This window comes from Mytilus californianus, unplaced genomic scaffold (genome assembly GCF_021869535.1).
Source record: "Mytilus californianus isolate M0D057914Y unplaced genomic scaffold, xbMytCali1.0.p SCAF_5, whole genome shotgun sequence".
NCBI lineage: Eukaryota > Metazoa > Mollusca > Bivalvia > Mytilida > Mytilidae > Mytilus > Mytilus californianus.
The window spans coordinates 47524959-47669137 of NW_026262701.1; the positions used below are offsets into that span (position 1 = coordinate 47524959).

General features: G+C 32.7%; 1 protein-coding gene and 7 long non-coding RNA genes across 11 annotated transcripts; 1 reads left to right on the plus strand and 7 right to left on the minus strand.

Annotated features, from left to right (window-relative positions):
* Positions 1 to 1303: 1303 nt before the first annotated feature.
* Positions 1304 to 9264, minus strand: LOC127702377 (uncharacterized). The gene is made up of 4 exons (XR_007982394.1): positions 9163 to 9264; positions 6330 to 6396; positions 4235 to 4426; positions 1304 to 2962 (listed from the first exon to the last, which is right to left on the minus strand). It is a non-coding gene; the product is annotated as an uncharacterized LOC127702377 (long non-coding RNA).
* Positions 9265 to 10531: 1267 nt separating this feature from the next.
* LOC127702369 (uncharacterized) lies at positions 10532 to 14333 on the plus strand. The gene is made up of 3 exons (XM_052206529.1): positions 10532 to 10778; positions 12598 to 12683; positions 13825 to 14333. Exons 1-3 carry the CDS (start codon positions 10638 to 10640, stop codon positions 14045 to 14047), a joined length of 450 nt encoding a protein of 149 aa, XP_052062489.1. The 5' UTR covers positions 10532 to 10637; the 3' UTR covers positions 14048 to 14333.
* Positions 14334 to 18373: 4040 nt separating this feature from the next.
* LOC127702376 (uncharacterized) lies at positions 18374 to 23392 on the minus strand. The gene is made up of 4 exons (XR_007982393.1): positions 23377 to 23392; positions 21036 to 21108; positions 19606 to 19746; positions 18374 to 18575 (listed from the first exon to the last, which is right to left on the minus strand). It is a non-coding gene; the product is annotated as an uncharacterized LOC127702376 (long non-coding RNA).
* Positions 23393 to 29759: 6367 nt separating this feature from the next.
* LOC127702380 (uncharacterized) lies at positions 29760 to 30826 on the minus strand. The gene is made up of 2 exons (XR_007982397.1): positions 30703 to 30826; positions 29760 to 29885 (listed from the first exon to the last, which is right to left on the minus strand). It is a non-coding gene; the product is annotated as an uncharacterized LOC127702380 (long non-coding RNA).
* Positions 30827 to 45274: 14448 nt separating this feature from the next.
* Positions 45275 to 96723, minus strand: LOC127702373 (uncharacterized). Of its 4 annotated transcripts, none has more exons than XR_007982389.1 (4): positions 96686 to 96723; positions 47315 to 47387; positions 46862 to 47002; positions 45275 to 45427 (listed from the first exon to the last, which is right to left on the minus strand). It is a non-coding gene; the product is annotated as an uncharacterized LOC127702373 (long non-coding RNA). The 4 variants fall into 4 exon arrangements; XR_007982390.1 differs by having other exon boundaries at positions 96692 to 96714; XR_007982387.1 differs by lacking the exon at positions 96686 to 96723 and adding an exon at positions 47838 to 47878.
* On the minus strand, positions 69951 to 71749 carry LOC127702379 (uncharacterized). Its single transcript, XR_007982396.1, has 3 exons — positions 71681 to 71749; positions 70612 to 70752; positions 69951 to 70065 (listed from the first exon to the last, which is right to left on the minus strand). It is a non-coding gene; the product is annotated as an uncharacterized LOC127702379 (long non-coding RNA).
* On the minus strand, positions 84833 to 86238 carry LOC127702381 (uncharacterized). The gene is made up of 2 exons (XR_007982398.1): positions 86072 to 86238; positions 84833 to 85317 (listed from the first exon to the last, which is right to left on the minus strand). It is a non-coding gene; the product is annotated as an uncharacterized LOC127702381 (long non-coding RNA).
* On the minus strand, positions 93942 to 96236 carry LOC127702374 (uncharacterized). The gene is made up of 3 exons (XR_007982391.1): positions 96149 to 96236; positions 95696 to 95836; positions 93942 to 94271 (listed from the first exon to the last, which is right to left on the minus strand). It is a non-coding gene; the product is annotated as an uncharacterized LOC127702374 (long non-coding RNA).
* Positions 96724 to 144179: the final 47456 nt, after the last annotated feature.

Below are 144179 nucleotides of genomic sequence, written 5' to 3' on the forward strand. Positions count from 1 at the left end.
CGTTCCGAATTCATTCCACATTTCTGAATTTATCCTCATTATGGAATCAAGAAGAAAGAATGTTCAAATGTTCAGGCAAAACAAATAATACATTTTTGAGCTATAAAGCCAAAACGATCCTTAGGGAATGATGCACACAAGACCTAACAGTACACCTTTTATTATGTTGAACCAATTCGACAAAGTCAAACGTAACGTACTATATTTGATGGATGAATGCTGTATTCTGTATTAATCCCCACAATGAAAGCTCTGATAAAAAAAATTGGAATGATTTAAAAACCAAAGTTATAAATGTACAGTTTTCCCCATGTCATTGGTGATTTAGATGCATAACATATAGTTTGACTATTATCGTTTTGAATTTGCAAATAATAAACTGCACTTTGCATTCAATCTTATTCATAGTATGACTTGCATTTTCAGGAAGAGAACATGTGTTGCGATACATATTGACAGTGTGCGTATTTCCTGGGACTATTATTTATTATAATAGTCCCAGGTATAGTCCCAGGTATTACTAGACCAAATTGCTGAACGGGATTTTTATCTTGATAGATTTGCAATCATGAACACGTTGAAAAGTGCAAATTAATCCTGCGACTTCTGTATTATGTCCGAAATTAATCTGAGAAAGCGTTAAATGTTTATTTTAAATGAAATAAAGAATTATCATAATAACCTAAATTTAACTATTTTATCAGAAAATAAATACCTGTATTTTAAACCCGTAAACACAATTTCAAGGGAAAAAAATAAGTTCCTATATTAAAATCATTCATAAGGAGTTCTTGATATATTTGCCTGATCTTATATTTGCAAAGTTCCTTCAAATACATCTGATGTTTATTTTTTCAATTTGTCACAAACGTATTTAGCTTAGTTTAAATGAAAATAAAGATCAGATAATAGAATTGTAGAAGAGAAAATACATACAGGTATCAGTGTTAAATTCGCCCAAGGATTTGTATAGTGAATGAAATCTCACTATACAAATCCTTGATTCGCCTCAGTCTGTTAATTAAAGTTTGACATCCAACTTCTTAATCCGCAATAACAACCTTGTATATTGTATATTCTTGATGGAATACCCTCATGTACATGTGCCCATCAGGAACTGAGACAAATGATACCGGTTATGGTATTTATCAAAACCTAAATTAATGAAAGTATTTAAGTTCCCTTTTAGTTATAGACTTAAGTAAAGTTTATAACACAAAATCGAGAACAGGAGATTTGATATTTGCTGTTTCAAATATAATGCAACTAAATAATATTAAAGTAAAGAAACAGAACACACATACTAGTTAACCTATTTTTATAACATCATAATATACATGTAGATGAGAAAATTAGTACTCTCAGAATATCTCGCAATTTAACAAAATGTTTTCTCATCAGTACGTAGTGGTTATGCAAGACTGTAAAGTAATTTTAAAAGTTACAAAATGAATTAAAAGCTGAACGATTATCAACCGATTTAGAATTAACACACGTTGAGTGCACATTACACGATTATGGATGAACACACAGACTAAGAAGGAATGAACGTTGAGCGCACTTTACACGATTAAGAATGAATGAATGTAGAGCGCACTTTACACGATTAAGAATGAAAGAACGTTGAGCGCACGTTGAAAGGAAAACACACGTAATGATGAATGATAAGCGCACGAACGATGAATGCACGATGAATGAACTGAACACGCACGCAGAATGGACGATGAATGATGAATGCACGGGAAAAAGGTCAGTTTGAATTTTAGAAGGTTGGAAAATGACGTGTACCCGTGGTTAAACACTCATACTTTTTAAAATAAATTAAAGCATCCCGGTAACTCAACGGAGTACAGTCTTAATGTTTTGAAATAACATAATTTCTATGTCTCGTAGACTTTTTTTGTCCTATAGAGATTAGGCCATGTATCCTTCTTTGTGGTACATCGCGAAATTTGGTTATGAATTAATGAAAAGCATAACAAGATGGTCTGGATAAGGGGTCTACATTTCTGTAGTTTGTAAATTTTTACGCAATTTGTCTCTATCTTTATTTATTTTGCCAATAATTCTGTATTTCTTTATATTCTAACACCCAATTATTCTCTATTCTTTAAAATTTTGGTAATTTTTTTCTCTATTCCTTATTTTTTAGGCCCATTATTGTGTATGTTTTGCCAATCACTCTCTTACCTCTTATAATGTGTCATCAAATAGTCAGTCATTGACTAGATGGGAAATTGAATTGCACGGTTTGAAGAAATAAAAAAAAAATATACATTGAAGTTGATTGAACGAATGTGTATGTTTGATAACCCTAATAGTAATTTCTTCTACTATAAGGGAAGACTACTTAGATTTTAAAATGTCTAGTCACCATTGGAAAATCACTAAATTGTCACATAGCCGTGATACGTATATAAATTAAAGTCATGTTGCTTGAAAATTTTCGACAATAAAGTATAATACATACAAGTACTTTTAGGAGGTTGACATAGGCTAAGGGGAATAACTCTTGCGAATCACTGGTACGTTGTTTTTATAGATAGCTTCAAAGTACAATGTCACCTTTTTTTATTCGGCATCACATAAACTGATACAGAGTTGTCTCTCTTGACTAACCTTAACCCGCTTAAAGAAACAACTGAATGCACACATTATACTGTAAAAGTGACATATAAATGATGATATAATCATTGTTTGTCTCCTTTGAGAAATGCTGTCTTAAATTTAGAATTGTATGATATATACATACTATTAAGACGAGATAACAAGAATTATCTATACAGAAAATTTGACTTAAACGTATTCTAAAAAAGTTCACATGAATGCAACAAGCTGTTCCAAGTTATTTATTTCCCAAAACATGTCCATCTGAAAGATGTTCCCATCACCTGACATGTGCATCGTCTACTGAGGTCGATTCCACCGTTATCCACACATCTGCCGTATGAATCTCTACACTCTATCAAGAAAACAATAATACAATTAGAAAAACATGAATGAATGTTTACCAAAACGTCAATTTGTGGATGGGGTACACTACCATGCAAACATGCATGTGCTTTGTATTTAAAACGCAAACATGCATGTGCTTTGTATTTAAAACGTTATTAGCAATACTGAACAAACAAATGGTAGACTTTATTAAAGAAAATCAATTAATTGAAAAATAAATGTCAGTGGATGTCTATTATTCAGCTGTTTATGGTGGGAAATATACAAGAAACAAAAGAAAAATTACCGTGATATAAAATCAGTTTAAGAAAAAAAGAGCATTTTATATTTTCTTCTTATAAGGTTAAAATGTACATGTATCCACTGAAAGTGAAAATATGAAAAGATGCAAAATGGGAAAGTATTTAATGACTGATTATTTTTTAATTCTCCGATGTATTCTTTGAAGTGATCCGTCGATCTGAATAATATAAGGCGGATTTGTAAAACATGCCAAATTGTTCAACCGCAACAAAAGTCTATGTGTTTATTATAATACATTTTATATGTTAATTCTAATTCTTATGCTCTAACCGCCTGATGTTTACTTGATAAGAGATTTGAACGACAACACATAAAGAAAGAAAAACACAAACAAAATAAAACAGATATATATATAACTGGCCAACACCATCTTATTTGAAAAACGACTCACAAACTGTGTTACATTAATTATAATTGAAAATTAGGAAAATTGCAGCAACTTAAAAAATGGTCACATGTCAGTACAAACAAATTTGAAAGAAATAATTTAAGCAATATCATGCAGATGCGATATTTTTTTCTTAACAACGTATAACCTTAGTAATTTTTACATATGACGAGAAAGCGATAGGTTCAATTTCCGCTGAATGTATTTCACGATATGCAAATGATATGGTCATTTTCGACAAAATTCGTAAAGTATGAAAGTTTCATGCACGTACTTTAAAGTTATTACAATATTCTGAAATATTTCTGAACAAATACTTTAGATTGCAATTTTTTGTTGATTTTGAAATTTAAAAAAAAATCCGTAATGATCGCAAACATGAATAAAAGGACATTCTTCAATATTTTTAAATAATTGTGAACTCTTTATTATTAATGTTTGACCTCTTTGATATTCAAATTCCAGCAAGTTTACAACTTTTGAATTTTGACCCTGCTAGTGAAACAAAAAATGAGGTGTTGCGGGAATAAGTCCGTCCTCTTGGAAGTTAATTTTATATAATGAAGGCTAAAAAAGTTGTTAACGTACGAGTTTTGACTGGGACTGATTGTCGTATTGATAGACGACCAAGAGTTTGAACATTGCATTGTAACGTCCAACACCCTTGTTTCCACTGTTGATTGGCTAAATAACACACTCCGTTTACCCTGCACCCAGAACAATTGTATCCTCCATGAGCGTTCACAACGGATGTTCTATAATAGCTCCATGAAGCTTTATCTGAAATATGTAATCATACAAGGCTCCGTTCTTTATTCAGTCTTACAATCACATATATACTATATAATATCATCACTTACATTATACATGTATCTATTTTTTTCGAAACTGATATCTTTATAAGAATTTTGTCTATAGACTACAGGAAGTTCGCAAAAAAAAATAAAGTACGTGAAATATCCGAAAACTTGTTGGGGAATATTTTTCCTGCAATACAACTGATGATACATATAAGAATTTATATGCATTTTCAATTTAATCGGATTGATACTAGTATGAAAGCTTATTCGGGTCATTTTATGCTCAAGAAAAAAAAATACAATTCGTGGTCACGAGTAATTTATGTCGTGGCCACGAGTTACTAAGTCGTGGCTTAGAGTTACAAAATCGTGGTCACAAGTTACTCATGTCGTCAGATTTGTTACTCGTTGACACGACTTTGTAACTCGTTGCCACGACATGAGAAACTCTTAGCCACGACATGAGTAACTCGGGGCCACGACTTTGTAACTCGTGGCCACTACTTTGCAACTCGTGCCCACGACTTAGTAACTCGTGCCCACGAAATAAGAAACTTGTATTGTTTTTCTTGAGCATAAAATGACCCAATTATGCTAATATTTTAGACATCATTGGAAAGATGTAAATATTATAGGAAACTCCATTTAGTATTGAGCTTTTTATTGGTAGATTAAATTGAGTTTCGTTTCTACATGGATATAGTTTTCTCTATTATAGTAAACGTGTTCCTCAACAGGCAATCTTGTATTACAAGACTGTAAAGCAAAGAGAATCCAATTACAAATGTATTTAGTTTTACATGTCCATTGTTAACCTGCTCATTAACCAGTATTATGTATGAAATGGTATAATCAAATGCATCGTTGTTTCATGTCTGCCATATTTGTTTTTCGTAAATTGTTTTGTAATAAAATTAGGCCGTTAGTTTTCTCAATTGAATTTCTTCATACTTTTCATGTCGGAGCCTTTTAAAACCGACTATACGGTGTGGGATTTTCTCATTGCTGATGGCCGTACGGTTGCCTATAATTGCTCACACCCACTTCATTTAAACTTTGGTGAATAGTCGTCTCATTGGAAATCATACCACATCTCCTTATTTTCATATTAGTAATATTTTCAAAAGTGTACACTCGTCGTGATTGGTTAAAAATGTCCCAAACAATGGAAATTCAACCAATGACGTAACGTTATTTTCATCTAGGTGTACGAACAATAAAATTACCTATAGTCTTTTAGATTCAGAAACGGCCTATTGAGGCAACTGAATCCTTGGGTAAAATACATGTTTAACCCGCTGCATTTGTTTGCACCTGTCCTAAGTCAGGAATCTGATGTTCAGTAGTTGTCGTTTGTTGATGTGGTTCATAAGTGTTTCTCGTTTCTCGTTTTTTATATAGATTAGACCGTTGGTTTTCCCGTTTGAATGGTTTTACACTAGTAATTTTTTGGGGCCCTTTATAGCTTACTGTTCGGTGTGAGCCAAGGCTCCGTGTTGAAGACCGTACTGTGACCTATAATGGTTTACTTTTATAAATTTTGACTTGGATGGAGAGTTGTCTCATTGGCACTCATACCACATCTTCTTATATCTAATTATCGTTGACGTTTATACACTATATAGAATTCGGCGCAGACCAGAAAATCATGTAAAAAGACATTCAAAACGTTATGTTGCCCCCCCCCCCCCCCCCCTCCCCTCCCCCCCCCCCCCCCCCAAAAAAAAAGGGATCAAGGACTTGCATTTCATAAAAATTAATGTTAAAATGAAGAGATATGGCATGATTGCCATTGAGACCAAAGGACGAGGGTGTAAAATTACTTTAACTAGGCTCTATCTCATTTACAAATTACAAAAAAAGAAAACAAAATAATTACTTACAGTGTCCGTCTGCATCGACAGAGACATTGACCAATGTCAGAAGAAAGAGGATAACAAACACGCTCATCTATAATATAACAAAGCGGTTGAAAAGATAGTGTATGTTCTAGAGAACTATTTGTCTAGACACACATATTCTTAAAACTGTAATGATGTTTACAGAAGGGTGAAACCTCCACACTTTTGTTTACATAGAATTATCTGATTAAAATACTAATCCTGTGTCCAAACTTTGCTTACGAGGATCTGAAAATGCTCCGTTCTACTTTCTGTTTTAAAGACCTTTCAGTATCCTCTGGGTTTGTCGGATTAATACACGCTTTCAAAAATTTCATTGGCTGATATAATAAGGGAGCAACCATTATACTTCAAGGGTGTGTGTGTGTGGGGGAGGGGGGAAGAGGGGGTATTTTTTTTTTGTCTGAATCAGAAATTTTGTTAATTAGTTTTTCGACGCTATTAATCAAATTATTCTTTTCAAAATTTAACACTATAAGGTATTGGGAAATCTGGATTCAGAATATTTTTTTTTGTCATCTACTTGACCACAATATTTTTCTCATCAAATTGGGGCTCAGAATATATTTTTTAGGAAAAAACCATAACCTCCCTCCCCCTTTGAAGTTAAATGGTCGTTCCCTATCTACCGCAGAACAGAAAGTAAAACAGAGTGTTGTCATGATCTGTATTTTAATCAGATTGTGCAAAATGCAAATGTGTCCTCTTTGCTTTTTAAATTGAAGACATCATCATAATAAAAAAAAACAATTATTTAAAACACCGCATATCATCGCATACCAGAAACGCAAACATTTGAAGGAATATCTAACATCTTCTAAATTAAGATAGAATAAAGAAGATAAAGCTATATCACAATATTTTCACTTTAATATAATAAAACAGAAAGACAATTCACCGGGTGTCGTGCCCCGGTTCGTTTTATTAGGTCTTTCCACTTTTCTGTGGGAAGACCTTTTGATTTTGTTCTGATTATAATTTATTATTATATTTTTTTTTTCCTCCGCCAAAGTTTGATCTTGCGTCAAATTTTTGTTTCGCAATATGTCGCTTAGATATTTTATATATATTATCGTAGTTTATGCGCTTTTAAATTTAACCCCTTTTAGCCGAACAATTTTCTGTGTAAGAGTTATCTCCTCATGCACTGTTTATCTTGTGTGTGCATCTCCTTCGTAAAATAAAAAAGATATCGACAAAATTCTTTTTCTAAATTGTTCGTTATATCCTCAGAAATTTTTGGCTGATTTGGATGGAAGCGACCCGTTGAAATCTTATAGGAGTTATCTACCTTTACCAAATAAATTTGTCGTTATGTTTTTGAAACTCATAAAACCATTAGCCGTATAAAAACAAAGGAGTCCGAACATTTGACATGGTTAAGGACTCGTTTCTTTAAACAATGTTATCTCAAGTTTGATAGTTGAAAGAGCATCCTGGTAAATTGATAATAAAGGATTACTGAAAGATTCATACCTCTATGTGACCCTCTTAGAAAAGTTGCACACATGATTTCCCCCGTGTCCCTCTTAATTCAAAGATACGGAAATAAGTATGTTTGTCAATGAGACATCTATCTATCAAAGTACAAATGAAGTGGATGTAAGCAATTGCAGGCAACCTTGCGGCCTTCAACAATGAGAAAAACCAATACCGTATAGTTGGCTATAAAAGCCTGCTAAGCTGTAAGACTCATGAGAAGCAAATGTTTATATCTAACTAACTGTAAAAAATGAAAACAACACGGTATAAACATGCGTCCTAAGCGCTTTTCTGGATCTATCCTCAGAAAGAACGCTCAAAGCCGAATATTTGAAATCCAGGGATGTATAAGGACCGAAAACGTTGAAGAATTTGTAACTTATACTAGTATCTAACATGCAAATATTAACATTAAATGTCAAGTATTCCGAAAACAATCGGGCAAAGGTTTCCCATATACACCTTTTATCTTTAAATTTGAATACATTTTGCTTTAAAAAAAAAGAAAAGAAATAGACAGAAGATACCAAAAGAATAATAAAAAATTATAAGTCGATAAGTCAAAGACAAACTAAAAAAACCATGTTAAAAGAACAAAAACAGAGAAAAGATAAACAACAGTCTACAAAACACTATGTAGAGCAAGGACTGACCAACATGAACCCCACAAAAACTGAGGGCGGGGTGGTCTCAGGTGAACCGGAATGGTAAACAGATACTGCTCTACATGTGGCGCCCTTCGTGTTGATCATGGTAAGTACAAATTCGGTGATATATCTCATTTCGTGATGTTACAATCTAGGAATAGCGGAACCCCCACTAGGAACCATTGGACATATTGTCCAGATGCAATTGCTGCTGGGATGTGCTGCATTGAAAAAGTAAGTTCACAGTAGGAGAGCTGATATCATCGCTGTTGCCGTAAGTTTAGTTCTCAACCACACTAAATCTGTAAACACTGTAGTAGTTGTTTTTTAGTCACTTTTACATGTATTTTTTTTACCAACACTGACAAGACTTAGTGAAAAAATTAAATATTTCCAACATTTTTACAAACATTACAAGAATTCAAATCTTATACAAATCTAACATCCTGATAAAGAATCTCTTGGTAGAAATATGCATTAAGTTAAGCGAAATTACAATATGAAAGAAAAAATATAAAACATTTGGGAAACGGCAATGCATGCATTGCTTTACAACACATTATATCGTACCACACGACAAGTGAAAAAAATAAATCACACGAACATTGAATATATGCTTACATACGGTAATATGGCGCACATATAATTTTCTCAACCAACATAATATATTCTAAAATAGTACATACCATCTTTCAGAAGTGTTTTCAAAAAGTTTAATGTTAATATAAATACAAAGCGAATCTTTTATGTTAAAGTTTTTTTTTCTTTCACAGAAGGCCATTTATGTCAAACACGAGTCCCCGGAGAATGCAACAGCTGATAAGCCCTATAATATTTATGTGGCACAAGATTAATGAAATTAGACATTAACAAAGGTCACTTTTCTTTAATACCTAATGGTGTTTGTATTCCAACAGAATGTATCATTTCTGAATTTTAAAGGTTTAATAGTTGGTCCTTTCTATATAAATCACGTGATTTCAACAAAATATGTTTATCCTCCAAGAACTTCTCGATATACATTAGGCACTACTATTGCCTTTAAACATAGTTATATTTTCGTGTTTTCTGCGAGCATTTACACGTCGATTAAATTAATAATCACACGATTTAAACAAACTATGTTTATCCTTCAAGAACTTTTCGATAAAAATTAGGCACTGCTGTTGCCTTGAACATGGTTACAGCTTTCGTGTTTTCTGCGAGCATTTGTACTTCGACTAAATCGATACTAACTTTTTATTGATGTCGGGTAATATATAGCCGTCACGCAAGACTATGTTAATTATTATATGACTAAAGGCAAATCAAAGATATAGTTTGATAAATATTCACTTTTTTATTTTCAAAAACATAACGAAACATTAGAAGTTATGATTCACTATATCTATTTGGAATGAGTGTCAGCGATATTTTTTTATGCAACGGTAAATAGTTTTCACTAACGGGTAATCAACAGTTTGTTTCAATATGTTGTTATTGTATATTTTATGTATTTAGTTTTTGGAAACAAACTAGCAAATTTGAGAGTTTTATTAATATTCCATATAAAATATCCATACATCCGGCCATCTCCTTGTGGGAAAGACATTTGTCCTTATTTTACTGATTTAAATAAATAACCATCGCAATGAGAAAAAGGGACTACAACAGTATGCTATAATAATGTATATACATCTTTATTAACGCAAGTAAATCGAACCGGTAAATTATCAATTTAAAGTGTACCCACCCTTCCTCCACACACTTCACTTAAATACACATTCTCGTCAACAGAGAAAGAAAGGTAATCGTTGTTTAGAATTAATTTGATATTCGAAAAAATACGGACATCGGTCAAGTTCGGTTTAAAATATACAGATTAACAATGCAAATAATTGGACAAGATTGTCCTCGGGAAGTAAGTTTATAATTAATTGATCAGGTATCTGTCCCTTTTCACTCCACTTTTCTCACACTATTAAAGGTAAATATTTTTATCATCTTGTAATAACACAAATATTATCCATGTAAGGGTGTAAACCATCAAGTATGACAATATAGTAGAACATTCCACAGATTTTTTATCCGTGACACTCGCCTACATATAAACATCTTTCTACCTGTAATTGTGTGAGAGGAAGTGATTGAGAAAACTTTTTCGGGAAATCGAAATTACAAAATGGCCGGATCAGTAACACCAAAACAAGCAGAAGCTTACTGGAAGAAATATAACAAAGATGGTAACGATGTTCTTACAATAGAGGAGGTGAAACAATGCCTCCAGGAAGTATACGAAACGGTCGATGATTTCGATATAAATGTAAGTATTTAACCAAAACAACATCAAACCGAGTTTTTCATGTTGTTAAAAAACGAATAGTAAACAAACTGCCTTTAAAGCCGAAAAGGAACAATTTAAAGTTACTGCATTGGTATTTCTTTAACATTCATCATCAAAATATAATAATTATTTCTCATTTTTAAAACCGTCATGGGATATCAAAATACAATGTATCGTGTCTAGTTAACCTGTTTACCACTAATTCGTAATATTATTATTTACTTGTATACAATCATGATATATTTTATTCATCAGGTAAGGAGTTTCAAAAGGATTTTATGTGTAGGATCTTATTATTATAAATGTTAGGAGATATGGGGTTGACATTTACTAGTATATATACAAATAATAGAATCGATTAACTTTTGTTGGCTTAACTTAGAATTCCATTTGTCAGTACTTTACAAGAACTTTAGCAATAAACCAATTGGTAAGGTTGATTCTGCAAATTGGATCGAACGTGATGGAGTACGGGAAATTTGAATTGCCACAGGAAAAAAGATAATTTGTAGGGTAGGGGCAGAAATTACACCTGTACCACACAATAAGTAAACCAGACATTGTCAAGTAAGAAAATTAATGTTCTTTACATTGCAGAGGGCACTCTTCCAACACGCTGCATACGATTTTACTCCCCATATCTGACCGAAAGTGTCTGTATTTTTATACGCCCGTTTACGGGACGTATTATGGTATTCCGTTGTCCGTCCGTCCGTCCGTCCGTCCGTCATCAACATGTCGGACAATAACTCAAAAACGCTTTAACCAATTTGCATGAAACTTAGGTGAATTGTTTATATCTATTGACGTGAGCTCGCTTTCGATTTTTATAAATTTTAGATTTTTACGTTTCCGAGTTATGGGGTTTTATTCATTAAAAAGGTGGGATTTCCAGTTTTCGGACAATAACTCAAAAGTGTTTTGAGCAGTTTTCGTGAAACTGTGGTGAATTGTTTTATATCAATTAGAATAACCTCCCTTTAGTTTTTTTTATAAATTTCTGATATGACATTGAGGAGTTATGAAACTTTATTCTTTGAAAAAGAGACGGGCGTATCATGCGCTCATGATGCAGCTCTTTATTTCTTTTCCTAGACCGTCGCTCTGCATGGGTCTTGCAGGAAATTATTTCATATACATACCTTAGTAAAACCTTGCGGTCTGATGAAAAAGAGGCGTGGGTGTACGAAAATGGGATACTGACTTTACAATGATACATGAAAGGTTATCCATAAGGCACCAAATAGTCTTGTACATTTAAAGACAAGTAAAAATAACCAGAGATGTTCGCTGTACGTCAATTAGACAGCAATCCAGCAAAATAAAAGCATCTTAAGGTACACCGGTTCTAGTTTATAGAATAGGAGTACTTGCACCATATTCCGAGCTCTAAATCGCCTTGACCTAAGAGAGGCTATAAAGAGGAGTACTTGCACCATTTTCCGAGCTTTAAATCACCTTGACCTAAAAGAGGCTATAAAGAAAATAAAAATAAATCCGAGACTACAATAAAACTGACATTAACAACAAATTTCACAATTTTGTATAAAAACAAGTAAAGCAATTTGCGAAGTTTCTGGTTTTAAACTGGTACATTGTAATGGGCTAAAAGTGAAACTAGGTTCTTTAGCACTCTTTATTTTGATAGTAAAAGTTAAATAGGGACAAAGAGGACCGTAGAATAAGAATCGGTACAGAAAAGACACTTTATAGATAACATTAGTAAAATGAAGAAAAAAAAATGAAAAAAACTTTATTGCTGATGATAATATTTTACACTGTAATTGTTGCATTTCAGGAAAAGTTTATATTCTTCGGACAAAAGGAAGCAAAAAATTTAACGAAAGAGGAATTTATGACAGGCATACTCAGAACTCAAAAATGGTACATATAAAATAAAGAATAAGATTAAAATATTATACATGTTCATACAGATTCCATAGTCAATGAAAACCATGATGATAAAAATGTATTAATATTTGTTCGCTTAACGTCCAGGTGCAAATATTTCTGGCATATGCTAACCAAATTATACATTCCATTTTTAAGACCGAGAGGAGTTTTTACTGCCACCAGAAAATGATAGTCTGTTACATAAGACAATTTGAATTTTGCGTCTTGACCTTGTTGTAGGGTATGAATGATTCGTTCATTGTTGAAGACCCTTCATCAACTGTCAAGATGAAGAACAGGAATAAAAGCCCTGTTCATTGATAATTTTCTATGTTTTCTATGAATTGTGTGCGATTTTGTCCCATGTACATTTACTCCATATCCTTTCATTTTCTGTATACATTATTCTTTTGCTATCAATACATAACAAAAATAGCAACATATGACAAAGCACATAAATTATCAAACGTCTCCATGAAGGGTTAAAAAGGCAAGCACGTTTTGGCAAATACAAGTACAGGGAGAATAACATAGATCTATCCTTGTGAATATTCACTGGCAGTAGTAAAATATAAATGCAATCTTTATCTAATAAATATGAATATATGAAAAATACTCTAGCTACGAGACGATACTTACATAAGATGTAATTGTGACATCTCTATGAATTTTACAATGACGAAAACATCAATCAACTGGTTAAAAAATGTCAGCTGTTTCAACTATTCATTTTAACAATTCATGGTTTTTCAAAATTGTTTAATAGGTTCCAGTTAACGCATCTGCATTTTCGTGTATATTTTTAATAACATTTCCAGTAATACAGCCGAACTGAGCAGTCGATATCAGTTTACACGGGCAAGTCAAACCAAAGACTTTAAAATTGGCATTTGCTGCTTCTCCGCAAAGCATGCGGAATTAAGGAGTAAAAACAAAGACTAGCCGGCTAGGAGTCAGAATAATGTATCCGGCACTCCGGCTTCCTACACCAATAAAAACTGTCCGCCATGAAATAGCCATTGTGTTGAAAGTGGCGTTAAACATAAAAAGAATCATTCAATCAATTGATTCAATCAATCAAATATCCAGACTGATATATTGTGCATGATCTACATAAATTTTTTCATTACAGTGACGAATTGAAGAAAGCATTTGAAGAAATGGATAAAGACGGAAGTGGAAGTCTGACTAAAGAGGAACTTGAAGCAGGTCTATCAAGTCATGGATTCGAAGGCGAACAAGCTAAATGTATTGTAGAAGAACTGGATTATGATAATGATGGCAAATACAACTTGAAAGAATTTCTAGAATCAGTTTCATTTAGTGAAATGTTTGCAAAGGCGTACAAGTTTTAGACCTTTATGATAGTTTTTTTTTTTTAAATATGATTAAACTGCAGGAGTCAGTTTCACTAAAAAAAACTTACGACTAAGATTGATCGTAAGTATACTGAATTGCTTATGACTTAAGATCCTTTGTCTGAGCTTTGCTTTCAAGGTGTAAGTAAAGATTTGACAAAGGTCTGTATTTTAATCAGATTGAAGTTTTTCACACTTTTGTTATATATTGAATTGACATTGTTGTGTTCTTGACATGATCAAATTGCAATTTAAATCTTAATAAATTATTCTTTTTTTTTAATTTTACGTCTGAGTTGATATTGACAGCCATACACTGGTAGGAAAAGATATATTCGTTGCATCTTAATTTTAGATCATGAATCAAACTACGTAATATAACATTATGACGTTTGTATTTGACAACCATCAAACATTGAATATGAAAAAAAAGGAGATGTGGTCTGATTGCCAATGAGACAATTCTCCACCAGGGACTAAATGACTTAGAAGTTAATACAAGCCACCTTACGACAAAACAATGAGCATAACCCATACCGCACAGAAAGCTATAAAAAGCCCCGAAATGACAAATGTAAAACAATTCAAGCGAGAAAACTAACGGCCTGATTTATGTTCAAAACAATAAACAAAACAAAAAATATGATATACAGCAACAAACGACAAACACTGAATTACAGGCTCTTGACTTGGGACAGGCACAAACAGAAGCACACACTGACTGTAAATGACAAAATAGTTTGCACCAGGTTCAATGTAAAGCTGATAGTTATGGTTTATCGAAAGAAACATAAAATACATTTACAGAATCTATTTTGAAGAAATCATTCATCAAAGTTTGGTTTTAATTGCTTCTTTTCTGTGGTTTCGTATGTTTAATTTAGAAATATACTGACTGCAATCTTGTAGTTCCAATCGGGACTAAAATAAATTATAATAGAATAAACACTGTTGTAGTACCAAAATAAATGGGGGGTCACAATTTAGGGTAAATTTATTATCGGAAAAACACAGAACGGAAATATGTTGGTTTATTAATTTAAAAGCTTATCAATACAAATCAATGCGAAACAATCATCTCTAATCCCCTAAACCAAACTAATTTCACACCAACCATCCAAAAATGTTGAATATACGAAATGTGTTTTGTTCATTTTTGAAGGTCGTATGTTGACCTGAAGATGTTTACATTTAGCTTTAGTATCTAGTGGATATTTGGCTCAAGGCAGTCATACAACATCTCCTTATTTGTTTTGAGTTTTGATTTTTTAATTTTTACCTTTTAGCAACAATATAATGATGCACCATTAAATATTTTTCAATTACTGACAAATAAATTTTTAACACATATTTTTTTCCAAAAACAGCATGTGGATATTGGACACAATAAAAACAAATTATATTAATAGGTCGAATTTTCAAATCGATTTTATATAATTGATATCTAATTCATAAGAGAAAAGAAAAACTTGAGAAATCTACTAGGGGAGTGTTTAAATGAACAAGGGGACAAAACCTACAAAGTTTTTTTTACAAAAATACAGTATCATATAAATACAAGAAGATGTTGTAGTATGATTGGCAATCAGACAACTATCAACCAGAGACTAAATAACTAAGATGCAAGCAACTTAAGGTCACTATAAGGCCTTCAGCAATCAGCAGAACCCATACCGCACCGAGTTAACTAAATGCAAAACAATTCAAACGAGAAAACCAACGGCCTGATGAAAATAGAAAACAATAAGCGAAAAACAACTATGATAGACAGAGACCAAACGACAACCACTAAAATACTGGATCTCGACAGTCATACACAGAATGTGGCGGGACCAAACATGTCTGCGAGCGCTCAACTTTCCTCCTAACCTATGGCAGTGTTGTAACAGCACGACATAAGAACAAACTAGAAAAATCCCTTGAAAAATGCTTGGAATTATCAGTTCGACAAAAAGCTTAATAAAAAAAAAACTTAACAAAAAGACTTAGACACAGAGTACCATTCTAAGCATTCACAGTTACTGAGTTATTCATCAGTACACAGCCAATACATTTTGTGTAGTACCCCGTTTTGATAATTATTTCTGAAATCTCTTTTATCAATTCCAATCATTTTAGTTCTAAGGATACTATTAGACATTATGTCACGGAATCACTTAAGATAAGGGGGAAAACAACATTTTGCTACTGAAAAATGACGTCTTCCGCGAGGCAAAATATTTTTGCTTGTGAAAATTGCTGCAAATGCCTTTTTTTTTCTTTTTTTCCTTTCAATTGAACTTTTTTCTTTCATTTTTACTGTTTGTGTGTGTACAATGATCAGCAAGCAATGACTACAAGACCACAAGTAGATTTTTAATATGCTGACCATTTAAACAGAGTTTTCAAATAAAATGCTACTCGGTAGATTGAAATTGGAAAATGTTTCAATAGTCCGTTTCCATTCCCTTACAAAGCCTGTGTATTCGATTCATAATCAAAGGAAGCAAAACATAATGGATAGCAACCCCCGGACACAAAACATGAAAAGACACCTAGAGTTCAACATACTGGCTTCAACACAATAGATGTGTTTACACAATATGTCAAGCTCATAACTGCCCTAGTCTCGAAAATGTGTGAATGCTTTGTTTGAGCGTTCCTGTTGAAGTGGATCAAGAAAAGCGCTTCGATTAACGCACCAAATTAATATATTGTAATTTTCATTATATAACACTGGTCGGATACTGATGCGAATGGACTGTTAGTCCACTAGAGTATCATCAGCAGAGAAGTCAATGCCTCTCCACTTAGTCCACTACGGTATCATCAGCCGAGAAGTCAATGCCTCTTCACTTAGTCAACTAGGGTATCATCAGCCGAGAAGTCAATGCCTCTCCACTTAGTCCACTAGGGTATCATCAGCCGAGAAGTCAATGCCTCTCCACTTAATCCACTAGGGTATCATCAGCCGAGAAGTCAATGCCTCTTCACTTAGTCCACTAGGGTATCATCAGCCGAGAAGTCAATGCCTCTCCACTTAGTCCACTAGGGTATCATCAGCCGAGAAGTCAATGCCTCTCCACTTAATCCACTAGGGTATCATCAGCCGAGAAGTCAATGCCTCTCCACTTAGTCCACTAGGGTATCATCAGCCGAGAAGTCAATGCCTCTCCACTTAGTCCACTAGGGTATCATCAGCCGAGAAGTCAATGCCTCTCCACTTAGTCCACTAGGGTATCATCAGCCGAGAAGTCAATGCCTCTCCACTTAGTCCACTATATAGGGTATCATCAGCCGAGAAGTAAATACCTCTCCACTTAGTCCACTATATAGGGTATCATCAGCCGAGAAGTCAATGCCTCTCCACCTAGTCCACCAGGGTATCATCAGCCGAGAAGTCAATGCCTCTCCACTGACGTGATTAATAACATACATTTCAGTTCAACTATTCCGTTGATAGCTTTTTAAATTATTAAGAAAGTACGGAAGGTTCAAACTCCTTCATGGAAATTTGACCTTAGATGGGTTGGGCTAATATGATTAGATACACCCATTGTCATAAAGCTACTCATACTGTTGTACGTTTGTTTTTTCTACATTGGCTAGAGGTATAGGGGGAGGGTTGAGATCTCAAAAAACATGTATAACCCCGCCGCATTTTTGCGCCTGTCCCAAGTCAGGAGCCTCTGGCCTTTGTTAGTCTTGTATCATTTTTAATTTTAGTTTCTTTTGTATAATTTGGAGTTTAGTATGACTCCATTATCACTGAACTAGTATACATATTTGTTTAAGGGCCAGCTGAAGGACGTCTCCGGGTGCGGGAGTTTCTCGCTGCATTGAAGACCCATTGGTGGCCTTCGGCTGTTGTCTGCTCTATGGTCGGGTTGTTGTCTCTTTGACACATTCCCCATTTCCATTCTCAATTTTATCAAATATTTATTCACCCGAGGCTTTCAATCATTGGTTTTTAACGCACATTTTGTTCTTGAGGAAAGTAAATCCTGAAAGGCGCTTTGGGAAAATACTGTGTTATATGCTTAGTTGATATTGAAATTAAAAAAACATCTAATTTTGTATCGATAAAGAAAATATTCAAGGATCTTACTGGATCTTTTTTATATCTCGTAGCTAATACCCCTTTAAGATAAGAAAATAAAAGCAATTTTTTGCTACTGAAAGATGACGTCTTCCAATATTGCATAAAATATTTTCCCGTGATAACTTTCAATTATCAATATTATTACCACTCTAAAGTTACGTCTCTAAACAGACAGTATAATTTTCCGTGTTATCAGGCAAACAAGCTTTCTACAAGAAATCTGAAAAATTGACACCAAAGACTAGCAATTCGATGCTTTATTTCTTTATTATATTATTTTAAGTGTAAATTCTAAAGACAGTTCGGTATACATTTTACACAAACACTTTTATTTCCCATAACAATAGCCAATATATGATATCTGCAATCCTGAAACCTTACAATAGCACCCATGTGAAATCTGTTGGCCATGATCAATACAGGTACCATATCTGCCAGGACATTCTAAAACACAAAACAAGCAATTATCATTGTGAACAATGGGCAAATCGATAAATTATTTAATGGGTTCCTGTCAAAATGGCTTAAAAACTTTAAAGCACAATCAAATAAAAAAAAATCAAGATTTGCATTTAGAAATGACTAATAGTTATACCTATAGTGCGAATTACAAAACATTTGTCAAGTAGATGGGTGGATGGCTGAGTAACGCCCAGTGGTAAATGAAATGCATATTCAGTGTGATATGAGTATGAACCATGCGTTGTAATAGAACCGACACGCAGAACAGGATTTTAAACGTGCTTGTTAACAAGATAACAGTCCACAGGAAGACATGTCAACCTACCAGGACACATTATTCTGACTTCAAGCCGACCAGTCTTTGCTCTATAACACTCAATGCCGCCCTCTCAGCGAAGAGGCAGCAAATAATAATTTTAGGTCATTGGTTTGCCTGGTTGGTAGAACTTAATCACAACTTTTCTTTGTTTTAAGTGTAATATTCATTTATTGTTCTTTTGTTTCTCAGTCTTGAGTTCTGTCAACAAAAATGAAAATATATGATTTTTTTTCAATGGAACAACAAGAAACTAGATTTTTCAAATTAAAAAATCAGGTCAAAAAAATGTTTTGTTTAAATTGTGAACAAAGCGATATACGAGGGTGTGGAAGGGGTTTACAAAATAGAGAATAATGGGCAAAGAAAAATAAAGAATAGAGATAAATGGCCAAACAAAATAAAGAATAGAGAATAATGGGGTGCCAAATTTATAAAGAATAACTGCAAAAATTAAAGAATTGGGTGAAAATATACTGATAACAGAAGAACGATGTCCAGAATACAGTTATCAAGTAATTACAGAATAACCATTATGTTTAAAGATAAAGAATAATGAGCGAAAAAATTAAAGAATTCAGGAAAGCGATATACGAGGGTGTGGAAGGGGTTTACAAAATAGAGAAAAGAAGGACCCCCATCCATGCCCTCATATACAATGAGTTTCAATAAAATTATAATTTTTAATAAACATACGTGTTTTCACTATCGATGTTCTCCATCCTTGCACGTGACCGTACGAATAAACAGAACATTTCGTTGTCCAACAACCTTGTTTCCACTCTTGATTGGGAAAATAACAAACACCTTTTACAATGCAACCTGGACAGCCTTTTACTGGTAAAAATATTATTATCAAAGATTAAAATATTTAAAATAGTCAACATTGTTGTTTTAAAATTTTACACAATCAAATACTAGTACACGTATGTTATGTGTCTGATAGAACAAATAAAGTTGTAAAAAATACTCCATATATTAAATTTATATATGGATATTTCAACTCCTTAATGATTTTTAAAGGTTTTATTTCAAAGCGGTAAAGCAAATTTCCCTAAAGAGATATTTTTCTATCTTTACTAAAATTTAGAGAATCACAGCGTTAGATAGTTTAAAGCTGAAAAACTTTATATCGTTTTTTTAAATACTACCAAAGCTTAAATGCTTTAAAAAGGGCTTAAAATGGAAAGTTGAAATATTTTAACAAACAGAACTACGAGTATTGATTCACAAAATGGATTAAAATCTTTTTTGTAACTTTTTTAACAACCAAAGTTATATCGGAAGCATAGCTACACGATGTAAATAAAACGAATTCAAAGGAGATTGATCGTACCTCTATAGTGCTGAATGTCGTACTCATCTGAAGTTGTTTAAATGATAATTTTGGTATGTGATAATTGATAATGTTGGAATCTGATGTTCAGTAGTTGTCGTTTGTTGATGTGGTTCATAAGTGTTTCTCGTTTCTCGTATTTTATATAGATTAGACCGTTGGTTTTCCCGTTTGAATGGTTTTACACTGGTAATTTTCGGGCCCTTTATAGCTGTGCGGTGTGAGCCAAGGCTCCGTGTTGAAGAACGTACTTTGACCTATAATGGTTTACTTTTATAAATTATGACTTGGGTGGAGAGTTGTCTCATTGGCACTCATACCACATCTTCTTATATCTATTAGCTCAATAAAAAATATGCATTATGTCAAATGGAAAAACCAGGAAAACTAAACTTTATGCATATCATTTCACACAACTATTTGGTATCACCGCGTAAATGCGCCACATATTAAGCATTTTATTTATAATTTGCCCGGCTTTATACATTGAGTAAATAGTAGCAAACACGTTCAATAATAAGTATATAGTTTTATTAAATATCACAAGAACACGACGCACTGTCGAGTCAAATTAAAATAAATTTTTAGTATAAAATAATGCATTATTTAAGAAAATCTCGCAATTTCAACTCGTTCAAATTTAAATATTCTTTTTTGTTCACTAATATATCCACCACGTGTTCTGAAATAAACATTAAATCGAAGTTTACCATTATGATTAAGGCAGCGTGCCCATCAGCTGGATTGTACTTATATTTAGCATAATCTTAAATGTATTATATATCATTACTTATTCTAAGTATTCCAGACTGAACAATCACTACAACTACCATGAAAACCAAGCCACGTGCCAACATCTTCATCTACAATACCACAAACGGTTATTTACACAGTTCTAAGTTTTATAAAACTGTTTATAAAGATCTGACATAATAAAATGGGAATTAAATGCCAAATGGACAATCATACAATTTCATTGTTTTGTCCATTTCCCATAGAAGATAAATATAGTAAAGCACTTTTAAATAAAGAAAACTATGTGTACAGGAGCCTGTAGTTCAGTGGTTATAGCCGACTATACGGTAATGTGTTTTTCTCATTGTTGACGACCGTATGGTTGCCTATAATTGCTTACATCCACTTCATTTGAACTTTGGTGGATAGTTGTCTCATTGGCAATCATACCACATCTCCTTATTTATATATTGTTTAAGCATTGTTTTGTTTTGCCATTACTTATATGAAATCCCTTCCATATACTAGGTTTGATATTGAGAATACACGATGCTATGTCTTTATAAATAAGTATCAATATAAGTATATGTTTTAAAAAAATATCGTTAATACACATACATTCATACATTTATATACAGCTAAAAGACTTAACCTTTCCCCATCATGCGTGTGTCAGATGAAAACGACAACACTTCAACGGGGCGGATAGGAGTAAATTCCATATAACAACCATGATAACTCTGTTTAAAAGTCAGTCAACATAAACAGCTGGTGGTTTAAAAAATCAAATTTCGATTTTCCCAAATTGAAACAAGCTTAGTAAAACCATGATGGTACAGTTGCTCGGACTATCCGTGCAATAGTATGGACATACGACGAATATAGTTTCCAATTTCAAATCCACGACTTGTAAAAAGCTGCTTGAAGAATTTAGGACAAAATATAAATGTTCCATTTATAAAAGTTTCGTTTTCTCTAGAGTTCACCCGGATATTATTTTCTGATTTTTGTCGTTTGTTCGGAAGAACTTTGAAAGAATATGTGAACATCTTTGTAAATTTGGTTAATATTACAAGTAAACTATCATAAGTAAAAAGTGCAAATGTCCGGTCAATTCAGTTCAGATGTATCAAAGTTTAAAGCGCAAATGTCCTTTCGTGTTACAGGTAAAACAAAAATGCGCAAACGTCCTGAAAAAACATGAATTAATTAATTGAGTGATGACTAAGAATCAACATTTACTATAAATGGTTTAGGAGCGAAAACAATAAACTTGACAACAAATGGCAGATGCTTGATATTGGAAAGACACAAAAACGTATTAAAATATTTGATGGTTTATAGAGTACTCAACAGCTCCACCTTTCTTTCAGACAGTTGAAGATCAAATACTAGTATATAGTAAATATGTATATCAAAATACCCAAAGGACACTAAAGGATGTTCGCTCCTCTGTTTCAAAATAACAAGCTTTTTAAAAGACTGTTATAAATTAATAGTATACAAATAACGGAACTTAAACAACAGAAAAAAAAAATGAAAGGTTCAATCCTTGTATTTGATATATCATCAATTGAAAATTTGGCGGGAAATGATTTTCTCTAGATTTTTCATACATTTAACATTGGCACATTTTTTTCTTTCAAAAACTATGAAATAATAAAAAGGATTTTATAAGATTTTCAAATATGGCTTTTTAAACTATATGTAATAATATTATAAAAAGAAGAGTAGGGATTTGCGGGCAAACCTTTTAAAGGCACTACATGGATAAAACCAGAGGATTATGAATATCTGGCAAAAATTCAAACAAGAGAAGCGAACATACTTAAAGAAATACTATCGGTATTATTGATCTAGACATTGTCAAAATAGTTTAGCGTTTTTAATGAATTAAGTCTTTTTTACACTTTAATTTGTAACTATAGATTACTTATAAATGTGAAAAAATAATGAAACTTCCATTCTTATTTCTTATAATTATTAGAAAAAGTGTATTATGCTTTTATTGTTATCATTTTAGCTGCATTATTATAGAATAATTACATTTCATGTATGTTTCATTATAATACGTTATTTTGATTGGCTAACAGCAATCTCGCGTCATTTTGAAATTAACCTTCATTTCAAAATGAAATGTAATATTCATGATGACACGAGCTTCCGCAATAAAGTGCACAGGCAAATAAAAGAAAAACTTGCAAAAAAATTTATTTTAAGTATTGAATGCTTCTTTTAGTAGTTTTATAGAGTTGTAAAAGCGTTGACTGTGCGCACATTTTTAGAATGAAGCTTTTCCGCGCTTCATACAAAATGTACTTCGGTCAACGCTTTTACACCCCAATAAATTTACAAAAAGAAGCATTCAATTCTTAAAAACGTGTATCTAAACCTACCTGGTACAAATTGAAGTCGCAACAGTGATGTGTATGTATCTATCAGGCTTTTATATACAGCGACAAATTAAACAGATGTTGAATATCCTTATCTAAACACATTTTTCACATAAAATGCCGACAAAAAGGTCTTTTACCAAATAGAACTTTACCTCACAGCAATTATGTTTGGATGTCATTACCAGTTTGCTATATTGTACAATATTTGAAGATATTATCTGTATTTTCATGAATATAATATGCTATTGTTGAAAGATTGGATAATCAGCCATTCTGTGTTTCTTTAGGTATACCTTCTATACAGATTGTTTACTTTTATAGACACCTTATTATCACAAATTGATCCATACTAACATGATTAATTAATTTAGTTTGATCGTGTTGTTCTATCTTTAGTTTTATATGCTGTGTTTTGTATGCTGTTGTTTGTCGTTTTGTTCGTTTTTCCTTTTTAGCTCACCGTTCCGAAGGAACACATGTTCAGCAAAGTAAGATCTACATATAAGTTAATATGACCAAAATTGTCAAATTTGTCCTTATGGAGTTATTGCCCTTTAAAGACAATTTTTCACAATTTGTTCATCTAGTTTGCTTACTTTAAAGAAGCTTCTCCTTTGAAACTGCTGAATCAATTTCAGCCAAACTTGGGCTGAATGAGTTTCAGAGTATCTAGTATAAATTTTGTATTTTATTTTCTTGTACATCAAGAAACATAGCCACTATGGCTAAAATGGAACATAGGGGTAAAATGTATTTCTTTGCTTTTGAAGAAAATATGACAGATATAAAGAACATCTCAATGGATTTTTTAAGCCACTCATTAATACATATTAAAAAGGATAAGTAATCATTGATGAAAGATTTAAGCAAAAAATTACAGGTGAGCGATTCAGGGTCTTGAGAGCCTCTTGTTTTTTTGGGTTATCTATATTATTTTTTGCAAAAGTATTCAAAATTTTCTAGAACTTTTTTGGATCTCTTTTTTATGTTGTTTGAATTTTGTTTTTAAGATCAAATTGATGCTTTTTGTAGCTTGTGTGCATTTTATTTTTAAATTTTTTACTTGCTTCCTTCAATTCGTCTCTATGTGCTGCATTCTATATGCAACTATATCGGGTTTTTTTTCGCCTTATGTAATATTTTCCTTTTCTCACGACATTCCTTTGTGAATTAGATTTCATTGCTTTTGGTGTATGTTCTTACCTGGAAAACAATTTTCGAGGTATTAACAAATATATCCAAATTTTGTCTACTATTTGATTAACCCCCATTTGAATAGAATGATCTATGCAATTTTGCAACAATTCGGCAATATCTGAAACATATTCCTCATTTTCAATGGATTGAGTAAATTCGTTCTGCTTTGAATTTATCCATCGTATGGTTTCTTTTTACTAGTTATAATTGTGTAAGATTGATTATAATGACTATTTTTTGCAAAAGAACAATATTCATGCAACAATGAACATTAGAAAATATTGGGTTAAAATCCATTACGTGAAAAGATTTGACGTGTGGAAATATAGATTACGATACAATAAAATAATCTACCAATGAGACATTTTTGCAGGTTGACTTTCCAATTTCAAAATCATTACCAGGTACAAATTTTACATGTGGCAGAAATCAATCAATCTATGCCCGATATTATTTGGACAGCCTTTGTCCTGAGAAAAACGTTGTTAGCGTATCACGTTTTGAACAAGAGTTTGGAAGTCATACATGTAATGCATAGTCTCATCATCATCAAAAGCACCTAAAGAATTAACAGTCTTCATTTAGGACGAAAAAATCATTTAACAATTTTGTTTTAGCATTAAAATCACTAAAGAGGGTTATATTGTAATCATTCGGAATAAATTGAAGCATTTCATTTTCTATTTCAATTAACAAACCGCTTGAGGTATAACGTGTGTTTTCCGGAGGAATGATATGATAACATATTGTACATATTCGGATTTTGTCTCAAGGAACTCTGGAAAAGATAAACGGGTACGCTTTATTTTTCTTTGTGGCAAAGCAATCAAGACTGACAATTTCACTCAAAGTTTCAGTTTGTAGCTGCATGAACTAAACACAAAACCTGAATTATTTTTTCTCGTCTTATTTCATTTTAGACGTACTACTTCAATTTAAGCTCAGATGGCAATTAAGAAGTTTAAAAAAGAAATAAAGTATTGGAAAACTTTATATTTTATCAAGTAAACTCTTAATTGTACATGTATTGCATTTGTGCGATTGACATTACAGTCGATGACAGTCACGATGTGAAAATGTGCGGGTATGAAAACTGTTGCTATGAACTTGACATCAATAAATATGCATAGTTACTTATATTTTCGACCCAAAAATCTAAGACAACTGTTCATTTTGTAACACAGAAAACTGTGAATAGCATATTATTTAAAGCCATCGTTAGCTAATGACATCATAACCCCTGTGTTGTCATTATGTTTATCTAAAAACCTTCAATATAAAAATAAGAAGGTGGGTATGATTGCTAATGAGACAACTCTCCAGTAGATACCAAATGACATATAAGAAAAGAATTATATGTCACTCTACGGCCTTCAACAATGAGCAAAACCCATATCACATAGTAAGCTATAAAAGGTCCTAAAATGACACACGTAAAACAATTCAAACGAGAAAACTAAAGATGTATGTACAAAATAATGAACGAAAAACAAATATGATATACAGCATCAAACGACAACCACTGAATTACAGTCTCCTGACATGAGACAGGCACACACAGAATTTGGCGGGGTTTAACATGTTTGCTAAAGGAGATGCGAATGATACCAAAGGGACATTCAAACTCATAAGTCGAAAATAAACTTTCAAAAAAAGAAAAAGACAAACAGACAAATAACAGTACGAAAAACACAACATAGAAAACTAAAGACTGAGCAACACGAACCCCACAAAAACGGGGTTATCTCAGGTGCTTCGGAAGGGTAAGCATATCCTGCTCCACATGTGGCACCCGTCGTGTTGCTCATGTTAGTACAAACCCGGTAATAAGTCTAATTCGGTAAGTCACATAAGGAGAAAATGGGATGGGATTCTAGTTACGACATTTGGAACATATCCGCTATCATCTGTGAAACGGATATTCCATAACAGTTAACCAACTCGTGATGGCGTCCGTAAAATTTACGAATGGAAGATTTCAACTTCATTACTTGAAACTCTTGGTTTAATAGCTTCTTTGTGAGCAGCAACCCTCTTTCAAGGAAATCATGATAGGAAATACAAGCCCTGGAATATCGTATCAACTGGGAGATATATACAAGTATGCAGGCGCTGTTGGAATGTTGCTACATAGAAATTGAAAGTTGGGAAGCTGAAATCACTTCTTTTGTCGTAAAGTTTTGTTTTCAACCGACCCTCATTGTCAATTTCTAGATTTAAGTCAAAATATGAGGCAGACTTGACTGTATCTGTTGTATCCTTTATCTCAAGTTGGGATACTAGTAGATGCGTTCAACATAGTTACCAAATTTTGAATTATTTAGTGAGAGAACATCATCTATATAGCGGAAAGTAAAGTTAAAGGATACTGCTAATTTCTTTTCTTTCTTCCTAATTTTCTTTGCTAGTGCCAAACCCTACCCCTAACCTGGTGTAACAGTACGACATAAGAACAAACTATGATAATTAATCGAAAGGGGGTTAACTCATCAGATTGATAGAAAGCACATATAAACACTCACAAAACACAAAAAGTACAGACCTGAGAGTACTCGCAGTTACTGAAAGATAGTTCAAAGCCACATAAAAACTAATACAAAATCATGTATCTAAAACTAAAATGGATTAAGTGCAAAAAAGGTCGTTAACAGTCAGAGTAAAACATTAAATTGTGCAATGCCAAAGTAATGGTATCAACAGATTTTAGAACAGTGAATGTACATCATTTTGTTCTTAGGAATGTATAAATACTCTGCCACGTCCGGTCTAAGTTCTTGTAAGATGTTTTTCTGTTTTGTATCGATCTGATGAGTTAAAACCTTTTCAACTGATTTTTTTATGGTTTGTTCTTATGTTGTTCTATGTTGTGCTGTAACACCATTGTCCCAGGTTAGGATCGAGAGGGTTGAGCGCTCACAAACATGTTTAACCCCGCGACATTCTTTATGTGCTTGTCCTAAGTCAGGAACCTATAGTTCAGTGGTTGTCGTAGGGTCATGTTTGTCATATTTGATTTTCGTAAATTGTATTGTTATAAATTAGGCCGCTAGTTTTCTTAATTGAATTGTTTCATATTTTTATAGCCGACTATACGGTATGGGTTTTCTCATTATTTAAGGCTGTATAGTTGCCTATAATTGCTTACATCCACTCCATTTGAACTTTGGTGGATAGTTGTTTCATTGAAAATCATATCAAATCTCCTTATTTTTATAGGGAGAAATATATTATATTAAGAAATTGGATTTAGAATTGATAAATTATATAGGTCAGAGTCCTAAAGTGCTGAAACAACCTGAAACGAACATAAATGCAGAGATTCATTCAGAAAATCATACCAAAGAAGATCGCACAAGAATAGATTTATTCAGAAAATTATACCAAAGAGGATCGCACAAGAATAAATTGGAAAATCAGAATTTGTGTCTTCAATATGGTTCAAAATCCCAAATTCTTTTCCAGACGAGAGACACAACTATAAATAGAAATAAAAAAACCCTCTATGCAATGATATTGGACAAGTTGCTATTTCAATAATTGACTCACCTTAAACATTTGTGCTTTTTTAGAGCAGAAGACAGTACAGTATGCAGATAGAAGTGAAATAATTATTTAACCTGGAAAAATCTTCGACATTTGTAAACCCTCCTTTTATGTCGTTCTTTGTCATTAATATAGGTATCTTCGAGTAGGGATTAATTTGTATATTCAAATTTAAACATAAAAGAAGCTTATTTAATTTTAATCATAAATATATATTATAGATTTTAATAAGTAAAGTCTAAATAAAATTGTTCATGAAGTACAATTATCTGTTTGATGTTGTTTATAGAGCCCGTAAATTGAGTTATGATCATGGAAGATATCGATCCTTTATCTAAACTTATTCTTAAAGGTTATTAATTAAACACTGTTTATAAAACATTAAATATTGTTTTGAACCGTACTAAAATCTATCTATATTTTGGGATCGCACTAGGTCATGTTTTTCTCAGACTGTGATGACGTCTTTACACTTAGTCCATAAGATATGTGTACTATTATTATAGGAAACATGAATTATTTATCAATTGTCTTTGATATAGCTTCCAGTAACTGCGATTACGTCGATTTGTGGAGTTAAGCCGTTTTCAACTAATTTGTCATTTGTTCTTATGTTATGTAGTTACACCACTGGTCCAGATTAGGTGAAGTTTGAAATCTCGCATTACAGCATAAACCACTGGCTTTGGTCGTATTAGCTTAACAGAGCGATTTGTGATTGTGTTGCTGTTTGTTTTGTGTTGTTTTCTTGGTTTTTTTTTTTATTTGTTTTTATTGTTTTTGAATTTGTTATTGACTAAGTTTTAAGCTGTCTAATTCATGTTAACCAATTTGACTCAAATTGTCATATTTGAATTAAGACACACTGAAACATATATCCAAATTACAAAAAGGCTAGAATAAACAATTAACAATGCATGGAATCAATAATATGTATCGGCATTTTGTGTTTTTTTTGTTTAGATGTCATCTAATACCGAGATGATCTCCGAGGACTGCCAACGGTCTTATTACCAAATATAAACATAAACATAATATAAATATAAACAGATAGAGACCACGTGTAATTGGATTTTCTAGGTCTGTTGGATTTCAAATTGTATGTTATAAAGTATGTTTATCGTCGTGTTTACCAGCATAAGAATGATTTTTTTTTGTGGATCGAATAAGTCAACCAAATGGTTCATCTTATTTCACTTTCAATGTTGACTTTCTTTTCATTTTGATAGCTGAATACATTTTTAACCCATCTCCAGCTAAGGTGTTAAATTGAAGGTCATATGAATACGGATCCAAGAGGTCGAATAATTCACTTTCAATATTATTTTGTTTTCTTTCATATCGCGTAGCTAATGCCCCTTTAAGCACAGATACAAGTTTGAAACACAAACAACGCGAATGCTGTTTGAAATTAATTTCTTTATAATTATTTGCAGTTATTGATATGTAAAAACTAATGGGTTACTTCTATGGAAAAAAGAAAATGAAAATTAAACGTTCTTTAAATGTTAGAAACATAAAAAAAATATTTTGTTGTTTTTTAGTGTATTACAACCTGTAAAAAGACAGAAAAGACAAAAAGTTCGGTTACTTATTACGTATTTCAACAACTTTTGTGTGTAAATTTTAAAGAATATACGTCCTAGTTTTGAAAGACATTTATTTTCCTCTACATCTGTATGACCAATGTATTCCAGAAACAGTACAGGTACACCCTCCAGAATTCTTTTGACCGGGATCTATACATCTACCATAAGTATCCGGACACTCTACAAGAGAAAACATACAATTATCATATGAACGATCCTTACAATGGGCAATTCGAATTTTTTTTCAATATGCCTTCGCCGCGGTTGACAATGTTTTCTCGGGGTAACAATCTGCTCTATCACTCTCTCAGCTATGTGTTATTTATATAATGTTCCAGGTTACGGACATCATGTTAAAGTTACGGACATCCCTATTGGTATAATGAAAAAAGTTACGGACAAGTTGTTTTCAAGTTACGGACATCCTAAGTGTTTTCGAAAATCGTAATGTGATCGTTTATTTTGCAGTATTCAATCATCTTTTATGTTTAGGTGTTTCCCTAAAAGATTGATACAACTTTTTAATTACTGAACATTTGTATTGTTTTCATTGTATTGTTATTATATAGGAGAGAAGTTTCTTACCGAAGCCAGGCGGCTCCATCCAACTTAAGTTACCCACAGCCGTTTAAGCACAGTGAATTTAGTCTTGTGAACCACATTTAAAGCTTGGTTTCCTCGATGAGTTTTTATCATATATCGACTGATTGTTACACTGACAAAAATAGAAATCTGTGCATTTTCTTTAACGCTGAGACTACTATTAAACATTAGCATATTGTAATCTCCTTTTTAGAACTACATTGTAGAACAATAAAGAATATTTTCGATAGTTTCAAAACATGGATTGAACAGAATTTGAGAAAACACCAATAATGCAATAAGAAAGAATGCAAATTTTCAACGAAATATATATTTTGAAATTAAATACATGTATAACAATAATCACAATCTGTTTATCCTGTCATCTTAACGATTTTCAAAAACGTATACATACGTGTTTTTACAATTAGTGTTTTCCATCCTTGTACGTAACCGTTTGAATAAACGGAACATTTCTTTGTCCAACAACCTTGTTTCCATTCTTGATTGGGTAAATAACAAACGCCCCTAACGCTGCAACCGGTACAGCCATTTACTAGTGAAAAAATATAAATACTAAAAATGATAAACATGATCTTTGTTTGTAAAATTCTAAACAATAACGTATAATTCAGTTCATTAACTAAAATAAATGTATATTTATTTAAAGTCCTCATCATTAAAGATTTCAAAGGTTTCATTTGTGAAAGGTAGGACAGATTTCCATTGAATTTAAGTCACATCTTAGTCATTTTCAAATTATTAAAAAAATTTGGGACGACCTCAAACCAGAATATATGACAGACATGATGATTTCAACTTTCCTATTGTCAACTTACCATTTCTCAGTACTATCGTATGGGGTTTACATATCTTGGTTAATCCGTTACGCTCGTGCATGTTCACACTATACGGACTCTGTTAACAAAGTTTTCGGGGCCATATAGTTTTACCCTTATCCGTCATTCCGTCATTCCGCAACGAACAGTTATTCGGGTTTTTTTCTAAACGCCTTCAAATATTGAGCGGATTATTAGTTTGTGAGTTTACTATGATGAGTTACAGATCGAGTTTACGTTTGGTTCCTCTCCAATGATTTTTGCCAAAACAACAGGCTTTGGACTTTGAAAATGTCGAGCGGGGCCATTCGTGTCGTTCCGACACATCTAGTTATTATATATGTATTAAATTTATCAAAAGATGACAAAAGCTTATGAATTAGGCTCTTTCGTAATCAGATGTAACTCGGTTTTATTTGATTACATGAAATATCAAATTCAGGAAAGATTGGGCGTACCTTTTTGTGCTTAATATCGTACACATATAAAGTCCTGTGAAAACTAATTTAATTGGATGATACATTATCATCTATGATTTTCACAAAATTTGTGAAACCGGTTGGAGAAAAATGTAGTTAGTTAAAAGATTTTATAAATATATATCACTTCACATATTGAATTATATACAATTACTTATTCCTGGAATCCGAGACTGAACAGCCACTACAGCTACCATTAAAATCAAGCAACTTGTCAATATATTCATCTGCAATACACAATACATTGTTATTTACATAACTTTAATCAATACTCTATAATAAATTCACATCATACATTTTCAATCGTTATGTAAAAGTGTAAGGTGAATATAGGAAAGTGCTTCGGAATAACGATACCGTATTTGTTTGGTATTTTTGTTTTATCAAATCGTTTGTGTATTGATTTTGATGTTACGTTTGATATTATATAAACATAATAAATATAGAATATATATATAGGGAAGAACAAAAATTTGCTTCCGCAAATTTGCAGATTTAACATTGTTGTGCTGATATTTAGAGTAATTTTGAATATAATATGTGTTTTCAGCCGTGTATCACCTTCACTGGTTATCCAATGGTTGGATCTGTCGTGGAGTTGTCACTTGATGAAGTCAGTATCAAAATATAAAATGTCATTATTCTGTTTATCGGTAATTTGAATTTTTTGAACTGTAAGTTATTGTATTTTTGTTGTGTTGAGAATATGAAATATAATGAAATGATTAGCAAAACTATTTCTACGCGTACACAACGTTGTGATAGTTGTTCAATTGCATGAATGAAGTCGCGTCCATTGCATTGATGAATTGACGCGGATGACATGAATAAGTGACGTTACTGCACTGATACATGATGTCACTGCCTAATATCATCGACTATCAGGTCCTGTCCATGATATCATAAATATCAGGCATTAACAGTCGGAAAGCAAGCCCTTAGAAACGACCGTTGTTGCTACTTTCATAAGACAACAATGGGACTGATATTAAAGCCCGCCATTCTGAAATTGCGTTAATTTCGCGGAAAAAATAATTTGGCGGCAATTTGGAAAATTTTCTATTTTCTGTTTCTTACTTGCCATTGGGATCAGAAATAGATTTCTTTCTATCTTTTAAGCACGTGTCTTATTATTAAAGAAAATAATACTTAAATTGGCCGTCTTTTAACAATTACGTTAATAGATTATGCGAAATTGTCTGTTATTTTTCTTCTTTTTTGGCCGTCTTTTAACAATTACGTTAATAGATTATGCGAAATTGTCTGTTATTTTTTCTTCTTTTTTCACAGATAAACAAAGATTATACCATATAACAAATTAATAATATCTCAAAGTTAAAAAAAAAAATCAAGTCTAACGTTCTGTCACCCCTTAGGAAACCCCATCCGAACTAAATTCCAAAAGAAAGACATTTTTTGACATTGTAGTTTTTTGGTCATACACATCGATGTCAACATGCATCTGAACATAATGCACACACATTTAGTGTGTTTGTTTGAAAAAGCAATGGCGAGTTCAGCTGTGAATTTGACTGGATTAATTATTCTCTTTAAGTGAAATGTTTGACGTTAACTAAATCAATAAGGTAAGGAAATTTTATACTGTATGTGCACAACCTTAGTTGACTAAAAAAAACTCAGTTCATTGTTAGTATCATTTTTTTTGTGATAAAGGAATCCTGCAAAAGTAAATGCAAAAGTATTGCCCTTTGAACTTAAAAAAATCTCTTTCAGACGCATTTTAATCACTCTTATTCAACGCATTTTTATACTTACATGAAGTGTGACTTACTTATGACTTGTGATCTAAAACATAATTGTTGACTTAGCACTCAGAAAGTGCTCTGTCCCTCTGAAATACTTTTAATAAGCAAAGTTTTTTTTTTTTTAAATAAAAGAAGGAGAATATGAGACCGAGCTTATTTATTCGCAAGTTCATGATTAGGCTATAAACCATTTTAAATAATTATCCATTGTTTAGGCTTTTTTTTATAATTTGAGTCCATTCATTAGAACTTGCATGGAATCAATGAGACAAAATGTATTGTTATATTTCGTTTAATCATACAAGGATTGCAAACCAATTTCCTTTTATTTCAAATATTAATAATGAATAGAATACTTTGATTATAATTTCTTTTTAATGTAAATGAAAAAGGTAGGATCAGGTATCAATACTGAAACAGAATTCCTGTTTGTGATCATTTTAACCCTGTCTAGATCCAGTATTCATGCATATTTTGGCTACCCCTTGTCTTTATGTAGTAGAAATTTATTTCTGTGTTGATACTGGGAACAGTCAATATATATGTTCCTGGTTGATATATATTGGTTACAGCAGTAAAATTATTTACCAAAATATGAATATGAAAGTTACCCTTGGAATAATATATTATGGCACAGAGTAACATCAAAGCCCTATTTCAGTTCTGAAATTGTTGTAAAAGTGATAAAATGTGTTTACCTAATTGTTTTATATATGTCTTTAGTATCAACATATATTTAGTAAAATTATTTTAATAATAATCACTTGTATATAACAGTATATGGTGCATAATTTAATAATAATATATATGATAGTACCAATAAGTTTGTTCATGAAAAGTGTCAACAAAGGGACGTAACTCGTAAATTACTATCGGCACCGCTTCGTCAGAAATATCGACACATCGAAGTGGCACATTTGCGTATTACAGCGTATTAAGTGGCACAAATTTGACACGGGCCAGTTTATAAAAAGCCTCATCACATATTTTAAATTCAGCATAGGTTCCCCAGAAGTTAAGAAAGAAATTTCAACTGATGTGTTGAAAAAACTTGACGCGACGAGTGACGACCTTTGGTTTGAAGGCTTTGTATTCTAATTCAGTACGTTTAATCAAAACAATTTTTATGTGAGAACTTCTAAAAAGTATACACAATTGGCATTTGTAACGTACAGCATGCTTTGATTTCATTTGATATGACTTTTTGGAGGAAACAGAGTCGTTTCAGTTGAGGAAAAAATGACCCAAAAAATGCCCAAATATGGTAGTCACATGACTTCCATTGTTGCTTTAAGAAATGGGGTCAAACCGGGGTCAGCTTTCTGACTGTTAAGTTCAAAGGAAAAATACTAGTAAACAAATTGCCGATAAATATAGAATAACGGCATTTTCATTTTTGATACTGACTTTATCAAAAAGAATACCAAGCGAGCCCCAATGGAGCCCGCTAGGTCGAGCTGATGAAGTCAGTATCAAAAAACAAAATGCCATTATTCTTTTTATCGGCAATTTGTCTTAACTGTATGTTTGTATTTTTTTTGTTGAAAATATAAAATCAAATGAAATAGTTATTAAAACTACTTTTACGCGTACAAAACGTTGTGATATTTGTATGAATGAAGTCGCGAGCATTGTGGTTGATAAATTGAACACGTGACGTTACTGCACTCATTCATGACGTCATTGCCTAATACTTTCGAGTATCAAGTCCTGCCCATGATCTCAGTTGAAAATAGTAGGCTGTACGATCAAATGGAAAATGTACAAATTGCTGACAAAAGAAGTTGTTCGGTTTATTTATGTATAGGAATTAATTTAAGATTGTGCTTTTATACTTTATAGTATTTATAGATGTACATGTGAAGTGCCGTCCATGAGACAGGATACTAGCAACAAAAGTCTACTAAAAACATATATATTCAAGGATATCAATAGAACCTGCAAAATTTGGACACGATTTTCAATACAGGGCTTTCGTGTAGTTAAGACAAGTTTTTAAAGGCTTCAGAGATGACGAACTTTCTAACATAAGCTATAAAGTACAAAAATAAAGCCTATGTAAAGAAAAGGCGACATCTGTTGTCATATCTAAGTTTTTTAATTTGTAAAAGATACCAAAAAATTATAACAAGATTAAAAAAGTTGTGGGGTGATACCAAAGAGCGAATCAAAACTCCTAACTCAAACAGTCGGAAAGCTGACCCCGGTTTGACCCCATTTCTTAAAGCAACAATGGAAGTCATGTGATTACCATATATGGGCATTTTTTTACCAAAAAAAGTGAAGCCCGTTTTTTGGAATTTGTAGTTTTTTGCATGCATTAAAACTAATTTGCTTTTAAGTGAACATTCTTGAGTATATAAGAAATATATTGATCCACTCAATTATGGATTAAACTAATTTTTTCTCTCAAAATGTGTCTTCAAAGTCTAGGTGTTGACCAAAAAAATCGGTCACTGGAAATTAAAATCGTAATTTTCTTTCTTAACTTCTCGGGAAGCTATGCTGAATTTAAATTATGTTATGTAACATAACTTTGACTATGATATGTCAAATTTGTGCCACTTAATACGCTGTAATACGCAAATGTGCCACTTCGATGTGTCGATATTTCTGACGAAGCAGGGCCGATAGTAATTTACGAGTTACGTCCCTTTGTTTGACACTCTCATGATCAAACTATTATTATATTAAGCACCATATGCTGTTATTTACATGAGGATATTATTAAAATAATTTTATTGAATATATTTTGATACTAAAGAGATGTGCAAAAAAATTAGCGAAACACATTTTATCACTTTTCAGAACTCAGTCTCAGTGAAATACTCAAATAGGCCCTTAATGATATAATAATGTCAGTATGTGCCATAATATTATTATTCCAAGAGTTAATTTAATATTTATATTTTGGTAAGTATTTATACTGCTGTAACCAAATTATTTCAACACAGAAAAAAATTTCTACTTTAATCATACAAGGGGTAGCCAAAATATTCATGAATAATGGATCAAGACAGGATTAAAATGATCAAATGCAGGAACTCCTTTTCATTACTGATACCTGATCCTACCTTTTTCATTTAAACTTAAACGAGACCATAATGAAAGTATTCTGAATGTAAATTCTTCATTATTTGAAATAAAAGGAAACTAGTTTGCAATTCTTGTATGAACAAACTAAATATAACAATAAATTTTGTCTCACTGATTCCATGCAGATTCTAATGAATGGACTCAAATTATATAAAAAAAAACACTAAACCAATAAATAAATGGTTCTAATCATCAACTTGAAAATAGATAAGAACAAAAAAGACTAGGTCTAATATTTTTCTTCTTCTATTTAATTTGTTTAAACAATTATGCATTTTTATATTTATATACAAAGTATTTCAGAGCAGATTCTGAGTGCTAAGTCAACAATATTATGTTTTAGATCACAAGTCATAAGTATAAGTAAGTCACACTTCATGTCAGTATGAGCATGCTTTGAATAAGAGTGATTAAAATGCTAGTCTGAAAGAGATTGTTTTAAGTTCATATTTAGGACAAGACTTTTTCATTTACCTTTGGCAGTTTTGCAGGATTACTTCATCACAATTTTTTTTATAATATTATAAACGATGAATTAGTTTTGGTTAAGGTTGTGTAAAGACAGTATATGATTTCCTTACCTTGTTTTAGTTAAGTCAAACAATTCACTGACTTCAAGAGAATAATTAATCCAGTCAAATATAATCACAGCTGAACTCGCCATTGCTTTTTCAAACAAACACACTAAATGTGTGTACATTGCGTAAAGATGCAAGTTGACATCGATGTGTAAGATAAAAAAAACTACAATGTCAAAAAATGTCTTTCGTTCGGAATTTAGTTCGAACGGGGTTACCTAAGGGGTGATAGAACGTTAGACTTGATTTTTGTTTTACCTTTGAGATACTTATTATTAATTTTTTATATAGTTTGTATATTCTTTGTTTATCTGGAAAAAAAAATAGAAAAAAATAACAGACAATTTCGCACTGTAATTCTTAAACGACGATCAAAGGCATTATGTTATTTTTAAAAGACGGACAATTTATAACATGTTTAAGTATTATTTTCTTTGATAATAGGAAACCATGCTTGAAAAATCGAAAGAAATCTATTTCTGACCCTAATGGCAAGTAAGAAACAGAAAAAAGAAATAATTCCAAATTGGCGCCAAATTATTTTTTCCGCGAAATTAACGCAATTTCAGAATGGCGGGTTTTAATATCAGTCCCATTGTTGTCTTAAGAAAGTAGCAACAACGGTCGTTTCTAAGGGCTTGCTTTCCGACTGAAAGAGACACGAAAAAAAACCGAAAAAACGGCGAAAAACAAACAGTCTAAAACACAATATACAAAACTAAAGACTGTCGCTTTAAAGTATTAATAGTTCTTGGTGTACTTAACATTTCCTCTTATCTTTCAGTCAGTAGAAGACCATATTATACAGTTAAACGACTCACTAAAGATCATATAAGAAATCAAAAGAACACTTTAATAATTATATCGATACTCCAGACGACCTCAACCCAATATGTATCTATGAAATCTATACCGAACGAAACGAGTCCAAATAGCTGTATCTGTTATAATGAAATAATACTTTTACGTTTTGGTCAAATTTTCAACACCAGCTAACAAGACAAAAAGAACAACCAACACACACATACAACCGCAAAAACAGTTGCACCTACAATGAACCAAACATGGAAACGGTTTGACTTAAACAGATTTTCTTTTCAACAGATTTTCTGAAATATTCTATTATTTGTATTGACCTCAAACCATCACAAAGCTACCAGCGAACGGACGCAATACAAAGCAAAATGAAATATTGTCCTTCATATTGGTCAATGTGTTCTAATGATTATTGCAATGTCCATTCTAAAATATGTGGTTTTCTACCTACCTTGTACAGTATGAAGTCACAGCAATGATACAAATGTATCTGTCAAGTTTTTATATACCGCAAAAATAAAACAGATGCTGACCATCCTCCTGGAAATTAATATTTCACACAAAACGCCTGCGAAAAGACTTCTACAAATTTACCTTGCAGCAATTAAGTTTAGACCCCACTGCCAGTTTTGCTACATATTGTTCAATTTACTGCCGGAATTAACTGTAATTCATCATAGAAAAAATTATGCAGAATTGTGGGATGTTTTAGCCATTCTATGTTCCGTTCAAGAACACTTTATAAAGAATCACGTAATCGACTGTCAATCCAAGATGGTACAATTCACAGGGGAGCTTGAACTTTGACAAAACTTTTGGTAGCTGAAAAAGTAAAACGTGTCATTCACAATATAGTTATAATTATAGGTCACCGTTCGGCCTTTAGCTATGAGACAAATCAATTCCGTACGAACGGCTGTTAAATGTCTCGAAATAAAAAATGCGAAACAGTTCAAACAAGAAAATTAAAGGCCTTATTATTTTTATAACAATACAATTTATGAAAAACAAATGTGACAGACATGAACCAACGACTACAACTCACATACAGGCTCCTAAAGCATGTTTTGGTGTTAAACATATCTGTGAGCACTCAACCCTCCCTCCCCTAACGTGGGAAAGTGGGAAAGAGTTGTAAAAATCAGTTGCATCCAATGAATTAACTCGATAGATAAGTACGAAGCACAGAAACAACTATAGAAACAAAGCACCGATATAAGAATACTCGCAGCTACTGAAACCAATAAGAACTGATGAATACATCATGTTCTCCCAGACTAAACATCAATCATTCAACCTTAGGTTTTCTTCATTTTATTGGATGTAATTTACAGTTCATAAAGGATGAAAAGGTAAAGCCGTCAATGGTGTTTTAAATGTCAATTCATATTTTATATTTTGACAGAGTGAAATAAAAAAAATCAAAAAAATCGAAATCTTAAATAAAGAATTTGTATTAGGTCAACTGTTTCGGTTATCGAGTACTTTTAGTTTCATAGAATTTGCTACGGTCGCTTAAAATAAAATTGTAGATCGTCACATGGCAAGCTTCTTTTTTGAAGATTTACTTCCTTTTTGAACGGAAAAGGGCTTTAAAGTTCTTTAAATGGTAAGACCTGATATTTAAATTATTTGTGTTATATTTTTAGAACTGACAACATGCATAGTAAATTGAATATTTCATAATTTGAACTTCATTAGAAAAGTATTTTTAATAAAGCTTTGGTAATAAGTTATCACATTTTGTTCTCAAGTTATCTTACCCATTAAACAGTGTGGGCTGTTTTTATCACTTCCGTCGGTTTCTTTATGACCTAATCACTTATTAATAATCAATTGAAACTAAGTGTATGCAAGTTAAGATGAAAAGTTGTTTGATGCTCACAAGACTAAATATGTCAAATAGCAGTATACCAAAACAAATAAACGAACAATGTCCCCGCGTTGCACATATTTTATCTATCCAAGGGCAATAACTGAAAAAAAACTAGTTCTTTAAATCTTTTTACAATGCAATTTTCAACACAATTAATATTTCCAAGGAGCATTACTTTTTTAAAAATATTTAATCGGTACTGATTTTCCAACTTGTCCGATACATTGCTTATATAAATTTGATAAAAAATCTTGCAAAAATTGTACACATAAGAGCGCTTTCAATGCAATTTTCCATATAATAAATATTACCAAGGGGCATAACTCTTTCAAAAAATGATCGGCACTGATTTTCAAACTTGTCCGAGGTATTGCTGATATATATTCCTATGATATAAGTTTCATAACAATCTGGCAAGAATTGTACACATGAGAGCGCTAACAATGAAATTTTCCATACAGTTAATATCTACAAGGGGCTTAACTCTTTTAAAAAATATTGATCGGTACTGATTTTCGAACTTTTCCGAGACATTGCAAGTATTAACCTGTAATTTAATTTTATAAAAATTTGGCAAGAATTGTACACGTGGGAGCGCTAACGAGACCGGGCGGACAGACGGACAGAAGGATTGACGACTTGTATTTCTATGTCCCCCGCAACGCATCGCGCGGCGGACAATAACTTATAAAATAAAATCGCTGCCAAAATCGTGTAACAAGCCGACTTCCATTAAACATTGCAATTTGATACAATTTGGAAATAATACTTTAATATCGTAACAAGAAGTAACAGACAACATACAAAATGAAATATGAAATATATATATATACTTGTGCATGTATGAATTAAAGGAGAAGAAAACAAATTAAAGTGTTATTGTATATAAAATCTATATGGGTCATACTTATGACGTCATTGCTACTGCTCCATTTAGCATCAGTATAAACACAACTCACATATTCAAAACTAGAGAATGAAAAACCTTCCAAGAGTTTTGACGAGGAGAGAATCAGATAATTACGGGTTACGTAATACCTTCACACTAATATAAACAACAATTACACCAAATATGATGTTCTGAAAATACTAGACTGTTTGATCAACAGCAAACATGTTGATATTGACGGATTTATATTTCAACAGACATTCGATATTTCAATGAGTTTTATTGTGTACGCCTACTGGCAGACTTGTTTTTGCACTCATATGTAGTACAATTCTTACAAATCCTTCTCAAGAACAAAACGAAAAAGCATCTTGAAAGTTTCTTCAATTTCACTTACAGCTATATTGATGATGACCTATCACTCAATAAACCTTATCTAAGTGAGTGTTTGTATCGTATATATCCGAATGAACTTCATGTTAAGGATTTTACAGAAAGAAGAAGGTCTGCTTCATATCTTGATCTTATCATCATATTTACACAGATCGAAGATTTCAAATTAGAATCTATGACAAACGTGATGATTTCCATTTTTTAATTGTCATCTTCCCATTTCTCAGCTGCTGCAATACTACATATATACCCTCTGTTCCATGCATATCGTATGAGCTCTGCCTATCCCAGTTATGAACGTTACGTATGTGTATGTCCCACACTTTACGGACTTCATTGACAGGAATACGCTTCTGATTCAAAACTGCTATGAAGTTATGAAGAAAACACGACTACAATCGGAATTACATAAGTTCTACTGTCACCATCAAAAATTGATTGACCAATACGATGCGTCAGTATCTCAACTCAAACGTGTCATGTTTTTGCTGTTTCTTTAGGTAACAGAATAGTCGTCTGATCTGTTACTTTACCGTGTGTGTCTTATTCTGAATAGTGACATTGTGACCATTGTGACAGAATGGATTTTCCAACTGGTTAACGCTTGCATAGCAGGAGACGCATACTTTGCTGACGCACCCGGTCTCGCTTTCTAAGGAAGAACATAACTGAAATATATTGGTGAACTGGTGCATTACTGGTTAGAAAATAATGTTGTAAGAGCAAACAATAAAAATCAGATCGGTATCACAGTAATTAACTCATCGAATGATTGGAATGTCAAAACTGCCAATAAATAACGACAACCGAGAAACGTTTTGCAGCAGGCATACAAAAAAAGTGGATCCAAAATAAATAAAAATTGATATCCTATTATCTTTATTCATAATAAGACAAACAAGTGGGAACGGAAACTTGTATACTAACATGCAATGAAACAATTACTCTGTTTAAGTTGACATATTTAAGGGCATACGATACAGTTACAGGGGAGGTAATGACGTTGCTAACGTAAAATGTTATTTTGGCGACGTCAAACTGTGACATATCGAGAAAAGATGTATTTTTCGACTGATTTTTATCATTCAAACTGATTTAACTTGAAAACGAGTTCATGGACCCCTCTTTTTTAAAACGACATTCGGTTTGATTACGTATGAAGATTATTTGTACAAATTTTCATGAAAAAGTCAATAATGCAATTTTTTTAAATTTGATAAATATATAGCAAAAAATGACGTTTTTTTCTACATTCGTGAACATTTGATGAATTTGAGTTATTTCTAAACAAAAGATTTCATAAATTTATAGGATTCTTATATAAAACAGAAATTACAAATAATTTAACAAAAAACAGCTTGTGTTTATCTTTTAAAACAAAAAAGTTATGCATTTCTGTCGGAAGGAAAAATACGTTTACAAATCCGAATTTTGAGCAAATATCTGGAATTTCGAACTCATTTTACTCAAAAAGTAGCACATGAAGGTTTATTTTTTATTACATATTTGATTTAATCAGGTGAAAAAATAGCCCATTTGCAAATTTTCATCAAATTTTCATTATGGGATCAAAACTGTATCGTATGCCCTTAAAATCTTGTTATATGTCACTACCATTTTTTCTTTTGAAATAAAAACATGCAAATGTTCACCAAACAGTTGTGTCATAGATGACCACGATACACTTAAATATTTCCTTGTAAAACTAACTGTCCTATAAAGTGTAAAAAGATGAAAAAGGTTAAAAATATATTTTTCCATTGTATCTGATCAACTGAAAATTATATTCTCACTTTTCATTAAGAGAGAATTCTTTATTACGCAGCAAAAATTAAAATAATTTTGTTAAGATCTTTTAAGAAGATCATATGATTAAAAGAAGGAGAACTGATGAGAGGCACACTTCCAGAACATTGAGATCACATTATCTTTAACATTTCCACTACAAATACGATTATCAACGTATAATACAGTTTGATATTTTTAACAGCTTACCATATGTTTATGTAAAAAATAGTACCATTTTCACTTTTTTACCCTATATTTGACAGTATGTTTACATGAAAAGTTAAAATATATCGTAGATTATCTATGACACAGCTGTTTAATGACTTTTTGCCTGCTTTAGAAAAAATTATATTAAGACAGAATGATGATTGGTGTATGTATCATATAACAAAATGTTAAATATATAAACTGAAACAGAATCATTGTTCCATTGCGTGTTAGCATACCAGTTAGCGTTGGCACTTGAAAGTATCATTATTTACAAAACAGGTAAAGGGTGCCAGTTTAATGATTTCAGCACACACATATATATATATATATTTAAGGAATGACTGTAATATTTTTTCTGTCTATGAAGAAATAACATCAAAAATGTGGTGCACACTGAATAACCCACGTAGCGGGTTATTTAAAGTGTGCACCACCTTTTTTATGTTATTTCGAATAGACAGAAAAAATATTACAGTCATTTCTTATAATTTAATTCTAAATTCCATCTTAAACCGTAGTAAACCATGAAAAAACGTTGATGACGTCACGTTCACATGACAAAATTATGTCTATGAGCTGATAAACAAAACAACGTCAGCCAATCAGAAGACGCGTTACATCCAAAATTAAAATTATATATATATATATATAAACTAATAATAAGCTTCGGTTGTTAAAAACACCAATACGTATAATACGTTGATAATCGTCTATATTTGGATCGACAATGTTTATGTCTGCTACTAAAAAGTAAAATAACAAAAATACCGAACTCCAAATTTCAAAAACGGAAAGTCCCAAAATCAAAAGCTTGAATACATCAAACGAATGGAAAACAACTGTCATATTCCTGACTTGGTACAGGCATTTCCTTATGAAGAGAATGGTGTATTAAACCTGGTTTTATAGCTAGCAAAACCTCTCACTTGCGTGACAGTCGCAGACAATTCCATTATTTTGACAACAATGTATGAACAAAACAAACAGACTTAAAAGGTAAAAATGTCCAAAAAAAAAGGGGTACAGCAGTCAACATTGTGTTATATTCTTAATCACTATAAAAACAAGCCACAATGTCAACAAAGAACAACAAAATGGTATAAAGACTCTCTATAGACAATGCACATAAGCAAAAATGGTGACAAGAATACAAAAATGACCAGAGCATAATAACACAATAGCGGGATGTATAGATACAGAGCCACGCTTAAAGGGTATTACCAAAAATAGACTACACAGTAAAGGTTAACAATATACGAAGACAAATAAAAAAACACTAAAACACGAAATTAAAATGATAAACCACGTCATTACATATAATCTTTACTTCAAGACCATTGTGTATTATTTGTGAAGTTGATACGGAATTTTTATAACTTTTAGGATTTTTTTTTTATTCGAGTGTCACTGATGAGTCTTTTGCAGACGAAACGCGCGTCTGGCGAAAATACAAAATTTCAATCCTGGTATCTATGATGAGTTTTTTTATCAACAAGCTCTTGGTATCTTCAGATGAACTTTTTTTTAGAAAAAGGACGAGACGTTCTTTGACATAATATAGTACCCCTGGTGCATCATCCTACCGCTCAGACACTGGTGACGTCTTATAAAGTCTGTGTAGCATCAGCAAGCTCTTGAATACCGAATGAGATAGTAAATGTACATCCCATATGCCGGTTAAGTTGTATATTGCTGTTAAGGTGGGAGAAATTGATAATTTCAAAATTAAAATCGTCTCGTTTGTCAAAAACATCCCTCGGTTGTCGTTACCTTTTGACAATTTCCATTTTCCTACCATTCTTCAAAAAACATTGATTCGATGAGATAATTACTGTGATAGTGAATAACCAATGGATAGGTTCCTTAACTTTTCTTCTTTTTAAAATTTGATATAACATCCTCAGTAACTCGACGACTTGTTTATCATGTGCTTTGTGTTTAAAATGATGTAATATGGAACGGAAAGAGAAATATAAGACCTATGAGGAATATGGCAGCTGTATAGTCGGCGAGAAATCAAAAAAGCTTTATTTAAAAATGCAAGATGAATTGCCTTTTGACATTCTCGTAAGTACCTGAGACCCTCCCCTGGATTTTGGAGTTCGTGTCGTTTTTTAGTGCCAAGTCTTTAGTTTTTCTATGTTGCTTGTCTTTTGATCGTTTTTTTTCGTTTTTTACCATGGCGTTTTCTGTTTGTGTTTGACTTTATCCCTTATGTATCTTCCGTCTCTGTATTATAAATCATGTCAGTACCGATGCACTTCAAGACAATATTTTATTACTCATTTTTTATTTCATTTTCCATAACATTTTCCTATCACTGACCACTGCCATCCTGACACTTTACAGAAGCATCCTTCTGCAACTTGTTGACCGTGATCGACACATCTACCAAGATTATCTGGACATTCTACAACAAAAATATATAATAATGATATATTTGTTCATACAAAACTTAAACTATAACAGTAACAGTAACTACACAATTGCTATTAGAATAAGTATGAAGGAAATATTATCAGGTCTTTACAGACCACATGACACAAAAACAAATCATTGGATGCTACATACTGGAGTGAGACAATGTGTGTCGACAGGTATAGCGGTTCCTTTTTTGAATACAACACATGTCATGGAATGAGAAATTCACCTTCAGCTTCAAGAAAAAACAACTATGAACTCAGATTGGTAATTTACAATTGTGATTTATTACAATAAAACTATTCCCAAGGTAAATAAAAATGGATATGTGGTAGTTGTAACAATGAGACAACAAAGCACAAAAATAACGAAAAAAAACAATAAAAACACAAGTAATGCCGATAGTTATTTTGTTAAACAATGTCTGAATTACATACATATAATAATATTCAGTATAAAAATAATAACGAAACAAACAAAAAAGTATCTATAAAAGAGAACTACAAATCCACATGATATTTAAAAAAAATCTGTTCGACAAGAATATTATAGTTTACATGGTTTTGTTTCAATCAACGAAATACAGCCAAAAAAACATTCACAATGTTATATTTTGCGTTAGCGATATTTATCTATGACTAGTATAAATGTATGTACCTTAGGAAAACTGTAAATAGTTATACAGCAAATATCGAAGTGATTTTAAAATTATTTTACACCTTTGCAATCAGCAATTAATCAGCAAAACTTCCACACCCGATTGCAAATTGAGTATGACACATTGGTTTCAAAATATTTTCAAAAACATTCGCGTCAATAATCGTTTCTAAACTATTGGATATAAACATTAAAAGATATAAATAAAAGAATGTTTCATTATTTTACATGTTTATGGATAAAAATTGGAAGTTATATTACATTTGACCACTACAACTATTCGAAAATATTTTGGTATTTTTATTTTAAAATGTTATATAAGGAGAACGCTAAAAACCAGTTCAATAACACAGTCGAATCGGGAGGACACCCTATTTCTAAAGACTATTTGGCATTATTTGTCAACTTAGAAATTTCTGAAGTTTTAAAATTCAGATAAAATCATGCCAAAACAAAGACATCTTATATCGGAGAAATGATAATGTCCAGAGTATACATCTAAAGATGCAGTGGCATCGATCCACTGGTAGCCATTTGAAAATAAGGATACGTTATGCGCTTTTCGAAAATTGATTTTATGTCAAAAAATATCCTTCTCAATTTGAATATTGTATATTAAATGCCTTTAACAGTAAGTCATACGTACCTATAAAAACACAAGTTATTTCAATTAAAACATTTGTTTTAGCATTAAATATGAAAATATGAAATATACTAACATTTGTAAAGAACTCCGAAAAGAAAAACGAGAAAGAAAAAAACATACGTGTTTTTACTATTGATGTTTTCCATCCTTGCAGATTACCGGAAGAGTAGACGACGCATTTCTTCGTCCAACATCCTTGTTTCCACTCTTGGTTAGGAAAGTAACATACCCCTTTTACGCTGCAGCCTGGACAACCTTTAACTTGAAGAAAAATCATAGTAAATGAAGTTGATTGCGACACTGTCTTTTCAGAATGAAAAGCAATAACTAATCATGATCTCCCCTCTTCTATTGTAAATCTTCCTAAGACAAATTTCAGAATATTTTTGTAAAATTATTTTACGTATTGACCTGCCATTATATGTATCATTTTTAAATTTTAAGAGCACAAGACACTTCACCAATTTTATTAAGAAATTTGGGCATCAGAACCGTTTTAAACACTAGAAAAGACTTGCACTTTACTAATGAAAAAACTATATATATGTTATGTATATAATACAATATATTTACTTATTCCGGGAATCTGAGACTGAACAATCACGATAACTGCTAGTATAATCAAGCCATATGATAATGTTTTCATCTGCAACATAATAAACATATTTTTCTTCATACATTGATATTTCAAATATCTTTAAAGCTTTCAAAATCAATAGTTTTTGATACACTGGAATATGCTTGTTTCAACGTGAAGGTTCAAATGTCTATTTCAGATAAAGGTCGACATTTACAACTAAAAAAACTTTGCATGCACTTCAGTAAACATAATTAACCTCATTTCACGTTATTTTTAAGTCATAATTATCGAGCAACCTGAAGTAACTTTGAAACAAAACCCAAATACCGTTCACATGCCAAAAAAAAAAAGAAACTTCCAGTGACCTTGTAGCTACATGTTTGCGCAAGAAACGATACACATAAATAAAAATCATACAGTCTGTCTTTACTACAAACGTCAATTAAGAATTAAATAAAAAAAAAAATTAAAAAGTAATAAAATGAAAGAAAGATTAAAAAAAAATAGATGGTGTACCTTTACCTTGATGACCTGACGTTAATGTACCAATGAAAATGAGATACTCTGAATCGTGTCTGGTTTTATACATGTATTTCTCGTAATTAACAGATGTGACGGTAAAGTGACCTTTCAGATGTCAATTTTTCAATTTGCAACGTTTGCGAATGACCACAAGGATATATTTATATGTATTAATTAGTAATACCGTTACCATCCAATCCATCATTAAGGGTAAAGACGATTATACATTTATATGTGTGTTTCCCATGAAATTTTATTGTTAAAAGAATAACAAAATAATTTTGTTAATTATTCAAACTAATAAAGCAAGTCTTTTTTTATTTTAATACTTTGAATTGTTATCATTTATATGTTGTTACTTTGTTAATCAAAATGATAATCTGCGGAAAAGTTATGTCAACGATTTTAGGCTTGAATAATAATCAGAGGTAGATAAATTTGTCGACTATCATTATTTTGAAGGAAGTTGAACATTGTCTGCAAATATAAATTGCAGGAATTCTTATCATTTTTATTTTCATGTTGTTGTTAGGAATATACATGTTATAATGGTCATGCCGTTGGATGTTAAGCAGCCATTAATAAAACATATGCACACGGCAAAATTAGTATCTACATATGATATATCAACTAGTGGGGGTTTTCAAATAAATATGCTGCAAATACATCTGACTAATATACCCTACAGTCACACAAAGCAAAACATGATTCATGGAAATCGGTTATGTTCATCATCATTTACATTAGGATAAATATAGAATCATAGAAATGACGATAAAACAAAACGATGCTTAGTTGTAAATGCCCATTTTATTGTAGATTTCTTCCTTTATTGTTATTACTGGGTCCTTCCTATTATTTTAATAAGTGGACATTTTTTTTTCGATGTGCTTGTGACTTCAGTGACGTCTCAGATTTTAATTAATGTACTTTCTACTTCATTTTAATAGAAATAGGGGGACAGGCAATTTACTATATCTAATTCCGAATAAAGAGATTTATCATGGAAATATATCGTGTCTCAAGCACTGATTTGACTCTTTTGTATGAAATCTTTTAGTTTAAACATATTTATTTGTCATCATTACAAACATATCATCATACAAAAATAAACTATTATGATAATAATAGGATTCAGAAATAAGCTGTACATAGCTTATATTAATCCGTTTCCTTGAAATACCAACTCCAATTAACGATTTCATAAAAAAAATAGCATGCAATGTTACAATGATATGAAACAAGAATAAGTAAGTAATTACATAACAAAGAAAGGAGGGTGGGGGGGGGGGGGGGGGGATTATATATTTTGAAAATAATGAAAATTAAAAAAAAAATACAACAAAGGAAAAAAAACAAAAAAAATACACTTAAATACTACACAAATGTCAAGATGAGATGCAACTTTCAAAATAGTGAATAACATTTTAACTTGTAAATCTCTTGCACTTTAGTAAGAATTTTTGTACTTTTTTTCAAAAACATCCTTGTTCTGGTCTAAATTAGGGCTTGTTAGCCAAATAGAAGTAGGTTTGTGTTCAGAATGACTGGATATTTAATTGAGAAAATAATTTCATTACGCAATGCGTCAAATTTTTATAATTCAATAGAAAATGAGCTAAAGACTCGATAGTCATATTAACTATATACCAAAAGGTATAGGGAATGTGGGGAAAGCATCAAGGATACAGGAGTCGGTTTCACAAAAAAACTTACGACTGAGATTGATCGTAAGTCATTAACAATTCAGTATACTTACGATCGATCTTAGTCGTAAGTATTTTTGTGAAACCGACTCCAGTTACCCAACGACATTTTGGTCGTATTTTGGTTCTGACATGAAAAAGGATAAATTATTTTTAAAACAAATCCCCGTATAATGTAGAAATTCATTTTGGAATTCTGAAGTATCTTTCCAGACCTCGGTTCTTCATTCATGTATCATAATGGTTCTACATTTCGGTTTTTTGTCGGTTCTCCAAGCTGTTCAACATTTGATTTCCATTTGGCCTCGAGCATCCCTTCAAAGCGACATTCATTGTTCGAAATGATGTATCAATATTTGTACAGTTTACTGTTATTTTAACCAGTGCCAAGGGAACTGCGTTCATACGGGTTACGGTTGACTAGTACACGTGGCTTTCACAAGCCCGGTAGCTCAGAACTTTGGAATTGGAACTGAAAAGCAAACAACGCGTACAAGGAATTTTGCTTTAAAACTAGATTTCGTCTGAACAAATGTTCATTCAAGGAACTACTATTCATCCTTAACCTGGCATGCAATATTTGACCCATTTTTGTACCAGTGTCGTAAAAATCTGGACAGTTGATATTTTAGTTTTTTTTTATACGACTTTTAAAAATACTTAAAGACTTAGAATTTCTTTTTTGTTCTGGTAACTTATTTCACAATAATTTAAATCAATTTCGGAAGTATAGCCGTCAATATTATAGTGTAAGAAGGCGAGTTTTATATATTCGAGCTAACTTTAATTGACCTCGAACATTGTTTGATGCGGTATTATCTAGTACATTCAGTTTCTTTTCCAACGCTTTATCATAACTATTATTATTGGCTTTCCAAACTTTTGGTATCGAGCGTTCTCGATGAAGGTTAATCCAGAAAACACGTGTTGTGAAAGGATATCAATGATTAACCCCGTCAAGTATTCATGTGCCCGATCTATTGGACCTCGTCAGGTATTCATGTGTCCGATCTATGTTTTGGACCTCGTCAGATATTCATGTGCCTGTCACAAGGCATGAACCTTGTCAGTGGTTATATTTAGCTATAATATCTATATGCTTTTGATTTCTTTCATGACTTTAATGTCCAGTACATCTTTCATAGTCCCTATTAAATGTACAGAGTGGCTATTTGTCCGGCTAGCATTAATGAGGGTCTGGATGGGGGTCCTTCATTTCTGTATTCTTTCACTTTTTAGGTCATTTTCTCTATTCTGTATTTTTTTTTTGCCATTATTCTCTATTATTTAGATCTTAGCACCCCATTATTCTCTATTACTTATTATTTTGCCCTACATTTCTCTATTCTGTATTTTTTTTTTGCCCTTTATTTTGCACATTTTGCCTATTATTCTCTATTATGTAAACCCCATCCACACCCTCGTTAATGTATTCACCATGTATCTAGACATGAAACGGTATTACGCTCGACATATTGTAGGGAAATTTGCTTTTTTTTAAAACTAGTATAGTACTAAGCTTTAGAAGTCTTTCGTTTGTTTTTTTTGTTTTTTTGTTTTTGTTTTTTTTTTTTTGTGGTTTAGTTGATTTTGCATTCCCGTACATCCCACACTTCCTCCATTGCATACTTTTAATGGGTTTAAATATTAAAATTATTGTAAACCGATAAAAAAATGTAGTTATTTTATTATAAAAGAGAGGCGGAAGATACCAAGGGGATATTCAAAACTCAAAGATCGAAAAGAAACTGGCAACGCCATGACAAAAACCAGAAGACGATGAATAGACAAACAAGTCCACAAAAACTCTACATAGGAAACTAAAGACTCTAGCAGCACGATTCCCACCAAAAACTCTACTTAGGAAACTAAAAACTCTAGCAGCACGATTCCCACCAAAAACTCTTCATAGGAAACTAAAGACTCTAGCAGCACGATTCCCACCAAAAACTCTACATAGGAAACTAAAGACTCTAGCAGCACGATTCCCACGACAAACTCTACATAGGAAACTAAAGACTCTAGCAGCACGATTCCCACCAAAAACTCTACATAGGAAACTATCACTCTAGCAGCACGATTCCCACCAAAAACTCTACATAGGAAATTAAATACTCTAGCAGCACGATTCCCACCAAAAACTCTACTTAGGAAACTAAAAACTCTAGCAGCACGATTCCCACCAAAAACTCTACATAGGAAACTAAAGACACTAACAGCACGATTCCCACGACAAACTCTACATAGGAAACTAAAGACTCTAGCAGCACGATTCCCACCAAAAACTCTACATAGGAAACTAAAGACTCTAGCAGCACGATTCCCACGACAAACTCTACATAGGAAACTAAAGACTCTAGCAGCACGATTCCCACCAAAAATCTACATAGGAAACTATCACTCTAGCAGCACGATTCCCACCAAAAACTCTACATAGGACATTAAAGACTCTAGCAGCACGATTCCCACCAAAAACTCTACTTAGGAAACTAAAAACTCTAGCAGCACGATTCCCACCAAAAACTCTACATAGGAAACTAAAGACTCTAGCAGCACGATTCCCACGACAAACTCTACATAGGAAACTAAAGACTCTAGCAGCACGATTCCCACCAAAAACTCTACATAGGAAACTATCACTCTAGCAGCACGATTCCCACTAAAAACTCTACATAGGAAACTAAAAACTCTAGCAGCACGATTCCCACGACAAACTCTACATAGGAAACTAAAGACTCTAGCAGCACGATTCCCACCAAAAACTGTACATAGGAAACTATATCTAGCAGCACGATTCCCACCAAAAACTCTACATAGGAAATTAAGACTCTAGCAGCACGATTCCCACCAAAAACTCTACTTAGGAAACTAAAAACTCTAGCAGCACGATTCCCACCAAAAACTCTACATAGGCAACTAAAGACTCTAGCAGCACGATTCCCACGACAAACTCTACATAGGAAACTATCACTCTAGCAGCACGATTCCCACCAAAAACTCTACATAGGAAATTAAATACTCTAGCAGCACGATTCCCACCAAAAACTCTACTTAGGAAACTAAAAACTCTAGCAGCACGATTCCCACCAAAAACTCTACATAGGAAACTAAAGACACTAACAGCACGATTCCCACGACAAACTCTACATAGGAAACTAAAGACTCTAGCAGCACGATTCCCACCAAAAACTCTACATAGGAAACTAAAGACTCTAGCAGCACGATTCCCACGACAAACTCTACATAGGAAACTAAAGACTCTAGCAGCACGATTCCCACCAAAAATCTACATAGGAAACTATCACTCTAGCAGCACGATTCCCACCAAAAACTCTACATAGGACATTAAAGACTCTAGCAGCACGATTCCCACCAAAAACTCTACTTAGGAAACTAAAAACTCTAGCAGCACGATTCCCACCAAAAACTCTACATAGGAAACTAAAGACTCTAGCAGCACGATTCCCACGACAAACTCTACATAGGAAACTAAAGACTCTAGCAGCACGATTCCCACCAAAAACTCTACATAGGAAACTATCACTCTAGCAGCACGATTCCCACTAAAAACTCTACATAGGAAACTAAAAACTCTAGCAGCACGATTCCCACGACAAACTCTACATAGGAAACTAAAGACTCTAGCAGCACGATTCCCACCAAAAACTGTACATAGGAAACTATATCTAGCAGCACGATTCCCACCAAAAACTCTACATAGGAAATTAAGACTCTAGCAGCACGATTCCCACCAAAAACTCTACTTAGGAAACTAAAAACTCTAGCAGCACGATTCCCACCAAAAACTCTACATAGGCAACTAAAGACTCTAGCAGCACGATTCCCACGACAAACTCTACATAGGAAACTAAAGACTCTAGCAGCACGATTCCCACCAAAAACTCTACATAGGAAACTTTCACTCTAGCAGCACGATTCCCACCAAAAACTCTACATAGGAAACTAAAGACTCTAGCAGCACGATTCCCACGACAAACTCTACATAGGAAACTAAAGACTCTAGCAGCACGATTCCCACCAAAAACTCTACATAGGAAACTAAAGACTCTAGCAGCACGATTCCCACGACAAACTCTTCATAGGAAACTAAAGACTCTAGCAGCACGATTCCCACCAAAAACTCTACATAGGAAACTATCACTCTAGCAGCACGATTCCCACCAAAAACTCTACTTAGGAAACTAAAGACTCTAGCAGCACGATCCCCACCAAAAACTCTACTCATGAAACTAAAAACTCTAGCAGCCCGATTCCCACCAAAAACTCTACATAGGAAACTAAAGACTCTAGCAGCACGATTCCCACGACAAACTCTACATAGGAAACTAAAGACTCTAGCAGCACGATTCCCACGACAAACTCTACATAGGAAACTAAAGACTCTAGCAGTACGATTCCCACGACAAACTCTACATAGGAAACTAAAGACTCTAGCAGCACGATTCCCACCAAAAACTCTACATAGGAAACTATCACTCTAGCAACACGATTCCCACCAAAAACTCTACATAGAAAACTAAAGACTCTAGCAGCACGATTCCCACCAAAAACTCTACATAGGAAACTAAAGACTCTAGCAGCACGATTACCACCAAAAACTGTTATACATTATATTATGTAATATGATATATAAGTAACATATATTTTTCGTCAAATCTCTTGTAAAACAAATTTTATCATCTATTTAAGTCAAAGATGTAATGATATGATATGGGACTATGATTCAACTTACAAATGTAACAATATAGTCTTATAAATACAATCTGATGTTCACTACTACATGGAACCCCCGAAATAGTTCTCTCAATGTTCATAATCATTATAGGTAAACCTTTTCCGTGTGACATAAACAGGCTGCAGAATGCCAGAGGTGAATTCTGAGTGAATGACTAATCTACATAAAAACAATCTGTTACAATAACATTACTTAAATATAAGCTTATAGGCATAAAAGTTTGGTTCCAACACAGTTTAAACAATTCTACAATCCTCATTGTTTAAAAAAAAATTTGAAAATTTTCAATAGGTCAGACTTACAGAGTTAAAGTTATCACTAAATTTTATCAATTTGTGTCTTTTAAAATTACCTTTTGTCTTCTTTAAAAATATAATTGAAAATGGAAACGGGGAATGTGTCAAAGAGACAACAAACCGACCAAAGAGCAAAAAACAGACCAAGGCGACCAATGGGTCTTCTAGATGATTCTGGTATACTCTTTAAGAAAGGGAACTGATTCACATATTTTACTATAATCGGTAAGATTTTGAAAATCTTTTACATCAACAGACGTCCATAGTCGTCGTCTATCGTCATAACTATTACAACAATATTTTTCTTTGAAACCACATCACAATGTGTAATCTGCAACAAACTTGCATGGCCAAAATCAAAATAAGGGCATATATTTTTTAAATTATGTCGCTTATCCCTCCTCCCCCAATTAAAAATATATGGCATCTTGGCAAGAAAACATTATATGGATCAAATCATGTTTGGGCTATTAACTAAAATTTCAAAATTTCATTGCATATTAAAAGACAAAGAAGAAACATCACGTCAGATCAGTCAACACGTCATGATCTACAGATTACATTAAGCTACAGGCATCAAGGGGTACAGTTAATTCCAAACAAGTACTCAAAACGTTAGGGAATAAAACATTATGCGACTACCCGAAACAAATTCGACTTCCATAAGCTAACTATTATGATTTAAACTGTAATTGGGGTTTTTTTTGTGTACCTGAAAATAGGTTTTTAGGAAATTATTGAATCGTAAACCAAAAATAGAAGGACTTCGTCTGTGTAAGAACTGTTGTGGAACATCCACTTTCAATGAAGTTGCATTGAAAAAGAAAGAAAAAAGTTGTATCATGGCTATTTTCATAAATATAAATTATATTAATAAATAATGAATGTTAAAGTTGTTACCCTGAGTTAATCTACTTTTGTTACACGAACCAAGAACTAATAACTCTCAATCAGAAATGCCTTAATAAAAGGTTAATTTTCACCTTATTGGTCAATCATTTCATTTAAATAAATGATAATAATATATTAATATACCGGACTTCTGACACGACCTTATAACTTCATATATTCATTTACCATTTTACAAATTTTCACTACATTATATATATTAATAATTGACCAATATGTGTTTAAAAGTAGGCGTCTATCGTATTATAGTGGTCATTTCACACTAACATTTACCTTTTAAAATATGAACCTCATAGCCTCTCTCTTAAAAAAATGTTATACATAATGGAATTATGTCGTACATATTTGCATAGGTGCTTCAAACTTTTAGCAGTTCGGTAAAAACTACAAAAAAGCCTTCCCAAATTTCTACTCAAAGGACTAACTGTTAAGTTATTCGTGATATTTAGACAATATACGTAAAGTGTCTTGAAATATGAAATTTATTTGTATGAGGCTAAGAAACGGGGGGAAATGCGAGGTTTACCGAGCATTTCCCCCTGTTTCGTGCCGAATACAAATAAATTTCATATTTCAAGACACTATACGTATATTGTTTTTATACTGAAATCGATAAAAAACATAAAAAAAAAATAAAATACGTAACAAATTTATTGTTAAAAAAAAGTGTTAGGAATTTCCCTCTTAGGGTACCATTGTTGGGTATTTCCCTATGAGCGTAGTAACTCATAAAGTCCAGGCGATAAGACATTGAAATTTTTAGGAATTAGAAAGAAATAAACTAATTTAATAATATTTTATAAACATGGTATGTAAATTACGAATTTCAAGACATAACAAATTTAAATTTACAAAAGTTTGACAATTGTTACTACACGTTGTCATGGTTGTGACGTGACATTGTTGATGAAATACAGTAGTTCCGGTAAGTAGGCGTGGCTAATAGGTTAGTTGAGGTCATTGACGTATAAAGCTAACGTTTATACGTATAGCTTTATCTGTATAGTAAAATAGCTGATTGCAGTATAAACCGAGTTTACACATCCACTAACAACGTTGAATTAACATTTATGTCTTATACTTCCAATAAAATCATTTTTTTAATGCACTTAAGTTTATGTCCAGATCAAGTTACCGAACTATTTTGTCTGTGTAGAAATTCATAATGAAAGTTCAAAACACATTTGTTGAGTTTGGAGGATTGATATATCAGAAGACGGTCCGTATTCCAATAATACTAATTGTGCACAACTACTTGCTGATTTATTTTTGTACTCGTATAAGGCAGAATTTACACTGAACCTTCTCAAACAAAAAAAAAGAAAGCATCTTGCAGATTTCTTCAATTTCAACTTCGGATATATTGAGGATGTCCTGCTACTCAATAACCCCCATTTCAATAAGTGTCTACATCTTACATATTCGAGTGATCTTGATATTAATAAAATAAAGAACGGAAACGGGGAATGTGTCAAAGAGACAACAACCCGACCAAAGAGCAAAAAACAGCCCAAGGCCACCAATGGGTATTAAGAATACTACCGAAAGTTGGAGGTCTGCTTCATATCATGGTCTTGTCCTCGATATTGACACAAATGGACGACTTCAAATATCTAGTATCTATGACATACGTAATGATTTCAATTTTCCAATTGTCAACTTCCAATTTCTAATCAGCAACATACCATTGCTTCGTCGTATGGTGGTTACATTACAAATTGATTCGTTGCGCTCGTGCATGTTCACACTATGCGGACTTCGTCAGCAGGTATGTGATCCCTGAACTAAACCAGCCCCAATCAAGTTTGTAGAACGACTGAAATCGATCAAATAAATTTGAATTGCGAATTAATTAACCGATACTACGTGTCGTTGTTTCAACTCACTAGCGACATGTTTTCATGGTCTATGATCTTTAAATACTAGTACAGTCGTCTGGTCTGTAATTTTCCCATTTGTGTCCATTTCCCAATTATTTGATCATGAATAACCAAATTCAAACATGTGGTTAAAGTAAATTTGATTAAAGATCATTTATAGATCGTAGCTATGAATTATACCCAGCTCGAAAAAAAAACCAAAAAAAAACATTTCAAAAGCCTATCTGTCGGTAAAAACAGGTTGAATTTTGTTAAAGTAAGGTAGATGTGTGCACATTTCACCCCAAAATGGCGGCAAAAGGACATAACTCTAATTCAGAATCACTTGGTGTATTGATGAAGGCCCTTTCTTGTATTGGAAATGTCCACGTGTATCTTTTTAAAATGTTAGGAAATGTTCCATTTTCAATCTGAAAAGCATGCACCTACTGATTTAAACTGTTTATTCCAAGCTCATAAATTATTCATAAAGCCATTTTGTTATAGACAATTGAAAATTCCTATGACTATAAGGTTAGATAATTTCTCAGAAATAAGGCTTTAGAATAGATAATATTTCTAAAATAAACTCAAAAGCGTTTTGTAAAGAAGTCAACTACTGACTTGCATATCAATACCATATGGAGTCAGTGATAAAGTGCTTTGTCGTGTTTGAGCCTTTTGTAGCTAACTATATATATACGGTATAAGTTTTTTCTCACTGTTGAGGGCTGTACGGTGAACTATCTGCTTAAATCTATGTCATTTAGTTTCTAATTGATAATTTTCTCATTGGCAATATCATACCACATCTCCTTTTTTATCTTTTTATTTCTCCAATATAAGTGCTAAAAACTTGACGAAAATAACAAACATTAAGCACGACACTAAAACAGGTTTCCCTTATGCATGTACATCAACATGGAAACTACTTTACGAAAGCTGTGTATATTTCTTGTATTGTAACATTACAATAAAAGAGAATATGGTACATTTTTTACATGAAGAACAGCAAACACATCTTCCAGCAGTTAAATTGCTGTTTTAAAAATAATCATCTAATTTTAAAAATTTTAAAAGAAGTACTATTACTTATAATTGATTCATCTTTCATGCAGCCGAACATGAAAAATTGACAAGAAACTATCTGCACGATTGATTTGTTCAAACATAGGCTTGATTGTGTGTTGTATTTATATGTGATGTTATCACAACCAAGAGCACAATTTTACCGTTGACATCTTAGCTCCTGTGATGAGTGGTTATAACAACTAACAATACATCGCAGTCATTGATTAGTTAAAAATTACATGATTATCCAATACAAATGTAATTATCCTGATTTACAGTAATTTCTCGCAATTTGATTGGCTGATATTGTCCTAATAAATTTCAGTGCAATTTTTTATTAAGTCAATCCGAATTATCTCCCTTATACAATTGACTTAATAAAAAAAAATAAGTCCTAATATTTTTCTTTTCTCACAGTTTTAGATTAAATATGTAAATACATTTGGTTGATATTGTCCGAATAATTAATATTTTAAATACTATTTTAATACTATTAAAAAAAAACAGTAAATGGTGTGATAACAAAATCAGGATCATGAATTCGTTACACAGTGTGTAATTGTCCTAATACGAAATTTAACGGGTCAATAAAATTCATATCGGGTTTGGCTTCGCCTCACCCGATATAATAAAATGCATAACGTGGAGATTACTTATAATAATCTAGGTACATAAAATCTTGGAAAACGATGTATTTTACTTGATATGTTTATGTCTCTTGGGTGAACATTGCTGACTATAGTAAATATTAAATCCGTGAAAATGGTATGATTAAACAGTTATAATTATCACTGTAAATACAATATTAAAGTATTGTATTATATTGCAGTCAGAAGATATCAATGGCACAAGAATGTCGCAGAAAACAACATCAAGACCTAGAGAGAAAAAAAACACGAAAAGACTTACAACAGTTCCTAAAACACTATACAAAAATTTTTAGATTAAGCAAAATTAAGAATCATAAAATACAACACAATATCAAATAAGATCAAACGCAACACGTTTTTTTTTTAAAACTGTTAGCATTGTAAGTATCCGTTCTGATTTGTGCATAGCGCTGATTGACTGTTCTTTTTGGGTTCCTTTGCCTTGATTTAACATGATAATTAAAACACAGCATGCATCGCACATTAGAGAACTGGATAATTAAAGATGATTGAACGGGTACTACCGACATGGAATTTAGAGTGAATACATTACACTCTCTTACTCGGAATATAGGAATTATTCTATGAAAATTTATTTGAAAATTGGAAAATCACCTTATCACATTTAGACCTATTATACTCTAGAAAACCAGTTAGCTGTAACGAGTTGGCCTATCATTGTAACAAAATCTATCTGTAACCAACAAAAACATGGTCGGGTTGTTGTCTCTTTGACACATTCCCCATTTCCACTCTCAATGTTATTCTTCCTCGTCATAAAATAATTTCTTTTCACTACATGCATAGCCTTAGCTTGGAAACCTACATGTACATGAACCCAAAAATATCTATTGGTGTGTCTATCTTTTTTGTATAATGTCTATACTTTCACAACTACAATGCACATGCATTGATCTGACAAACAAAACACTATTACAATTACTTGATCATTAAGTAGTCTCCTACGGTGCTATTTTTAGCTTGATATGTCTGATGAGTTTTTATAACCATGTGGTCGCTGCCATTGCCTGTGACCGCTTTGTCCCTTAGGGTATGATCATTTGTCTAGTACTAGTATTCAGTTCTCCTCTGCTGATATAGAAAAAAACATCATTGAAACAATCACTTTTCTTTTAATTGGATATAAGAAGATGTGGTATGAGTGCCAATGAGACAACCCTCCATCCAAATCAAAATTTATAAAAGTAAACCATTATAGGTCAAAGTACGGTCTTCAACACGGAGCCTTGGCTCACACCGAACAGCAAGCTATAAAGGGCCCCAAAAATTACTAGTGTAGAACCATTCAAACGGGAAAACCAACGGTGTAATCTATATAAAAAACGAGAAACGAGAACCACTTATGAACCACATCAACAAACGACAACTACTGAACATCAGATTCTTGACTTAGGACAGGTGCAAACAGTTGCAGCGGGATTAAACGTTTTAATGGTACCAAACATTCACCCTTATCTGAAACAATAGTGTAACATCACAACATAGAAAAACATTGACTGTTAATAAGATGTTTAAAAAATCAATTAAACACCCAAGTTTTTTTTCTACCGAAACAAATATGGGGTTAGACAGATAAATTTGTACAACTTTTTGGAATTTTTGGTTTTCACGCTGTTCAATTTCATAATTGTTTAAGCCTTCCAACTGTTTTTGAGCACCACTGGTGAGTGTTAAGTAGTCGTAACGTGCATTTTACGTATTAATTCAAAATCCTAGTTTGCATCCCCACCCCTTAAGTTGGCATATGTTTGCTTAAATAAACATTGATTGCACTCAATAACGCACTTCGAGGCCACAACAATATTTAATAACAGCTCAGAATGCATATTTCTTTTGTTTTGATCCTTATTTTTCAATGATTCTTTTTTTCAATTTACTTGACATCTTTCGTGGATTTGAAGTTTTGCTTCAGATCTATAAGTTCTTGTGCTTCATTATTTTTCCTTTTCTGTTCAAATCAAAGTTAAACCTGTCAGTTTAATTGTTTTTGAAATTCCTTTATGGAACAGCCGTCACCAAGAACCAAACACCGGGAATATCAAAGATGTGTTATACACGATAACTCTTTAATCAAAAGGGATCTAAAATGATAGCCACGTCAATCTTAGATTAATATTGCCTGAAATTGAAACCTACGTTTTTGTAAAGTAGAAAAAATAAGCTGTAAATTAATCCAAATTTATGTAATATACACGTTATAAGAAAGTTTGTTATTTTTTAGGTTGTATTCAAAGTAATCTGCTTCATTATCGCTGTATGATTTCGTTTCTCTAACAAGAAAAACATACTTAGTTCAATAAAATTGAGAATGGAAATGGAGAACGTGTCAAAGAGACAACAACCCGATCAAAGAGCAGAAAACAGCCCAAACCTATATAATTAATGCACAGCGAATACATTTTTTTAGGGTACTGAAGGGTGTTAAAATATCCATATCTACGGATATGAACGTAGATAACGAATTTATCCCCGGTCTTAGTCCAAATCTTGCGATTTTTAGAGAAATTCAACCACAAAATGTAACGTGAAAGCAACGTTTTTTTCATTTTTTAAAAATCTTTTATTGAAATTTGGGAATTTGACATATTTTTAACGGGGTGTAGGGTACTACCTTTGGTAGAACCCTACAGGTAGTCAAATATAAGACGTTTTTAATCCAGAGACAGAGAAACGGGAATGGGGCGAATTTGGCGCTCAATGTTGTGAGAGTTACATCATAGACGGTGTGACGTCAACGTGGGTCATTTGCATAGCTAGGTCAGTAGTCCCATTCATTGACAATGTGGCAGCCAAGTGATGCATTTACTAAAATGAGTGCAAATGATCGACATAATAAGATAAAATCGTCAGTTGATTAAATATTTAATTACAGACATCATGGATAATCTACAGAATTTGATATTTCACAAGGAACAACCATGGAACTAAGGAAAACGCGCGTGATGTTCCCCGTTGTAATGGGTAGCAACGTCCGGGTATATGGGTTAGCAACACCCAGGGGCTATGGGTTTTGTAACGACGTGCGTTAACCAATCAAAATCCTAGAAATATACTAAGCCGGGGATAAAACTTCTTATCGACCTGTACTGCAAAGAATGACGCAGAGTGGGAATAAAGAAACTGATCTCTCTCTCTCTCTCTCTCTCTCTCTCTCTCTCTCTCTCTCTCTCTCTCTCTCTCTCTCTCTCTCTCTCTCTATCCCTCTCTATTGTGCTAATTTGTTTTTAACCCTTTGACTGCCAATATATTGGAAAACGCTTTACCTTGGACTGCCAAGAATCGGCCCGGCGTCGTACGTTTTCAAACAGCGCCATGGCAACCTTTACAACAATTGATAACGTCACGCTATTGTGCATGGTACCTGCATAGGATTGCTCGTTTTGATGACACCACACAGCTGTCTGCTTTGTTGATTTATCGCTCTCAAATTTATATATTTAGGCTGTAGGTTGAAAAAATAATATAAAAAATTTACTTTACTAAAAGGTGAAATATATGGGTCAAGTGAAATACCTTTCTAATGAGTCATAAAAACAGAGTAGGTGTGTTCGAATAACAAATTTTTACTAAAAGTACTTGACGACAAACTTTTCTGTTGAGTCTTAAAAATGCATAACTTCAAAAAAAATCAGTTTTTGTGTGTGTTATCTACGGTAATCATTCTTCAACCTCTGAATATTTTTAGTCTGCCGTTTCACGAAATACTCAATTAGAATTTTTTTAAATATTTTTGAACTTTCGAAAATTCCCCTTGACAACCGATCAGACAATAATTTTTTTAAAGTTGAACAAATGCATAAAAGTACATTAAATGATGCTCAAAAGCTAGTTTGTCTTTTAAAATACAACTGGCATATAAGGATCGTATTGATACTATGTGGATAAATCTATCGGTTTTCAAGGGCTAAATTGACAGCGCGTCATCACTACAATGGCTTCCATTTTTACGATTATAAAAATTAGGTGGCGTAATGGGGAGATAATTTTGACGAAGTAGAATCCTGACTGAAAGGACATTAAAACAAAAATGTTTTTTCGTGGTGAATTTATAAATATTAAAACATATCTGCCGCCGAAATATAATGCGAATTGTGAAAGAAAGTACATTTTTAATTTGTGTAAATGTTTAAAATCTCTCGTAAATGTGTAACACATACTGAGGCACTTTGGACAATAAAAGACACCAGACAAATGTAATTATATAATACAATATTAACAATGTATTTCTGATTAACATTCGTGCCTCTGAAAGCAAGCTGCATGTAGTCCTCTGGTACAGTTCACACAAGAGGTTCTTGATCTTTTTCTTATATTTCGCTTTCTGTCGGAACAAACGACACAATCTCGTTCTTTTCGACCGTCAAGTTTTTTCACTCTTGCTTGCCGATTCACGTTACCATGTCTGTGTGTCAAATGAGCGGACACTAAACTTTCTATTACAGATTGGTTGAACTGAAGTCGGGACATAACCGGTAATGAGGTGTTATGACTGTATAGAATATACGCGTTTAACATAATGCGGTGAAATATGTGATATGTAATTTTTTCCCATACTTTACTGCATTTCCTGTGATCATTATATGCGCCAATCAATTGGTCGCTAAGGTCGACACCGCCCATAAATGTATTATACGCGCCTATGATCCTAGGTTTACCGTTTAGTGTATCAATAGTATCGTAGTAAGTAGACACCAATGTGACGGGTTTTTTCTGTTGTGGTCGCGGAAACGGCAAAGCATGATTTGTCTTTGTCTAGCGTAAACAGCATTCCCTGCCTGCGGACGTGCATTTTTTATCATCTGTGGCATAGGTCTATTAGTTCTCATTGTACCTGTGAGATACGTACGCTCTCTCAATAATTTGTTAGCTAAATTAAGTGAAGCAAAAAAACTTTCGGCTAAAACATGAAAGCCTTTCCCAAGAAGATGCGAATTCTTCATTAAATTTATTACTACATTTGTTCCTTGTAATGTTCCAGCAGGAGTGGGATCGAAACGTTTCCCGTGATATACATCCATCTGTAAAACATACCCGGTGACGGACTCGACCAACATCCAGAATTTAACGCCAAACCTTGAACGTTTACTTGGTATATACTGTAACATACTTGTCTTTCCTTTTGTACCAACAAGGGATTCATCTACAGAAAGTTCTCTGCGGGGATTTTAATACCGTAAAAATTTCCTGTTAACGAAATCAAGTAACGGTTTGAACCTTTGAGATGGTTTGTAAGCTGGATCATTACGCTTAGGGAGTTTTTTTGGTGTCCACCAGGTGCAAAAATTTTAAGGAACCAGGGTGTAGACTGAGATGGACTGTGCTTATTCTAATATTCTTCAAATGATACTTTCCTAATTAAGCCCATGTTATAAAAAACGGCAAGGAATCCCTTAAACTCAGGTATGGTCAGTTTACCCTCCTTCTGCCACTGCATTTTTCTCGAAAATCGACTGGTTTGGCGAATGGTTTCATTACAAAGATTCTTTGCATATCTACAAAAAAAAATCAAAATTAATCATATACATTTTATTATATAAAGTCGTAGAATCTTTTATGTAAATATCTATTTTTTTAAGGGAACGACCATATTACTTTGAAAATGTATATTTTTTGGTGGTGGTGATTAAGTGGGGTTATTCTTATTTTCTTCATTTGTTTTTGTATTTGGTGATATGTTGATGTCTTCGTGCCAGTAACTTATATCCTTTCTTTTTAATGTTTTGTTTTCGTATACTGCCCGAATAACCGTTTCTTTTGAGTTACACGTGCTTTTGTGATATTTTATATCCTGTCATTGGGGCGCTTCCCCTGTATCTGAGGAAGCTGCAACGCAACCACAGAAAAACATAATGTTCATTACTCTTTATTGAGCTGAACGAACAAACAGTCGTGTTAGGCTGTCTTCCTATTATCTTGACCGGTCTACACATACCATTTCAGCAGGTGGATATAAAAGTGTTAAAAAAATTTCTAAATTATGTTTTAGAAAGAACAATGTCATAAAATGAAAGAACTTGTAATCACAAAGACTTAAATTGTATGACTTTGTTGATTATTTTATTGACTGTGTCATTAACATTTCAACGGCGCGTTGGTTCTATATTGATGGTAAAAAATTGCAATATGGCTATGAAAGATACGTCTAGAAACTAGAAACTAACTCAGAAAAGATTATTTTACCAACCTGTTTGTTTTTTTGACAAACTCTTTGATAAGGTCAATAGAAAACAGCAAATAAAATTAAGCTATTGGCGCGGCATCGCTGGACGGCATATTATTGGGTCCATTTGGTGCTCTATTAAACGGTGGGTCATTCATTGGCTCTGGTGGGAGAACACTGAACTATGGATTAGGTTCAATTGCAGCCATGTTTCCTTCAGCGCTGCTCAGAGTCTATGACGTCAAGATTACGTCATTTGTGCTGCACATCGGCCAAAGCCGATGCCTGGCAGTCAAAGGTACATTTTTAAAATCGGCGCGTTTTTTTTTGTTGTTGTGTGTATTAGGGATTCACCCTTTTTGCACGTGATATTCCAGGTACATGAAAAAAAGAGTATTCTGTACTCAAAGGAATGGTACACAGAATTCAGAAATTAACGTGTTGGTACTCGATACGCCGGAATCATAATTGTTTCTATTTATGCCCCCACCCACCGGAGGCGGCATTAAGTGACTCTTAAGTGTTACCTTTGACCACCCGTCCTTCCGACCTGGTTTTGGTTTCCGCGCTTAAAACCGAAGTAAAAAGTCGAAGACGATTATAAAAACTTTATAGAGGGATAAATGCAATAAAAAAATATAACTTAAAAAATAATTCCTTCATGTCATGCTCTTTGCTCATTTTAACATGGGTAGTCATTATATTTGTCTATATTTTATGTCGATTCTAATAGGGCAAATACAGTATTTTTATAGGTCGAAGCGCACAACAATACCTTAAAAATGTTTGGCTGTTCTCGTTTCCTCCCAATGGAGTCTGTACATTACATTTTCATATTTAATTACTTTAAAAACTAAAAGCAGGGTAAATATGTGTTGTTTGATAAGCAATACATACTAAAAGTTTATGTAAGCTGCTAAAATATATATACTTTATTAGAATAACAATGAAAATAACGAAAATATAAACAGTAAATTTGTGCGCAGGTGTCAAACATATTTTGTGCTAATTAGAACACGGCTTTGTTTCCAAGGCGTAACAAGGACGTCATATTAGAATGATAAATGATTTATGCTCTTTAAGTCCATCATTGGTCCATATGCACATCAACAAAATAAAAGAAAGTTTTGTTTTATTCCTATATCATAAAATTGAGAAAGGAAACGGGGAAAATGTCAAAGAGACAACAACCCGACCAAAGAGCAGATAACAGCCGAAGGCACCCGGAGTATGATAAAGACGCATTTATACAATGAAGATATTGGAGCTGGGATGACTTTTAAACATATCCGTTTATTTGGAAAAATCAATAGAAAGAAATATGTGAATGTAATCAAATGACAATGCACTTCTGGGTAATAATGTAAAAATAAGGATGGCTGGATCATGATGGGGCTTCATCGAAAGAAAAGTCAATGAGCCCGGTAGCAGAACTCTGAACAACGGCTGATTTTCTTTCCACGCCGGCTTCGCTGGGCGCTGCAAATTCTGTATGACGTCAAGGAACAACGTCACAGCGGAAAACAACATCGGCTTTGGGCCGATCCTTGGCAGTCAAAGGTACTGTTTCTGCATCGGCCAAATCGAATGGATTTAGTGCAAAAAAGGTCGTTAACAGTCAGAGTAAAACATTAAATTGTGCAATGCCAAAGTAATGGTATCAACAGATTTTAGAACAGTGAATGTACATCATTTTGTTCTTAGGAATGTATAAATACTCTGCCACGTCCGGTCTAAGTTCTTGTAAGATGTTTTTCTGTTTTGTATCGATCTGATGAGTTAAAACCTTCTCAACTGATTTTTTTTATGGTTTGTTCTTATGTTGTGCTGTGTTGTGCTGTAACACCATTGTCCCAGGTTAGGGAGAGGGTTGAGCGCTCACAAACATGTTTAACCCCGCGACATTCTTTATGTGCTTGTCCTAAGTCAGGAACCTGTAGTTCAGTGGTTGTCGTAGGGTCATGTCTGTCATATTTGATTTTCGTAAATTGTATTGTTATAAATTAGGCCGTTAGTTTTCTTAATTGAATTGTTTCATATTTATTATAGCCGACTATACGGTATGGGTTTTCTCATTATGGAAGGCTATACAGTTGCCTATAATTGCTTACATATGAACTTTGGTGGATAGTTGTTTCATTGAAAATCATATCAAATCTCCTTATTTTTATAGGGAGAATTTATACTTGGAAATTGAATTGAGAATTGATAAATTATATAGGTCAGAGTCCTAAAGTGCTGAAACAACCTGAAATGCAGAGATTTATTCAGAAAATCATACCAAAGAGGATTGCACAAGAGTAGATTTATTTAGAAAATTATACAGAAGATCGCACAAGAATAAATTGGAAAAATCAGAATTTGTGTCTTCAATATGGTTCAAAATCCCAAATTCTTTTCCAGATGAGAAACACAACTATAAATAGAAATAATAAAAACTTCTATGCAATGATATTGGACAAGTATTGACTGAGTTTAAACATTTGTGCTTTTTTAGAGCAGAAGACAGTACATTATGCAGATAGAAGTGAAATGATAATTTAACCTGGAAAATTTTTTCGACATTTGTAAACCCTCCTTTTATGTCGTTCTTTGTCATTAATACAGGTATCTTCGAGTGGGGATTAATTTTTCTCTAATTTTTGCGCTATTTTCAAATTTCTTGATCGGTGTGAGAAAAATATTTCTCCTCACTAGTGAAATATCTGTTCTCGGCAAAATATCTGTTCTCGGCAAATTATTGGTCAAAATTTTATTATGACGTCAAATTTTCTTGGTTTCTTCTGAATTTCCTATTGTGACGTCATGAAAAAAGGCGACCATGCCTGATGACGTCACATATAAAGAACACAACTTTCTGCAAATCTTTGAAAAGGAAGAATAAAAATCATTAAAGAAACAGATTCCATCACTATAACTCATGTATTACGATATTTCTCCACTCTCAAAAGTTAAATTTTAATTATTTAAAAAGCTCGGCAAGCCTCGCGCTTTAAATATTAAAATTTAACTGTCTCGAGTGGAGAAATATCGTAACACACGTGTTGCAGTGGTGAATTCTATATGTATATTCACATTTAAACATAAAAGGATCTTATTTAATTTTAATCATAAATATATATTATAGATTTTAATAAGTAAAGTCTAAATAAAATTGTTCATGAAGTACAATTATCTGTTTGATGTTGTTTATAGAGCCCGTAAATTGAGTTATGATCATGGAAGATATCGATCCTTTATGTAAACTTATTCTTAAAGGTAATTAATTAAACACTGTTCATAAAGTCATTAAATATTGTTTTGAACCGTACTAAAATCTATCTATATTTTGGGATCGCACTAGGTCATGTTTTTTCTCAGACTATGATGACGTCTTTACACTAAGTCCATTAGATGTGTACTATTATTATAGGAAACATGAATTATTTATCAATTGTCTTTGATATAGCTTCCAGTAACTGCGATTACGTCGATGTGTTGAGTTGAGCCGTTTTCAACTAATTTTTCATTTGTTCTTATGTTATATAGTTACACCACTAGTCTAGATTAGGTGAGGTTTGAGAACTCGCATTACAGCATAAACCTCTGGCTTTGGTCGTATTAGCTTAACAAAGCGATTAGTGATTGTGTTGCTGTTTGTTTTGTGTTGTTTTCTTGGTTTTATTTGATTTGTTTTTATTGTTTTTGAATTTTTTATTGACTAAGTTTTAAGCTGTCAAATTCATGTTCACCAATTTGACTCAAATGGTCATATTTGAATTAAAACATACTAAAACATATATCCAAATTACAAAAAGGCTAGAATAAACAATTAACAATGCATGGAATCGATAATATGTATCAGCATTTTGTGTTTTTTTGTGTAGACGTCATCTAATAACGAGATGATCTCCGAGGACTGCCAACGGTCTTATTACCCAATATAAACATAAACATAATATACATATAAATAGATATAGACCACGTGCAATTGGATTTTCTAGGTCTGTTGGATTTCAAATTGTATGTTATAAAGTATGTTTATCATCGTTTTTGCCAGTATAAGAATGATTTTTTTTGTGGATCGAATATTAAGTCACCCAAATGGTTCATCTTATTTCACTTTCAATGTTGACTTTCTTTTCATTTTGATAGCTGAATATATTCGTAACCCATCTCCAGCTAAGGGGTTAAATTGAAGGTCACATGAATACGGATTCCAGAGGTCGAATTATTCAACTGCAAGTGAATAATTCATCAGCGATGTTTCTAAGCTTAATTTAACAAAAATGAATCAAACTGGCTGCTAAACCCGAACTATTATTTCACTATTTAATTTTCTTCATTGATCGAGAAAAAAAAAATGTTGTTGTCTTTCATATCGCGTAGCTAATGCCCCTTTAAGCACAGATACAAGTTTGAAACACAAACAACGCGAAAGCTGTTTGAAATTAATTTCTTTATGATTACCTGCAGTTATTGATATGTAAAAACTAATGGGTTACTTCTATGGAAAAAAGAAACTGAAAATTAAACGTTGTTTAAATGTAAGAAACATAAAAAAAAACTATTTTGTTGTTTTTAAGTGTATTACATAAAACCTGTAAAAAGACAGAAAAGACAAAAAGTTCGGTTACTTATTACGTCTTTCAACAGCTTTTGTGCGTAAATTTTAAAGAATATAAGTCCTAGTTTTTAAAGACATTTATTTTCCTTTACATCTGTATGACCAAAGTATTCCAGAAACAGTACAGGTACACCCTCCAGAATTCTTTTGACCGGGATCTATACATCTACCATAATTATCCGGACACTCTACAAGAGAAAACATACAATTATCATATGAACGATCCTTACAATGGGCAATTCGAGTTTTTTTTCAATATGCCTTTGATATTCAAGGATATTACTACGCATCATACTCTTAAGAAATAATTCACATTTTTACTTTGTATTAAGTGTTACATATATATTTTATTTACCACTTATTCTTTTGTACCCAATTTATTCTTGTGTACCACATTAGAAACTTGGTTTCCTCGTTTAATTTTATTATATATCGACTGATTGTTACACTGACAAAAATAGAAATCTGTGCATTTCTTTAACGCTGAGACTACTACATGTATTAAAAATAACATATTGTAATCCCATTTTTAGTACTACATTGTAGAACAATAAAGAATATTTTCGATAGTTTCAAAACATGGATTGAACAGAATTTGAGAAAACACCAATAATGCAATAAGAAAGAATGCAAATTTTCAACGAAATATATATTTTGAAATTAAATACATGTATAACAATAATCACAATCTGTTTATCCTGTCATCTTAACGATTCTCAAAAATGTATACGTACGTGTTTTTACAATTAGTGTTTTCCATCCTTGTACGTAACCATTGGAATAAACGGAACATTTCTTTGTCCAACAACCTTGTTTCCACTCTTGATTGGGAAAATAACATACCCCTTTTACGCTGCAACCTGTACAGCCATTTACTAGTGAAAAACATGTACAAATACCAAAAATGATAAAAATGATCTTTGTTTGTAAAATTCTGAACAATAACGTATAATTCAGTGCATTAACTAAAATCAAATGTATATTTATTTAAAGTCCTCATCATTTAAGATTTCAAAGGTTTCATTTGTGAAAGGTAGGACAGATTTCCATTGAATTTAAGTCACATCTTAGTCATTTTCAAATTATTTATAAAATTTGGACGACCTCAAACCAGAATATTTGACAAACATGATGATTTCAACTTTCCTATTGTCAACTTACCATTTCTCAGTACCATCGTATGGGGTTTACATAGCTCACTTAATCCGTTACGCTCGTGCATGTTCACACTATACAGACTCTGTTAACATGGTTTTCGGGGCCATATAGTTTTACCCTTATCCGTCATTCCGTCATTCCGTCATTCTGCAACGAACAGTTATACGGACTTTTTTTCTAAACGCCTTCAAATATTGAGCGGATTTTTAGTATGTGAGTTTGCTAAGATGAGTTACAGATCGAGTTTACGTTTGGTTTCGCTCCAATGATTTTTGCCAAAACAACAGGTTTTGGACTTTGAAAACGTCAAGCGGGGCCATTCGTGTCGTTCCGACACTTCTAGTTATTATATATGTATCAAATTTATCAAAAGATCTCAAAAGCTTATGAATTAGGCTCTTTCATAATCAGATGTAGCTCGGTTTTATTTGCCCACATGAAATATCAAATTCAGGAAAGATTGGGCGTGCCTTTTTGTGCTTAATATCGTACACATATAAAGTCTTGTAAAAACTAATTTAATGGGATGATTCATTATCATCTATGATTTTCACAAAATTTATGAAACCGGTTGGAGAAAAATGTAGTTAGTTAAAAGATTTTATAAATATATATCACTTCACATATTGAATTATATACAATTACTTATTCCTGGAATCCGAGACTGAACAGCCACTACAGCTACCATTAAAATCAAGCAACGTGTCAGTATATTCATCTGCAACACACCATACATTGTTATTTACATAACTTTAATCAATACTCTATAATAAATTCACATCATACATTTTCAATCTTTTTGTAAAAGTGTAAGGTAAATATAGGAAAGTGCTTCGGAATAACGATACCGTATTTGTTTGGTATTTTTGTTTTATCAAATCGTTTGTGTATTGATTTTGATGTTACGTTTGATATTATATAAACATAATAAATATAGAATATATATATAGGGAAGAACACAAATTTCCTTCCGCAAATTTGCAGATTTAACATTGTTGTGCTGATATTTAGAGTAATTTTGAATATAAAATTGAGAATGGAAATGGGGAATGTGTCAAAGAGACAACAACCCGACCACAGAACAGACAACAGCAGAAGGCCACCAACAGGTCTTCAATGCAGCGAGAAATTCCCGCACCCGGAGGCGAGCTTCAGCTGGCCCCTAAACAAATGTATATACTAGTTCAGTGATAATGAACGCCATACTAAACTCCAAATTGTACACAAGAAACTAAAATTAAAAATAATACAAGACTAACAAAGGCTAGAGGCTCCTGACTTGGGACAGGCGCAAAAATGCGGCGGGGTTAAACATGTTTATGAGATCTCAACCCTCCCCCTATACCTCTAGCCAATGTAGAAAAGTAAACGCATAACAATACGCACATTAAAATTCAGTTCAAGAGAAGTCCGAGTCTGATGTCAGAAGATGTAACCAAAGAAAATAAACAAAATGACAATAATACATAAATAACAACAGACTACTAGCAGTTAACTGACATGCCAGCTCCAGACTTCAATTAAACTGATTGAAAGATTATGTCTTCATCATATGAATATCAGGCACAATCCTTCCCGTTAGGGGTTTAGTATCATACCATCATAACATATATGAGAAGAACATAACCCGTGTCATGCCAACAACTGGTTTTTAAATAAATGTGTTTAGTGCCGATGCAAAGACCCTATAAGTGAATCAATATCAACGCCAAAATATGCAATCTTTAATGACCTGACAACAGTATCGTAACTATATCCCTTCTTAATAAGTCTATTTAAAGGATTTGTTAGTTTCAGAGGTGAATACTGACATTTTTGTGCTTTATAAAGAATATTTCCATAAAAAATTGGATGTGAAATACCTGAACGTATAAGAAGTCTGCATGTTGAGCTATATTTACGAATGATGTCCTTATACCGATGATAAAATTTAGTAAATGTTTTGACTAGTTTGTGATATCGAAAACCCTGGTGTAATAATTTTTCAGTAATACATAAATTTCTCTCGTTAAAATCTAAAACATTGTTACATACACGAGCGAATCGTACAAGTTGAGATATATAAACACCGTAAGATGGTGACAAGGGAACGTCACCATCTAAAAATGGATAATTAACGATAGGAAATGAAAAATTATCTCTTTTATCATATATTTTAGTATTAAGCTTTCCGTTAATGATATAGATATCAAGATCGAGGAAAGGGCAGTGGTCATTGTTAGTATTAGCTTTATTTAAAGTAAGTTCAACAGGATAAATTTCTTTAGTATACATACTGAAGTCGTCATTATTGAGAGCCAAAATATCATCCAAATATCTAAAAGTATTATTAAATTTGTGTATCAGATGTTGTTTCGATGGGTCTTTACTGATTTTTGTCATAAATTGTAACTCATAGCAATACAAAAAAAGGTCCGAAATAAGTGGTGCACAGTTAGTCCCCATTGGAATTCCGATAACCTGACGATATACGGAATCTCCAAAGCGAACAAAAATGTTATCTAGTAAAAATTCAAGGGCATATATAGTATCAAAGCATGTCCAATTGACATAGTTTTTTTGTTTATTGCTACTAAAAAATGACCTAAAAGAGTTTGAACATATATATTCACATTCTGACTTTTTAAATGCCCATTTAATTAGGTGTGTGAATTTTTTCTTAATGAGAATGTGAGGCAATGTGGTATATAGGGTAGAAAAATCAAAACTTTGAACAGATTCAAAATCACCAATATATGCATGCAATTTATCAAGTACTTCCAACGAGTTCTTGACACTCCAAAAGTAATTAATTCCACTATTTTCGAAGGCCTTATTTGAACAATTTATTATCAGGTTTATGATTGTACCAAGTGTACTGGTAAGAAGAATAGACAATTTAGTAGTGGAACAATGGCTTGAAGACGAAATGAATCTATATTTGTAAGGTGTTTTGTGTAGCTTCGGAAGCCAATACATAGTTGGGACTTTCATTGTATTTGGTTCTGCTTGTAAAGCGGTAGCTAAAAGTTTATGTTTGTTACAGATGTCGTTTTCTGAAAATGGAGTCAGTTGGAATGTTGGTGAATTGGTGATTTCTTTTTTCAGAACCTCAATGTAAAATTTACGTCAAACAATAATAATATTATTAGCAGCTTTATCGGCCGGGACAAAAACAAATTCCTTGGCTAGTTCTTTTAGTTTATGTTTGATACGAGAAATAGGTTTATTGTGGTTATTGTTAAGAGTAAAATGTTCTTTAAAATGTTGAATACGTATATCAACTATGTTCATTACTGATTTAAAAAAAGAGTCCAAAGATTTTTTGTCAGCTTTTTCCCGTTTTATCCATTTCAAACAGTAATTATGGAGTGAGTCGTGGATGATATTACGACACTCATTCCAATTAATAATTGACGGGGGACGATATTTAGGTCCTTTACTGAGGAATGATTTTAACTCTCGGTCTTGAACGATGTTAAGATCTCCTGTTATAACATGGGAAATGGGTCCATAAATGTATTCGGAATTACTGCAATTACATGAAGTAGGTGTATTTTCACTGATATTAACATCTTTACACAATTGGCTATAATTAAACACAAATTTCCGGGTAGATTTTTTGTATATATAACAAATAAGAGGGAGCTCAGTATTATCAAAATATCCCGGAATTTGTTCTTTAACAGAATGGTCGTTAAAAATACCGGCAATATTTACAAAATCAAAACCTTTATTGACATAGTTTATTTTAATAAACTGTTTTTTATGATCTTCAGTGCGATCAATTTTGGGAAACAGTTTAGAATAACAATATGCCATTATAATTTGAACGATTTCATACTTAGGACTGCTATATGAAATTGTGTTGCAATCCTCTAAAATTTTATTTAACTTATTAACTGGTAATGAACAGAGCTTTGTTAACAGATAATGTCTGCCGTTGTTTTTTGAAATAGAAATTAGGTCCGAAATATTGGTATGATTGGTCCGAAATTTTCTTTGATTGCGATTTTTTCTACGACCATGAGAACGGTTTTTACGAACAGTTTTAGAAACTATATCCAAAATGTTAACAGAATCGGTTCTTGATATATTAACAATTCCCATGATATTATCATTAAGACCGAGAGGGTAGACTGTCTGTAATTTTTTAATCCAATTTAATTCAATTATTTTCCGCGATCGTACAAACTTTGAATGAGATTCACCAGGCTGCTTATTTACTACTTCTAAAGGTTGAACTGCTAAATATTTAATAGGATGATTGTGCTTCTTAAGGTGTTGATAAATGATACTTTTGAATTTATTGGGTCTTTTAAAACGATACAGATGTTCTTGAGTGCGATTAGATAAATATCGTCCAGTTTCACCTACGTACTGAATACCGCATCCCGGTTTGTTTCATGTGAGTAAATAAATTATACTGTTTGTTTTTCAAGTTATATCAGTTTCAAAATTTAAAGAAAATGTGCGACCATTAAACGTGGACCTTACCGTATTGTTGGTGGAAAGACGGGGACATGTAAGTCATTTTTTGGCATGACACTTATCGATAGAAGGGTAACCACGATTTTTATTGTTAAAATGTTAGCGATGGTAGTATTTTTAGATAAGCGATTTTGAAGATTGAGACGTGTAGATACCCTTTGAACGAGTTTAGTATTTAATATTTTTCCATTTCTAAGCTTCATATTTGTTTTTTGTTTGTGAATTATATTAGAAAGGAGCAAAGACTGGCGTCCAGAATATGAACCAGCATACAATGAATGAAATTATGTAAAAATGATAAATCTGTTCGGCTAAAGATGTCAAACGCTATCCGTATTAATTACCCGAAAAAGAAAGGGTATATTAGGGTAGCGACTGACGTCTGACTAAATAGTAGAATGGGGCTGAATATTGAAATACTACTTTTTGATAAATATTCCTAAAGTAATGAACTAGAGAAGTTCTCGCTCGGACACACACTCCATAATCTAGTAACATAGTATGTTATTTCAGCCGTGTATCACCGTCACTGGTTATCCAATAGTTGGATCTGTCGTGGAGTTGTCACTTGATGAAGTCAGTATCAAAATATAAAATGTCATTATTCTGTTTATCGGTAATTTGAATTTTTTGAACTGTAAGTTATTGTATTTTTGTTGTGTTGAGAATATGAAATATAATGAAATGATTAGCAAAACTATTTCTACGCGTACACAACGTTGTGATAGTTGTTCAATTGCATGAATGAAGTCGCGTCCATTGCATTGATGAATTGACGCGGATGACATGAATAAGTGACGTTAGTACTGCACTGATACATGATGTCATTGCCTAATATCATCGACTATCAGGTTCTGTCCATGATATCATAACTATCAGGCATTAAGTTCAAAGGAAAAGTACTAGTAAACAAATTGCCGATAAATATAGAATAACGGCATTTTCATTTTTGATACTGACTTTATCAAAAAGAATACCAAGCGAGCCCCAATGGAGCCCGCTAGGTCGAGCTGATGTTCGAGCTGATGAAGTCAGTATCAAAAAACAAAATGCCATTATTCTTTTTATCGGCAATTCGTCTTAACTGTATGTATGTATTTTTTTTGTTGAAAATATGAAATCAAATGAAATAGTTATTAAAACTACTTTTACGCGTACAAAACGTTGTGATATTTGTATGAATGAAGTCGCGTGCTTTGTGGTTGATAAATTGAACACGTGACGTTGCTGCACTCATTCATGACGTCATTGCCTAATACTTTCGAGTATCAAGTCCTGCCCATGATCTCAGTTGAAAATAGTAGGCTGTACGATCAAATGGAAAATGTACAAATTGCTGACAAAAGAAGTTGTTCGGTTTATTTATGTATAGGAATTAATTTAAGATTGTGCTTTTTATACTTTATAGTATTTATAGATGTACATGTGAAGTGCCGTCCATGAGACAGGATACTAGCAACAAAAGTCTACTAAAAACATATATATTCAAGGATATCAATAGAACTTGCAAAATTTGGACACGATTTTCAAAACAGGGCTTTCGTGTAGTTAAGACAAGTTTTGAAAGGCTTCAGAGATGACGAACTTTCTAACATAAGCTATAAAGTACAAAAATAAAGCCTATGTAAAGAAAAGGTTCTGTTGTCATATCTAAGTTTTTTAATTTGTAAAAGATACCACAAAATTATAACAAGATTAAAAAAGTTGTGGGGTGATACCAAAGAGCGAATCAAAACTCCTAACTCAAAGAGACACGAAAAAAAACCGAAAAAACGGTGAAAAACAAAGTCTAAAACACAATATACAAAACTAAAGACTGTCGCTTTAAAGTATTAATAGTTCTTGGTGTACTTAACATTTCCTCTTATCTTTCAGTCAGTAGAAGACCATATTATACAGTTAAACGACTCACTAAAGATCATATAAGTAATCAAAAGAACACTTTAATAATTATATCGATACTCCAGACGACCTCAACCCAATGTGTATCTATGAAATCTATACCGAACGAAACGAGTCCAAATAGCTGTATCTGTTATAATGAAATAATACTTTTACATGTTGGTCAAATTTTCAACACCAGCTAACAAGACAAAAAGAACAACCAACACACACATACAACCGCAAAAACAGTTGCACCTACAATGAACCAAATATTCTATTATTTGTATTGACCTCAAACCATCACAAAGCTACCAGCGAACGGACGCAATACAAAGCAAAATGAAATATTGTCCTTCATATTGGTCAATGTGTTCTAATGATTATTGCAATGTCCATTCTAAAATATGTGGTTTTCTACCTACCTTGTACAGTATGAAGTCACAGCAATGATACAAATGTATCTGTCAAGTTTTTATATACCGCAAAAATAAAACAGATGCTGACCATCCTCCTGGAAATTAATATTTCACACATAACGCCTGCGAAAAGACTTCTACAAATTTACCTTGCAGCAATTAAGTTTAGACCCCACTGCCAGTTTTGCTACATATTGTTCAATTTACTGCCGGAATTAACTGTAATTCATCATAGAAAAAATTATGCAGAATTGTGGGATGTTTTAGCCATTCTATGTTCCATTCAAGAACACTTTATAAAGAATCACGTAATCGACTGTCAATCCCAGATGGTACAATTCACAGGGGAGCTTGAACTTTGACAAAACTTTTGGTAGCTGAAAAAGTAAAACTTGTCATTCACACTATAGTTATAATTATAGGTCACCGTTCGGCCTTTAGCTATGAGACAAATCAATTCCGTACGAACGGCTGTTAAAGGGAAACTTCGCAAAACAATGAAAAATTGATATTATGTTCATTATGTATAAAAAACCACAAATTCATAAATATTAAAGTTTTATTCTGCTAGATAAGAGATCACCATCGATTTTAAATTTAGAGTATCAATTCTCCGCATGCGGCCATTTTGACATCCTCCCTGAATAGAGACCACGATATATCTATAAACCACAAAGGACCAAAACGAGCAGTAACCTAACGTAGCCGTAATTGAGTGTATATAACTTGTCAAGCGTACGGTTGTTTTATCCGACAAGGAAAGCATAAACAGTTTCCCGGGTCACAAAAAAGATTATAATAGACATGGTTGTGCAACCTTTCCTAACTAACTTGATACGAAAAATGTAATTATATATTTTTTTTTTAAATAACTAGTGTTTCAAACTGTTTTTTTTAACTAAGTTTTTGAAACAAGAAATTTTAATGGAAATTAGTTAATAGTCAAAGTTCAAAGTCATAAATAAGTGTTCCGTGTAAAATTGTTTTCGAAAATCTAGTTTGTTCATAATTCTTTTATGTAATAAACTTATTTAAATAAATTCGGACCCTCCCTTATCTGATCACTAGCATGGCTAAAGAAATCCCAGAGGTATTGTGAGGTGACACGTCCAGGTATTCAAGCGATTTCCTGTCGGGCTTTAAAACTCTTATTACACAATTTCATAAAGCAAGTTCGTGCATCACTTCACTTCTGAGGGTATTGATCAGTGTACACGGCCGACTAACTTGCCGGTAACTTTCCATTTTGAAACTATCAGGTGTAATATACATCTTTGTCTTGCGTGTCCGATAGTGATATACTAGTCATTACTAAACTCATACGCTTGTTTATAAATAACATTTCTGGTGTAAAGAATGATATTTATGAAAATCTAAATAATTCCAAAAAAAAGATTTGATAAAATAAAAAATCTATTTACATATTTTCCAAGGGTAAATTGGGGAAAATGTAAGTATATACTCGTTGTCTATAAGTATGGACATTTTGAAACATACAAATATTGATTTAACAAAATGTACGCACTTGTCAATCATTGGTTTATACGCCTAGATAGAAGGTTACGGAACTATAGATAGTCGCAATTTAGAATATATACATGTAAATTGAATATACGAGAGAAATATCCAGAACCAATCTGATTTAAATACAGTTCGATATCTAACTTGCTTTGGTTCATCGAAGTTATGGACATAGTAAAATCACAGATTTACTTTTCAATAAGATTATTTTGAACAGTTTAAGAAATTCGTCATCATCACAATTGTTGGGTATATAATGTATAATAATGTGAACATGGTTCTAAAAGTACCTGATGTCAATTTTCCTGTTCCGACATGCATGTAATATATATGCCACTGGACGTACACTACATGTAATGATCCCCAAAAAGCCTATTTGAAGAAATAAAGAAACTTCACTGCGGATAGACTGATAGTAGTTGTATTAACGTCTGGTCAGCTAGAGGGTTGATTAATTTATTTAGTTAGCTTGTGGTGGTAATAAACCATTCCAATATTGCACTTATGCATAAAATATCAAATGAGAGTAATATAAGAGAAAATATAAATACGAAAAGTCGCATATCTGGTACAAAAAGTCTCACCATGAACTATAGGATTTTACGTACGATTGTCATTCTTAATCGAAATAACGGACAGTCATTTAAATACATGCATGTACGCTGTGATAAAAAGGGGTGTCGCAGTTGCATAGTATTCATCATAAATCTATTTCAAGTTTATACGTTATTTTTCTAAGTTAACGCAGAGACATGTATTCATCTCTAGCTAACGACAATCAACTATATAAATATCTGAATCGTATGTGATTTACCGTTCATCTCTTTCCTTTTCTCCTTTTTTGTTATTTTGGCAGGAATATATACATTGTAAGATATACTGTTCCCAGGTTTGGGGGGAGGGGGGGCTGGAGTTCATGTCTATCGAAAGTTACAAAATAAGAAATGTGTATTTATGAATTTACAAGAAGAATTCTGTTCTTGGGCGTAGTTTTCTTCTTTTTTTTAGTTCAGTGATTTATATTGAGAAAAAAAATCTAGTCAGAATTTAAATTAAATCGTTCCGGCAATCCCACACCTAAGACGCCTCTAAAATCATGAATGGTCATGCTTCACAATCATCAGAATTTTCTTTGCATTGGTACATTCTGTATCAGTAGTGATTAACCATGACATTTCCGGGTATAACAGAGCTACTTGTATATTACCTGTATGTGGTTAGGTGATCTTAGTTGACGTCCCTTGAGGTCTTACGTATACAGGTTCACATTTATAATGGTTTCTGATATAACAATTAGGTTTTATGACATTCACACTTCTGCATGTTCTGTATACCAAATTCTTATCTTTTTTTCAGACCGAATGAGGATGTGAATATTTTCCAGGAAAAATATTAAGTATCAAATTAATTTCGGGATTTTTTCTTTCTTGGTATTTAATCACAGAAATTTAAAGAATATACTGCTTGTCCGTTTTAGGAGTATTCTTGTCAGTTTAAACAGACGTATATATGTCTCTGGTTTAGAGTGGGTTTATGAATGAATGATAAGTCTTGCAAAGGTACAAGATATAAAGCATATTGAAAATTGATTCCGCCTGTCTTTCTCCATTCAAAAAAGGAAAGTTGACGTTAGATTGATTCTGTTAATTTTTTAAAACATCGTTGGTCAAATAGCTAAAGAATTTATACGTTGTGAGATTTAGAATATTTTAATCAGGCCATTCCCGATTAGGTAAATGTAGATCGCTTTGGACGGACCAAACTATATTAATGTGACTGATAATTTTCTCTGCACATTTAAATAAATATTCAAGGTTACCGATGATACCTTGAAAAAGTACAGTTTTGATTTATACGCTCGTTTTCGTGAGCCATTTTTATCCATAAAATTATTTAATTGAAAGTAATTCAGACTTTCGATGTTACAACAAGTTGATCACCTATTTATTAAAAAATTTAGCTAACGCAAAATATTAAAAAATATATAACGGCGATTCAGTTATTTTGCCACCATATTCCTCCCCAAATAATTAAAAAAAATATCTTGTCTCAAACCCGCACTTCTGTTTTATCCTTTTTTTCCAATGTTTTTCATACCTACAACGGTGAACCCTTAAGGCCAAACAAAACTCTTGTGAAGATCAAAAGATTAAAATTACATAATGCTAATCTTTTAATAACCGTGAATTTAACCACGCCTTTACCAGGTGGTGTCAGTATAATACACATGCATTGTATTTACACAGTACTAGACTGAAGCAAGGATTTGTATAGTAAGACAAATCATCGACTGAAGTAATAGGTGAGAATACAAACATGCATTTTTATTACACTATCAGTTATATATGTTTGTTCAACATATCCGTCGGAAAAAAATCATAAAAACATTCTATTGTATGATTTCCTTTTTTACTATAATCATATCAGAAATCCTTAAAATATAAAAGGTGCATTTTAATTTTAAAAGTTGCACGGCTGATCACTTTTCTTTCTGAATTATTAGTTGGTTAATAGCTACGCCAAAAGTCGTCGATGCGCTTTAAATCGCGTTATAAGTAACCCGAATAATTCAGTCCCACCCCGTGATCGACTCTCCCACTTGCGAGGTAATGTTAATGTAGCCATCGTAGAGCAGTGGAATATAACGACTGAATTATTCGGGTTACGTTATAAGATGATTAACGAACAAGACTTAAAATGAGATTAATCCACTCCCGGCATGCAAAAAGACTTAAACTACGTCACAGAAGTCAGGAAGTTCGAATAAATAAAATTAATAATTCCCAATTTTCTTATTTATTAGTGTTCATATCCAGATAAAACTTGGTGAATATGTTTTTTATGGTATTATGAACATAATAAGATAAGTAAAAAATCGCGAATTTTCCCTTTAAATGTCTCGAAATAAAAAATGCGAAACAGTTCAAACAGAGACATATATACACAGAGATTGGCAACTCTGTGAAATCCCGTTTAAAAACGCGGCCCGGAATGAGATTCTCGTCGATAATTATTCTACAACATGTAGACAAGTCAGGGATGAATAACCTCGATAGCTAATCAAGAAAAGTAATAGGAAAACTTATTTCAGATCAAATAAATTCTTTTTCTAAAAAACTACTTGAAATAGTTGTATTTTTTTTAATGTATTTGATTGAGAAAATATTTTTTTCTTTTTTTCGGCATTTCTTTTAATTTAAAAAGTAAAATCTGGTAATGATCATGATATTACAAGAAACATTTCTTTGCTAAAGTTTGCTTCTAAATTATACAGTGAAATTATGTGTGTCCGATTTTCCGGTCATTATTTCCTTAGAGTTGTGACTGTGGATTCACAGGTGTGCGATTACGCAATTTATTGCCCTCCGATCAACTGAATTTTGCCGGAGGTGAAGTTCTAAGTGGATTATTACTTCAGTTGGGAATTGTTTTTACCACTAAACAAATTCTGACATTATTTTAACCATGACCAGAACTTTATTTTAACAGAAACACTGGGCTATACTATGAATAGGGTAAACGGACAGAAAGTCACAGTACAAAAAGTCACAGGACATAAAGTCACAAATTGGATAGGACAAAAAGTCACAAATAATTTTTTGACAATTGTTTGAATATATAAGAGAAAGATCTTCAAATAATATCTTTTTTTACATTTATTCATTTTTAAGTTCAGGAAATTGTTCATAAGCCTTGATAAATGAAAAATTATTTAATTTTAATCATGCAAATAATATATTTCTTGGCACCATGAAGCCATTTTAGTGCCAAACCACTTTGACATTTTGTTATCATAACAATTATTTGATCATCATTGATATTTATTGAATACATTTTAATAACAAAGTTGCTTCATATATTATAGTTCAATAAAAAATCAAAAAATTATTTTTAAAATTAGTGTTTTCTTGTTCAGAGAAAAATAATCTCAAAACTGAATTGTGACTTTTCGTCCGTGACTTTTTGTCCTGTGACTTACTGTCCTACATTCTACAAAAGTATTCAATCAGGAACAAAAATAGTCATTTAACATGTCAAAAAAAGAAATCAGAAAGCAACTTTTTTATATAAAAAAAATATGAAGCCAGTAGAATTTTGTCTCGTGGAAAACGGATTTAAATGATTAATTTTTGATTGACCTACAATTACATTATTTGTGGAACCTTTGCATGAATTTCCTAAATGAACGTACATTATGTACAGTGTTGTCGAAATCACTATTTTTGCTGTCATGAAATATTGAATATGAATCTGTCATTATTTGTAGTTTTTTATAGACTTAATATCACAGACCCTGATTAAAAACAACGTGTATCATAAGTACAGTAAAATGCTCTGCTGAACTGTAGAATTTTAATGTTCTGTTTCATAGACCACAGAAGTAATGCAACATCCATATCTTTACTCTTTCCTATCGGGTAGTGAAACTCGAGTTTGAAATTAGAAACATTTAAAATTGAAGACAAGTTTTATCTGATCTTTTGTGGGTTTATGTTTCGGTGCAGTGCTATGTGGGCTGTTATTTTCTTTTCATTTGTCATTTTTTATCTGTGTTACATGACCTTGTACTTTTTGTATTGCCCCTTGACATCTCCTGCTTCTGTTTAAACCTTTACCACTAATATCTCATCTGGTTTAAATAAAATACTGTCTCATTCCCGGAATTTGTTATACAGGAATTCATTTTAATATCAGTTTTTTTATAAGCATATAAACTGCTTGGTCTCTTCACACAACTTATGTTTAGGACGGAATGCATCAATAGGTACATACAAATGTACATGTACCAGGTCACCAATATATAAGTACATGTTATGTGCTTTTGACCTCCACAAGAATTCTTAAACATTCATAGATGTGCAAAGAATATTTTTGTCGTTGGGTTGTTGTCTCATTGACATATACCTCACATTTCTGAATAGTCATAGCAGCTGTGCCTTTTCAATTTATTGCAGAAAATATTTGCATTAACATTTTTCAAAATAGGCGAGGTGAAACAGTGATCACAGAATGAGGACATGTAAAACTGAAACAACACAACACAACAGATAAATATAAACAAGCACCATTGCTAAAGGACTGAAACAAACATAGATGATGACTAATATGAGCGACTAGAAGTGTACAGTAGAGTGAACATTTCTTGCTTCTTATTCTACACATTTTGTCATTTCATGTAAACAATTAAATATGTTATTTTCCGAGGAGAGGAAGGAATTTGTGAAACGAAATATTTTGCCTTTAGTACTGTCAAGTTATATATTCACAGGAGTGTTGTTGAATAAATGAACATTTTCCCTTTTTTTACATTATGATACCTTTATGCTACAAAGGTAGCATTTCCATTCTCATGATATACAAAGATATTATAGAGTGGCCTTCCAATGATAGTCATACATGTAAATCATTGTCTCATTGGCAATCATACTACATCATCATATTGTTATACATGTATGTAAAAATTATGTACATGTATACTTTGTAAACGTAAAGAAGACAAATGAAGTTGAACACAAGATATTTATTTGCATTTTTATCCGTATAGTCTCTGCAAACTGCCACTTCTGTTTCAAATTCAATAGATTGAATGCGGAGTCTTGTATTTATTCTTAGTTCAATGATGTCACCATCACTTGCACAAAAATCGCATACACATGTACATCAAGTTTGGCATATGAACTATGATATTTGAACTACAATAATGTGGTGTTTTCACAGTCAGGATAAGCACATGTCATTTTCTCTCTTAAAAAACCATTTTTTAGTATCACATTGATAGTAGTACATGTAATAGGTCCACTACATGACTGTGCAGTAACATTTGAAAAAAGTCATCACTAATAGTTGTTCCTGTCTGCCAGGGAATCTTTTTTTCAATCAGAAAGGCTAGGGAGTCCTACATTCAGCACATGTATGATATTACATCTCTTGTATGCTGCACTGTTAGGTAAATTTGATCAACATATTTGTTCTTTTATAACATGCAGGATCCTGTTAAAAAAAAAATGCTGTCAGATACTGAATGTAAATATACATGTATATAAACTTGTAAATGTCATCAAAGTGGTGGAAATAATGAAAAAAACAATGTTATACACAAATCCAGTATGTCATAAGAAAGTAATTCATGTGCTGGGAATAATTATTCTCTAAAGATGGAAAAGTTTATTGACTGTAGACATGGACAGGGGCCTGTCTTTATATTGAAGAGAATGAAAATGGCCGACAGCTTGAATGGTCATTTTTAATTGTAAATTGCATCAAAGTGGGTGAAAATATGGAAAAAACAACTGTTATACACAAATCCAGTTTGTCATAAAAAAGTTATTCATGTGCTGGGAATAATTTTTCTCTAAAGATGGAAAAGTTTATTGACTGTAGACATGGACAGGGGCCTGTCTTTATATTTTAAAAATTGAACGTGGCCGACAACGAGAATACTGAATTTTAATTGTAAATTGCATCAAAGTGGGTGATTTAATGAAAAATTCAACATATTTACACAAAACCAGTATGTCTTGGGAAAAGTTATTCATCTCATAAATGGTTTTATTCCTTTTCGAATGAAAAGGTTTTAATAAAAAATACGTCCGTGTAAAAATTTTTCATAACGTCCATGTCGGCCAAGCTTTGCCCTTATTATTGACCACAATAAAACGTTAATCGTCACAATATTTTAACTAACAATTACTACAAACTGAATAAAACAAGGTAAATAATTTACGAAATTGAAATATATACTTACATTATGCTGTTTTGAAAAGCTTAATGTAAAATAAAAATCGAAGCGGTGGTGAACTTGTCATGATCAGATGCAAAATGGCGATCTCGTTAAAGTCTCGTGTGATGCGTGTTTTTAATTGGATTTCGCTGACCACTGTTACAGTTGCCAATCTCTGTGTATATATGTCTCTGGTTCAAACAAGAAAATTAAAGGCCTTATTTTTATAACAATACAATTTATGAAAAACAAATGTGACAGACATGAACCAACGACTACAACTCACATACAGGCTCCTAAAGCATGTTTTGGTGTTAAACATATCTGTGAGCACTCAACCCTCCCTCCCCTAACGTGGGAACGTGGGAAAGAGTTGTAAAAATCAGTTGCATCCAATGAATTAACTCGATAGATAAGTACGAAGCACAGAAACAACTATAGAAACAAAGCACCGATATAAGAATACTCGCAGCTACTGAAACCAATAAGAACTAATGAATACATCATGTTCTCCCAGACTAAACATCAATCATTCAACCTTAGGTTTTCTTCATTTTATAGGATGTAATTTACAGTTCATAAAGGATGAAAAGGTAAAGCCGTCAATGGTGTTTTAAATGTCAATTCATATTTTATATTTTGACAGAGTGAAATAAAAAAAATCAAAAAAATCGAAATCTTAAATAAAGAATTTGTATTAGGTCAACTGTTTCGGTTATGGAGTACTTTTAGTTTAATAGAATTTGCTACGGTCGCTTAAAATAAAATTGTAGATCGTCACATGGCAAGCTTCTTTTTTGAAGATTTACTTCCTTTTTGAACGGAAAAGGGCTTTAAAGTTCTTTAAATGGTAAGACCTGATATTTAAATTATTTGTGTTATATTTTCAGAACTGACAACATGCATAGTAAACTGAATATTTCATAATTTGAACTTCATTAGAAAAGTATTTTTAATAAAGCTTTGGTAATAAGTTATCACATTTTGTTCTCAAGTTATCTTACCCATTAAACAGTGTGGGCTGTTTTTATCACTTCCGTCGGTTTTTTTATGACCTAATCACTTATTAATAATCAATTGAAACTAAGTGTATGCAAGTTAAGATGAAAAGTTGTTTGATGCTCACAAGACTAAATATGTCAAATAGCAGTAAACCAAAACAAATAAAAGAACATATTTTATCTATCCAAGGGCAATAACTGAAAAAAAACTAGTTCTTTAAATCTTTTTACAATGCAATTTTCAACACAATTAATATTTCCAAGGAGCATTACTTTTTTAAAAATATTTAATCGGTACTGATTTTCCAACTTGTCCGATACATTGCTTATATAAATTTGATAAAAAATCTTGCAAAAATTGTACACATAAGCAGGAACATATATATTGTTAGATATACTGTTCCCAGACATAAGAGCGCTTTCAATGCAATTTTCCATATAATAAATATTACCAAGGGGCATAACTCTTTCAAAAAATGATCGGCACTGATTTTCAAACTTGTCCGAGGTATTGCTGATATATTCCTATGATATAAGTTTCATAACAATCTGGCAAGAATTGTACACATGAGAGCGCTAACAATGAAATTTTCCATACAGTTAATATTTACAAGGGGCTTACTCTTTTAAAAAATATTGATCGGTACTGATTTTCGAACTTGTCCGAGACATTGCAAGTATTAACCTGTAATTTAATTTTATAAAAATTTGGCAAGAATTGTACACGTGGGAGCGCTAACGAGACCGGGCGGACAGACGGACAGAAGGATTGACGACTTGTATTTCTATGTCCCCCGCAACGCATCGCGCGGCGGACAATAACTTATAAAATAAAATCGCTGCCAAAATCGTGTAACAAGCCGACTTCCATTAAACATTGCAATTTGATACAATTTGGAAATAATACTTTAATATCGTAACAAGAAGTAACAGACAACATACAAAATGAAATATAAAATATATATATATATATACTTGTGCATGTATGAATTAAAGGAGAAGAAAACAAATTAAAGTGTTATTGTATATAAAATCTATATGGGTCATACTTATGACGTCATTGCTACTGCTCCATTTAGCATCAGTATAAACACAACTCACATATTCAAAACTAGAGAATGAAAAACCTTCCAAGAGTTTTGACGAGGAGAGAATCAGATAAATACGGGTTACGTAATACCTTCACACTAATATAAACAACAATTACACCAAATATGATGTTCTGAAAATGCCAGACTGTTTGATCAACAGCAAACATGTTGAGTTTGACGGATTTATATTTCAACAGACATTCGATATTTCAATGAGTTTTATTGTGTACGCCTACTGGCAGACTTGTTTTTGCACTCATATGTAGTACAATTCTTACAAATCCTTCTCAAGAACAAATCGAAAAAGTATCTTGAAAATTTCTTCAATTTCACTTTCAGCTATATTGATGATGACCTATCACTCAATAAACCTTATCTAAGTGAGTGTTTGTATCGTATATATCCGAATGAACTTCATGTTAAGGTTTTACAGAAAGAAGAAGGTCTGCTTCATATCTTGATCTTATCATCATATTTACACAGATCGAAGATTTCAAATTAGAATCTATGACAAACGTGATGATTTCCATTTTTTAATTGTCATCTTCCCATTTTTCAGCTGCTGCAATACTACATATATGCCCTCTGTTCCATGCATATCGTATGAGCTCTGCCTATCCCAGTTATGAACGTTACGTATGTGTATGTCCCACACTTTACGGACTTCATTGACAGGAATACGCTTCTGATTCAAAACTGCTATGAAGTTATGAAGAAAACACGACTACAATCGGAATTACATAAGTTCTACTGTCACCATCAAACATTGATTGACCAATACGATGCGTCAGTATCTCAACTCAAACGTGTCATGTTTTTGCGGTTTCTTTAGGTAACAGAATAGTCGTCTGATCTGTTACTTTACCGTGTGTGTCTTATTCTGAATAGTGACATTGTGACCATTGTGACAGAATGGATTTTCCAACTGGTTAACGCTTGCATAGCAGGAGACGTATACCTTGCTGACGCACCCGGTCTCCCTTTCTAAGGAAGAACATAACTGAAATATATTGGTGAGTCAGGGGCGGATCTAGGATTTTTTTTTTACCTTTTTTGGGCTACAAAACATAAAATAAGTGTAAAATGCACATTCTTAGTGACGGTTCCTAACGTAGGGTATGTTTATTTTATAGTTAAAGTGTAAGCTTGGGTTGGACATTTTTGATGCCGCATTCTCCCCATTAGTTGTCTATTATAAAATGATTGAATGGATCTAAAGCTATGTACTAATATATTTGATGTGGGATTTGTCAGTAAAAAATGGACATGGAAAATTCTCGTTTGTTGTATGGTTAGTTAGCATAACCTCAAGATTACCTGTTGTAAACATGATATACGGCTATTCAATGAAGTTTATAATACGACCGACACGAACAAAGACAAACAAGCAATTTTTATCCAAATGTTTGGTTGAAATGTTTCACTCAACTAGGGAAGTGACGGGTTCCAAATCAACCAACGGCTACGAATGAGTCTGAACTTGAATCAAATGACAACGAAGTTGTGAATGACGGTCGACAAATGGAGACATAAAGGCCACACCCAACAGGCAGGTTGCAGTTGGGCCTTGAAAAAAGTATTCAGTATATCAGTTCGGCGAAACAGACATTCCGGTTAAATATGGGATTTACATGCAACCCCCCCCCCCCCCAAAAAAAAATACGCCCGTTTTTTATTCACCATGCTCATTTAATGCTGAATAATTCTGTTGGATTTTTTTTCTTGTAGCAAAAAAGGGGACACGATAATTGTTTTCATTACAGATATGGCCAGAATTTTTGTTTAGTAAGGCAAAAATCAGGGTCAGAATTTTTTCTCGAAAATATCTGACTGCCCTATCAAATCAAATGGTCCGTACCTTAGACTTTAAATATATCTAGAGCTTACTGACTGGGGATCATTATTCAGCAATGTTATTAATTGGCTGGGGCGTGTGGGGTTAAACATATTTTCGTAGGTAAATAATATTGCCGTGGAACATTTTTTTCATGAGAGTGTAATAGAGTATTACTTTCTGTTGAGTGGAAATATGAAATAGAAGTCAATACGTTCTTGCTCAATCCTTTGTCGCTTTGAAGGCGTGATGCTTGTCATCCTCCGCCTAGCTAAGCAATGTGTTACTGTAATTTGAATTTCAAAATGACTGAGTGGCGTTTCAAACGTACTGATCAACTCCACCGTAGCGAAACACATGACTGACATAATCAATAATATATTACAGTAAATACGAGCGAAAAATATCTTTATAAGTAAAGAATTGTCGCATAAAAATTAAATACACGACCGGGAAATGGCAAAGTTCACGAAGTCTAGTCTGATTCATCATTTTACAAAAAAAAAAAAAAAAAAAAGTTCAAGCAAAGGGGGGGCGTACGCCCTCTACGCCCCCCTCTGGATCCGCCACTGGTGAACTGGTGCATTACTGGTAAGAAAATAATGTTGTAAGAGCAAACAATAAAAATCAGATCGGTATCACAGTAATTAACTCATCGAATGATTGGAATGTCAAAACTGCCAATAAATAACGACAACCGAGAAACGTTTTGCAGCAGGCATACAAAAAAAGTGGATCCAAAATAAATAAAAATTGATATCCTATTATCTTTATTCATAATAAGACTAAACAAGTGGGAACGGAAACTTGTATACTAACATGCAATGAAACAATTATTCTGTTTAAGTTGACATATTTAAGGGCAAACGATACAGTTACAGGGGAGGTAATGACGTTGCTAACGTAAAATGTTATTTTGGCGACGTCAAACTGTGACATATCGGGAAAAGATGTATTTTCGACTGATTTTTATCATTCAAACTGATTTAACTTGAAAACGAGTTCATGGACCCCTCTTTTTTAAAACGACATTCGGTTTGATTACGTATGAAGATTATTTGTACCAATTTTCATGAAAAAGTCAATAATGCATTTTTTTTAAATTTGATAAATATATAGCAAAAATGACGTTTTTTTCTACATTCGTGAACATTTGATGAATTTGAGTTATTTCTAAACAAAAGATTTCATAAATTTATAGGATTCTTATATAAAACAGAAATTACAAATAGTTTAACAAAAAACAGCTTGTGTTTATCTTTTAAAACAAAAAAGTTATGCATTTCTGTCGGAAGGAAAAATACGTTTACAAATCCGAATTTTGAGCAAATATCTGGAATTTCGAACTCATTTTACTCAAAAAGTAGCACATGAAGGTTTAATTATTTTTAATTACATATTTGATTTAATCAGGTAAAAAAATAGCCCATTTGCAAATTTTCATCAAATTTTCATTATGGGATCAAAACTGTATCGTATGCCCTTAAAATCTTGTTTTATGTCACTATCATTTTTTCTTTTGAAATAAAAACATGCAAATGTTCACCAAACAGTTGTGTCATAGATGACCAAGATACACTTAAATATATCCTTGTAAAACTAACTGTCCTATAAAGTGTAAAAAGATGAAAAAGGTTAAAAATATATTTTTCTATTGTATCTGATCAACTGAAAATTATATTCTCACTTTTCATTAAGAGAGAATTCTTTATTACGCAGCAAAAATTAAAATAATTTTGTTAAGATCTTTTAAGAAGATCATATGATTAAAAGAAGGAGAACTGATGAGAGGCACACTTCCAGAACATTGAGATCCCATTATCTTTAACATTTCCACTACAAATACGATTATCAACGTATAATACAGTTTGATATTTTTAACAGCTTACCATATGTTTATGTAAAAAATAGTACCATTTTCACTTTTTTTACCCTATATTTGACAGTATGTTTACATGAAAAGTTAAAATATATCGTAGATTATCTATGACACAGCTGTTTAATGACTTTTTGCCTGCTTTAGAAAAAATTATATTAAGACAGAATGATGGTTGGTGTATGTATCATATAACAAAATGTTAAATATATAAACTGAAACAGAATCATTGTTCCATTGCGTGTTAGCATACCAGTTAGCGTTGGCACTTGAAAGTATCATTATTTACAAAACAGGTAAAGGGTGCCAGTTTAATGATTTCAGCACACACATATATATATATTTAAGGAATGACCGTAATATTTTTTCTGTCTATGAAGAAATAACATCAAAAATGTGGTGCACACTGAATAACCCGCGTTACGGGTTATTTAAAGTGTGCACCACCTTTTTATGTTATTTCGAATAGACAGAAAAAATATTACAGTCATTTCTTATAATTTAATTCTAAATTCCATTTTAAACCGTAGTAAACCATGAAAAAACGTTGATGACGTCACGGTCACATGACAAAATTATGTCTATGAGCTGATAAACAAAACAACGTCAGCCAATCAGAAGACGCGTTACATCCAAAATTAAAATTATATATATATATATATAAACTAATAATAAGTTTCGGTTGTTAAAAACACCAATACGTATAAAACGTTAATAATCGTCTATATTTGGATCGACAATGTTTATGTCTGCTACTAAAAAGTAAAATAACAAAAATACCGAACTCCAAATTTCAAAAACGGAAAGTCCCAAAATCAAAAGCTTGAATACATCAAACGAATGGAAAACAACTGTCATATTCCTGACTTGGTACAGACATTTCCTTATGCAGAGAATGGTGTATTAAACCTGGTTTTATAGCTAGCAAAACCTCTCACTTGCGTGACAGTCGCAGACAATTCCATTATTTTGACAAAAATGTATGAACAAAACAAACAGACTTAAAAGGTAAAAATGTCAAAAAAAAAGGGGTACAGCAGTCAACATTGTGTTATATTCTTAATCACTATAAAAACAAGCCACAATGTCAACAAAGAACAACAAAATGGTATAAAGACTCTCTATAGACAATGCACATAAGCAAAAATGATGACAAGAATACAAAAATGACCAGAGCATAATAACACAATAGCGGGATGTATAGATACAGAGCCACGCTTAAAGGGTATTACCAAAAATAGACTACACAGTAAAGGTTAACAATATACGAAGACAAATAAAAAAACACTAAAACACGAAATTAAAATGATAAACCACGTCATTACCTATAATCTTTACTTCAAGACCATTGTGTATTATTTGTGAAGTTGATACGGAATTTTTATAACTTTTAGGATTTTTTTTTAATTCGAGTGTCACTGATGAGTCTTTTGCAGACGAAACGCGCGTCTGGCGAAAATACAAAATTTCAATCCTGGTATCTATGATGAGTTTATTTATCAACAAGCTCTTGGTATCTTCAGATGAACTTTTTTTTAGAAAAAGGACAAGACGTTCTTTGACATAATATAGTACCCCTGGTGCATCATCCTACCGCTCAGACACTGGTGACGTTTTATAAAGTCTGTGTAGCATCAGCAAGCTCTTGAATACCGAATGAGATAGTAAATGTACATCCCATATGCCGGTTAAGTGGTATTTTGCTGTTAAGGTGGGAAAAATTGATAATTTCAAAATTAAAATCGTCTCGTTTGTCAAAAACATCCCTCGGTTGTCGTTACCTTTTGACAATTTCCATTTTCCTACCATTCTTCAAAAAACATTGATTCGATGAGATAATTAGTGTGATAGTGAATAACCAATGGATAGGTTCCTTAACTTTTCTTCTTTTTAAAATTTGATATAACATCCTCAGTAACTCGACGACTTGTTTATCATGTGCTTTGTGTTTAAAATGATGTAATATGGAACGGAAAGAGAAATATAAGACCTATGAGGAATATGGCAGCTGTATAGTCGGCGAGAAATCAAAAAAGCTTTATTTAAAAATGCAAGATGAATTGCCTTTTGACATTCTCGTAAGTACCTGAGACCCTCCCCTGGATTTTGGAGTTCGTGTCGTTTTTTAGTGCCAAGTCTTTAGTTTTTCTATGTTGCTTGTCTTTTGATCGTTTTTTTTCGTTTTTTACCATGGCGTTTTCTGTTTGTGTTTGACTTTTATCCCTTATGTATCTTCCGTCTCTGTATTATAAATCATGTCAGTACCGATGCACTTCAAGACAATATTTTATTACTCATTTTTTATTTCATTTTCCATAACATTTTCCTATCACTGACCACTGCCATCCTGACACTTTACAGAAGCATCCTTCTGCAACTTGTTGACCGTGATCGACACATCTACCAAGATTATCTGGACATTCTACAACAAAAATATATAATAATGATATATTTGTTCATACAAAACTTAAACTATAACAGTAACTACACAATTGCTATTAGAATAAGTATGAAGGAAATATTATCAGGTCTTTACAGACCACATGACACAAAAAAAATCATTGGATGCTACATACTGGAGTGAGACAATGTGTGTCGACAGGTATAGCGGTTCCTTTTTTGAATACAACACATGTCATGGAATGAGAAATTCACCTTCAGCTTCAAGAAAAAACAACTATGAACTCAGATTGGTAATTTACAATTGTGATTTATTACAATAAAACTATTCCCAAGGTAAATAAAAATGGATATGTGGTAGTTGTAACAATGAGACAACAAAGCACAAAAATAACGAAAAAAAACAACAAAAACACAAGTAATGCCGATAGTTATTTTGTTAAACAATGTCTGAATTACATACATATAATAATATTCAGTATAAAAATAATAACGAAACAAACAAAAAAGTATCTATAAAAGAGAACTACAAATCCACATGATAATTAAAAAAAATCTGTTCGACAAGAATATTATAGTTTACATGGTTTTGTTTCAATCAACGTAATACAGCCAAAAAAACATTCACAATGTTATATTTTGCGTTAGCGATATTTATCTATGACTAGTATAAATGTATGTACCTTAGGAAAACTGTAAATAGTTATACAGCAAATATCGAAGTGATTTTAAAATTATTTTACACCTTTGCAATCAGCAATTAATCAGCAAAACTTCCACACCCGATTGCAAATTGAGTATGACACATTAGTTTCAAAATATTTTCAAAAACATTCGTGTCAATAATCGTTTCTTAACTATTGGATATAATATTAAAAGATATAAATAAAAGAATGTATCATTATTTTACATGTTTATGGATAAAAATTGGAAGTTATATTACATTTGACTACTACAACTATTCGAAAATATTTTGGTTTTTATTTTAAAATGTTATATATGGAGAACGCTAAAAACCAGTTCAATAACACAGTCGAATCGGGAGGACAACCTATTTCTAAAGACTATTTGGCATTATTTGTCAACTTAGAAATTTCTGAAGTTATAAAATTCAGATAAAATCATGCCATAACAAAGACATCTTATATCGGAGAAATGATAATGTTCAGAGTATACATCTAAAGATGCAGTGGCATCGATCCATTGGTAGCCATTTGAAAATAAGGATACGTTATGCGCTTTTCGAAAATTGATTTTATGTCAAAAAATATCCTTCTCAATTTGAATATTGTATATTAAATGCCTTTAACAGTAAGTCACACGTACCTATAAAAACACAAGTTATTTCAATTAAAACATTTGTTTTAGCATTAAATATGAAAATAAGAAATATACTCACATTTGTAAAGAACTCCGAAAAGAAAAACGAGAAAGAAAAAAACATACGTGTTTTTACTATTGATGTTTTCCATCCTTGCAGATTACCGGAAGAGTAGACGACGCATTTCTTCGTCCAACATCCTTGTTTCCACTCTTGGTTAGGAAAGTAACATACCCCTTTTACGCTGCAGCCTGGACAACCTTTAACTTGAAGAACAATCATAGTAAATGAAGTTGATTGCGACACTGTCTTTTCAGAATGATAAGCAATAACTAATCATGATCTCCCCTCTTCTATTGTAAATCTTCCTAAGACAAATTTCAGAATATTTTTGTAAAATTAATTTACGTATTGACCTGCCATTATATGTATCATTTTTAAATTTTAAGAGCACAAGACACTTCACCAATTTTATTAAGAAATTTGGGCATCAGAACCGTTTTAAACACTAGAAAAGACTTGCACTTTACTAATGAAAAAACTATATATATGTTATGTATATAATACAATATATTTACTTATTCCGGGAATCTCAGACTGAACAATCACGATAACTGCTAGTATAATCAAGCTATATGATAATGTTTTCATCTGCAACATAATAAACATATTTTTCTTCATACATTGATATTTCAAATATCTTTAAAGCTTTCATAATCAATAGTTTTTGATACACTGGAATGTGCTTGTTTCAACGTGAAGGTTCAGATGTCTATTTCAGAAAAAGGTCAACATTTACAACTAAAAAAAACTTTGCATGCACTTCAGTAAACATAATTAACCTCATTTCACGTTATTTTTAAGTCATAATTATCGAGCAACCTGAAGTAACTTTGAACCAAAACCCAAATACCGTTCACATGCCAAAATAAAAAGAAAAGAAACTTCCAGTGACCTTGTAGCTACATGTTTGCGCAAGAAACGATACACATAAATAAAAATCATACAGTCTGTCTTTACTACAAACGTCAATTAACTTAAGAATTAAATAAAAAAAAAAAAAATAAAAAGTAATAAAATGAAAGAAAGATTAAAAAAAAAAATAGATGGTGTACCTTTACCTTGATGACCTGACATTAATGTACCAATGAAAATGAGATACTCTGAATCGTGTCTGGTTTTATACATGTATTTCTCGTAATTAACAGATGTGACGGTAAAGTGACCTTTCAGATGTCAATTTTTCAATTTGCAACGTTTGCAAATGACCACAAGGATATATTTATATGTATTAATTAGTAATACCGTTACCATCCAATCCATCATTAAGGGTAAAGACGATTATACATGTATATGTGTGTTTCCCATGAAATTTTATTGTTAAAAGAATAACAAAATAATTTTGTTAATTATTCAAACTTATAAAGCAAGTCTTTTTTTATTTTAATACTTTGAATTGTTATCATTTAAATGTTGTTACTTTGTTAATCAAAATGATAATCTGCGGAAAAGTTATGTCAACGATTTTAATTAGGCTTGAATAATAATCAGAGGTAGATAAATTTGTCGACTATCATTATTTTGAAGGAAGTTGAACATTGTCTGCAAATATAAATTGCAGGAATTCTTATCATTTTTATTTTCATGTTGTTGTTAGGAATATACATGTTATAATGGTCATGCCGTTGGATGTTAAGCAGTCATTAATAAAACATATGCAAACGGCAAAATTAGTATCTACAAATGATATATCAACTAGTGGGGGTTTTCAAATAAATATGTTGCAAATACATCTGACTCATATACCCTACAGTCACACAAAGCAAAACATGATTCATGGAAATCGGTTATGTTCATAATCATTTACATTAGGATAAATATAGAATCATAGAAATGACGATAAAACAAAACGATGCTAAGTTGTAAATGCCCATTTTATTGTAGATTTCTTCCTTTACTGTTCTTACTGGGTCCTTCTTATTATTTTATTAAGTGGACATTTTTTTTTCGATGTGCACGTGATTTCAGTGACGTCTCATATTTAAAATAATGTACTTTCTACTTCATTTTAATAGAAATAGGGGGACAGGCAATTTACTATATCTAATTCCGAATAAAGAGATTTATCATGAAAATATATCGTGTCTCAAGCACTGATTTTGACTCTTTTGTATGAAATCTTTTAGTTTAAACATATTTATTTGTCATCATTACAAACATATCATCATACAAAAATAAACTATTATGATAAAAATAGGATTCAGAAATAAGCTGTACATAGCTTATATTAATCCGTTTCCTTGAAATACCAACTCCAATTAACGATTTCATAAAAAAAATAGCATGCAATGTTACAATGATATGAAAAAAGAATAAGTAAGTAATTACATAACAAAGAAAGGAGGGGGGGGGGAGGGGGGGGGATTATATATTTTGAAAATAATGAAAATTGAAAAAAAAAAATACAACAAAGGAAAAAAACCAAAAAAATACACTTAAAGGGAAACTTCGCAAAAAAATAAAAAATTGATATTATGTCCATTCTGTATAAAAAAGCACAAATTCATAAATATTAAAGTTTTATTCTGCTAGATAAGAGATCACCATCGATTTTAAATTTAGAGTATCAATTCTCTGCGTGCGGCCATTTTGACATCTTCTCAGTTTAGAAACCCCGATATATCTATAAACCACAAAGGACCAAAACCAGCAGTAACCTAACGTAGTCGCATGTATCCGACTAACTAACTTGATACGGAAAATGTAATTATTTTTTTAAATAACTATGGTCTGTCGTTTTAAAACTGTTTTTTTCTTTACGAAGTTTTTGAAACAAGAAATTTATATGGGAATTAGTTAAAAAGTCAAAGTTCAAAGTCATAAATAAGTGTTCCGTGTAAAATCGTTTTCGAAAATCTAATTTGTTCATAATTCTTTTATGTAATAAACTTATTTAAATAAATTCGGACCTTCTCTTATCTGATCACCAGCATGGCTAAAGGAATTATTCCCTGAGGTATTGTGAGGTGACACGTCCAGGTATTCAAGCGATTTCCTGTCGGGTTTAAAAACTCTTATTACACAATTACATAAAGCATGTTCATGCATCGCTTCACTTCTGGGGGTATTGATTAGTGTACACGGCCGATAACTTGTAACTTTCCATTTTAAAACTATCAGGTGTAATATACATCTTTGTCTTGCGTGTCCGATAGTGATAAACTAGTCATTACTAAACTCATACGCTTGTTTATAAATAACATTTCTAGTGTAAAGAATGATTTTTATGAAAATCTAAATAATTCCAAAAAAAGATTTGATAAAATAAAAATCTATTTACATATTTTTCCAAGGGTAAATTGGGGAAAATGTAGGTATATACTCGTTGTCAATAATGATGGACATTTTGAAACATGAAAAACTATTGATTTAAAAAATACGCACTTGTCGATCATTGGTTTATACGCCTAGATAGAAAGTTACGGAACTATAGATAGTCGCAATTTAAAATTGTATATTGAATATAAGAAAGAACATCTAGAACCAATTTGATTTAAATACAGGTCGATATCTAACTTGCTTTGGTTCATCGAAGTTATGGACATAGTAAAATCACAGATTTATATTTCAATTAGATTGTTCTCGAACAGTTGAAGAAATTCGTCATCATCACAATTGTTGGGTATAATGTATATTAATGTGAACATGGTTCTAATAGAACCTTATGCCAATTTTCCTGTTCCGACATGCATGTAATATATATGCCACTGGACGTACACTAATGATCCCCAAAAGTTTATTTGAAGAAATAAAGAAACTTCACTGCGGATAGACTGATTGTAGTTGTATTAACGTCTGATCAGCTTGAGGGTTGATTAATTTATTACGTTAGCTTGTGGGGGAATAAACCATTCCCACTATTGCACTTATGCATAAAATATTAAATAAGAGTAATATAAGAGAAAATATAAATACGAAAAGTCGCATATCTGGTAAAAAAAAAGTCTCACCAACTATAGGATTTCACGTACAATTGTCATTATAATCGAAATAACGGACAGTCATTAAAATACATGCATGTACGCTTTGATAAAAAGGGGTGCCGCAGTTGCATATTATTCATCATAAATCTATTTCAAGTTTATACTTTCCTGTTATTCTTATCAGTTAACGCAGAGACATGTAACTATACATCTCTAGTTAACGACAATCAACTATATAAATATCTGAATCTGATGTGACTTACAGTTCATCTCTAGTGGTTCATCTCTTTTTTTTTTTTTTTTTATTTGGGCAGGAACATAACTTTGTTAGATATAATGTTCCCAAGTTTGAGGGGGGGGGGGGGGGGGGGGGGGGGGGGTTGGAGGTCAAGTCTATCGAAAGTTACAAGTTTCTTGGACGTTGTTTTCTCCTTTCTTTTTTTTTTAGTTCAGTGATTTAAATTGAGAAAAAATCTAGTCAGAATTTAAATCGTTCCGACAATCCCCCACCTAATACTCCTCTAAAATCATGAATGGTCATGCTTCACAATCATCAGAATTTACTTTGCATTGGTACATTCTGTATCGGTAGTGATTAACCTTGACATTTCCGGGTATAACAGAGCTACTTGTATATTACCTGTATGTGGTTAGGTACATCGTCCCATGAGGTCTTACGTATACAGGTTCACATTTATAATGGTTTCTGATATAACAAGGTTTTATGACATTCACACTTCTGCATGTTATGTATACCAGTTTCTTATCTTATTTTCAGACCGAATGAGGATGTGAATATTTTCCAGGAAAAATATTGAGTATCAAAGTATCAAATTAATTTCGGGATTTTTTTCTTTCTTGGTATTAAATCACAGAAATTTAAAAATAATACTGCTTATAGATATAAGAAGATGTGGTATGAGTGCAAATGAGACAACTCTCCATCCAAGTCACAATTTATAAAAGTAAACCATTATAGGTCAAAGTACGGTCTTCAACACGGAGCCTTGGCTCACACCGAACAGCAATTAAGCTATAAAGGGCCCCAACAAATTACTAGTGTAAAACCAGGAGTATTTTTGTCAGTTAAGACAGACATATAATTATATGTATATATATGTCTGCGGTATAGACATGGTTTATGAATGAATGATAAGTCTTACAAAGGTACAAGATATAAAGCACATTGAACATTGATTCCGCCGGTCTGTCTCCATTTAATAAAGGCAAGTTGACGTTAGATTGATTCTGTAAAAAAATTTTAAACATCGTTGGTCAAATAGCTAAAGTATTTGTTGTGAGATGTAGAATATTTTAATAAGGACATTCCCGATTAGGTAAATGTAGATCGCTTTGGACGGACCAAACTATATTAATGTAACTGATAATTTTCTCTGCACATTTAAATATTCAAGGTTACCGATGATAATTCAAAATAGCACAGTTTTTGGTTTATACGCTCGTTTTTGTGGGCCATTTTTATTTATAAAATTATTTCATTGAAAGTTATTCAGAATTCCGATGTTACAACAAAGTACTCACCCATCTATTTAAAAACTGAGCTAACGAAAAATATAAAAAATATATATAACGGCGATTCAGGTATTTTGCCACCATATTCCTCCCCAAATAATTATTTTTTTCTGTCTCAACCCACATTTCTCTTTTATCATTTTTTTTTATGTTTTTCAAACCGGAAAATAATTTTTGTTCTTAATTATTCGATCTCATTCCAATAAGACAAAGTTGACCTTAAATTTCCTGTCAACTTTTTAATTATCTTTCTTCAAATGGCTGAAGTATTTATACGTTGTGAGATTTAAAATATTTTGATAAGGACATTAATTCCTGAATATGTAAATAAAGATCGCTTTGGACGGACCAAATTATATAATTGCAATTGGTAATTATCTATTTCGAATATTCAAGGTTACCGATTCTAATTTAAAATAGTACAATTTTTAGTTCATACACTCGTGTTTAGAATGCCATTATTATTTATTCAATTAAATTAATTCAATATTTCATTGTTACAATAATATTCAGCAGTCATAATTCATTTTAAACTGAGCTTACGGAAAATATAAAAATATACCACGGCTATCCAGTTATTGTGCCACCATATTACTCCCTTAAAATAATTATATTTCTTTTTTTATTTTCTGTCTCAAACTATCACTCCCGTTTATCATTCATACGAAATGATGTTCACACCTGGAACGGTGAACCGTGACGGCTAAAATTCACTGAGTGAAGATCAAAAGATTAGAATTACAGAATGCAAACCTTTAAATACCTTGAATTTAACCACGCATTCAACAGGTAGTCACTAAGTGTCACAGTACAATACACATTGTATTTACACGGTACTAGCGGAAAATGTTTGCTAGACTGAAGTAAAAGGTGAGAATACAAACATGCATTTTTAATACACTATCAGTTAAATATGTTTGTTGAAAATATCCGTCGGAAAAAAAATTCATCAAAATATTCTATTGTATGATTTACTTTTATTACTATAATGACTATAATCATATCAGAAATCCTTAAAATATAAATCGTACATTTTATTTTTAAAAGTTGCACGGCTGATCACTTTACTTTCTTAATTATTAGTTGGTTAATAGCTACGCCAAAAGTCGTCGATGCGCTTTAAATCGCGTTATTAGATGGTTAATGAACAAGAATTAAATGAGATTAATTCCACTCCCGGCATGCAAAAAGACTTAAACTACGTCACAGAAGTCAGGAAGTTCGAATAAATAAAATAAATAATTCCCAATTTTCTTCTTTATTAGTTTTCATATCCAGATAAAACTTGGTGAATATGTTTTTTATGGTATTATGAACATAATAAGATGATAAGTAAAAAATCGCGAATTTTCCCTTTAAATACTACACAAATGTCAAGATGAGATGCAACTTTCAAAATAGTAAATAACATTTTAACTTGTAAATCTCTTGCACTTTAGTAAGAATTTTTGTACTTTTTTCAAAATAATCCTTGTTCTGGTCTAAATTAGGGCTTGTTAGCCAAATAGAAGTAGGTTTGTGTTCAGTATGACTGGATTTTTAATTGAGAAAATAATTTCATTACGCAATGCGTCAAAATTTCATAATTCAATAGAAAATGAGCTGTAGACTCGATAGTCATATTAACCATATACCAAAAGGTATAGGGAATGTGGGGAAAGTATCAAGGATACAGTAACCCAACGACATTTAGGTCGTATTTTGGTTCTGACATGAAAAAGGATAAATTATTTAAAAAAAAAATCCCCGTATAATGTAGAAATTCATTTCGGAATTCAGAAGCATCTTCCCCGACTTCGGTTCTTCATTCGTGTATCATAATGGTTCTACATTTCGGTTTTTTGTCGGTTCTCCAAGCTGTTCAACATTTGATTTCCATTTGGCCTCGAGCATCACTTCAAAGCGACATTCATTATTCGAAATGATGTATCAATATTTGTACAGTTTACTGTTATTTTAACCAGTGCCAAGGGAACTGCGTTGATACGGGTGATGATTGACTAGTACACGTGGCTTTCACAAGCCCGGTAGCTCAGAACTTTGGAATTGGAACTGAAAAGCAAACAACGCGTACAAGGAATTTTGCTTTAAAACTAGATTTCGTCTGAACAAATGTTCATTCAAGGAACTACTATTCATCCTTAACCTGGCATGCAATATTTGACCCATTTTTGTACCAGTGTCGTAAAAATCTGGACAGTTAATATTTTAGTTTTTTTTATACGACTTTTAAAAATACTTAAAGACTTAGAATTTCTTTTTTGTTCTGGTAACTTATTTCACAATAATTTAAATCAATTTCGGAAGTATAGCCGTCAATATTATAGTGTAAGAAGGCGAGTTTTATATATATTCGAGCTAACTTTAATTGACCTCGAACATTGTTTGATGCGGTATTATCTAGTACATTCAGTTTCTCTTCAAACGCTTTATCATAACTATTATTATTGGCTTTCCAAACTTTTGGTATCGAGCGTTCTCGATGAAGGTTAATCCAGAAAACACGTGTTGTGAAAGGATATCAATGATTAACCCCGTCAAGTATTCATATGCCCGATCTATTGGACCTCGTCATGTATTCATGTGTCCGATCTATGTTTTAGACCTCGTCAGATATTCATGTGCCTGTCCCAAGGCATGAACCTTGTCAGTGGTTATATTTAGCTATAATATCTATATGCTTTTGATTTCTTTCATGACTTTAATGTCCAGTAGATCTTTTATAGTCCCTATTAAATGTACAGAGTGACTATTTGTCCGGCTAGCATTAATGAGGGTCTGGATGGGGGTCCTTCATTTCTGTATTCTTTCACTTTTTAGGTCATTTTCTCTATTCTTTATTTTTTTTTTGCCATTATTCTCTATTATTTAGATCTTAGCACCCCATTATTCTCTATTACTTATTATTTTGTCCTACTTTTCTCTATTCTGTATTTTTTTTTTGCCCTTTATTTTGCACATTTTGCCTATTATTCTCTATTATATAAACCCCATCCACACCCTCGTTAATGTATTCACCATGTATCTAGACATGAAACGGTATTATGCTCGACATATTGTAGGGAAATTTGCTTTTTTTTTTAAACTAGAATAGTACTAAGCTTTAGAAGTCTTTCGTTTGTTTTTTGCTTTTTTGTTTTTTTTGTTTTTTTTGTTTGTTTTTTTTGTGGTTTAGTTGATTTTGCATTCCCGTACATCCCACACTTCCTCCATTTCATACTTTTAATGGGTTAAAAATTATTGTAAACCGATAAAAAAAATGTAGTTATTTTAATATAAAAGAGAGGCGGAAGATACCAAGGGGATATTCAAAACTCAAAGATCGAAAAGAAACTGGCAACGCCATGACAAAAACCAGAAGACGATGAATAGACAAACAAGTCCACAAAAACTCTACATAGGAAACTAAAGACTCTAGCAGCACGATTCCCACCAAAAACTCTACATAGGAAACTATCACGCTAGCAGCACGATTCCCACCAAAAACTCTACATAGGAAACTAAAGACTCTAGCAGCACGATTCCCACCAAAAACTCTACTTAGGAAACTAAAAACTCTAGCAGCACGATTCCAACCAAAAACTCTACATAGGAAACTAAAGACTCTAGCAGCACGATTCCCACGACAAACTCTACATAGGAAACTAAAGACTCTAGCAGCACGATTCCCACCAAAAACTCTACATAGGAAACTATCACTCTAGCAGCACGATTCCCACCAAAAACTCTACATAGGAAACTAAAGACTCTAGCAGCACGATTCCCACCAAAAACTCTACATAGGAAACTAAAGACTCTAGCAGCACGATTACCACCAAAAACTGTTATACATTATATTATGTAATATGATATATAAGTAACATATATTTTTCGTCAAATCTCTTGTAAAACAAATTTTATCATCTATTTAAGTCAAAGATGTAATGATATGATATGGGACTATGATTCAACTTACAAATGTAACAATATAGTCTTATAAATACAATCTGATGTTCACTACTACATGGAACCCCCGAAATAGTTCTCTCAATGTTCATAATCATTATAGGTAAACCTTTTCCGTGTGACATAAACAGGCTGCAGAATGCCAGAGGTGAATTCTGAGTGAATGACTAATCTACATAAAAACAATCTGTTACAATAACATAACTTAAATATAAGCTTATAGGCATAAAAGTTTGGTTCCAACACAGTTTAAACAATTCTACAATCCTCATTGTTTAAAAAAAAAATTGAAAATTTTCAATAGGTCAGACTTACTGAGTTAAAGTTATCACTAAATTTTATCAATTTGTGTCTTTTAAAATTACCTTTTGTCTTCTTTAAAAATATAATTGAAAATGGAAACGGGGAATTTGTCAAAGAGACAACAACCCGACCAAAGAGCAAAAAAACAGACCAAGGCGACCAATGGGTCTTCTAGATGATTCTGGTATACTCTTTAAGAAAGGGAACTGATTCACATATTTTACTATAATCGGTAAGATTTTGAAAATCTTTTACATCAACAGAGGTCCATAGTCGTCGTCTATCGTCATAACTATTACAACAATATTTTTCTTTGAAACCACATCACAATGTGTAATCTGCAACAAACTTGCATGGCCAAAATCAAAATAAGGGCATATATTTTTATAAATTATGTCGCTTATCCCTCCTCCCCCAATTAAAAAAATATGGCATCTTGGCAAGAAAACATTATATGGATCAAATCATGTTTGGGCTATTAACTAAAATTTCAAAATTTCATTGCATATTAACAGACAAAGAAGAAACATCACGTCAAATCAGTCAACACGTCATGATCTACAGATTACATTAAGCTACAGGCATCAAGGGGTACAGTTAATTCCAAACAAGTACTCAAAACGTTATGGAATAAAACATTATGCGACTACCCGAAACAAATTCGACTTCCATAAGCTTACTATTATGATTTAAACTGTAATTGGTTTTTTTTTTTGTGTACCTGAAAATAGGTTTTTAGGAAATTATTGAATCGTAAACCAAAAATAGAAGGACTTCGTCTGTGTAAGAACTGTTGGTGGAACATCCACTTTCAATGAAGTTGCATTGAAAAAGAAAAAAAAAAGTTGTATCGTGGCTATTTTCATAAATATAAATTATATTAATAAATAATGAATGTTAAAGTTGTTACCCTGAGTTAATCTACTTTTGTTACACGAACCAAGAACTAATATAATAACTCTCAATCAGAAATGCCTTAATAAAAGGTTAATTTTCACCTTATTGGTCAATCATTTCATTTAAATAAATGATAATAATATATTAATATACCGGACTTCTGACACGACCTTATAACTTCATATATTCATTTGCCATTTTACATATTTTCACTACATTATATATATTAATAATTGACCAATATGTGTTTAAAAGTAGGCGTCTATCGTATTATAGTGGTCATTTCACACTAACATTTACCTTTTAAAATATGAACCTCATAGCCTCTCTCTTAAAAAAATGTTATACATAATGGAATTATGTCGTACATATTTGCATAGGTGCTTCAAACTTTTAGCAGTTCGGTAAAAGCTACAAAAAAGCCTTCCCAAATTTCTACTCAAATGACTAACTGTTAAGTTATTCGTGATATACCGAGTTTACACATCCACTAAAAACGTTGAAATAACATTTATGTCTTATACTTCCAATAAAATCATTTTTTTAATACACTTAAGTTTATGTCCAGATCGAGTTACCGAACTATTTTGTCTGTGTAGAAATTCATAATGAAAGTTCAAAACACATTTGTTGAGTTTGGAGGATTGCTATATCGGAAGACGGTCTGTATTCCAATAATACTAATTGTGCACAACTACTTGCTGATTTATTTTTGTACTCGTATAAGGCAGAATTTACACTGAACCTTCTCAAACACAAAAAAAAGAAAGCATCTTGCAGATTTCTTAAATTTCAACTTCGGATATATTGAGGATGTCCTGCTACTCAATAACCCCCATTTCAATAAGTGTCTACATCTTACATATTCGAGTGATCTTGATATTAATAAAATAAAGAACGGAAACGGGGAATGTGTCAAAGAGACAACAACCCGACCAAAGAGCAAAAAACAGCCCAAGGCCACCAATGGGTATTAAGAATACTACCGAAAGTTGGAGGTCTGCTTCATATCATGGTCTTGTCCTCGATATTGACACAAATGGACGACTTCAAATATCTAGTATCTATGACATACGTAATGATTTCAATTTTCCAATTGTCAACTTCCAATTTCTAATCAGCAACATACCATTGCTTCGTCGTATGGTGGTTACATTACAAATTGATTCGTTACGCTCGTGCATGTTCACACTATGAGGACTTCGTCAGCAGGTATGTAATCCCTGAACTAAACCAGCCCCAATCAAGTTTGTAGAACGACTGAAATCGATTCTCAATAAGTTTGAATTGCGAATTATTTAACCGATACTACGTGTCGTTGTTTCAACTCACTAGCGACATGTTTTCATGGTCTATGATCTTTAAATATCAGTACAGTCGTCTGGTCTGTAATTTTCCCATTTGTGTCCATTTCCCAATTATTTGAATACCCAAATTTAAACATGTGGTTAAAGTATAAATTTGATTAAAGATCATTAATAGATCGTAGCTATGAATTATACCCAGCTCGAAAAAAAAACCAAAAAAAAAACATTTCAAAAGCCTAGCTGTCGGTAAAAACAGGTTGAATTTTGTTAAAGTAAGGTAGATTTGTGCACATTTCACCCCAAAATGGCGGTAAAAGGACATAACTCTAATTCAGAATCACTTGGTTGATGAAGGCCCTCTCTTGTATTGGAAATATCCACGTGTATCTTTTAAAATGTTAGGAAATGTTCCATTTTCAATCTGAAAAGCATGCACCTACTGATTTAAACTGTTTATTCCAAGCTCATAAATTATTCGTAAAGCCATTTTGTTATAGACAATTGAAAATTCCTATGACTATAAGGTTAGATAATTTCTCAAAAATAAGGCTTTAGAATAGATAATATTTCTAAAATAAACTCAAAGGCGTTTTGTAAAGAAGTCAACTACTGACTTGCATAGCAATACCATATGGAGTCAGTGATAAAGTGCTTTGTCGTGTTTGAGCCTTTTGTAGCTAATTATATATATACCGTATAAGTTTTTTCTCACTGTTGAGGGCTGTACGGTGAACTATGTCTGCTTAAATCTATGTCATTTAGTTTCTGATTGATAATTTTCTCATTGGCAATATCATACCACATCTCCTTTTTTATCTTTTTATTTCTCCAATATAAGTGCTAAAAACTTGATGAAAATAACAAACATTAAGCACGACACTAAAACAGGTTTCCCTTATACATGTGCTTCAACAGAGAAACTACTTTACGAAAGCTGTGTATATTTCTTGTATTGTAAACATTTCAATAAAAGAGAATATGGTACATTTTTAACATGAAGAATAGGAAACACATCTTCCAGCAGTCATATTGCTGTTTTAAAAAAATCATCTAGTTCTAGAAATTTTAAAAGAAATACTATTACTTATAATTGATTCATCTTTAATGCAGCCGAGCATGAACATTAGACAAGAAACTATCTGCACGATTGATTTGTTCAAACATAGGATTGATGGTGTGTTTTATTTATATGTGATGTTATCACAACCAAGAGGACAATTTTCCCGTTGACATCTTAGCTCCTGTGATGAGTGGTTATAACAACTAAGAATACATCGCAGTCATTGATTTGTTAAAAATTACATGATTATCCAGTATAAATGTAATTATCCTGATTTAGAGTAATTTCTCGCAATTTGATTGGCTGATATTGTCCTAATAAATTTCAGTGCAATTTTTTATTAAGTCAATCCGAATTATCTCCCTTATACAATTGACTTAATAAAAAAAAATAAGTCCTTATTTTTCCTTTTTCACAGTTAATTAAATATGTAAATACATTTGGTTGATATTGTTCGAAAAATTAATATTTTAAATACTATCTTAATACTATTAAAAAAAAAACAATAAATGGTGTGATAACAAAATCAGGATCATGAATTCGTTACACAGTGTGTAATTGTCCAAATACGAAATTTAACGGGTCAATAAAATTCATATCGGGTTTGGCTTCGCCTCACCCGATATGATAATATGCATAACGTGGATATTACTTATAATAATCTAGGTACAGAAAATCTTGGAAAACGATGTATTTTACTTGATATGTTTATGTCTCTTGGGTGAACATTGCTGACTATAGTAAATATTAAATCCGTGAAAATGGTATGATTAAACAGTTATAATTATCACTGTAAATAAAATATTAAAGTATTGTATTATATTGCAGTCAGAAGATATCAATGGCACAAAAATGTCGCAGAAAACAACAACAAGACCTAGAGGGAAAAACCACGAAAAGACTTACAACAGTTCCTAAAACACTATACAAAAATTTTAAGATTAAGCAAAATTAAAAATCATAAATACAACACAATATCAAATAAGATCAAACGCAACACGATTTCGTTTTTAGAAATTGTTAGCATTGCAGTTGAAATAATCTTAAGTTGTAAGTATCCGTTCTGATTTGTGCTGATTGACTGATCGATACGTATTCATGCACCGTGTGTCCAATGCTACATTTTGAAATTTGTAAGTTCTTTTTTGGATCCTTCGCTTGATTTAAGCTTAAATCTCCGTTTTCTACCATGATAATTAAAACACAGCATGCATCGGACATTAGAGAACTGGATAATTAAAGATGCTTTAACGGGTACTGCCGACAGGAATTTAGAGTTAATACATTACTCTCTCTTACTCGGAATATGGGAATTAATTTATGAAAATTTATTTAAAAATTTGAAAATAATCTTATCACATTTAGACCTCTTATACTCTAGAAAACCAGTTAGCTGTAACGAGTTTGCCTATTATTGTAACAAAATCTATATGTAACCAACAAAAATACATGATTCTTTCTCGTCATAAAATAATTTCTATCCATTACATAGCCTTAGCTTGGAGACCTACAAGTATATGAACCCCATACTATCTATTGGTGTGTCTACCTTTTTTGTATAATGTCTATACTTTCACAACTACAATTTACATGCATTGATCTGACAAACAAAACACTATTACAATTACTTGATCCTTAAGAAGTCTCCTACAGTAATATTTTAAGCTTGATATGTCTGGTGAGTTTTTATAACCATGTGGTCGATTCCACTGCTTGTGACCGCTTTGTCCCTTAGGGTACGATTATTTGTCCAGTACTAGCACTACAAACCAGTAAAAGTCTGAAATGGCCTATATCTGTACTCGACTGTACTGATTTTTACTCGACCCGTCTTAATTGGTCTGAAATTTACTTAATAATACTCGACTGTAGTCTGAACCATACTTAACAGTCTGAACTTGTACTCGACCCTTACTCGACCAGTACTTAACCATTTTATACGTGTCTGAACCATGCTCGACCTAGTCTGAACCATACTCGACCTAGTCTGAACCATACTCGACCAAGTCTTAACCAACCTAGACCTATTTTTTGTATCTATCTATCTATTGTATTTCATCAATTTAGGAACTGTTTTTAACAACAGCTATTTCCCCTGGCTAGAAATTTGAACAACAATTTGAAATTAAAAATGTATTCAATATAGCATTGAAACCAAAATTTCACAATAAACATGATATAACTTCACCATATTCATCAACACTTATATACATACATATATATCACCTTTAAAATAAAAATAAAACAAGCTGATCAAATAATCTCAAAACTGAATTGTGACTAATATTTTCAATGTTATTCAAAATTTTTTGAATGTTTCAGATATATTTTATGGTTACTGGACAATTTTCACCATTAACTTAAGCCTTGTATAGATTAATGGTGTCAGTTGAGTTTAGTTAATAATGCAGTGAACATTTTTTTTATTTAAGGAATGACTGTAATATTTTTTCTGTCTATGAAGAAATAACATCAAAAATGTGGTGCACACTGAATAACCCGCGTAGCGGGTTATTTTAAAGTGTGCACCACATTTTTTATGTTATTTCGAATAGACAGAAAAAATATGACAGTCATTTCTTATAATTTAATTCTAAATTCCATTTTAAACCGGAGTAAACCATGAAAAAACGTCGATGACGTCACGGTCACATGACAAAATTATGTCTATGAGCTGATAAACAAAACAACGTCAGCCAATCAGAAGACGCGTTACATCCAAAATTAAATTATTAAAATATATATAAAATAGCATATAAAGCAACTTAATAAATTTAAAAAATGACACCTTTGTTTTGTTAAACCAAGAATTTAATATAATCATGATAATAGAATTCCATAGTAATCCTGTGATAAACTTTTAAAAAAGGAAATGTGTTCCAAAGTTACAGTATAAATTTATTTCAATTAAATTTAAATATTTTTTGTCAAAATTAAAGACATGGCATACAAGAAGCACTTTAATAAGGTTTAATTACCTCAGTACATGTGTGTTTTACAGGTAAAAAGAAAGCCCTATTTTTCTTAAACTCGTGTATTACTTATCTAGTGAATTCAAAAGGCCTTGCGATTTAAGTTTCACAGGATGTTGCAATTTTGAATGAATGTTATTTAGAATTTAATACTCTCTAACCAGGTGTGATCTTTTTCATGAGTTTGCCCCCAAGCAGGAGGTATTACTTTATACTTCACCACTAATCAGAAGAACAATTTTATTAATTTCTTTAATTTTTATCCCTTTTTGATATATATTGTATATGATATATCCCAAATCATAATAATAGATATATTTCTAAAATAAGGTTAAACAATTTCAGTGATTTTGTTGGCTGTTGTTACCTCATTAAAAAGATAATTATATAACTATTGTACATTTTTTGTATGTAACCATGAAACCTATGTAGTTTTTATTTAGGAATTTAGGAAAATTAATTAAAAAAAAAAACACATGCCAAAAAAGAAGCACCTAAAATATTTCAAGATCTTTCTCTTATATATTCAAACAATTGTCAACAAATTATTTGTGACTTTTTGTCCTGTGACTTTGTCCTATCAAATTTGTGACTTTATGTCTTGTGACTTTTTGTCCTGTGACTTTCTGTCCGTTTACCAGGTTTAACTACCCTCAGTATAGGTGTGGTTTTTAGGTAAAAGAAAATCTTTTTTTAACAAAACTCTAAAAAAATTAATATAATTAAATTATTATATAAGATTATATCTGAGAATTATGTGAGAATGTAAAAATCTGTTTTTTATAATATATATCTTTATTTTATTGTGGCTGTTGTCATGTCAGTTAAAAAGAAATTTATTTTAACAGTTAAAATTTAGAAAAAGTAGAGGTTATTTGGTCCAGTATGGTTCAGACTGGTCGAGTATTGTTCAGACCTTTGGTCGAGTATGGTTTAGACTGAAAAAAATAGGTCGAGTACAGGTCGAGAATGGGTTAAGACTGTTTCAGACTGGTCGAGTAATAGTTCAGACTATTTTCAATGGCAAAGATAAGGGTCAAGTACAAATCAGTACAGTCGAGTATGGTTAAGACTGGGGTCGAGTAATGTCGAGTAAAATTCAAACCAATTCAGACTGGTCGAGTAAAAATCAGTACAGTCGAGTACAGATATAGGCCATTTCAGACTTTTACTGGTTTGTAGTGTAGTATTCAGTTCTCCTCTTCTGATATGAAAAAAATATCATTGAAACAATCACTTTTCTTTTAATTCATTATTGACTGTTAATAAGATGTTTAAAAAATTAATTAAGCACCCATGTTTTTTTTTTACCGAAGCAAATATGGGGTTAGACAGATTTTGTACAACTTTTTGGAATTTATGGTTTTCACGCTGTTCAATTTCATAATTGTTTAAGCCTTCCAACTGTTTTGAGCACCACTGGTGAGTGTTAAGTAGTCGTAACGTGCGTTTTACGTATTAATTCAAAATCCAAGTTTGCATCCCCACCCCCTTAAGTTGGCATATGTTTGCTTAAATAAACATTGATTGCACTCAATATCGCACTTCGAGGCCACAACAATATTTAATAACCGCTCAGAATGCATATTTCTTTTATTTTGATCCTTATTTTTCAATGATTGTTTTTTCAATTTACTTGACATCTTTCGTGGATTTGAAGTTTTGCTTCAGATCTATAAGTTCTTGTGCAGTCAGAAGATATCAATGGCACAAGAATGTCGCATAAAACAACAACAAGACCTAGAGGGAAAAACACGAAAAGCCTTACAATAGTTCCTAATTAAACACTATACAAAAATTTTAAGATTAAGCAAAATTAAAAATCATAAATACAACACAATATCAAATAAGATCAAACGCAACACGATTTTTTTTAGAGATTGTTAGCATTGCAGTTGAAATAATCTTAAGTTGTAAGTATCCGTTCTGATTTGTGCATAGCGCTGATTGACTGATCGATACGTATTCATGCACCGTGTGTCCAATGCTACATTTTGAAATTTGTAAGTTCTTTTTTGGATCCTTCGCTTGATTTAAGCTTAAATCTCCGCTTTCTACCATGATAATTAAATCACAGCATGCATCGCACATTAGAGAACTGAATAATTGAAGATGCTATACGGGTACTACCGACAGGAATTTAGAGTTAATACATTACACTCTCTTACTCTAAATATGGGAATTAATCTATGAAAATTTATTTTAAAATTTGAAAATCATCTTATCACATTTAGACCTCTTATACTCTAGAAAACCAGTTAGCTGTAACGAGTTGGCCTATTATTGTAACAAAATCTATATGTAACCAACAAAAATACATGATTCTTTCTCGTCATAAAATAATTTCTATCCATTACATAGCCTTAGCTTGGAGACCTACAAGTATATGAACCCCATACTATCTATTCGGGTGTCTATTTTATTTGTATAATGTCTATACTTTCACAACTACAATGTACATGCATTGATCTGACAAACAAAACACTACTACAATTACTTGATCCTTAAGAAGTCTCCTACAGTAATATTTTAAGCTTGATATGTCTGATGAGGTTTTATAACCATGTGGTCGATTCCACTGCTTTTGACAGCTTTGTCCCTTAGAGTATTATTAATTAATTAAGCACCCATGTTTTTTTTACCGAAGAAAATATGGGGTTAGACAGATTTTGTACAACTTTTTGGAATTTTTGGTTTTCACGCTGTTTAATTTCATAATTGTTTAAGCCTTCCAACTGTTTTGAGCACCACTGGTGAGTTTTAAGTAGACGTAACGTGCGTTTTACGTATTAATTCAAAATCCAAATTTGCATCCCCACCCGCTTAAGTTGGCATATTTTTGCTTAAATAAATATTGATTGCACTCAATAACGCACTTCGAGGCCACAACTATATATAATAACAGCTCAGAATGCATATTTCTTTTATTTTGATCCTTATTTTTCAATATTCTTTTTTTCAATTTACTTGACATCTTTCGTGGATTTGAAGTTTTGCTTCAGATCTATAAGTTCTTGTGCTTCATTATTTTTCCTTTTCTGTTCAAATCAAAGTTAAACCTGTCAGTTTAATTGTTTTTGAAATTCCTTTATGGAACAGCCGTCACTAAGAACCAAACACCGGGAATATCAAAGATGTGTTATACACGATAACTCTTTAATCAAAAGGGATCTAAAATGATAGCCACGTCAATCTTAGATTAATATTGCCTGAAATTGAAACCTACGTTTTTGTAAAGTAGAAAAAATAAGCTGTAAATTAATCCAAATTTATGTAATATACACGTTATAAGAAAGTTTGTTATTTTTTAGGTTGTATTCAAAGTAATCTGCTTCATTATCGCTGTATGATTTCGTTTCTCTAACAAGAAAAACATACTTAGTTCAATAAAATTGAGAATGGAAATGGAGAACGTGTCAAAGAGACAACAACCCGATCAAAGAGCAGAAAACAGCCCAAACCTATATAATTAATGCACAGCGAATACATTTTTTTAGGGTACTGAAGGGTGTTAAAATATCCATATCTACGGATATGAACGTAGATAACGAATTCATCCCCGGTCTTAGTCCAAATCTTGCGATTTTTAGAGAAATTCAACCACAAAATGTAACGTGAAAGCAACGTTTTTTTCATTTTTTAAAAATCTTTTATTGAAATTTGGGAATTTGACATATTTTTAACTGGGTGTAGGGTACTACCTTTGGTAGAACCCTACAGGTAGTCAAATATAAGACGTTTTTAATCCAGAGACAGAGAAACGGGAATGGGGCGAATTTGGCGCTCAATGTTGTGAGAGTTACATCATAGACGGTGTGACGTCAACGTGGGTCATTTGCATAGCTAGGTCAGTAGTCCCATTCATTGACAATGTGGCAGCCAAGTGATGCATTTACTAAAATGAGTGCAAAGTTCGACATAATAAGATAAAATCGTCAGTTGATTAAATATTTAATTACAGACATCATGGATAATCTACAGAATTTGATATTTCACAAGGAACAACCATGGAACTAAGGAAAACGCGCGTGATGTTCCCCGTTGTAATGGGTAGCAACGTCCGGGTATATGGGTTAGCAACACCCAGGGGCTATGGGTTTTGTAACGACGTGCGTTAACCAATCAAAATCCTAGAAATATACTAAGCCGGGGATAAAACTTCTTATCGACCTGTACTGCAAAGAATGACACAGAGTGGGAATAAAGAAACTGATCTCTCTCTCTCTCTCTCTCTCTCTCTCTCTCTCTCTCTCTCTCTCGTGCTAATTTGTTTTTAAGATACTATCATATCTTTTTGTCAATTTGGTTGATGCCAATGTCTTAGAGGTTATAAATTGTCATTTAATAAGGACATAAGAATATCAATCTAATAAAAATCTCCGCACTCGCTCATTTTTTTTAATGCTTGGTCGCTGCGTGTGGGAGCAGCGACCAAGCATAAAAAATTAGCGAATGCGGACATTTAATTTTAATTAGATTGTAGGAACCGTTCACCTTTTTTTGGAAAAAAATGGAAAGCTCATCGAAAAGTCATCGATAATCCCTTACCGTTTTACAACCAAAGTGAGAAGGTTCATTAAAAGAGAGTTGACACTGATGAAAGGATGTAACTTGTTGATGAAGAGATCAAACAGTTCGTATAACATTCAATCAGGTTTCACTACTTATGTCATGACTATTAGACATTTACTTAGAATATCTAGCAATTTTAATTTGACAGATTACAAAAAGTTCTCAGTAAAATTACCATAAATCAAGACACTTTTGTTTGCTTTCAATCTGTAACTGCGAACATTATTTGTATAATGTTTTATGCAGATTTGTCTTCTATAGCAAACATCGCGACATTATATAGTGTTCTAATTCTACGCGTACATTTTAGGGGTAATACTGGTATCATATAAGTAAACCTACATGTACATTACCATAAATCAAGGCACTTTTGCTTTCTTTCCATTCTGTAACTGCGAACATTCTTTGTATGGTGTTTTATGCAGCTGTGTAATGTCTTCTATAGCAAAAATTGCGATATTATAAGTGTTACCATTCTACGCTTACGTTTTAAGAATATCTTATAAGCAAATGTACATGTACATTCGGATTTCACTTTATAATATCTAGACGCTATTTTATTTTGCTTTATTGAAACCTAACATCCGAAAAAAAAAGAAATGCATACAACCTTTCATAGCACCAAACCAAAACAAGAATCTATTTTGTTGTTTGTTGCGACCTCTAGATATCATGATTATTTATGTTTTGGGGTTTCTGTCTCATTGCTGTGTACCTCGTATCTGCTTATATTTGAATCCGGGGGGAATTGAAGATACAAAACTGTCTTTGCAGAAGTTAGTAGCATTTCTTTTTTATTTACGTATATCATTAATCTATCGAAATTTCTATAACTGTTCAGTATTGCATTTATTAAAGGTTGGAGTATATGTATATTTGAATGTCCAAAGACAGAAAAACCGCGAACGTAATCTTTGCATAAATGGTAAATTACTAAGTCAGGAATTTCTTTAAACCATACAATATTAAATTGGTAATTGCTGCATAAGTACCCGTTATTAATGACCGTTCGGGATTGTTATCCTGCTTGATAGAACACGTTATAAAACCTCTGTGTGACACGATACAAGTAAGTCCGAAGGACGTTTATATGTGTCACATTTGTGTCGTGTCAAGTTAACATAAATTTCCGGCCTTGGTTTGTTTTCTGCTATTAGGCCGGGTTGTTGTCTCTTTGACACATTCACCGTTTCCATTCTCTATTCTATATCATTTTTTTAAACAATCAGTTTGTAAGTTTCAAAAGCAAAAGGTAGTGATATTCATAGAATTTCAATTTCAATCGAAAAACTGTAACAATGAATGCATTTTTCATGCAGCCAGCTCTAAAAATTTGACCAGAAACTATCAGCACGATTAATTTGTGCAAAAATTTGGTCGATTGTTTTTCCATAAAGATATGCTGTACTCACAGCCAATTGCAAACTGATAATATCCCCGTTGACTTTCAAATATCGCATTTGAGGTACTGCGTTGATTAGTGAGATCGAGAAAGCATACAAGATTTGATATCCAATATTCAATTATTGATGATAAGCCATGCACATAGCTTTGAAATAAAATACAAAGATTTGCGTTTGAGGATTTGATTTGTTTTTTAAAATGGTAAGTAAGTATCCTTGCTATTTTACCTTGTGAATTTTTAAAAACGATGAAATATGAAATTTGTTCAGTTACACAATGTGTAGAGAGTATTAGGAAATGAGACAAATTTTTAAACTTCAAAGGATTTAATTATAAGTTTGTATTTATTTGGAACACCACAGAATGTCAGCCGATGGAATAGAATAAAACAACTTCGTTTTCAAGTTCTTGACTCTGAACAAAATTAATATTTTTAAAATATGAATTTAATATATGTACTAAGCTCCTCCATGTGAAACTTGTCTTTTCGTCGTTTCACCAGACTAAAACGCCTTAAAAGAAAGCAAATCAATTGAAACTGTACAACAAAAACAATCAAAATAACACCCAAAATAAACAAAACTATCAAATGTCATTTTATTTTTGCGAAAAGATTGTACAAATGATAAAAATATCTTTTTATTTTTACTTTATTGCAAACAATGTGTAACCCTTTTTTTTTTTTTATCAAAATTAGCAAATAATAATAGTTGAAGTCCAATTTTGAAAATTGCATATAAGATAATGCAAAATAATGTTCTAACTTATGATCAAGAACTAAACCTAAAAGACTAATTGAATAAAATGATTAGATAAATAAAATGTGTCATGCTTGATACAACACTAGACAGGACACGGGGAGCCAATCTTTGAGTACTAACCCACAAAGCAGTCGTTTATAGAACTGATTCTTATTAAAAAAAAATCTGCATTTTTGCTCTTTTTCATAAATGCTGCGTACCAAGCAGAAAAGCAGCAAAATCATAACAGTTTTTCGTCTGACTCAAGCATAGGCCGAACTCATGACCTCCTGTGTTTGAGACAAACTCGACACTACCGAGGCGGTTTGATTTTTAATGAATTAAAAATGTTTTACCTTTTAAATCATTCTACTGAAAATAGAAAACAATTGCAAAATACAAAAAAGGAAATACTGATAAAACAAAAATTGTTAAATGACAATTTAAAATTTAACTCCCATGTTTTACTTGGTCTTGGTACTAATATCATAATATTGAAATAAGGCAGTTTGGCTCTTTCCGTCTTATTTTAACGTTTTTTTTTTTCCCTTTTTGCCTTTTCAAATATTTCGATCCAAGGATTTGTGTGATGATATTGAAACCTACTAAGTTTTTGTTTCTGAACAACTACAGTTTTTATCAAGAGTTTTTCGACTGCACTTCATATTGTCTACACATTCCGTAATTGTGATCCAAATTCACTTTCGACCTCTTTTACTTATCCATTTTTATAAATATTTTATAATGATTCCGAGAAACGGAAAAATTACACAATTCCTCTCCACTACTCGAATATCCACGTGCTTAAAACCCCCATTTTTCACATAAATTCAACTGCTTCTCTTCGAAATTAAGCACTTTTCTGCAGCTGGACTATAAAAAGGCACATGGATATCCACAAATATTCCCCTGCAATGCTAGAAAGATGACCAGGTTGCTCCATATTATTTTCAAATAATACTGTTCGGTCATCAGTGAAGCTTTTTATCTCTCCTTTTATTATGACTTTATTATTCGTTATGTTGGACAAAATAGACGTGCATTTTTTCAAAGGAACACTAGAACATCTATACCGTTACCGCAGACCTTAGAAATTCAAAAGTTTGATTTACCAACATACCAACATTTAGAAAAACACAAACACAATATCAAAGTTATAAAATTCCGACTACATCAAACCGTCAATAACAAACCAGGACATTCACTACAAACCAGTAAAAGTCTGAAATGGAAAGTATTTATACACGACTGTACTGATCCTTACTCGACCATTCCGAATAAGTCTGAATTTTACTGGAAATTGCTTGACCCCAATCATAACCATACTCGACTGTAGCGATCTGTACTCGACCCTAATCTGGACCATACTTACAAGTCTGAACTAGAACTGGACCAGTCTAAAACTGTCTTAACCAATTTTCGACATGTAGCGAGCAAATAATTTCGTTCAATCCACTGCTAGGGGTTGTAGTGAAGTGTTGGTGTTTGCTCCATGTTAAAGGCCTCACTGTGACTTTCAGATAAAGAACTGGAATAAAATTGCTCTTCCTTTTCTATTCAATTTGTCAGGTGTGTGCAGTGATTTTGCGTGATGACTGTACATACCACACCCTTTCGTTTCCTTTGAAAAAAATAAATGGATGCATAAATGCAAAGATGCTTATACATGTATTTAAATGGTCTTAAAATTATAAAAGCATATTTCAATATTTCCCTGATTCAACTGCATATTATATTAAGTATATGATTTATTGTTGTTTGCTTAACGTCCAATGGCAAATATTTCATACATGTTCAGGACGATATATATAATGAAGATCAACCGCCATAAAAACTCTATCTTTTGTTATACTACAATTGTCTCTGTTTAACCAAAATATCAAATTATTTCAAACTGGTGAACGTTTTCTATTCATTGTTTGCTTCTGATGTAATGTACCAAATAATTGCAACTGTCATCATTTTCAATTTTCATATCTTTTCTGTGGGATCTTTCTTTCAAAATTATTACAATTTCTAAACTTATGTAAAATAGGGCCAGAAAAGCAAATCCAAGCGTAAAGTGTATAGTATTTGACATGTTTTAAAATCGGAATTATTTTAATACAAAAAATTATATACCTTATCAATGAAACTTTAGATATTCATGTTATACAACATTTCACCACATTTTTGCAACATAAAAAATGTATTTTATAGACGTATTTACACTTGTATGCAAATTTGTCCGCCATTACTTAAAATCACACAAGTTCCCGTAAAATTTGACATCACAATTTAAAAAAATTGACGTCATAAATAAAAAGTGATTGTCGCTTGACGTCAGAAAGTTATTCGGAGCAGACATAAGGTCTTTCGGGGACAAAATTCAGCTAAATACCAAAATTGTAAATACGTTTAATTTAAAAAAAAAAATGTTTCATTATCGCAGTATGAATTCATTAATTCGACGAAAAAAATCTTATTTAATTAAACATAATATACGATTAAAAATAAAAGCGTAAACAAAATTCACAGTTACTATTTATAAATGATAAACTAAAGAAAATAATACATTGACAGCAAGAAATGAAGGTATAAAAGTATGTAGAGCAAAATAAGTTCAAAGGGGGCGCATTACATTTGCGCGCATTTGGAGATTAAAATTTTTTACATTTGCGCGCATTTCTTTTAAAGGTAGCACAGGTAAAATAAAGATAATTCATAATAAATATGACTATAGTTAGTATGAATTTTCAACATGTTCTATTTGTAAATTAAAATTATATATTTTTCAAAAAAAATATACAGTGACCATGAGAAATCCCGTAATAGCTAAATACATACATGTAAGTTAATTGCAAATATTTCACAGTAAATAGCATTCTGTTTCATAATTTTACCAGATAGCGATTTAACAAATAATTTAAGAAAGTTTGTAAAGTTGCGTCATGGCACACACACGGAGTTTCGTTTGTCAGAAACAAATGGGGTGAGTGGATCATTTGTGTACGATGGATTTACAATTCGTATCGACAGAACACTTAGTCCTGCATGGGATATTTCATGCGATGCACTGTAAATAATTTCGCGTCAGGCGTACTACAAACGGCCCGGAATCATTCCATGCTCACTACAATGGGCAATTTTATTCAGTATATCCATGTATTTTTGTGCACGTTACGACATGTAAAATCAGTACTTTTAATCTTTAGATTTACTATGTGTTTTACATTTTTATCTGTTTATATTTCCAGGACTAAGTGCTTGTGCACAATAAAATGGACTTTTCCTGCTCGAAAATAATAGCTAAATAAATAAATAAGTATAATCTACCTGTGTTTACCTGAGTTTACTGTAAAAGACTGAGAATGCGCGCAAATGTAATCAAAAGCTGCGCGCAAACGTAATGCTTTTTGCGCGCAAATGTAATGGAAATGCACAAAAATGTAATGCACCGGTTCAAAGAGAAGCGAGAAAGAGATATCGATTATCTACAGGCTGCTACTCCTTGTCTTGAAAGGTCATGAATGGAATTTATTTGCAACAAATGACCACGAATATGGTCCACTAGTCGTAACCACAATCTCCTCTTTTCCTCGTTTATGTGATTACTAAATACGACTGTTTACCGGACGTGTACGTGTCATTTAGAGGCTGTGCCAATAAGCATAGAGCTTCAAGTGGAAAGTGAAAAAAAACATAAAACCTCGGTTAAAATGAACATCTTAGGCTTATAAGACTATATGACAAACATTGAAGTCAAATTGAAAGAAATCAAGCTTTATTAGCAGTCAAATAATCGTTACCATAGAAACTAGTCAATCTGAGACACTATTTTTGGTAAAGAACAGGATATTTCCACATATAATATAATATAAGAATTAAGAATATTGGTCACTGCAAGTAAATATTTTAATTATGTAACCTTAAAATGATAAGCTAAAAAAATGTATCTAAAACAAAGATTTATTTATGGTTGCTATGGTAACAGGAAAATAAAATGGTTCAACTTTATAACTTTTACACATAAAAAAGCAATTTTTGGGCAAAATTGTAAAAAATCCAGAAGTCTGTAACATAAAATATGGTACTAACAAAAATAAGTGACTATCATACAATTCAAAGAAAAAATAAAATTGGGTAGACATTTGTATATATTGGTGACAGCTAACCAAAATTATGCTGTTTCGGAATCAATTTTGTACAAAAAATATAGGGGTCAATATTATAAAAAATTTTACACATATGATTTAATTTGTACTGCAAAACAAATGTCAAACAAAAGCGTTTTCAACTGAGTAGGAAAATATGCATAAAACCTCCATGGCAACCATCTGTTTTGCATAGCAACCAACTAAGGTTGAAAATATACGATGTTGATTTTTAACAAAATGCATAAAAATAGGCACTTGAAGCCTGATGGGAAATAAAAAAAACCAAAACAGTCCAATTGTGCTTAAAGATATGCGAAAATCTCCTTAGCAACACTACATTCATGACATAAATGCCTAGTAACCAACTGATATTTGAAAATACCCCAGCTTAATTCATGGATAACAAGCACAATTTAAAAAAATTAAATGCCTGATAAAAAACAAAAACAACAAAAGAAGATCAATTATGCATTATGGTATTTAAAAATCTCTATATCAACACTGCTTATTGCATAGCAACTAACCTATGTGGTGTAAATTATATGCAAAGACTATATGTAATAATAAAGCTTATTAATTAAATGTGTATTTAAACTTGCCATTCTAAATTTCGGGGGGAAAAAACAAGTAAAATCATCTTTCAAGGGCAATTACTTGTATAAGCTCGTAGTTATATATTACTGTAAAGTTAACAATTTTGAAAATCTGACTTTGATGAACATTTTTGATGTTTTCATTTTTTCCAGTTTTAAGAGGCCATGTTGTTTAATTCTTTTTTTTTTGTCAATTATTTAATTAATGCAACAGGAAATTAATGAGAAATTATGGTTTCCAAATGTTATTCTCTGAACCATTTGTTAAATTTTTACCGCATTTGGTGTGACAATGCCCTATGGAGTGAAGAAAACCTCTACTGATTTTGAATGTGCTATGTTTAAAGTCACAACACAGCAATTGCTAGTCTGAAATCGGGACAATCATTTAGTTACTGGGCTATATCTTTTAATATAATATATTCACTGAACTAACCTTGAGACTTTTGGAAAGAATATTTTGGTTTTGTGCATTTAATTCCTCAACTACCATTGTGGACACACAAGTATGTCTTGCCAATGCTAATTTGTCACTGGTCAGATAAAATTGTGTCAATTATACAGGAAGCCTTTTAGTTTAATATGTACAGCTTAAAATCAAAGTATACTCTAACAGTTGATCAACTCCTGCTTACATCAATTGGGGACTACACATAAGTAGTGGATCCGTCAAATATTCTTTCAGCCATAGTCAGGGATTGATGTTATGTTACTCAGTATTATGGGAAATTGACTGAAGGGAAATGTAACTATTACCTTTTCATATATCCTAGTTTACATTTCTTCATCAATATCAAATTCAAGAAAAAGAGGTATATGATGACATGAGCCAGACCTCACTTTATGCTTGTCGGAATTCAATTAAATTATTTCATAATACTTCAAAAAGACTCAACTTTGTTCGTTGATTTCATTCATTCAACCTTTCTTTGAAACCACAACAAGCTACTCGTTTCATCGGCACTTATGGAGTCGTCACTGTGAACCAAAGTCTAGTTTAAAAACACTATTTGATTTTTCCAAACTAAAGGAGAGGGTGGCCAAAAATATTTTCGGCCCTCTGCTTCGAAAATAAAAAGTTATTATAAATCAGTCATATAACCGGTGTCATATGGAAATTGAACCCCATGGAAAATTGACCCCATAGTGGGAAATTGAACCCCGCCCCCCCCCCCCCCCTGGAAAATTGAAACCCTTCTGCATGGAAAATTGAACCCCTGTTGATTCATCCAAGACACTAATTGGAACATAACCTAATTGTATAAGTAGTTTTAAAATGCTTTGTTTCCTAACTATAGCTATGACAGTTTGAAAATCTGAGGTCTAATTAGGGGAAGGGGTCAGTTTTTCATGGTAGGGGCTTCAATTTTCCAATTGTCATAGATATTCAAACTACTTTATATAGTAATAATGCTAAGTACTTGGTAGAATGAAACATGATAGAAAATATTTTTAAACATTTTTACTCAGTAATGGAAAATTACCCCCCCCCCCCCCCCCCCCTTAATAGACCTAAGATTTTCGCTATTGAAAATTGACCCCGGGTTCAATTTGCCATATGATATTTGACCACGTGTTCAATTTTTCATATGGAAAATGGACCCCGGGTTCAAGGGAGTTCAATTTTCCATATGACACCGGCTATAAATGTTCACAGGTCAATCGACTGTCCAATTACCGATCATCAGTATTTATATTTTTATATTTTTAACGTAGTTACATTAGGGCTTCAAACTCCTTGCATTTTGTGTAAAACTGCAAACACTGCCTAAAAAAATTTCATTAATATTTTAATATTTAGATATTGGGGGACGACCATCTGATTTTCATGGGGGGGGGGGGGGGGGTCCTTTGCGCATTGACTACTGATTTTCATCTGTTGCCATGAGTCAACTAGCAATCCTCTATTGTAAGATACTAAATCACAATGATATAACTTATCAACGTATTGTATAGGAGAAATATGACGGACTTCGCATATAAAGCAGGATCTGCTTACCCTTCTGAAGCTCCTGAGATCACCACTGGTTTTTGGTGGGGTTTGTGTTGCTAAGTCTTTAGTTTTCTATGTTGTGTTTTGTATACTATTGTTTGTCTTTTGGTCGTTTTTTTTTGTCATCGCATTGTCCATATAAAAATAAGAAGGTGTGGTATGATTGTCAATGAGCAAACTCTCCACCAGAGACCAAATGACATAGAAGTTTACAACTATAGGTCACCTTATAGCCTTCAACGATGAGCAAAACCAGTCAGTTCGTTTTAGACATGAGTTTGATTATCTCTTTTGTATCCTTCGTCTCTCTTTTGCTGAGCATGCTTATTTTTTCTGTGGCTTTGCCTATGAACACAACTGTTTCCGGCATTTTGTGTTACAGAGTATTTGTTTTCATTCTGACTGCTGCAAGGTAAATTATTTGCAGATTTGCCAGGCCAGGATATTCATTTTCAAAATCCTCCTGCCCCCTCCCCTAAAAAATCAAAAGACCGTCCCCTACACAACAGCTTAACACCAAAATATACTTTGCTACAAGATGTATTTAATATGAAAATGTAAAAGATATTTTCGGATAAAGCTGTTGCTATCTTTTTTGAGCGCAAACTGCGTGAAAACTTGCCATTTTAGGTCAAATTTGTCAATTTCAACACGTTTGTTATGTCGCTTGTGACCTTTTTGCACTAAAGTGTCCAATAGCCTGTTGATTTATCAATAAAGTTATCATAATTTTGATAGGCTTGAATAATTTTACTATTTTTTTTTTGCAATTTCAGGGTCCAAATAGTGGCTCTTATCATACCGCCCACTTTGTCGGATAGGACTGTGACCAAAAATACTCAACTGACTTTACTGTAGGGTTGTCATGTCAATTGGAAGTTTAACTATAACTATTGGTTAAAGAAGACTAGCTTTTAATTTCTGTGTCATTTGGTCTGTTTTGGAGAGTTGTCTCATTGGCAATCATACCCATCTCCTTTTTTATATATAATAATAATATAAATTAGCAAATTTGTTACAATAATCAAATACGAATATAAAAAACTGGTCAAATGTACAAATATCAAATTAAACCAAAAAAAAAAACCCACATCAAATACAATGAAATACTTGTAACATTGCAATATTGGTTTTTAATTAACTTTTATTAAAGCGAATATCAAAGGTTTTGTGTTTTTACCTTTTTAAATTTGTGTGGTTTAATCTTTACGGAGCCCCTTATGTGCCATGTAAATATAAATATTTTTGTTTGCCGGAGATTTAATCTGCTGCGCACCAGTTTTGAAAATCGTGCGCACGACTTTGAAACTGGTGCTCATGACTTTTAAACTGGTGCGCACGACTTTTAAACTCATGCGCACGACTTCGAACCTCGTGCGCATAACTTTTCAACTCGTACAAAATGTACGCATGTCTTTCAAAAACTCGTGCTCACAACTTTCGAAAATGGTTCGCACAACTTTCAAACTCATGCGGACCTTCGTATAGAATCAGTCAGACTTTGCTTGAAAGTCGTGCGTACCAGTTTTTGGAAAGTTTACTATAGCAAAAAACTTTCCTAAGGCATCGGCCTCAAACCGGAAGTGACAGACTATCTTACTTTAGGATGTGTGTTCTACTCTTAGATAATGTAGTACTGGTGTTTTACAACTACTTCTAGGAAGATGCTTTTGAAATGTTGAGTTACTTCTATTTTGATTAGCTTACAGTTTGAATTAAAATGTACTGAATGTTCATCGATAATTCAAATAATTCAACTTCATTTTGAAAATGGCTATCACAAACACTACTTCGCTGATCTGCGCTGCGCGGAAAGTAAAATCAATACACATCTACACGAGACAGCAGTTTCTACGTAATGCTTTTATCGGTATTCCCAAGACATGCGTGAGATCCATATCAACGGGAGTACTATAATCCCGGTTTCAGGGGTTTTCCTCCGGTCATCCGGTTGAAGAGAAAATAAATACCGTGTTTAAAATATTTCGTGAATAAACATTTTTCGACGCTTACTACGATTTTTACAATGTTTATTAAAGACGTAAAATCCCGAGTGTATCGAAAGTATCCCGGTATCTCATCTCGGCCCACAACAAACTCGGACTATAATAAACTCGGCCTGTTACATAATCGGCATCAGAAAATCGGACTATAACAAAATTCGTAATTATACTACTTGATATTAAGTCTCCCAAACAAAGTTTGGAGACTTATTGTTTTGCTCAGTTCTTATTATTTTTCTTCTTGAGGTCTATTTAGGGGTATTTTGAGGGGCTTACAGAAGGGATTTACTATAGAATCCTATGGGATTTATTTTTTTTTAATTTTCAAATGACTATAACGTGAAAACAGTAAGTGATAGACACACGCGGTTTTCAGTAATGATCACAGGATCATAAAACAAATCAAATGAAATATAGCGGGAGTCCCTCTGGATCAGCTCCACCCCCTCCTGTTTGAGAACTTGTAAACGGTTGAGATCCCCACCCCTAAACCATATATATTATTTAATGGGACAATAAAACAAGTCAAATATAGGGGGAGTCCCTGGGTGTCACCCCCACCCCATCCTGTTTTGAGAACTTGTAAACGGTCAAGATCCCCATCTAGTGCGCACCAGATTAAATCTCCGGTAAATGAAAATATCTATATTTACATGGCACTTAAGGGGCTCCGTAAATAATTGACCATCTCTTCATATTTGTAATTTATTCGGTGTTCAATCTCTGTATCACCTTGTCTTGCAAAATTGATCAATGTTTTTTCAAGGTGACTTTGATGAAGAGGGATATAATTGCAATGAAAAGTTTCTATTTTGCGCAAATATATTTTAAGAATATATTCTTCTGACGTTTCAGTCTCGTTGAAATCTCGTTCGGGAATTATTTCCAAAACATGTCACACAAGTGGGAAATATCAATGAATTTAAAAAATATTATAATCAAACTAAGCTATGTGAACAAATTGTGTACAATAAGTATATATACGTAGTTTTTGAGAAATAAAATTTTCTATTTTTATAAGCAATCCTGTCAGGGTCATCAGCCAAAACGTTGAGAAAATGGGTGAAGTGTACAAAGAAATAATTCTACCAAAAATATGTTCATCCCATATCATTTTTTTCTTTCAAAATTCTTAGATATGTATTTTTTCAATCATTCAAAACAAAGAAGTTGATATAATATGCTTTTTGTTCTAAAAAAAAAAGAGAAAAATCCCAAATTTACAAAATTTACAGCATGGTCAATTTGACACAAAAGCAACAAAATTTTATAAAACTTTCTTATATTAACACCTACCTTTAGTTTTTTTTAAGTTAAACTTATTCAGCTTGGTCCACTTCATCTTTAGTGAAAGTATGAAAAAAGGTTCAATTGTGAAAACTGTGATTTTTTTCATAATAATAGCCCAAAAAAATGGGTAAAAATTGATGAAAAATGGGAAAATCACAAAAATGGGGTGCTTTCAAATGGCTGTAGCAAAAAAAAAGAAGTGCACCACCATATGATTTTTTCTTCATCAATTACTTTCTTACAGTCATATAAACCCAAAAATCAGGTAAGGAAAAAAAGTTTAATTCTAGAAATTTTTGACTCCTCAGAGGTGTAAATCCTTAATCAGAGGTTTTTTTAAGCGAATTCATCAGATATAAGGGAGGTCACATGCAGAAACATGTATGATATGGGACCAAATTAAACCTAACAATATTTGTATTTAAAACTGTCCCTGATTGATTCTATATACTAGTACAATAGATACATTTGTAAAACATTGCAGTTTAAGTTTAAGGTATAATATTTCCATGGATATATATATCAGTTATAAAATGAGGGTAGATTCAGTAAACTGACAAAATTTGTTATGTGTCAGATGAGCAAAAATAAGGAGTTGTGGTATATTCTTAGATAATAGATCTTAGCTACTATTGGTCTTCATACAACCTTCACAATTGAGCAAAACCCATACTCTATACCAAGCTATAAAAAATCATAAAAGCCAACAGCAGGAACAAATGTTTAAAACAAATAAAACGAGAAAACCTAGCCTGATTTAGGCTTAAACAATAAACTAAAATCTAATTATGACAGACAGCAACCAACGACTACCACTGAAACACAGACTCCTAACTTGGGAAAGGCACTTAAAGAATGTGTAAGGCGAGGGGGTAAATATGTTTACAAGTGCTCAACCCTAATAGTCTTGAACAATAGTGTAAATGCCCAACATAAAACACATTGTAAAATTCAGTAGAAAAAACTAACAATAGAACAAAAGAGACTGTGTACGTACAAACATATTCCTTCTGTTAGCCAATTGCGTCACCAGGGTTTCACTAATGTGTAGAATTTTCTTAAAGTCTTTCTTCAAAAGTGTAAAAATATGATCACTCACTTGAAATTGCAGGGCCAAAATGTATCTTCCCCTGTAATGTTCCACATATGTAAATTAGTTTTGACTTGAATGACTTCAAAATAAATTTGAAATATTATGCTCTTAGTAATTTTAAATGTTATGATTTAAATGAAAATCTGCAAAGATGAAAATATCTTTTTCTTTTAAATTTTCGCAACAAAACTGGTTCAGCAAAATCCAGCAAATACCATAAAAATTTGAATGATTGAGTCAACAAATTTTGAATTAAAGATGCTTGACCATAGTTGAAATAAGGCAAATAATTGACGTTTATTGAAATAAGAAGATGTGGAAGACAATTCTCCATCAAAGTCACAATGTGTAAAAAGTAAACAATTATAGGTTAAAGTACGGCCTTCAACACGGAGCCTTGGCTCACACCGAACAGCAAGCTATAAAGGGCCCCAAAATGACTAGTGTAAAACAGTTTAGGTCATTTTTTATAGTATGTTGTGGGTGCTTTGCTTAGAAGAGGAAGTTAAATTAATAATTAGAGTGAATTCTAATGAGATGAACTCTGTAAAGTTATTATCTGTTAAACATATAAAAAATATCATTTTTTTATGTGAAAGGTTGGAATGAATGAATTGAATATTTCTAAAAAATTCAAAATCATTTACTAGTATACAATTTAGGACTTAATATCACATTTGTAGGGGCATAACCAGGGTTGGCGGAATAAAAGAGGGTTCAAAATAGTGAATTGTTAATGCCAACAATGGTCAAATTTTTTGAAATTTTTAACGAGTTTTTGAGAGAAAAAAAAGTTGTATGCCCTCTATGCCCCCATCCCCTGGCTTTCGGTAAACATATAATACAATTAGGTCTTAATCTTTAATAGTTCCAATTCTAATTCCTTTACATGTTCCCGTTGACATAGCAACGTATTTCAAAAACATCATCACTGATAAAATATTTTTTTTATTATTGGCAAAGGTTACCTTACTTTGTATTTGTAACAAAAAAAATTTCCTAGTCACACTTTTGCTCTAGGTAGCCTGCAAATGTGTTGATTTCTGTCTATTTTTGGTACGCTTTTGGACTCGTAACTAAGGAAACATTTTCCTTAGATACAAGATGTAAGGACATGATTGAAAAGAAAAAAAAACTTTAACATATTCTTTATGACATAACAAATCAATTAAGAGCATTTTAAACTGAATTTAAATTTTTGCACATTCAAAGTTTGCACAGTATGAAGCTCAATGCTTATTGACATGTCCTCTTAACAACATAAGGGATTTCCACTAGTGGATCAGGAATTGGGAAACCCTTCCGAAGCACCTATGTTCATCTCTAGTTTTTAAGTGCATTGCTTAAAAAAGAGGAGGAGAATACCAAGCGAAAATATGATTACCAACGATACTATTATTAACCAGAGTCTTGCTTATCCTCTGTTCTGTGTATATTAATAATAAACTTCGAATGCGGTCACGTCTTAGGGTTTACATATTCACATGTACTGATTGTATATAAATTTAGTACTGACGTAGGGTTAGACAAGAGTCATTAATATATCTATAATATCTTACATAAAAAGATGCTTGACTATTAATAATAAAACTTTAACATGATCAGCACCGTGGTTGTCACTACTACAGGAACTGAGACTACACCCCCTTCTTCACACACACACACTCGTGTTGCCCACACTTTAACTGTCTACGTTATGTTTTGTTTGTCCGCAGTTTGTCTTGTTTCTCCTAGCCATAGTATTGTCTGTCTGTCTTTGACCTATGTTTTAGAATGACCATTTGATTTCTTTTCGTAATGATTTTTTTTTCATTCTTTATCCGTACTGAATGCATTAGGTACGATACATTATATATTGAAGTGTGACATATTATCAGTACGCATTTTAAAGAAAAAGATATTGCTTTTTTTAAATTCTATTTAATGGGGACAAATACGGATACATTTTGAGTACGGATCTACTTAAGTGCTTTCACATTATTATCACGTTTGCAAAGAAATGTTATTAGAATTTTTATTACAGCATACAATACAATTAAAGTAATTGATTGTTTTTTCGCGCTTTAAATTTCCAAGCTATCAAAAGCTATTGGAGTGTTCTTACAAATATTTACAAATTTCAAAAACATAAAACTGAATTTTATCATACATTTTTATGGTTTACATATTGTCTTTCTGATTATTTGATTTTTTGTAGAAGAACTTACAGAAATTGTTTTTTTTATTATGACTATTTCAGAATAAATACTATGGTGTATTCATGTTAACACTTTTACCATGTATTCTACATGCAGAATATTTGTATGAGGTGAGTTATATATCAAGTTGTTATCTTAGTAGTAATTAAAACACTTAATAATGAGTACCAAATTGAATGTTCGGGTTCACATTAAATGTAATCAGCAACAGGTTACATAAAGTTGATAAGTTTTCAAATTTTGAAGAAACATTATCCAAAAAAATGGAAAAAATAGAAATTTCTAAAACCTAAAAATGCGTTTTAGAAATCTTCATACACCTTTTAACCTTTTATTAAATCAGTATAACAAAAAAAATGTTTTCTTTTGTTCAATCTCACCAGAAATTCCTAGAAAAAAAGGTTTATAAGAGTTCCAAGTGGTGAATTTAAAGTCATCCCTTCGACAATTTTACGAACGTCAATCACGAGTTGGTTGACGTTATTGAATATCTGTTTCACAGTTGACGACGGATATGTTCCAATTGTCTTATTATAACAACAATCACGTCCTTTTCCACGAATTTGACCTACCGAATTAGACTAATCACCAAATGTATACCTACATTAGCAACACGACGGGTGCAACATTTAGAACAGGATCTGCTTACCCTTCCGGAGCACATGAGATCAAACCCAGGTTTTGGTGGTTTGTGTTGCTGTAGTCTATAGTTTTGTATGTTGTGTTTTGTTGACTGTTGCTATGGCATTGTCAGTTCGTTTTTGACTTATGAGTTTGAACATATCTTCCACCTCTCTCTCTATCTATATGCAATTATTTTATCGATTATCGAACGACAAAACTTTAAATTACTGTACTTTTCGTAAAAAAACATTTTCGTTTTACGATTAACCATCCGAAAGTTAAAATTGAATATTTTTTCTACGACGTAACGTATAAATTGTAAATTTGAAAACAGCCGGTAACAGCTCTGTTTTGTGCTTCAAGAGTTTGAAGTTTAAACAGAACATCATGCGTAACGTCTATACCATTAAAAACTATCGTCGTCCATATTGTTTTGCGTACGCACCATATCTGTGTATGAAATTGCCTTGAAGAGATCATGTGTACGCTTGAAACTATGGGTTTGACAAGACAAAAATAAAAATCTTTTGAAACATTAAAACCCAAAACTCTTATACAGAAATCATAAATCGTCAAATGTCAATTTGCCTGAGGGATTTGCAAACTGAATTTAGGCATATTAACTCTACTACAATTACACAATGCTGTAATTTATTTAAATCAGCCCAGTATCGAAGTTGACTTTGTAATTTTTGTGTAATAGTATCCTCTTGCAGAATTTTACATAGATTTAAATGTGAATTTGATCATGTCATTGAAAAAGTTTTATAATGCCTAATGCCCAGTAAATTTCGTATCATTAAAAACGTAAATGTTTCATTAATATTCTGCTTGCATTTCAGTATTCGATGACAGCCGCTGGCAAAGAATTTGTAATAGCCTTTTTAAAAAACTTTTTGAATAACTATAAACCCTATCTTAAAATATTAACACCTTTTGAGGAAGACGTAGAACTGCAAATTTCCACACCGGCATGGGATTCGGTGGATTCTTTCCATTTGACCTACACAGTAAATAAATCCAACCCACTAGAAGTTAAGCTGCCTATTGGTCTGCGTGTACAAACCAGTACAGTGGACAACAGAATCGTATATGTAAAATCATCAAAGGCAATTTTTGTTTTTGCTGCAGATTTTCAAAAAACCACTGGGGCTTATTTTCTTCTGTATCCGTCAAAGACATTCAGAACTGAATACATTGTGGGCGCATTCGGAGTTGCTAGCTCAAATTTGGAGTCATTGATAGGCTGTTTTGCTATACATAATGATACAGAAATTCGTATTACTCCCCCTGTTGACCATGCTCTCACATTCAATAATCGCAAATATGAACATGATGAAGTAGTTGTTGTCACTATCAATAAATTCCAGCTTGCACAGATCCATGGATTAGATGTGACTGGTTCCTTTGTTAGAAGCAACAAACCTATTGCTGTGATAAGCGGTCATGAACACGTAACGGTACATGGAAATCGTGAAATCGTTTCCGGTGCGGATATGATAATGGCACAGATACCTCCAGTAGCTACCTTGTCAAATGTTTATCCTGTGGCTGCTTCTCTAAACAATGACGAAGAATTAATCAGAGTATTTGCTGTGCATGACAATACAGCATTTTCTATTTATCGTCCTGGATCGGTGACTACTCAAAATATTGAGGACAGGACATCTTATTTCGAATTCTATATCACAAAAAATGAGGGAGCGACCGTAGTCGCTGACAAACCTGTTCAAGTCATACAAATTAGTACTAGTGGCGATCTTTTCAACGGCGATCCACGAATGATCGTGACACTGTCGTTAGATAACTATGTTACAGAATATATGTTTGTAACTACAGTAGACGCAGCTCTCAAATCTGCCGTCTATACTTATACTGTAATCATTATAGTATCTGAATCGGCAAAAAGGAAAACTATATTTGGATGATAAAAGCATATTGGATATTCCCCATGAAGGAATCCTATCTTCCTGTGGGTTTGCAAACCTGGAAGCTGTAAGAATAAATATCGACGCCGGATACCATCATTTAGCCTGTCACTTAGAAGACAATGAATATTGCACTGTATATCTGAATGGATATTTTAAAAACTCACAATACGGGACAGCAATTAACAGGCATTTAGGTGCATTGGACAGTTCCAAGGTAATGTACTACATGTATATAAAAAAATGTGTAAGACAAAGAGTAGTTACAATATGTATCACTAAAGGAAATAGCCGAACAAAACACACCGTAAATCTACACTACAACCACTTAATGTAAAACCAATACAATAAAAACCTGTGATTGCATTCCTCCTACATTGTTCATTTTTTCTCATTGACGTATATCCCACATCCCCGTATTCAAAATGCGATTTAGATAATATAGTTCAAGTTGTCTCGTATCATTTTTCTGCTTTAATGACAACCATATATAACAGTTTCATTTTAAGAGCGGAGAGTGGTGATCGAATTCAAGGGAATTGCATAAACCCCAAAGGGAGCGAGACCGGGCGAATCGACAGGGTACTCGTCCCCTGCTATGCATGCATCACCCATCATGTCAATCCTCACTGTCAAAATGTCACAATCGGGAAAAGGACACAATCGGTAAGCAGGTACATGTAAGGCGACTAATCGGTAAGCAGATACATGTAAGGCGACTAATCGGTAAGCAGATACATGTAAGACGACTAATCGGTAAGCAGATACATGTAAGGCGACTAATCGGTAAGCAGATACATGTAAGGCGACTAATCGGTAAGCAGATACATGTAAGGCGAATAATCGGTAAGCAGATACATGTAAGGCGACTATTCTTGTATCTAAAAGATCTTAGATTTCAAAAACATTTTTGAATTGAGACACAGACATATCGTATCGGTCAACCAATTCATAATTGGTTAGGTTAAACTGGTTCAACGGTAGGAATCGCATGGTTTTAAATCGGTGAGACAGTATAGCTAAATGACACAGACGTAGTACCGGCATTCGTTACTCGCAAAATATTCTTTGTGTAAACTTTAGAAAAAATCAAAATAATACTTTTTTACTAATTTTTTTCACAGAATTCTTCGTTGCAGGAGATGGATGGGACTGAAACAGGTTAGTAAATAGCATACAGCCCAGCCGCAATAACTGCGTAACAGGGGCAAAATACATATATGTTGATAAATAGCAAACGAATCGAGTAGAACATGATAAGCATATACATATAAAACATTGCATATGACTTGATTCTATTTCACATAATACTTTATCAGCGAACAGAGTGAACAATTCTACGAGGTACACTGCCCGCTATATTAAACGAATATATACCTAAAACATGGAGTATCAGAAGAAATAAATGGGGAATGTGTACATGGGACACAGATGATGCCCCCGCTTGCATATCATATAAAGTTAAAAAGGAACATAACTCTAGAACGGTAAAAGTAACGCTACCAAAATTTGTACTTGATCTGAGTTTTGTGGTAATAAGTATTGTGTAAAAGTTTCATAACATTTGGTTGAGGCAAACTTAAGTTAGAGAACGGAAACGAAAAATTCAGCAATTTTTCCATTTGTAAAAAGGGCATAACTCTAGAACAGTAAAAGTGACTACACCAAAATTCAGCAATTTTTCCATTTGTAAAGGGGCATAACTCTATAACGGTTAAAGTGACACCACCAAAATTCAAACTTGATCTGTATTTTGTGGTAATAAGCATTGTGTATAAGTTTCATAACATTTGGTTGAGGCAAACTAAAGTTAGAGAACGGAAACGAAAAATTCAGCAATTTTTCCATTCGTAAAGGGGCATAACTCTAGAACGGTTAAAGTGACGCCACCAAAATTCAAACTTGATCTGTGTTTTGTGGTAATAAGCATTCATAACATTAGGTTGAGGCAAACTAAAGTTAGAGAACGGAAACGAAAAATTCAGTAATTTTTCCATTCGTAAAGGGGCATAACTCTAGAACGGTTAAAGTGACGCCACTAAAATTCAAACTTGATCGTTGTTTTGTAGTAAAAACATTGTGTATAAGTTTCATAACATTAAATTTGGTTGAGGCAAACTAAAGTTGGAGAACGGGAACCAACTTTGGGACGTACGTACGTACGGACGGACAAGGGTAAAACTTAATACCCCCCTCCGCTACGGCGGGGGCATAAAAAGAATTTTAAATTAGGTCTAACTACAATGTAAGTTAGAACCGATCATATATTCTTTTCACAATTGTAGATGCTATAAATATTCATTTTCTTCCAAAGAAAAAAAAACGTAATGAATACGTCACAAGATGAGCAATGAATTTGTTATAAGAAAATCGCGTTGAAATAATGTTATAAAATCTAATTTTACTTGATTGAAACGGTTTCTTTAAAAAAAAAAGAGAGAAAAAAATACGAAAAGTTAACAATTTGAGGAACATTTTTGCGATTTCGAATCATTCTAATAATTATGATACGTCTAGCTTTTTTCATAAAGCCCATAAAAAAAATAAGCAAAAAATAAACCATGCATTTTAAAGTTGGAGACTTAGCATTTCGACGGGATATATATCGTAATCAAAGTGTTGGCATGGTAGAACCTATATGTATACCAGCATCGTAATGAAAGTGTTGGCATGGTAGAACCTATATGTATACCAGCATCGTAATGAAAGTGTTGGCATGGTAGAACCTATATGTATACCAGCATCGTAATGAAAGTGTTGGCATGGTAGAACCTATATGTATACCAGCATCGTAATGAAAGTGTTGGCATGGTAGAACCTATATGTATACCAGCATCGTAATGAAAGTGTTGGCATGGTAGAACCTATATGTATACCAGCATCGTAATGAAAGTGTTGGCATGGTAGAACCTATATGTATACCAGCATCGTAATGAAAGTGTTGGCATGGTAGAACCTATATGTATACCAGCATCGTAATGAAAGTGTTGGCATGGTAGAACCTATATGTATACCAGCATCGTAATCAAAGTGTTGGCATGGTAGAATCTATATGTATACCAGCATCGTAATGAAAGTGTTGGCATGGTAGAACCTATATGTATACCAGCATCGTAATCAAAGTGTTGGCATGGTAGAACCTATATGTATACCAGCATCGTAATCAAAGTGTTGGCATGGTAGAACCTATATGTATACCAGCATCGTAATGAAAGTGTTGGCATGGTAGAACCTATATGTATACCAGCATCGTAATCAACGTGTTGGCATGGTAGAACCTATATGTATACCAGCATCGTAATGAAAGTGTTGGCATGGTAGAACCTATATGTATACCAGCATCGTAATGAAAGTGTTGGCATGGTAGAACCTATATGTATACCAGCATCGTAATCAAAGTGTTGGCATGGTAGAACCTATATGTATACCAGCATCGTAATCAAAGTGTTGGCATGGTAGAACCTATATGTATACCAGCATCGTAATCAAAGTGTTGGCATGGTAGAACCTATATGTATACCAGCATCGTAATGAAAGTGTTGGCATGGTAGAACCTATATGTATACCAGCATCGTAATGAAAGTGTTGGCATGGTAGAACCTATATGTATACCAGCATCGTAATGAAAGTGTTGGCATGGTAGAACCTATATGTATACCAGCATCGTAATGAAAGTGTTGGCATGGTAGAACCTATATGTATACCAGCATCGTAATGAAAGTGTTGGCATGGTAGAACCTATATGTATACCAGCATCGTAATGAAAGTGTTGGCATGGTAGAACCTATATGTATACCAGCATCGTAATCAAAGTGTTGGCATGGTAGAACCTATATGTATACCAGCATCGTAATCAAAGTGTTGGCATGGTAGAATCTATATGTATACCAGCATCGTAATGAAAGTGTTGGCATGGTAGAACCTATATGTATACCAGCATCGTAATGAAAGTGTTGGCATGGTAGAACCTATATGTATACCAGCATCGTAATCAACGTGTTGGCATGGTAGAACCTATATGTATACCAGCATCGTAATGAAAGTGTTGGCATGGTAGAACCTATATGTATACCAGCATCGTAATCAACGTGTTGGCATGGTAGAACCTATATGTATACCAGCATCGTAATCAAAGTGTTGGCATGGTAGAACCTATATGTATACCAGCATCGTAATCAAAGTGTTGGCATGGTAGAACCTATATGTATACCAGCATCGTAATCAAAGTGTTGGCATGGTAGAACCTATATGTATACCAGCATCGTAATCAAAGTGTTGGCATGGTAGAACCTATATGTATACCAGCATCGTAATCAAAGTGTTGGCATGGTAGAACCTATATGTATACCAGCATCGTAATGAAAGTGTTGGCATGGTAGAACCTATATGTATACCAGCATCGTAATGAAAGTGTTGGCATGGTAGAATCTATATGTATACCAGCATCGTAATCAAAGTGTTGGCATGGTAGAACCTATATGTATACCAGCATCGTAATCAAAGTGTTGGCATGGTAGAACCTATATGTATACCAGCATCGTAATGAAAGTGTTGGCATGGTAGAACCTATATGTATACCAGCATCGTAATGAAAGTGTTGGCATGGTAGAACCTATATGTATACCAGCATCGTAATGAAAGTGTTGGCATGGTAGAACCTATATGTATACCAGCATCGTAATGAAAGTGTTGGCATGGTAGAACCTATATGTATACCAGCATCGTAATGAAAGTGTTGGCATGGTAGAACCTATATGTATACCAGCATCGTAATGAAAGTGTTGGCATGGTAGAACCTATATGTATACCAGCATCGTAATGAAAGTGTTGGCATGGTAGAACCTATATGTATACCAGCATCGTAATCAAAGTGTTGGCATGGTAGAACCTATATGTATACCAGCATCGTAATGAAAGTGTTGGCATGGTATAACCTATATGTATACCAGCATCGTAATCAAAGTGTTGGCATGGTAGAACCTATATGTATACCAGCATCGTAATGAAAGTGTTGGCATGGTAGAACCTATATGTATACCAGCATCGTAATGAAAGTGTTGGCATGGTAGAACCTATATGTATACCAGCATCGTAATGAAAGTGTTGGCATGGTAGAACCTATATGTATACCAGCATCGTAATGAAAGTGTTGGCATGGTAGAACCTATATGTATACCAGCATCGTAATCAAAGTGTTGGCATGGTAGAACCTATATGTATACCAGCATCGTAATGAAAGTGTTGGCATGGTAGAACCTATATGTATACCAGCATCGTAATGAAAGTGTTGGCATGGTAGAACCTATATGTATACCAGCATCGTAATGAAAGTGTTGGCATGGTAGAACCTATATGTATACCAGCATCGTAATGAAAGTGTTGGCATGGTAGAACCTATATGTATACCAGCATCGTAATCAAAGTGTTGGCATGGTAGAACCTATATGTATACCAGCATCGTAATCAAAGTGTTGGCATGGTAGAACCTATATGTATACCAGCATCGTAATGAAAGTGTTGGCATGGTAGAACCTATATGTATACCAGCATCGTAATGAAAGTGTTGGCATGGTAGAACCTATATGTATACCAGCATCGTAATCAAAGTGTTGGCATGGTAGAACCTATATGTATACCAGCATCGTAATCAAAGTGTTGGCATGGTAGAACCTATATGTATACCAGCATCGTAATCAAAGTGTTGGCATGGTAGAACCTATATGTATACCAGCATCGTAATGAAAGTGTTGGCATGGTAGAACCTATATGTATACCAGCATCGTAATGAAAGTGTTGGCATGGAAGAACCTATATGTATACCAGCATCGTAATGAAAGTGTTGGCATGGTAGAACCTATATGTATACCAGCATCGTAATGAAAGTGTTGGCATGGTAGAACCTATATGTATACCAGCATCGTAATGAAAGTGTTGGCATGGTATAACCTATATGTATACCAGCATCGTAATCAAAGTGTTGGCATGGTAATACCTATATGTATACCAGCATCGTAATCAAAGTGTTGGCATGGTAGAACCTATATGTATACCAGCATCGTAAGCAAAGTGTTGGCATGGTAGAATCTATATGTATACCAGCATCGTAATGAAAGTGTTGGCATGGTAGAACCTATATGTATACCAGCATCGTAATGAAAGTGTTGGCATGGTAGAACCTATATGTATACCAGCATCGTAATGAAAGTGTTGGCATGGTAGAACCTATATGTATACCAGCATCGTAATGAAAGTGTTGGCATGGTAGAACCTATATGTATACCAGCATCGTAATCAAAGTGTTGGCATGGTAGAATCTATATGTATACCAGCATCGTAATCAAAGTGTTGGCATGGTAATACCTATATGTATACCAGCATCGTAATCAAAGTGTTGGCATGGTAATACCTATATGTATACCAGCATCGTAATCAAAGTGTTGGCATGGTAATACCTATATGTATACCAGCATCGTAATCAAAGTGTTGGCATGGTAATACCTATATGTATACCAGCATCGTAATCAAAGTGTTGGCATGGTAATACCTATATGTATACCAGCATCGTAATCAAAGTGTTGGCATGGTAATACCTATATGTATACCAGCATCGTAATCAAAGTGTTGGCATGGTAGAACCTATATGTATACCAGCATCGTAATCAAAGTGTTGGCATGGTAGAATCTATATGTATACCAGCATCGTAATCAAAGTGTTGGCATGGTAGAACCTATATGTATACCAGCATCGTAATCAAAGTGTTGGCATGGTAGAACCTATATGTATACCAGCATCGTAATCAAAGTGTTGGCATGGTAGAACCTATATGTATACCAGCATCGTAATCAAAGTGTTGGCATGGTAGAACCTATATGTATACCAGCATCGTAATGAAAGTGTTGGCATGGTAGAACCTATATGTATACCAGCATCGTAATCAAAGTGTTGGCATGGTAGAATCTATATGTATACCAGCATCGTAATCAAAGTGTTGGCATGGTAGAATCTATATGTATACCAGCATCGTAATCAAAGTGTTGGCATGGTAATACCTATATGTATACCAGCATCGTAATCAAAGTGTTGGCATGGTAATACCTATATGTATACCAGCATCGTAATCAAAGTGTTGGCATGGTAATACCTATATGTATACCAGCATCGTAATCAAAGTGTTGGCATGGTAATACCTATATGTATACCAGCATCGTAATCAAAGTGTTGGCATGGTAGAACCTATATGTATACCAGCATCGTAATCAAAGTGTTGGCATGGTAGAACCTATATGTATACCAGCATCGTAATCAAAGTGTTGGCATGGTAGAACCTATATGTATACCAGCATCGTAATCAAAGTGTTGGCATGGTAGAACCTATATGTATACCAGCATCGTAATGAAAGTGTTGGCATGGTAGAACCTATATGTATACCAGCATCGTAATCAAAGTGTTGGCATGGTAGAACCTATATGTATACCAGCATCGTAATCAAAGTGTTGGCATGGTAGAACCTATATGTATACCAGCATCGTAATCAAAGTGTTGGCATGGTAGAACCTATATGTATACCAGCATCGTAATCAAAGTGTTGGCATGGTAGAACCTATATGTATACCAGCATCGTAATCAAAGTGTTGGCATGGTAGAACCTATATGTATACCAGCATCGTAATGAAAGTGTTGGCATGGTAGAACCTATATGTATACCAGCATCGTAATGAAAGTGTTGGCATGGTAGAACCTATATGTATACCAGCATCGTAATGAAAGTGTTGGCATGGTAGAACCTATATGTATACCAGCATCGTAATCAAAGTGTTGGCATGGTAGAACCTATATGTATACCAGCATCGTAATCAAAGTGTTGGCATGGTAGAACCTATATGTATACCAGCATCGTAATGAAAGTGTTGGCATGGTAGAACCTATATGTATACCAGCATCGTAATCAAAGTGTTGGCATGGTAGAACCTATATGTATACCAGCATCGTAATGAAAGTGTTGGCATGGTAGAACCTATATGTATACCAGCATCGTAATGAAAGTGTTGGCATGGTAGAACCTATATGTATACCAGCATCGTAATCAAAGTGTTGGCATGGTAGAACCTATATGTATACCAGCATCGTAATGAAAGTGTTGGCATGGTAGAACCTATATGTATACCAGCATCGTAATCAAAGTGTTGGCATGGTATAACCTATATGTATACCAGCATCGTAATGAAAGTGTTGGCATGGTAGAACCTATATGTATACCAGCATCGTAATCAAAGTGTTGGCATGGTAGAACCTATATGTATACCAGCATCGTAATCAAAGTGTTGGCATGGTAGAACCTATATGTATACCAGCATCGTAATCAAAGTGTTGGCATGGTATAACCTATATGTATACCAACATCGTAATCAAAGTGTTGGCATGGTATAACCTATATGTATACCAGCATCGTAATCAAAGTGTTGGCATGGTATAACCTATATGTATATGTATACCAGCTCACTAGTTAAGGTAGAAAACAAACAAAATGGGAATTACTCCCAACAGAGTCAAATTAGTTGCATCGACAGGGTAAGCGTCATTTGGCATTTCACATAGTCAATCAGGTAGATTTAACACACTTTCTATACCAAGAGAAATCTAGAGATCAACGTCCTGTTTTTTACATATTGGGTTTGCCAAATATCTTTTGATATAACAAAAAAGTATTTAAATTTGAATTTGAATTGAATATAGTTACATTAATAGACGTTACGACATCTTGACGTTTTATGTTAATTTTGCAAACACACATTTATTTTATATGTTCATCTGATGATACAATTTTGCAGGTCCCTTGACGACTGCCTTGTTTCGTGTTGCAGCAGTGGATAAGAAGCCGTCTACAGCTTCAAAGATTACCTACTATGTCAGTTCCTTCATAGAGTGTCATCTTTTATGTCGCCAATACAACAATTGCGCCTTGGTGACATTTATGAAAATACAGAATACATGTAAGCTGTTCACAATGTATGCCGCAAGCAGTGTTCTCGCCGAGGAACCTGGTGTTGTGATTTCCATAATTTCATAAAATGAGAATGAAAGTCTCTAAGCAAATATTGTTTGTTCGAACTTGAATACACAGTGAGTGTAAGCTGTATTGTATCACTTGTACAAAATGATCACAGTTCCAAAAATCAGAAGTAAGCAATGAATGGTCTGAAAGTTTCAATGATTTAAATTTTCAAAAAAGATATTTTCAGGTATTCTGTAAATGATATAACTATGAATATGTGGCAATAAATTTTAAATGCTTGACCGTGATTTGTTTTTCTTACATTGCATTCTTCCCTTTGATGTGCATTTATCAATCAATTACTGCACTTGCTTATCATTAGTGTCAGGGGCATCATGCAGAGATATTTGGAATAAAAACGTTACCCCATTGCCAAAAGAATATTACCAATTAGTTTCAGGGACATCATACAGAGATATTTGGAATAAAAACGTTACCCCATTGTCAAAAGAATATTACCAAATAGTGTCAGGGGCATCATGCAGAGATATTTGGAATAAAAACGTTACCCCATTGCCAAAAGAATATTACCAATTATTTTCAGGGTATTCATGCAGAGATATTTGGAATAAAAACGTTACCCCATTGCCAAAAGAATATTATCAATTAGTTTCAGGGACATCATGCAGAGATATTTGGAATAAAAACGTTACCCCACTGCCAAAAGAATATTACCAATTAGTTTCTTCTTCCACTGTGTGTCCACAGTCTCCAAATTCCCTATTCTGTCACGTTTGGAGTGCGCACATAAAAAGTAATTATAACAAAATTAAAATGCCGTAAATTAAAAAAGGGCGAGAAATAAAAATAGTTAAAAAAAAAACATGTGACAGATAAATAATTTGATGGTCAGCCAATTAACATCGAGAAAGTTTTGATCGAGTCCTCTAATTCTGTTCTTTTCGTTAAGGGTCACCTGGTCACATAACTCTCACAAATTAAAACTGTAAATCGTGAGGTGAATAAAAAAAGCTCAATCGG

Bases quoted from the DNA above. Each gene is read 5' to 3' on its own strand.
- LOC127702369 (XM_052206529.1), top strand. From the start codon at position 10,638: ATGGCCGGATCAGTAACACCAAAACAAGCAGAAGCTTACTGGAAGAAA. The intron at 10,779-12,597 runs GTAAGTATTTAA...GTTGCATTTCAG, and splicing joins TCGATGATTTCGATATAAAT to GAAAAGTTTATATTCTTCGG. The intron at 12,684-13,824 runs GTACATATAAAA...TTTTCATTACAG, and splicing joins ATACTCAGAACTCAAAAATG to TGACGAATTGAAGAAAGCAT.